The sequence below is a fragment of the Balaenoptera acutorostrata genome, chromosome 11, assembly GCF_949987535.1.
Source record: "Balaenoptera acutorostrata chromosome 11, mBalAcu1.1, whole genome shotgun sequence".
Classification (NCBI taxonomy): Eukaryota; Metazoa; Chordata; class Mammalia; order Artiodactyla; family Balaenopteridae; genus Balaenoptera; species Balaenoptera acutorostrata.
The window spans coordinates 20,993,906-21,103,956 of NC_080074.1; the positions used below are offsets into that span (position 1 = coordinate 20,993,906).

The window sequence follows — 110,051 nt, forward strand, 5'->3', positions numbered from 1 at the left end:
TTTGAATTCTTCAGTGATCTCTTGGTTATTTGGTAAAGTATTGTTTAGCCTCCATGTGTTTGTGTTTTTTAAATTTTTTTCCCTGTAATTGATTTCTAATCTCATAGCGTTGTGGTCAGAAAAAATGCTTGATATGACTTCAATTTTCTTAAATTTACTGAGGCTTGATGTGTGACCCAAGATGTGATCTATCCTGGAGAATGTTCCATGTGCACTTGAGAAGAAAGTGTAATCTGCTGTTTTTGGATGGAATGTCCTATAAATATCAATTAAATCTTTCTGGTCTATTGTGTCATTTAAAGCTTCTGTTTCCTTATTTATTTTCATTTTGGATGATCTGTCCATGGGTGTAAGTGAGGGGTTAAAGTCCCCTAATATTATTGTTACTGTCGATTTCCTCTTTTATAGCTGTTAGCAGTTGCCTTATGTATTGAGGTGCTCCTATGTTTGGTGAGTATATATTTATAATTGTTATATCTTCTTCTTGGATTGATCCCTTGATCATCATGTAGTGTCCTTCCTTGTCTCTTGTAACATTCTTTATTTTAAAGTCTATTTTATCTGATATGAGTTTTGCTACTCCAGCTTTCTTTTGATTTCCATTGCATGGAATATCTTTTTCCATCCCCTCACTTTCAGTCTGTATGTGTCCCTAGGTCTGAAGTGGGTCTCTTGTAGACAGCATATATATGGGTCTTGTTTTCGTATCCATTCAGCAAGCCTGTGTCTTTTGGTTGGAGCATTTAATCCATTGACGTTTAAGGTAATTATCGATATGTATGTTCCTATTACCATTTTCTTAATTGTTATGGGTTTGTTTTTGTAGGTCCTTTTCTTTTCTTGTGTTTCCCACGTAGAAAAGTTCCTTTAGCATTTGTTGTAGAGCTGATTTGGTGGTGCTAAATTCTCTTAGCTTTTGCTTGTCTGTAAAGCTTTTATTTCTCCGTCAAATCTGAACGAGATCCTTGCCGGGTAGAGTAATCTTGGTTGTAGGTTCTTCCCTTTCATCACTTTAAATATGTCATGCCACTCCCTTCTGGCTTGTAGAGTTTCTGCTGAGAAATCAGCTGTTTCATTTATGGGAGTTCCCTTGTGTGTTATTTGTCGTTTTTCCCTTGTTGCTTTCAATAATTTTTCTTTGTCTTTAATTTTTGTCAATTTGATTACTGTGTGTCTCGGCGTGTTTCTACTTGGATTTACCCTGCCTGGGACTCTCTGTGCTTCCTGGACTTTGTAGGCTATTTCCTTTCCCATGTTAGGGAAGTTTTTGACTATAATCTCTTCAAATATTTTCTCGGGTCCTTTCTCTCTCTCTTCTCCTGTGACCTCTAAAATGCGAATGTTGTTGTGTTTAATGTCGTCCCAGAGGTCTCTTAGGCTGTCTTCATTTCTTTTCATTCTTTTTTCTTTATTCTGTTCTGCAGCAGTGAATTCCACCATTCTGTCTTCCAGGTCACTTTTCTGTTCTTCTGCCTCAGTTATTCTGCTATTGATTCCTTCTAGTGTATTTTTCATTTCAGTTGTATTTCATTCAGTTGTATCTCTGTTTGTTTGTTCTTTGATTATTCTAGGTGTTTGTTCTTTAATTCTTCTAGGTCTTTGTTAAACATTTCTTGCATCTTCTCGATCTTTGCCTCCATTCTTTTTCCGAGGTCCTGGATTATCTTCACTATCATTATTCTGAATTCTTTTTCTGGAAGGTTGCCTATCTCCACTTCATTTAGTTATTTTTCTGGAGTTTTATCTTGTTCCTTCATCTGGTACATAGCCCTCTGCCTTTTCATCTTGTCTGTCTTTCTGTGAATGTGGTTTTTTTCCCAGAGGCTGCAGGATTGTAGTTCTTCTTGCTTCTTCTGTCTGCCCTCTCATCTTTAATTTCTTTTGTCAGTGTCTTATAGTTTTCTGCATACAGGTCTTATATCTCCTTAGGTAGGTTTATTCCTAGGTATTTTATTCTTTTTGTTGCAGTGGTAAATGGGAGTGTTTCCTTAATTTCTCTTTCAGATTTTTCATTATTAGTGTATAGAAATGCCAGAGATTTCTGTGCATTAATTTTGTATCCTGCTACTTAACCAAATTCATTGATTAGCTCTAGTAGTTTTCTGGTGGCATCTTCAGGATTCTCTATGTATAGTATCATGTCACCTGCAAACAGTGACAGTTTTACTTTTTTTCCGATTTGGATTCCTTTTATTTCTTTTTCTTCTCTGATTGCTGTGGCTACACCTTCCAAAACTATGTTGAATAATAGTGGTGAGAGTGGGCAACCTTGTCTTGTTCCTGATATTAGTAGAAATGGTTTCAGTTTTTCACCATTGAGAACGATGTTGGCTGTGGGTTTGTCATATATGGCCTTTATTTTATTGAGGTAAGTTCCTTCTGTGCCTACTTTCTGGAGGGATTTTGTCATAAATGAGTGTTGAATTTGGTCAAAGCTTTTTCTGCATCTATTGAGATGATCATATGGTTTTTCTCCTTCAATTTGTTAACATGGTGTATCACATTGATTAATTTGCGTATATTGAAGAATCTTTGCATTCCTGGGATAAACCCCACTTGATCACATTGTATGATCCTTTTAATGTGCTGTTGGATTCTGTTTGCTAGTATTTTATTGAGGATTTTTGCATCTATGTTCATCAGTGATATTGGCCTGTAGTTTTCTTTTTTTGTGACATCTTTGTCTGGTTTTGGTATCAGGGTGATGGTGGCCTTGTAGAATGAGTTTCGGAGTGTTCCTCCCTCTGCTATATTTTGGAAGAGTTTGAGAAGGATAGGTGTTAGCTCTTCTGTAAATTTTTGATAGAATTCGCTTGTGAAGCCATCTGGTCCTGGGCTTTTGTTTGTTGGAAGATTTTTAATCACAGTTTCAATTTCAGTGCTTGTGATTGGTCTGTTTATATTTTCTGTTTCTTCCTGGTTCAGTCTTGGAAGGTTGTGCTTTTCTAAGAATGTGTTCCTTTCTTTCAGGTAGTCCATTTTATTGACATATAATTGCTTGTAGTAATCTCTCATGATCCTTTGTATTTCTGCAGTGTCAGTTGTTACTTGTCCTTTTTCATTTCTAATTCTGTTGATTTGAGTCTTCTCCCTTTTTTTTCTTGATGAGTCTGGCTAATGGTTTACCAATTTTGTTTATCTTCTCAAGAACCAGCTTTTAGTTTTATTGATCTTTGCTGTTGTTTTCTTTGTTTCTATTTCATTTATTCCTGCTCTGATCTTTATGATTTCTTTCCCTCTGCTAACTTTGGGTTTTGTTTGTTCTTCTTTCTCTATTTCCTTTAGGTGTAAGGTTAGATTGTTCATTTGAGATTTTTCTTCTTTCTTGAGGTAGGCTTCAATAGCTATAAACTTCCCTCTTAGAAATGCATCCCATAGGTTTTGGATCATCGTGTTTTCATTGTAATTTGTCTCTAGGTATTTTTTGATTTCCTCTTTGATTTCTTCAGTGACCTCTTGGTTATTTAGTAACATATTGTTTAGCCTCCATGTGTTTGTATTTTTTATAGATTTTTTCCTGTAATTGATACCTAGTCTCATGGCATTGTTGTCGGAAAAGATACTTGATATGATTTCTTAAATTTACCAAGGCTTGATTTGTGACCCAAGATATGATCTATCCTGGAGAATGTTCCTTGAGCACTTGAGAAGAAAGTGTATTGTGTTGTTTTTGGATGGAATGTCCTATAAATATCAATTAAGTCCATCTTGTTTAATGTGTCATTTAAAGCCTGTGTTTCCTTATTTATTTTCACTTTGGATGATCTGTCCATTGGTGAAAGTGGGGGGTTACAGTCCCCTACTATGATTGTGTTACTGTCGATTTCTCCTTTTATGGCTGTTAGCATTTGCTTTATGTATTGATGTGCTTCTATGTTGGGTGCATAAATATTTACAAGTGTTAAATCTTCTTCTTGGATTGATCCCTTGATCATTATGTAGGGTCCTTCTTTGTCTCTTGTAATAGTCTTTATTTTAAAATCTATTTTGTCTGATATGAGAATTGCTACTCCAGCTTTCTTTTGATTTCCATTTGCATGTAATATGTTTTTCCATCCCCTCACTTTCAGTCTGTGTGTGTCCCTAGGTGTGAAGTGAGTCTCTTGTAGACAGCATATATATGGGTTTGTTTTTGTACCCGTTCAGCCAGTCTATGTGTTTTGGTTGGAGCATTTAATCCATTTACATTTAAAGTAATTATTGATATGAATGTTCCTATTACCATTTTCTTAATTGTTTTGGGTTTGTTTTTGTAGGTCCTTTTCTTCTCTTGTGTTTCCTGCCTAGAGAAGTTCCTTTAGCATTTGTTGTAAAGCTGGTTTGGTGGTGCTGAATTCTCATAGCTTTTGCTTGTCTGGAAAGGTTTTAATTTCTCCATCGAATCTGAATGAGACCCTTGCTGGGTAGAGTCATCTTGGTTGTAGGTTTTTCCTTTTCATCACTTTAAATATGTCCTGCACTCCCTTCTGGCTTGCAGAGTTTCTCCAGAAAGATCAGCTGTTAACCTTATGGGGATTCCCTTGTGTGTTATTTGTTGTTTCTCCCTTGCTGCTTTTAATATGTTTTCTTTATATTTAATTTTTGATAGTTTGATTAATATGTGTCTTGGCGTGTTTCTCCTTGGATTTATCCTGTATGGGACTCTCTGTGCTTCCAGGACTTGATTAACTATTTCCTTTCCCATATTAGGGAAGTTTTCAACTATAATCTCTTCAAATATTTTCTCAGTCCCTTTTTTTTCTCTTCTTCTTCTAGGACCCCTATAATTCAAATGTTGGTGCATTTAATGTTGTCTCAGGGGTCTCTGAGACTATCCTCAATTCTTTTCATTCTTTTTTCTTTACTCTGCTCTGCGGTAGTTATTTCCTGTATTTTATCTTCCTGGTCACTTATCCGTCTTCTGCCTCAGTTATTCTGCTATTGATTCCTTCTGGAGAAATTTAAATTTCATTTATTATGCTGTTCATCATTGTTTGTTTTCTCTTTAGTTAGTTCTAGGTCCTTGTTAAATGTTTCTTGTATTTTCTCCGTTCTATTTCCAAAAATTTGTGTCATCTTTACTATCATTACTCTGAATTCTTTTTCAGGTAGACTACCTATTTCCTCTTCATTTGTTTGGTCTGTTGGGTTTTTACTGTGCCCCTTCATCTACTGTGTATTTCTCTGTCTTCTCATTTTGCTTAACTTACTATATTTGGGGTCTCCTTTTTGCAGGCTGCAGGTTCATAGTTCCCATTGTTTTTGGTGTCTGCCCCCAGTGGGCAAGGTTGGTTCAGTGGGTTGTGTAGGCTTCCTGGTAGAGGGGACTGGTGCCTGTGTTTTGGTGGGTGAAGCTGGATCTTGTCTTTCTAGTGGCAGGACCACGTCTGGTGGTGTGTTTTGGGGTGTCTGTGACCTTATTATGATTTTAGGCAGCCTCTCTGCTAATGGATGGGGTTGTCTTCCTGTCTTGCTAGTTGTTTAGCATGGGGTGCCCAGCACTGGAGCTTCCTAGTCTTTGAGTGGAGCTGGGTCTTAGCATTGAGACAGAGATCTCTGGGAGAGCTCTGGCCGATTGATATTATGTGGGGCTGGGAAGACTCTGGTGGTTCAGTGTCCTGAACTCAGCTCTCCCACCTCAGAGGCTCAAACCTGACACCCCCCCGGAGTACCAAGACCCTGTCAACCACACGGTTTGATCAGTAATGATAGTCCTAGCCTCTTGATTACTTGTCTTGTTTTTCCAATTCTGGGCAGAAGTAATGAGTTCTTCCAACTGGAGGCGCCTCTGTTCTAAATCCTGCAGTGTTGCCTCTAAAATGAGAAGGTGATGTAGACGAGCTATTAGTCTTTCCTCAAAATCAACTCCATTAAGAATCACCTGATTCCTTTGCCTCACTTCAGAGTGAATGAATTAGATGGCTGGAGGAGGGCTGGAAATATGTCTGAAGGAAGGTTTTGGAGGTAACGCCCCAGCGTGTGTAGTGGATGATGGGCAAGGGCACTGTCAAGATGAATACTTGTAAATATGCTTCTTAGCTATTTGTATATCTCTTTTTTAGTAAGTCTTCTAGCCACTGTTCTATTAAGTGTCTTTTTCATATTGATTTGTAGAAGTTCTTTATATATTCTGGATCTGTTCATTTGTGCTGTATAATTATTGCAAATATCTTCTCCAACTTTATGGTTACTTTTTCATTCTTAATTATGTTTCTTGATGAACAAAGTTATCAGTTTTAATATAACCTAATTTATCATTTTTTAAACTTTTGAGCTTAGTGGTTTTAATATCCTATTTAAGAAACCTTTGCAAACTTAATTCAGTGATGTTTTATCATATCACAGTGCTATTTTAGGGGTCACAACTTCAGGTGCCTTATCAATAACAGGCATCAATTTGGGTTGATGTTTCGGTAACTTTGGAAAGATCCCTGAGTTTTTGTTTCTGTGTAGAGTCCAGTAGCCAACATATATGTCTTGGGATGTTACATTTCAGTAAAATATTGTTTTCATCTTACTTTTTTTTGGAGGGTTATTTTTTTAACTGTCAAACTGAGAAGAAAATTCAAAATGTTGTTTACTCGACTTTTTTTTTTTTCCAGAGACAGCTTGGCCTAAAGAAAAAAGCATCCATTTAATGCAATGGCCTTTTGTCTGATGCTTTTTAGTAGCAAATCATCCACTCTCTTTGAGCCACAGTACTCTCTTCTGCAAAAGCTGTGGAATAATTCCTGCCAAGTCAGGAGTAATTTCTACCATGTCATGGTCCTCCTATGAAAATAATAACAACAACAGTAACAATAAGATGCTACAGTACCTACAATGCACCAATACTTTGTGGAGTAGCTACCATACTTGGAGGACACACTGCCAAGAACTTGGCAAATAACAGTGAGTATGACATAGAATCTCAGGTTTACTGTCTACCAGGAGTGACAGAAAAGTATCACAAATGATTGAAATTTTTAATGGAGAAAGTTAATGCACCAGGGAGTAAACTCATTTGATTTTCTCTGGAGAAATGTTCTTTTTTTGTACAGCTCTTCCCAATAGCAAAAGACTTTATAGAGTTAAATGCAAATGATAAAACTAATACAGGACTTATAAAGCCAAATACATAAAATTTTCAATAGTTGAATGCAAATCTTTAATCTGACACTAACACTTGATACTATGTACATATCTGTGGCTCTGTTTTGTTAGTTCCTGCTCAGCTCTTTCTTTATTTTGGAAGGCAAAATACTCTTTCAAAGCCTGCCATTGATTAAAACCATTTTTGGGGACTTCCCTGGTGATCCAGTGGTTAAGGCTCTGTGCTTCCAATGCAGGGGGCACAGGTTTGATCCCTGGTCAGGGAACTAAGATCCCACATGCTGCGTGGCGCGGCCACAAAAAAAAAAACATTTTGGAAAACTCTAAGCACTTCCGTGAAAGCCAGTTTACAAGGCCTATCAGAAAACCTGTCTGTTTATTGACGTTATTTTAACTAAAAGTGGCATTACCCTTCTTGGCATCAGACTTCACTTTGAAAGACTTTAGACCGTGTCCAAAAATCACAACCACCTTCCACAGAAGACTGTCATCAACTAGTTGTTTTCATAGACATACCCAGGGTAGGGCTATCAGAGTTAGCAAATAAGAATACAGGATCCCCAGTTAAATTTGGATTTCAAATAAATAACGAACACTTTTTTAGTATAAGTATGTACCATGCTTATACTAAATTCAGATTTAACTGGGCACCTGTATTTTAGTTGGCATCCCTACCCAGATATTGAAGATGATTCTAGAAGAGGAGTTTCTGTAACTGCTTTGTGTAGTGGTGGCATTATGGGACTAAAATACAGTCTCTCAAGGCAACTACCTTAAAGCGGATAATCCTCATTTACACATCTAGATTATGAGATTTTTTTTAAGGTTCACCTTATTGTCAGATTTCATAGCATTATAGCCAAGAAAGCACACATTAGGAGGTAACAAGCTACAAAAAGCATGTGGATTTCATTAGTATACGTTGTTTATTACACCTTGACCAATTTCTTAAATTGTAAAACAAACTACTTCCTGGCAACCTCTCTAAAATCAACCTATGCTTATTTAATGAGTCAGATCAACTGTTTTTTTTTTTTTTAAGAAACCATTCTATTGAGGTAAGATTGGCATGTAAAAAGCTGTACATATTTAATGCATACAACTCAGTGAGTTTGGTCAAATCAACTAGTTTTATTCAAGTATCTTAGGGAACAATGAATAAAACAAACAGAAAAGTTGTACTACCATAACAACAAATGAAAAGGGGAATTCCGCATTAGAGATTGGCCTTAAGTTTGACCAGTTCCTGGTCTTAACTCTGTTTCCTCTAACTTCAGCGGTGAAGAAGCATGAGAATGTCTAAGGGAGCACCCCAGTGACTCGTACCTTTGTTTACCCATCATCTAGTGATGGCAACTTGTCATTACGAACCCAAGCAGTAAAACACCACCAGCTTATAGAAATGAGAGGTCTGAGGCTGTGAGGTATGAGGCATATGGCCAGGTGTTTTGTATACTTTCAAGTATTTTAATAAGGCTTATTAAAATATAGTCAGTGCTTCCAGACATAGTACGCCTTCTATACTCAACATGAATTTGCTTTGAATCATTTTCTTTGTGCTTCCAGTAGTTTCCAGTTTTGTTTTTAAAAGCAAAAAGTTACTTTTCTTTTTTTGAATATTTATTTGGTTGCCCTGGGTTTTAGTTGCAGAGGCTCCCTAGTTGTGGCTTGCCAGCTTCTTAGTTGAGGCACGTGGGCTCCTCAGTTGTGGCAGGCAGGCTCCTTAGTTGCAGCTCACAGGCTCCTTAGTTGTGACCTGCAAACTCTCAGTTGTGGCATGCATGTGGGATCCAGTTCTCTGACCAGGGATTGAACCCTGCATTGGGAGCACAGAGTCTTAACCACTGTGCTGCCAGGGAAGTCCCGAAAAGTTACTTTTCTATAGAAGGCAATCAGTAGAAGAATTTGGCCAGAAAGCAGGAAGGGCAATAAGGCATCTTTTCTCATTCTATCAAAAGGAAATGTCTTTTAAAAACTTAGACTTTCTTTTAGCCAATTATTGTTTTTCAACAATCGTATCTTACTAATTACAAAGTGAGATGCCTAAAGTTGGAAGAAAGTTGAGAATTGTTACTGCTTTGGCAAATCTGAGTCTTGGCCTAAGGGTAGAAAGTAACTGAGATGTTAAAGATGAAAGACTTGCTAAGAGGTTCAAAGAAAACAACCAAATGAAAAAGAAAAGAGAAGGAAACAATTACTAACTCTAAGAAAAGCAACAGGTTACATAAGAAAGTCAATTTCTTCTTAGTACACTATGTGCCTTGGCTGTGAATGATATTTATACAAAATACATGCTGAATTTTCTCTAACACAAATCATGATATAGTTCTACCAGGAAAATTGGGGACAAGATGTGTGTGTATATGTGTGTGAAGGTGGGGAAAGGAGGGACTTGATAAGGGTGCTAAGTCTTCAGTTTCCCTGGCAGGAAGGTAATAGAACATACTTAAACTATAAAACATCAGGAAATAGTTATAGTACATAGCTACTTAGAAATCTGGAGGTCAGTACCAGAAGAAACAGCTAAAAAAACATAAAGCGGTTTTTCTGGAGAGTGAGAATCAAGGGTGAGGACACTTGTGGGAGCGGGTATTGCTGGTTTGGTGATAAGCCTTGTGATACCATTTGACTTTTTTACCCATATACACATATTAGCTTAACAAAATTAAAACTTTCATAAAATCAAGGACCTCTCCTAAAACTAAACTAATATCAAAATTTTTAATAATAATAAAACAAAAGGAGGAGATGACTGTTTGGGGGCAGGATATGGAATATATTCTTAGTTTCAAATAAGTTCCACAAATAAATAAGACTTCAGGAACATAACCTGTTTATAAGGATGGGCCTTTCTACATTTCAAACCAACAATGGTATGAGATCTGCCTTGGGAGGTTCTAGATACAGCCTGGCTTCCCCCACCTTGTCCCCTTGTTCAGTTCTTTCCTGTTTCATGTTGGGAGTGAACTGCATTACCTCTTGGAGGATTGCAAATCACCAGCCTTAACAAAGCTAATGTTTCTAGGTCCATCAAACTCAGTTTTCCTAGAAGTGAACATGGGACTGAACTTATGAGGCCCAACGGCCCTTTTTGGATCTGAGAATGAGCTGGGAAACTCAAACCTCCTTCCTTTTTTTGCTCTTTTCAAAGAGGTAAAGGGACTTGTGATGACGCTTAAGGGGGAGGACTTTTTCCAGATTAAGCAAACGGGGTGCCGTGGAAAACAAAAAGTCAACAATACATTCAGCTTAGTGGGACTTTGCAAACTTCCAGAATTGTTCAATCAGACTTCAAATCTCTGGGGAAAAGAAAAAGTTCTTAGTCTACTAGGTTTATACTTGGGTTTAGATTAGGTTGCAGGTGCTTTCCACTTGGTTAGCAAAATCCCTCCAACTGCTAGAATTTGCAAAGCAGCCAGGGCTGAGCTGGGAGCATTTCTCATGTTTGTGCTGGGCCAGGCTTCCCCCAGGAGCCAGTCATCCTTTGGCATCAAACACCCATTGGTCAGAGAAAGTTCCAACATATCACCTGATCCAGGTGGCTGCCCTGAGGAGAAGAAAGGGGCAGAGGGGACACTCACAGAGCCAGTGAGCAGGGCTCTTGCAATGTAGGGGGACACTCCTTCCCTTCTACCTTTACAAGAAGGGAAATTCTGGTGTGCTTGTTCTCTGCTATGGGCCCTTCTCCTCATCTTAGAAGCTCTGGGCCCATTCACTGCAGTAGAAGGATCGTTCTCTGCTAGTTCCGTCACAGAGAGGACTGGACTGGGACCTTTGCCTGAATCTCCAGTGACAGCAGCCCATGCCACGTAGAGCTTGAGAGTCAAGGACACCTTTGTTTCTCTGGTGCCACATTCAAAAGACATTTCCCTTAGACATTTCCAGGTCTCAGGAACAGTAGAAGCACATCTTCACTTAAGCCTGAAATGCAAAAGTTGAATTACCTAGTAAATTAGAGAATGGGTATCTATTTTGAGATAGGTGTCTTTATAAAAAGCTTCACCATGGAACTTGGGCTATTAGACTGATTAAAATTCTACTTAAAATACATCTTTTTCAGACATGTATAGCACAGTAGTGCTAGGGCTGGGTATAAATGCTAAATTAAAAAATGCCCTCAACTATTTTTATGGATGATTTTCTGCTATTATAGAAATAATGCTGTGTTAACTTTCCTCATAAATCCTATCTCCACAACTAGAATAGAAGATCCTTGAAGTCAAGGACTATATGACACATTTCTTTTTATCTCAATTCCTGGCCTAGATCTTACACATACTAGATTCTCAATATATTCTGTGTGTTGATAATGACATTTACAAATACGTTCTTTTATTTATACAAAATATTGAGGAATAGCCATCAAAAAATATGATTTAGATTAAGAGTATATTAGGTCTTTTTTTTCTTTTGTGCATATTCTAATTTTTCTACAATGCCTGGGGGTGGGTGAGAATCTCTGCCCTCGACAACATTCTTTCCCCTAAGAGGGCAAATGGACCACAAATATATTTGAATGTAATAATAAAACATAAATAAAAATAATCAAAGCTAATTATTGAGCACTTACTATATGTCAGGAACTGCTTTAAGCTCTTTAAATGTGTTAGCTCATTTAACCCTAAAAATGATTCAGCTAATCACAGCCATCTCAACATCATCTTAAGAAACATCCTGTGCTCAAAAACTGGGTTATTTCCTGATTTTATGCAAGCAGAGTAACATACTTACTGTACAGTCCTATTCATCACCACATTATGTGTTATAAGTAGAGGTGCAAACAAACTAAGAAATTGTTGTGTTTTTTTTTTTTTGGTTATTTTTGGCTGTGTTGGGTCTTTGTTGCTGTGCGCGGGCTTTCTCTAGTTGTGGCGAGTGAGCGCTACTCTTTGTTGCCGTGCGCGGGCTTCTCATTGTGGTGTCTTCTCTCGCTGTGGAGTACAGGCTCTAGGTGCATGGGCTTCAGTAGTTGTGGTGCATGGGCTCAGTAGTTGTGACTCGTGGGCTCTAGAACGCAGGCTCAGTAGTTGTGGCGCACGGGCTTATTTGCTCTGTGGCATGTGGGATCTTCCCAGACCAGGGATCGAACCCATGTCCCCTGCATTGGCAGGCAGATTCTTAACCACTGCGCCACCTGGGAAGTCCTGAAATTGTTTTTTATGAGTAGAGATTTTGAAACTGAGAGTCTACTGGGTCTCACATCACTGCCTTGTGGCATAAAGAGGACTGGCTCACTGGATGAGAATTCTCTAAGTACCACCCTGACTAATTCATCTTATAAGGCATGGAGTGATCACACATGCATTTAAAATGATTCTACTTAAAGTAAAATACAGCCTGTAGTATACAGAGTTTTCGAGGTTGGTCTTCTAGCCCTGACAATTCCCCCATCAGATGGGCAGTGGAAGCTAGTTTACCCTACCCATGGTTCTCTAGTGTTTCCAGGGAAGCAAAAACCATGCATAATGAAAGCAAAGAGAAGTCCATGCAAATCCAGGGCCAACCCATCACCCCACCCAAACCAGAAAATCAGGAGCCTAATGCCATGGAATGTGCTGTGCTTCTCCCTCTCACCAGCCACCAGCTGGATGCAAGACTTCCTGATATGTTCCTGGAACTCAGGGAGGATGGAACTGGGAGAACAGGTCAGACCATCACTGCCATAAACTGGAGCAGTCACTGCAGTACAACAGAATTTATTATGTTAAAGAAAATAATGATGATAAAGAGCGCTAGTACTGAAAACCATTTCACTTATTTACTGTAGATCAGCCTCCTGACGTTCTAGGACATTTCTGCCATCAGGCCCAGGGTGAAGAACAGACACTAAAGAGGGAAGGAGTGGGAGTGACTAATGTTGACAGAAAGGAGAATCGGAATTTTGGAGCTGAGAAGTCCTAAGATCTTCCATTTCCCGAAGAGGAAACAGAGGCACAGAGAGACTCAGGGACTTACCTAAGATCACACAGCATAGTCAGTACTATTGGAATCTAGAAGTCCAAAGCACACTGGACTTCTAGTTCAGTGCGCTTTCACCAGGGATATTCCTTTTTTATTTATTTATTTTTCTTTTTTTAATAAAACAATGAAACATTTCAAAAAACTTGGAAATTTTAGCAACAACAAAAAAGTCATCCATAATCACAACTTTCCAATAACTATTATCATTTATGTATATTTTCTTCCCATATGTCTTTATTTTCATATGTTTAACATTACCATAATCATTAACCATACATATTTCCGTTTTTAAAAACAAAAGAAAAAACATTTTCTTACAATTTCAGTAATTTTTATGTTCATTCCTATTTCTTTATTGAATGTCTACATGCACCAGGTACTGTTCTAAATAAAACAATGTCCCTGTGCCACAGAACTAACATTTTAGTAGGGTGGACATAGAACATATAAACAAGTAATGTATGACATTCCCCAACCAATGATGATAATTTGTGCCTGAAAAAGGGTGAATTGCGGGGTGAATTCTCATAGACTGAAAATGTAATTAACATTAATTTCAACAAGAAAAACATTTTTTTCCTGAGCCTCCCTTTTATGTTACAAACAACACCAAACCCATCGAAATAGACACAAGGATCTCATAAATAAATAATTATCATAGGACTTATGTCTGTGTTCATAAAGCATCCATGTGACACCCAGAGTTTATGTAATTAGATGTTTAATGCAAAAAAACAAAAGATGAGTAATAAAGACTAAAAATATGGATGAAATGATGCACAAGATGAATACCTCCATGAGTCCTTTAAAAGGAGAAACTTATGGCACCCCTCATCATTTTCAAGACTGCAAGGATGATACATGGGTGCTTCTGCTAAATGTGCTCAGAAGCTTCCTAAACCCCAGAAATCCAAATCCATCCTCCTAAATGTGAAGAATGACTCATAAGCTAAAGTGGCAGTATTAAATAAAACTGATTAAGTGTCTCTACCTGTGACTGGCACGAGTGGCACCTCCAGTGGAATCCTATGGGACATAATTCATTTTCCATGTGGATAGGAATTATCAAAGCAAAAAATGCACTGGACAGAGTTATAGAGCCGTCCGTGTAGCTGATAGGGTCTTGGTGCTCCGGCCATGTGTCAGGCCTGAGAGCCTCTGAGCTGGGAAAGCCAAGTTCAGGACATTGGTCCACCAGAGACATCCCAGCCCCACTTAATAACAATCAGCGAGACCTCTCCCACAGATCTCCGTCTCAATGCTAAGACCCTTCTCCACTCAACGACCAGCAAGCTCCAGTGCTGGACACCCCATGCCAAACAACTAGCAAGACAGGAACACAACCCCACCCATTAGCAGAGAGGCTTCCTAAAATCATAATAAGTTCACAGACACCCCAAAACACACCACCAGACGTGGTCCTGCCCAGCAGAAAGACAAGAGCCAGCCTCATTCACCAGAACACAGGCACCAGTCCCCTCTACCAGGAAGCCTACACAACCCACTGACCCAACCTTATCCACTGGGGGCAGACACCAAAAACAATGGGAACTACGAACCTGCAGCCTGCGAAAAGGAGACCCCAAACACGGTAAGTTAAGCAAAACGGGAAGACACAGAAGTACACAGCATGTGAAGAAGCAAGGTAAAATCCCACCAGACCAAACAAATGAAGAGGAAATAGGTAGTCTACCTGAAAATGAATTCAGAGTAATGATAGTAAAGATGATCCAAAATCTTGGAAATAGAATGGGGAAAGTACAAGAAACATTTAACAAGGACCTAGAAGAACTAAAGAGCAAACAAACAATGATGAACAACACAATAAATGAAATAAAAAATTCTCTAGAAGGAATCAATAGCAGAATAACTGAGGCAGAAGAATGGATAGGTGACCAGGAAGATAAAATGGTGGAAATAACTACCGCAGAGCAGAATAAAGAAAAAGAATGAGAAGAATTGAGGACAGTCTCAGACCTCTGGGACAACATTAAATGCACCAACATTCAAATTATAGGGGTCCCATAAGAAGAAGAGAAAAAAAAAAGGGACTGAGAAAATATTTGAAGAGATTATAGTTGAAAACGTCCCTAATATGAGAAAGGAAATAGTCAATCAAGTCCAGGAAGCACAGAGAGTCCCATACAGGATAAATCCAAGGAGAAACACACAAGACACATATTAATCAAACTATAAAAAATTAAGTACAAAGAAAAAATATTAAAAGCAGCAAGGGAAAAGCAACAAATAACATACAAGAGAATCCCCATAAGGTTAGCAGCAGATCTTTCAGCAGAAACTCTGCAAGCCAGAAGGGAGTAGCAGGACATATTTAAAGTGATGAAAAGGAAAAACCTACAACCATGATTTCTCTACCCAGCAAGAATCTCATTCAGATTCGATGGAGAAATTAAAACCTTTCCAGACAAGCAAAAGCTATGAGAATTCAGCACCACCAAACCAGCTTTACAACAAATGCTAAAGGAACTTCTCTAGGCAGGAAACACAAGAGAAGGAAAAGACCTACCAAAACAAACCCATAACAATTAAGAAAATGGTAATAGAAACATACATATCGATAATTACCTTAAACATCAGTGGATTAAATGCTCCAACCAAAAGACACAGACTCGCTGAATGGATACAAAAATAAGACCCATATATATGCTGTCTACAAGAGACCCACTTCAGACCTAGGGACACATACAGACTGAAAGTGAGGGGATGGAAAAACATATTCCATGCAAATGGAAATCAAAAGAAAGCTGGAGTAGCAATTCTCATATCAGACAAAATAGACTTTAAAATAAAGACTATTACAAGAGACAAAGAAGGACCCTACATAATGATCAAGGGATCAATCTAAGAAGAAGATTTAACGGTTGTAAATATTTATGCACCCAACATAGGAGCACGTCAATACTTAAGGCAAATGCTAACAGCCATAAAAGGAGAAATCGACAGTAACACAATCATAGTAGGGGACTGTAACCCCCCACTTTCACCAATGGACAGATCATCCAAAATGAAAATAAATAAGGAAACACAAGCTTTAAATGATACATTAAACAAGATGGACTTAATTGATATTTATAGGACATTCCATCCAAAAACTACACTTTCTTCTCAAGTGCTCATGGAACATTCTCCAGGATAGATCATATCTTGGGTCACAAATCAAGCCTTGGTAAATTTAAGAAATTGTATCAAGTATCTTTTCTGACGACAATGCTATGAGACTAGATATCAATTACAGGAAAAAATCTGTAAAAAATACAAACACATGGAGGCTAAACAATACGTTACTAAATAACCAAGAGATCACTGAGGAAATAAAAAAATACCTAGAAACAAATGACAATGAAAACACGACGACCCAAAACCTGTGGGATGCACAGGGAAGAGGGAAGTTTATAGCAATACAATCCTACCTTAAGAAAGAAGAAACATCTCAAATAAGCAACCTAACCTTACACCTAAAGCAATTAAAGAAAGAAGAACAAAAAAACCCCAAAGTTAGAAGAAGGAAGGAAATCATAAAGATCAGATCAGAAATAAATGAAAAAGAGATGAAGGAAATGATAGCAAAGATCAGTAAAAGTAAAAGCTGGTTCTTTGAGAAGATAAACAAAATTGATAAACCATTAGCCAGACTCATCAAGAAAAAAAGGGAGAAGACTCAAATCAACAGAATTAGAAATGAAAAAGGGGAAGTAACAACTGACACTGCAGAAATACAAAGGATCATGAGAGATTACTACAAGCAACTATATGCCAATAAAATGGACAACGTGGAAGAAATGGACAAATTCTTAGAAAAGCACAACCTTCCAAGACTGAACCAGGAAGAAACAGAAAATATAAATAGACCAGTCACAAGCACTGAAATTGAAACTGTGATTAAAAATCTTCCAACAAACAAAAGCCCAGGACCAGATGGCTTCACAAGCGAATTCTATCAAAAATTTACAGAAGAGCTAACACCTATCCTTCTCAAACTCTTCCAACACATAGCAGAGGGAGGAACACTCCAAAACTCATTCTACGAGGTCACCATCACCCTGATACCAAAACCAGACAAAGATCACAAAAAAAAACTACAGGCCAATATCACTGATAACCATAGATGCAAAAATCCTCAGTAAAATACTAGCAAACAGAATCCAACAGCACATTAAAAGGATCATACACCATAATCAAGTAGGGTTTATCCCAGGAATGCAAAGATTCTTCAATATATGCAAATCAATCAATGTGATACACCATGTTAACAAATTGAAGAATAAAAAACATATGATCATCTCAATTGATGCAGATAAAGCTTTCGACAAAATTTAACACCCATTTATGATAAAAACCCTCCAGAAAGTAGGCATAGAGGGAACTTAACTCAACATAATAAAGGCCATATATGACAAACCCACAGCCAACATCATTCTCAATGGTGAAAAACTGAAACCATTTCCACTAAGATCAGGAACAAGACAAGGTTGCCCACTCTCACCACTATTATTCAACATACTTTTGGAATTTTTAGCCACAGCAATCAGAGAAGAAAAAGAAATAACAGGAATCCAAATCAGAAAAGAAGTAAAACTGTAACTGGGGCTTCCCTGGTGACGCAGTGGTTGAGAATCTGCCTGCCAATGCGGGGGACACGGGTTCGAGCCCTGGTCTGGGAAGATCCCACATGCCACAGAGCAACTGGGCCCGTGAGCCACAATTGCTGAGCCTGCGCATCTGGAGCCTGTGCTCCGCAACAAGAGAGGCCGCGATAGTGAGAGGCCCGCGCACCGCGATGAAGAGTGGCCCCCACTTGCCGCAACTAGAGAAAGCCCTCGCACAGAAACGAAGACCCAACACAACCAAAAAAATAAATGAATGAATAAATAAATAAATAATTAAAAACAAACAAACAAACAAACAAACAAAACTGTAACTGTTTGCAGATGACCTGACACTATACATAGAGAATGCTAAAGATGCTACCAGAAAACTACTAGAGCTAATCAATGAATTTGGTTAAGTAGCAGGATACAAAATTAATGCACAGAAATCTCTTGCATTCCTATACACTAATAATGAAAAATCTGAAAGAGAAATTAAGGAAACATTCCCATTTACCATTGCAACAAAAAGAATAAAATACCTAGGCATAAACCTACCTAAGGAGACAAAAGACCTGTATGCAGAAAACTATAAGACCCTGATGAAAGACATTAAAGATGATCCAAACAGAAGAAGAGATATCCCATGTTCTTGGATTGGAAGAATCAACATTGTGAAAATGACTTTACTACCCAAAGCAATGTACAGATTCAGTGAAATCCCTATCAAACTACCAATGGCATTTTTCACTGAACTAGAACAAAAAATCTCACAATTTGTATGGAAACACAAAAGACCCCAAATAGCCAAAGCAATCTTGAGAAAGAAAAATGGAGCTGCAGGAGTCAGGCTCCCTGACTTCAAACTATACTACAAAGCTACAGTAATCAAGACAGTATGGTACTGGCATAAAAACAGAAATATAGATCAATGGAACAGGATAGGAAGCCCAGAGATAAACCCATACACCTATGGTCACCTTATCCTTGATAAAGGAGGCAAGAATATACAATGGAGAAAAGACAGCCTCTCTTCAGTAAGTGGTGCTGGGAAAACTGGGCAGCTATATGTAAAAGAATGAAATTAGAACACTCCCTAACACCATACACAAAAATAAACTCAAAATGGATTAAAGACCTAAAGGTAAGGCCAGACACTATAAAACTCTTAGAGCAAAACATAGGCAGAACACTCTATGACATAAATCACAGCAAGATCCTTTTTGACCCACCTTCTAGAGAAATGGAAATAAAAAACAAAACTAAACAAATGGGACCTAATGAAACTTAAAATCTTTTGCATAGCAAGGGAAACCATAAAGAAGACAGAAAGACAACCCTCAGAATGGGAGAAAATATTTGCAAATGAAGCAACTGACAAAGGATTAATCTCCAAAAAGTACAAGAAGCTGATGCAGCTCAATATCAAAAACACAAACAACACAATCCAAAAATGGGCAGAAGTCCTAAATAGACATTTCTCCATAGAAGATATACAGGTTGCCAACAAACACATGAAAGAATGCTCAACATCACTAATCATTAGAGAAATGCAAATCAAAACTACAATGAAGTATCACCTCACACCAGTCAGAATGGCCATCATCAAAAAATCTAGAAACAATAAATGCTAGAGAGGGTGTGGAGAAAAGGGAACCCTCTTGCACTGTTGGTGGGAATGTAAATTGATACAGCCATTATGGAGAACAGTATGGAGGTTCCTTAAAAAACTAAAAATACAACTACCATTTGACCCAGCAATCCCACTACTGGGCATATACCCTGAGAAAACCATAATTCAAAAAGAGTCATGTACCACAATGTTCATTGCAGCTCTATTTACAATAGCCAGGAATGGAAGCAACCTAAGTGTCCATCGACGGATGAATGGATAAAGAAGATGTGGCACATACACACAATGGAATATTGGTCAGCCATAAAAAAAACGAAATTGAGTTATTTGTTATGAGGTGGATGGACCTAGAGTCTGTCATACAGAGTGAAGTAAGTCAGAAAGAGAAAAACGAATACTGTATGCTTGCACATAAATATGGAATCTAAGAAAAAAAATGGTCTGAAGACCCTAGGGGCAGGACAGGAATAAAGACGCAGACATAGAGAATGGACCTGAGGACACCAGGAGGGGGAAGGATAAGCTGGGACGAGGTGAGTGAGTGGCATGGACATATATACACTACCAAATGTAAAATAAATAGTAGGAAGCAGCTTCATAGCACAGGGAGATCAGCTCGGTGCATTGTGACCACCTAGAAGGGTGGGATAGGGAGGGTGGGAGGGAGACGCAAGAGGGAGGAGATCTGGGGATATATGTATATGTATAGCTGATTCACTTTGTTATACAGCAGAAAGTAACACAACATTGTAAAGCAATTATACTCCAATAAAGATGTTAAAAAAAACCCCAAACTGATTAAGTCTAGTTCTTGTAACACCACCTACCCCTACAACACAGTTCTCTCCAGGGACTAACCAGTATAATGGCAGGTAGTGATGTGATGGGGGAAAAGTGTACATACATATATATACATATCATCTCCAGATAAAAGAGGATAGGGGATGATGAGGAGTAGGGATGGGGTGAGGAGGGTCACATCTTATATAGAATAATCAGAGAAAGGAGGTCTGACTGGTCAGAGGTGACATTTCAGCACAGCTGTGAATGACATGAGAGAGTGAGCCATGGGACTATCTAGGAAAAGACCATGCTGGGAAGGAAAAAGTAAGTGCAAAGGCCATGTGGCAGAGCTTGCTGGATGTGCTCAAAGAATGGCAAGGAGGCTGGTGTGAGGGAGCCCAGTAAGGGAGGCAAGGTGGTAGGAGCTAATGGTGTCCAGGTGCTAGGTTAGGGAGGGCCTTGCTGGCTGTGCTCAAGACCTGAGTACTTTGGAAGTCAGTGGAAGATTTTGAGCAAGGAGTGACACAAACAGATTCATATGTGAAAAATAGACTATAGGTCAGAGAGATAAATTAGGAGAATATCGTGGGATTCAACTGAGAGAAGGAGGTAGGTTGGATCATGGTTACAGTGATTCAGACAGAGAGAAGTAGTTATATTGAATATTTTAGTTGTATTTTGAATATACAGCCAACAGGATTTGCTTTGAGTTGAATGTGACCTATCAGAGAAAAAGAGGAATCAGTACTATTAACAATAGCAACAGCTAACAGTTACCTAATGCATGCTCTGTGCCAGGCCTTGTTTCTATGCTTTACATATATTAATCACAACTGCAATAATACTTAATGTCTTTCTAGTGCCTTCTCTATGCCAGATTCTAAATGCTTTAACATACATCACTCACATCATCCTTACAACAGTCCCATAAGTAGGCGCTATTATTGTCTCCATTTTCAGATGAGAAAAATTGAGGCAGAGAGGGGTTCAGTGGTTTGTGTAAGAGTGACCCAGTAGGAAATGGTGGAGCTGAGCTTTGACCCCTGGCATTCTGGATTCAGGGTCAAGATTCCTAAATGCTGCACACAAGACCTCTTGTGACGACAAGGTTTTGACCTGAGCAACTGGGTAGGTGGTGTTGTGATCAACTGAGACAGGAATATCTGGGGCCTATTAAACCTCCAACTAGAGATGTTGTGTGGTCATTGGATGTAAAGAATCTGAAGTTCAGGGGAGAAGCCAGGGCTGAATGATCAGCATACATATGGCATTTAAGGCTAAGGGACCAGGTAGAGGAATAAAGTTCATTTGACTTCAATGTTAATTTGTTAATTTGAATTCAAATTAAATGTCTGTTGGGTATCAGGTATGGTACTAGGCACCAGACATACAGAGGTAAGTGAATCACAGAGTTCTTGCTCTTGAGAATGCATCAGGCAAGAAGGAGGAGAAAGAGGAGGAGGAAAGGGAGGAGGGGAAAAGGAGGAAGAGCAGGAAGGAGAAGGAGGAGCCATTAATGATACTGGTATGTGGGGTTTGCCTAATGAACCCAGCCGGAACACCCCATAAAAAAGCCGGATAATTGACAAGCCTCCGCCCAACGATTCATCAAGTATGAGGGGAGACTAAAGGGTTTTTCAGGCATGCTGGCTCTCAAAAGAATTACCCGCCGTGGACTCTTTCTCAGGAGGCTTCTGGGTAGTGTGCGCAACCCAGAAAAGGGAGTATACCAAAAAAGAAACCTGAGATTCAGGTAGTAAGAGACCAACAGGATAAAGACTGGGGAAGTCCCTGGAGTCTGATTAAACTGAGATTCCTGGGCAACAAGTGTGCAGCAGGTCTGGAGATCAGTAAGTCCACAGTGATTACACGATGTATTGAGACATATTGATGGAGATTTACACTCTTGGGGAAGAGTTTGGGAATGAGATGACTCGGGGAAGGAAGCAGGGGATCTCTTTTTGTGAGTATGTAGATACTCCCTCAATCTCCCAGTCTTCAGTATAGAAGCCCAGCCACAGTTGTCCCCAGTGACCTCTGTCCACAGTCTCTCTGGGTTAACCTCTTCTGCGAGTGAAACTTCAGTTTTCTGCTGGGGTGAGGAAGGGGCAGTTGCCCCCTGTGGGGGCGGGAGGGAAGGCAAGGAATTGGGATTAAAATTTCCTTATGTACACATTTCCACCAGTTGTTTTCAGACTCCTCCCCATCAACTTCTCCCTCTTTAAGAATTATTGTTACCTCCAAATCCTAATCCTTTGGTGGCCTCTGAGGCACAAATAAGCCTACTTCTGGGCCCTCTACACTGCTGGCTTGAATTTCAGCTTCCTCTGGTTTTTTAAGTAGGTTTCTAGTTATTCATCTGCTTTCCAGCTTCCAAAATTTTATCCTAGTTCTTTTGTCTTTCACTCTATCTTTTATGGTTTATGCTATTTTTATCCCACTACAGTCAATTTTAGTGAGGTTTGGGAGGAAACAAAAGATAAATATATGTGTTCAGTCTGCCATGCTGCTTAAAAAGTAGTTTTCTTTTAAATTGTAAAATATTTGCATAGAGCTTAATGAATAAAGTGAACAGTCATTAACCGATACCCAAGTCAAGAAATAAAGCCTTGCTAGCACCCTAAAAGCCCTCCAGGTGTCCCTTCCTGATGGCAACTAGCTACGTCTCCCCAGAGGTAACACTAGTCTGCCTCTGACTATTATAGCTTCCTTCTTTTTCTTTATGGTTTTACCACCCAAGTCTCCATTGTGAAACAACTCAGTTTAGTTTGATCTGTTTTGGAATTTTATATAAATGGAGTGAAAAGTGAATATTCTTTTGTGTTTGGCTTCTTTTACTCAACTCTGTAAAATTCACTCATGTCATTGTTCACATCCATTTTGATTGGATGAGTATGTCCCAGACTATTTATCCGTATTTCTGTGGCTGTGCTTTTGGGTTGTTTCCAGTTTCGAGTGCGTCTCATGGCTGTGGACATTCTTGTACATACTCAGTGCACATGTACACAAGTTTCATTTGGTACACAGCAGGGAGTGACCATTCTGGGTCACAGTACATGGATATCTTCATCTTTCTATCACCCATCATTTTCCAAAGTGCTTCTACCAACGTTATATGCAAGTTCCCAGTGCTTCACATTCTCGCCAACGCTTCATATCATTTGACTTTAGTTTTTGTCAGTGAGGTGGCTGTGCAAACCTAACATGTATAGTGGGAACTGTTTTGCTTTGTTTTCCATGTACTTGCCATCACTTTATCACCATGCTTTTTGAAAGGATTTCTGAAACTCTTCTCTCGTGAAGGCCAAATCTGTAGGCCAAATCTGTAAGGCAATCTGTTCGCTCCATTTTTATTTCTTGTAGTTGTTCCACGTGGAGCCTTCTGACCTGCTCCCATCGGGACTAGCTGCTTACTCATCCTCCAACTGCTGTTTCCTGTCATCCTTTCTGCATTTTCTCCCTCTTTTTGTGGAGCACATTCTCCAGAAGCTTCATGAGAAACGGTGTGTAGGGAATAACACTTTTGAGGCCTGGCCTATTTGAAAACATCTTTCTCCTCTCACTCTTGATTTGACAGTTTGATTTGCTCTAGAATTTTAGGTTGGAAATAGTTTTCCTAAAAGAACTGTGAGGGTATTATTTTATTGTCCTCTAGCTTTCAATGTTGCTGTTGAGAAACCTCATGCCATCCTGATATCTGATCTTTTTATGTGACTTTTTTTTCTCTCTGGAAGCATTTAGGATTGTCTCTCTATGTGGTTCTGGTGTTTCACAATGTTGGGTCTCAAAGTGGGTCTTTTTAAATTCACTGTCTACACACAGTGAGAACTTTCGACCTGAAGAATCACGTTCTTAAGATTTTTAGAAATTTTCTTGTATTTTCCTTTGAAAGTTTCATTCTCTCCATTCTCTCTCTAGAATTCCTATAATTGTGTTTTAGACTTCCAGGATTGAACAACATTTCTTTTCTTTTAGCTTCTTTTTTTCATCTCTCTGTATTTTTTGTTCTGCTTTATAAAAGGTTTTCTCAGCTTTACCTTTTAACTCTTCCACTAATTGTTCATTTCTGTTCCTTACTTTTTAATTTCCAGGAGCTCCTTCTTATTCCCTAAATGTGACATTTTAACAGCAAACTCTTTACATTTCATAAATATGGAATTTTCCTTGTTTTCTCAGGAAATGATAACTCTAGCTTTTTTTTTTTTTTTAAAGGTTTTTCTCTACTTTCTGCAGTGACACTGTTTTCTTAATGTTTCATTCCCAGTTTGTTTTGGTCTCTGTCTTTTACGTGAAAGATTTTCCCAAACGGATAGTGATCCCTGGCTGTTCATTCAATTAAGGAGAGAGGCACCACGAGCTAATCAGAAACTGTGTGGAGGCTGGGCTTGTGGATGAAAGGGTCTCACTTTAGGATTATCATGTGAGGGTCCTGTCTTTTTATAGAACCCCTAAATGCCAGTGTTCTCTTGAGCTGGTTGGTTTCTCCAGAAAGGAATCCTCTCCAGTCCTGCCTGAGAGAGCATAAAAATCCGGCAGTCAGCATGCTGGTATCCAAATAGTGGAAAGGATGGGGAGGGTGTCTCATCATTCTTTAGGCAAACATTCTCTAATCCCTGTTTTCTAGGAGAACACCTCACTCCAGGCCTTAGCTGTGACTGGTTCCTCAGCCAGAGGTTCTTTAGTTTAATCTTTCCAGGAAGGGTATTTTTAGTTTTCTGACAAGAAAACGGAGAGGGAGTTACCTGGCTGCCCAGAAAAGCCTTCTAGTTTTTCATTCTACCTCCCATCCTTACCTTTAAAGGTATACGGCACTTCTGTTTCTGACTCTTCCTGGGGGGTACTGTGCTACAATCTGTTTTGTTCTTGTTGGCCTCCTTCCCTTAAGGTATTTAATACCTTCTCACCTTCTCTTCATATCTTCTCACCTTCTCTTTGTTTTTTTTTTTAAATTCCTTTGATGCCATTTTAGTCATCTTAGTGCTGTTTCAGGAAGTAGTGGAGTATGTGCAATCAGCATATTTTATTAGACATTGTTCCTTCTTTGTGTTTAACTTTCTATATCCAAAAGAGGAGTTGAGATTGCTTGCAATAAAAGATACATAGGCAAAAAAGATTGAAATCTGGGGAAAACAACAGAAGTCAAGCAGCAAAAGAAGGGAAATATCTGTGCCAGACAACCAGGCTAAGGATGTGGGCTGTGATAGCACAAAAGTTGGCCTTACTGAGCCACCATAGCAGTTCTGCTAAAAACAGAAACATAAGGAGTTTCATAGCCCTCATTCCCTAACAGGAAGTACACTAGGGCATCAGATGAAGCTCCTCCTACTAAATTTATTGAGCTGGTTGATCCCATTACTTAATAAAGTACCTAATACTGCAACTCAGGATTGATTACACTGAGTTGGTTAGAGTGAGACTCAGATAAGAAACAAAATAAAAGAAGACCTTTGGGAGTAGTTCTGAGTCATTTACACCTTTCCCAACTCAAGCCCTGTGGTGACCCTGTGGATGATCAATGTCACCTGCCACATCAGTAAACAAAGGATGTTGTAAGTCATCTGTCACTGCAGCCACCCCCAACTGTGCACCCTGAGGGGATTCAGGATGGAGTAAAACACGATACTGGCCCTAGATAGTTAAGGTGCATACCAAAGGAGTGATTTCAGTAAGCCCAGACTCTTGCATCTTCCCATATATAGAAAAGCGCTAAGTGCATTAACTTGGGATGTCTGGTTTTCTTTAATTAACAGTAATCTTCTGATGTTCTGACTACTTGGTTTTTCTTGCAAAGACTCCTATATATCCTGGTTTCTCCCTTACCTCTTCAGAGCAGTTCCTCAGAGCTATCTGAGAGACTACCTCCCAGGCTTAAGTCCTCAGTGTGTCCGCTGAATAAAACATAATTCTCAACTTTCAGGTTGTGCATTTTTTTTCAGTCGGCAACACTGACTCTTGTACTGCTTTAAATTCCGAACTTTACTCAGTGTTCCTAGGTGGAAGTGTAACCGAGCAGGACACTGTGGGGCCTTCCCAGGACAGGCCTTTCCCCCATATCCTCTGCTTTAGCTCCTCTCCAAAGTACCTAGATAACAGTATTTGATGCACATTTCCTAAGTTGTTTTACAGATGTGAAACCCCCCTCACCAAAAGGAAGATGTTAACTACTTGATGACCGTAAGCACATAGGCCCAGGCCTCCTGGAGCCTAAGGACTGATAATGTGAACCCCTGTGATACCACCCTGCTCCCTCACCATCAGCTAATCAGAGAATTGTGCATGAGCTGATCACATACCCTGTGACGCCCCTCCCTCCCACCTGGCTTTTAAAAATGCTTTGCTGAAACCCTTCAGGGAGCTCGGGGCTTTTTAGGGCATGAGCTACCCGTCTCCTTGCTTGGCCCTGCAATAAACCTTTCTTTGCGCCAAATTCCAACATTTCGGTTTGTTTGACCTCACTGTGCGTCGGGCACATAAACTTGCGCTAACAATTTTGGCGAAGCCAGCCAAGGAGTCTGTGCCCGTGGCAGGTCGACCCCAGCAGGGGGCAGCCCCTTCCCTGAGCCTCCAGCAGCTGCCAGAACCCATTTCGCTCAGGAAATCTTGGAGGCACTGTCCCCAACAGGCGCCGGCCGCCCATGGCACGAGGCTGTTTGGAGCTGAGAAACGTCTGGAGCCGCGGTCCACATTCGGTGTCGTTGGGTGAGTCACTCCAGCTTGTGCAGGCTGGGAGTTCTCTCCACTGCATCTGGGCTGCTTCCCTTGCGGGAAGTGAGCCACTGGGTCCACTTTCTTTTGAGAGCCAGGGCCAATCTGTTTGGAGGCCTCCGTCTGGGAGTGGAAGCGGAATTTTAGACTATACCTCCTCAGATTTTCTGTCTTTGTGACCGTAGCTTAGTTGTTTTTGTTTTTGTGTGTATCATTTTGGAGTGAGCCACTCATGGTCCATTCTCTTTCAGGAGGCAGGCTGCTCTGGAGCCTCTGTCTGGGAATGGAAGTGTAATTTCTGGACCACGCCTCGTCTGATCCTTTGTTTGTGGGACCATATGTTTGTGTGTTAGTACTTGCATTGACCAGTTGAGACGTCTCTGGAGAATAATGGGGTTCGTGTGTGATGACACCAGGGTATCCTTTCCTGTTGCATTAGTTTCACCTGAGGCAGAGCCTTGGTTGGGATTTTCCCTTTTGAACTAGCCTTGGTCATTCATTCAGCTGCATCTCCAATGGGGCATTTGTTGGGGTTCTCCCCTTTTGGACTGATGGGGCATAGGTTGGGAATCTTCCTTTTGGGGCTAGGGAACTGTGACCCTGAGAGACCGATTTGAATTGCTGTTTGCTTGATATTTGATAACACCGGCCGTGAATAATTAAGTATGGATGATCAGAGCTCTGTTCCATCTTACAGCCCCCTGGGGTATATTTGCAAAACTAGGAGATCTTTAGCTATGCTCCCTAAATGAAAAAAAATGCCTCAATACTCTCTGAGATCTGGAGAGCAAAGGCCCCTAACGGCTCGGCTATTACATCAAAGTTGGTCTTTTGCAATTTCTTTTATCTTGGGAGGGTGTGTGTGTATGTGAATGAGTGTCTCGGTACCTGAGTTCAAATCCCTTTTTCTCTTCCTGGTTTTGCTGAAAGTGGGGCATGCGAATGTGAGCAGATGATATGTATTATTGTCTATTACTGTTATTTGTTTGTTTAAACTGAAGTGGATATTTGGGAACTGGAAAAAAAAAAGAAAGTTCCCTGAAAATAGCCCAAGATGGCTAGGTTTTGTATAAGTAGTTAAAGGAGGAATTTGCATTTCTCTTCCTGTGCCTTTGAGATGTAAATGATCTACCTGGGATCTCTGGAGCTTATCTAATCAAACTACATTGCTTGGAACTGAAGAAAAAAAGGGATGCAGGAATAACATTAAAAAAAAAAAAAACCCTCAAAACTGCTAGGAATGCTCCCTCAGCCAAACTTTAATTCATAAGCTTCATAAGGGATCATCAAGAACAAATGGTAAAGCCTTAGTCATCTGTGCAAGCAACTTTAATGTATTCCAACTGTTCTTTGTAAGCTAGTAAGTTTGTATTGTAATACCCCATTCATAACTGTTTTTTTAAGTGACGCTATGAGATCTCTAGTATTGTTTGTTTATATGTCTGTGTACACATTATACATATGAGATATCTCTGCCTTTGGAAAGTATTATCAAAATTGAATTTATAAAGGGCTCTATTTAATTGACTTTAAGTGCTTACAAAGTAAATATAAAAGAAGCTAGACAAAATGAGTTTCAAGTTCACATGAACAGGTAAATGCTCTATTAAGTTAATACCTGATATTAAGGTTAGTTTAAGTTTGTTGATCTAATTGATATAGATCTGTCTTTAGAGTCATCAACATTAAGTATAACACGTTTACTGCACCTAGGTTTAATAGAAGTTAAATGAAATCTTGTTATATCTGTTGCAAATCTGTCAGCAAGAAAAATAACTTGGTATGATGATTTCAAGATCCAATTAGATCACTCTCAGGTTTCCAAACTTCATTTTTAGAAATTCTTGGGAAATTCTTTTTTTTTTTTTTTTTTTTTGAGTGGCTTAAAAGAACAAACATTTATTATCTTACAGGTCTACAGGTCAGAAGTCTGACATGGGTCTTACTGGGTTAAAATCAGGGTATTGTTACAGCTGCTCCTCTTTATCCAGAGAACCTGTTTTCTTGCCCTTTCCAGCTCCTAGGGGCAGCCTGTGTTCCTTGGCTCGTGGCTTCTTCCTCCATCTTGAAAGCAGGCAAAAATCTTAATGCCGACAAGCACGGTAAAGTAGGGTCCGTACAACAGCATGTTTAGCATTTTTTAAGGCAACAAACAGTGCTGGGTTCTGGGGATTTATGACGATGAGCAAGCCCAGTCCCTTTTCCCAAGGAGCTCATTTTACTCTCACAGGAGATAACAAAATGGCATAGAGGTCTGATAGAGGAGGCACCGTTCAGAGCATCTCACCAGCTCAGCACCTCCCACATGGGAAACTAGTCCCCCTTCCCCCCTCTCAGGGTGAATCTGTGCAGCCACAATGGGAATTCTGGCCACTGCTGATGGGATTGGGGTCCAGAGACATGGGACCCAAGCTGCACCAATCAGATTTCCTCTCCAAGGGATTGAGAATTAAAATTCAAAGGTGCTAATCGACCTCTGTTGTTTACTGAATTAAGGGCATATAAGCACTGGCTTGGACATTTCTGGCCCTATAACTGTGGCAGTGCAGAGAAAACCCATCTGGAGAGAGAGGGGAAAATGAAGCAGGTATGTAGAGTGGCTTTCTAGTTCCTGCTTTTGGACTCATGGAATCTTTGAGATTATCCTGCTTTAACAGCCTTGATTAAAATGACTACAAGATCATACCAGTATGAAGGCCAAAAATGCAGTACAAACATGGTAAAAGCGCTCAAGGCAGGGAGAGAATACATCTGGTTGTGGGCTGGTAGGGTTAGGAATAGTGAAATATTTCATGAAGAATGTCGAAAATTGAGTCCACCTTTAATGATGGGTGAGACTCTATCACCCATCTCACCCAGGAGGAGGTGGGGGTGAGAGCATTTATACAGAACCATAGATGGGAGAGAAAACTAGGGGGGAGGCATGTGCCAAGATGAGTGGGGATGGTTGTCTTCTTGTGAAGGTTTGAGTTCCTCGCATGAGCTATGACCCATGTCAGCGCATTCTAGGTCCTTTTTCCACTTGAGCATAATTACCAGCAAGTGTCAATCTGTTCCCATTGACCTCCCTAGCTACTCTGCTTTAAAAAAAAAATTAAAGAGGCCATTCAGAAAAACTCCTATATTTCTACAGAAGACAAAAAGATGTGTGAAGCAACTAATAATGCAATGCTGTAATTTTCAATATAAATTTCTTATTTCCTTGTTTCAGGATAAATGGTAAATAAACATGTTCCCAGCAGTGTGAGGTGAGTAATAGGAATACCAAACATTATTTCACTCCAAGGAAACCTGTTTGGCTCTGTTGGCCATCTATATCTAGGGCCTTCAGATGTAACAGGCCACCAATTTTCAGGGCCACCGATTACTTTTCTGGGGAAAAAGTTTATTTTGCCAAATTTTAAAAACATACCATAAATGGGACTCGGAAAAAAGTGTAATATAAACCTATTGTGGTTTAAATTGCTATTTTTCACAAAATATTAAATGTGAATATACTTCTAAAACCTGAATGAACTGTGCAGTTAGAAGGCATTGTCTGAATAAGCTTATTATATATTTTTATATGTTTATAAGTACACTGATTGGTGAGAGGGATAAAAGTGAACTCAGTAGGAAAGTTCTGGAGAGAAACAAAAAAAGTGAGACCTTCTACCCTATAGCTAATATTATTTACCTTATTTAGGGAGGGATCTGGTTTATAAACTAAAGTAACTTTTAGGCAACAAGCCAATGATGTTTTAAACTTGAAGGCAACTCATGTAACTTTCTTAACTGCTGACTTGTTAATAATTTTAAATATTATTTGTTCCCAAACCAATCTTTTTTATTTTTTAATTAATTAATTTATTTTTTGGCTGCATTGGGTCTTTGTTGCTACGCACAGGCTTTCTCTAGTTGCAGCGAGCAGGGGCTACTCTTCGTTGCGGTGTATGGGCTTCTCATTGCAGTGGCTTCTCTTTGTTGTGGAGCCCGGGCTATAGGCATGCGGGCTTCAGCAGTTGCAGCACGCAGGCTCAGTAGTTGCGGCTCGTGGGCTCTAGAGCGCAGGCTCAATAGTTGTGGTGCATGGGCTTAGTTGCTCCGCGGCATGTGGGATCTTCCCGGACCAGGGCTCGAACACGTGTCCCCTGCATTGGCAGGCAGATTCTTAACCACTGTACCACCAGGGAAGTCCCCCAAACCAATCTTTATCATAGCCTTGTATTTAGAACTTCTGTGAGCTTGAAATCCTGTCCTTCCTTCACCAAGTGTCTGACACAAATATAATTCCATTACAACAGATGTCATCGCAACATTCTGTGTATCACGGGAAGTGTTTCCTACTGCAGCCATGACTCTTCCTTAAAAGAATGTAGTCTGTATAACAAGACAGTTGGGGATAGTGCCTGTACCTAATCTTAATGAGCTTTGACTTTACAACATCCTGTGTACTAAATGTGTTCCTAAAATCAATGCACATTGATTATAAAACCAGCAGATCACACGTCAAAATGCACTTGAGAAATGCTTTCTTCAAGGGCTGTGAGCAACTGAGTAAGGGGTAGCCTGCTGTGACTGGGCACCGCAGCGTCCCTCTGTGTCCCCCATTCTGAGTCAGCCACTTCACTCGCGCTCCTGTCTGCTTCTGTGTGGCCCTAGTGTTAGGGGTCTTCTGAGTGGTTTCTTGAGGAGAGAATAGCTGTTTGTGAAGAGGAAAAACCAGAGACTATCAACTTTAAGTAGAGAAGGGTAAGGTAGGAGCTAGTCATTGGCACAGTTGATTTGTGTTTTTAAACCTGAGGACTTCTAACTTTGTCAGCTAAGGATGACCCATGGGGAAATAGTAAAAATTCCTGGGAAACTCTGAGAAAGAAGTTTGTTTGGTGAAGGTTGTGGTTAAGTTAGATGTGGCAGAGACTGCTGGTCATCCCCCAGTGTCTATTCTCCTCTTCTTCTTTAGAAGTAGGGCCCCCAAATTTAGTTTGGCCCGTGGCCCCTTAGCACAAAGACTTCATTTCCCAGTCTCTCTGGCAACTAGATGTGACCATGTGACTAAGTTCTATTCAATGAGATGTAAGTGGAACTGTCACATAAAATTGATGGGAAATGTCCTTGAAGGATGTGGACATACCCTAAGCAGCCCTTTCCTTCCTCTTGCTGAGATGGAAATCAAATATGAGGATGGTAGAACTGTAAGAGAGGAGTTTGGATCCCAAATCATTTCATGTAGCCTCACCCCTCTCCCCACCTCAATCCTCAGCTACTTATCTTTGGACATCTTTAAGTGCGAAAGAGAAGTAAACATTTATCTTGCTTACACCATCGTTATTTTGGTTCCTGTCGTTCTCAGCCAAATGCAATATTAATTGATAAAATGGGTAAAGAACACATAACGATAAATTAAAGACAACTGCTGTAGGTCTAAATGTAGCTTTAAAATAAAAAGTAGTTCCTGATGTAGCTTCTCTTATTTTTCCTCCAAAATGTCTATGAAACACAGAAAAAAGATGAAATTTTCAACATTAAAAACCAAGACAGAGTCAATTTATTTGAGAGAATTTCCTAATAATCCCTTCCTTTGTCTATTCACATATTCAACAAATATTTTTTAAAATAACTACCATGTACCAGGTTTAGACCCAGGGAGTATAGTGATGAACAAAAGAGAGAGAAAGTCCCTGCCTTCATGGGGCTTCTATTCCAGTGGGAGAAGACAGACTACAAACAAGATAAACAAAGAACTATGTCAGATTGTATTTGTATATTAAAAAAAAAAAACAAAAAAAACAAAGTAAGGGAGTACAAAGCAATAGATGGAATGGGCAGGGAAAGTTTTTGGAGATGACATTTGACCTGAATGAAGTGAAGGTAGGAGTCATGGTGATATCCTGAAGAAGAGCATTCAAGGCAGAGGATGCAACACATGCAAAGGCCCTGAGACAGAAACAGGCTTGGCATGTTCCAGGAACAGTGAGAAGATAATGTGGCTGGAGTAGAGTAAATGGAGAAAAGAAGTGGTAGGAAAAGATGTCTGAGAGCTGGTCAAGGGCCAGAAAATGTAGGATGAATTGCTAGGAAGTCACCTTTAACTGGACTAAAAACAGGCATCGTGGTCCATTTTGAAAAGGAAATGTCTCCCTAAAAGTAGGTGGGAAGACCTCTTGTCCTCCCCACAACTACTACTACTATGCTGGGTTCAAAGTCATAACATCTCCCATTATCAGAGAATTGGACAGCCAACCCTCTGTTGTCTGGGTGTTTTCCACCAAAATGCCTCTCTCTCCATACAATCAGAGGCCATCATCTCCAGAGAACATATCATCTCACTTAATCCTCTGGCAGGACGCTAATGGGGGTAGAGTACACTGGCAGTGCACAGTGAATCTTGGGAGGGGTCGTAAAGTAAAGCACTATAGTTTGTGTGGAGATGGAAGAACCCCAGATGCAGTGGATGCTATAACTTTTATGGAGCTGTTTCATGGTGAGAGTTTGAGCTCCAGGCAGGGACAGTAGGAGAAAACACTGTCTCTGTCCAAGAGAGTCATAATAAGTGCAAACATAGTAAATTTCACACAGTTGGGACATAATTCCAAACCATGTAATTGTTTAAATAATTAAATTACTTGGATTTAGCTTATATTTCCTTCTTTATTTCCTTTCAAAAGTGTTATACACATAATGTCAGTTTACAAAAAAATAAAGTCTGATATAGCTTTCTTCACATACTAGGCTGGGCTAAATGCATTCTGTGGATTGTTTACCAAGGGTCAACTGGTAAATTATAAAGATGTATGAAGATGAACAAGGATGGCTTGAAATACACCTATGCCAGGGCATATTTGGCCAGAGGGCCTATTTTAGAAGAAAAACCTGAGAATCACATTGCTTTACAGGCAGGACTAGTGTTGTTAGTAATATTTCAAGGCAAGCCACTTAAAATACTGAGTGCTACTACTGGAAATGATCTTGTCTTCCATATGCTTTCAGGTATCTTCGTTTAGGTGTACATATTTGTGCCTACATTTAACATGTGTCTACATTTGTACTCTACAAAGGTATAGCATTGTGATTAAGAGAACAAATTCTGTAACAGACCTGGATTAAAAATCTTAATCTCTACCGTTTCCTTGGGAAAGTGTTTTGGCCAGCTTCCTTATTTGAAAAATGGAGATGATTTCTATATCAAGGGTAATAGTAAGTATTACACTAGTTAATGTACAAGGTGCCAAGCGTGTTATATGTCACATGGTAAGGCTCATTAAATAGTAGGTATTTCTGATATTATAGCAACTATCATTTGTAGGAGAGACTGTTAGGAATCAAAATTGTTTGTTGAATGAAAGCACAGGCAACCAGTAGCACAGACTTGTTCCTCTCCTTTATAACTGCTTAAGTGCCTAAGGACTGGGTCCTCAGCTCACTGAACACTGTCACCTGAATCGCCCATCAATTTATCACATAAGGCAATCGAAAAATTCCAGGTGTATCTTCCCGTAAGGATCCGGCCTGTTGAACTGGAAAGCTAAAAGTAAAGGCGTGTTGGCATACGGTATTTGTAGGGGTGGGATAGGGAGGATGGGAGGGAGATGCAAGAGGGAGGAGATATGGGGATATATATGTAAGTATAGCTGATTCACTTTGTTATAAAGCAGAAAGTAACACACCATTGTAAAGCAATTATACTCCAATAAAGATGTCAAAAAAAATAAAGGCGTGACAATTGCCCTTCGACCCACGTCTCCCATAGGTCGCCTGCTCCTTTAAATAGTGCGTTCCCTCGGGTGCCACTTGATAAAATTTTCTCTGAGCGCTCCTTGAGGATTCGCCAGAGGCGGCTGGAAGCTCCAAGTTCTCACCTGCCCAGGTGTCCGCGGCCCTCGGGGAGCCACCCTGGCCTGGCACCTAGGGGTGAGGTCCCCGAAGTCCCATTGCGGTGGGCGCAGAGGCTGCTGCCAGAGCGTACCCTCCTTTCCCTTTCGCGAGACGCTGGGTGCCGGCGGGGGCCGACACCTGCCAGACGCCTCTAATCCCCTAAGGGCGCCACGCCCGCCGCGCGCGGCTTGGGAATAAGTGAGCGCAGGGCGCGCAGGTGAAGCTCCGGCTCCGGCTGCGAGCCGCGGAGCCGCCAGTTTGCGCGCAGGGCCCCGGCGACCGCGCGGCCATGGCCTCAACGCGGGTCATCGGCACCTTCGTGGTGTGGGACTACGTAGTGTTCGCCGGGATGCTGCTCATCTCGGCCGTCATCGGCATCTACTACGCCTTCGCGGGGCGCGGCCAGAAGACCTCCAAGGACTTCTTGATGGGCGGCCGCAGGATGACCGCCGTGCCCGTGGCGATGTCCCTCACCGCCAGCTTCATGTCGGCTGTCACCGTCCTGGGCACCCCCTCCGAGGTCTACCGTTTTGGGGCCATATTCAGCATCTTTGCCATCACCTACTTCCTTGTGGTGGCCCTCAGCGCGGAGGTCTTCCTCCCGGTATTCTACAAACTGGAAATTACCAGCACCTACGAGGTACCGGGTGAGGGAGGGCCCGGGGAGAGGTGATGCGGTGAGGGGAGTACTTTTCAGGCTCCTGGAGGGATTTTCCTGGGGGCAGACTCACCACAACCTCCAAGTGTCTCCCCGTTCATATCCATCACCTCTTCTGCCCTCCCCTTTTGGGGAGAGGTGTCCTGTAAAGGCGAAAAAAAATCTTGGGACTTAACTTTCATGAGCTCAGGGGAAAAGAGAGGCTCCAGAGTAAACGGAGTTATTTGGACTATTGCTCTGTAAGGCCATTTCTGCTTTAACATCTTTGATTCCAAGTCACGGGGAAAGATTTTTCAACTTATTATCTTGGGGAAGGGTAAGTCTCAGCTCCTCCTCCTTGAAAGGAATCCCCTCATTCCGGGTCCTCGGTCCACTCACTTTTCCAGGAACTATGGGTACTCTCCACTCCTTCCGTCTCCACAAACATGCCTCCCACGGAGAGTCAGGCACCCACATGGTTAAGGTTCTGAATCTCGTGTTTGAGACCAGATTCTATGCTTACTAGCTGAGTAACCTTGGCTGACTTATTTAACCTTTTGTGCCTCTTTCTTAATCTCAAAATGGGAATAATTATACCACCTACCTCATCCGGTTGTTGGGGGGATTAAATGAGATGATGCAAGGGCAGCATTTAGAATAGTGTCTGGCACAGGGTAAGTGCTGAATAAATGTTGACCATACGTATGGGGCTGATGGTGGTAGAGGTTGTTCCCTTGGGATCACTAGGGAAATTTGGCTGCAGAGTTCTTAAGCATCTCTGCCTTCTCTCTCTGTGGAGAGATGATTAAGGGAAACCATCTTTCCAGTTGCACAGGTCCCCTGGTTATAAATTTTCTCGAATTGTCTGCCGGGAGGGGCTTTGCAAAGATAGTGTGAATGTTTGGCTGAGTTTAAAGAGCTGTTGAATGGGAGTGTCAGGGGAGGATAAAAGTTTAGGGGAGTGGTCGGGCCCAGTTCCATGAGCTCCGAGGACAAACCTGCAGAAGTGTTCTCTCTAATAGACCATTATCCAAGGACCCCGAGCCTCATTCTCAGCAGCCACCTTGTCCTTGAGTTCACGTAGTGTTTGCCCCAACCCAGAGCCACTGGTTGGTGGTTTCTTAGTGAGACTGGTTCAACTGGTGCTGGGGACGAGCCCCAATGGCACAACAAGTGTTGGTGACAAACTGCCTGGGCTCTAGTGATGTCATTGCAGGGTGAGGTGCCCTTGGTGCAGCATGGCCTTCTTTGCACTCTGGTCATTGTGTTTGAGAGCGTTTAGTCATCGCCCCAGAAGTGAGCAGGGTAGAGTTTCTTTGTTTTGCTCAAAAGTGACAAACTGATTAGCCCAGACAAACTCAGTCTTCGGTCTTTTCTGTTGTTGTTGACCCTTATAATGTTTTGAAAAAAATTTAATTTAGCATTTAATGATGATGAGAAGTCAAATAAAATTCCAGATTCTGACTTCTTTTGAAACTTAAAAGACTAGTGACACTGGGCTCACATTCCCTGTGGCAACAGGAACCCCAGTTTACAGCCGTTGCTCTCATTCCCTATTAATTTCTATATTGAGGTCTCTTCATTGTATCTGCATGGTTACTTTCTTATGGTAGAGAAATCTATCTACATTTAGGTCTTTATCAAAAATGCAAAAGGGAAAATGGAAAGGACTGAAGGGAGTTCTTGCTTTGAGGGAGATGTCAGAGGACATATTTCTTAATGGATATAAGAAATATCTCAACCTGGTAATATATGAATGCCTGGCTGATCCAGTTGGTGTATTTTACCTGATGAGATCTGTAGGCATTTTGAGTCCGTGAGCTCTGATCTGTAGTTAACCAACTCCAAAACCCAGAAGGGGTTTGAAGAACCTGGCAAGAGGACTTCAGTCCCCATAGGTGAATGCTCCTCTCATAATCACTGACCTGTGCCTCTTCGGGTCAGCAACATTAACTCAACCAGAAACAGATTTCCCACACGTTTGCAGGGGTGGAGGCTAAGTTAGCAGGGTTCCAGCTAAAAATGGCAAAAAGTGAACGTTTACTGAATGCTTAATACAGGCTGGGCGCTGGGTTGCCTGTTTGACGTACATTATCTGACTCAATACTCAAAATAATTCTTATACTGTGAGAGCCCCATTTTGCAGACAGAGATTCCGAGTAAGTTAAGCTACACAAGAGAGCCTGAAGCAAAATGGACACATGCCTAGAGGCTGTGTAGTGGTGCATACTGGCTGCTTCTGAAGGCTCCGGTGAGTGTTATAACCCTGAGCAGAGCTTAGAACGGTGCAGGCAAAAGGGACGTGGTGCAGGACTCAAGGGGTTGTGGACACACTGGCGGTGTCCACGCCTAGCGGATGCCAGGCCACTGGGGACAGGGAAGTTAGGTAACATGCTATGTCCCTGGCAGTTGGTCATGGAAAACACTTTCTTGTGGCATATTTTGTTTGTTTTATGCTGAGAGATGGAATCAACTATACAGAATAAGAAGTCCAGCATTGAGATACCCTGGCATTCTTGTGCAAGTATGAAATCTTTCCCTAGTTCCAGATTGTTAGCTACAATTGGCTGTGCAGAAGCATTTGTGATATCTATTTATCACTGCCTTCAAGGTGTAGTCCTGATAGGTGTATAGCAACTTCCAGATTCACAGAGAAGAAATATGCAGGAGCCCAACTGCATTCACCGTTTCTTCAGGATGTTTCTGGATTCAGCAAAATCAATGTGTTTGAACTACGTTGCCCAGACTCTCTCTCTCTCTTTTTAAAAAAAATTCAATAGAAATCTTAGTGTCGCTAAGTTATTCGAAGTACTGAGGACTATGAGAGATCTCAACTGACTATAGGTGTTACTGAACCAAACTTGGGTCCGCTCGTCCATGCGCAGTAAAGCCAATCTACTGACACCAGGTTGCGGTGGAGGAAAGTGCAGCTTTTATTATTAGTCTGGGGCAGCTAATGATAAAAAAAAATCCTGAACTCCCCAGTGGGTTTTAGGGAAGCATTTTTAAAGGCAAGGTGAGGGAGGGGAGTCGCAGAGTATGTGACCACCTTGTGCAAAATTCTCTGATAGATTGGTGGTGAGGTAATAGGGCAGTGTCACAGGGGTTAACATTATCAATCCTCAGGCTCCAGTAGGTCTGGGGCTACATGCTCATGGTCATCAAGTAATTAACTTCTTCCATTTGACGGAGGTTTTAGCATCTGTAAAACCACTCAGGAAATGTGCATCAGATACTGTTATCTTGGTACTTCGGGGAGGAACTAAAGATTCTGTGACTGCCATATTGCTGATTTACTGTTTGAATTGTTACTAGTTCTCCTGGCCCATCTGCTCCTTTGTCACTACATACTCACACCCTTTCAATCATTAATTCTTGAGCCAGGCTTTTGTGACTCAGGGGAGGCCTGGAAGACTACAGCTTTTCTATAAACAAGAGGCAGGCAGAGGACGTGGGGACAGGGGTCTGTCCCGGGAAGGTACCATAGGGTCCTGCTTGGTAACATAGACACCTACTGTTATTCTGTAGTTTTGTCTAGAAATCCTAGAGCTATTCTCTGAGCCTACTGATCAGTGACTTGATCTTTAGGTATTTCTTTAGCAGCCCAGTATCTGAGATGGACAAAGACTGCCCCTGCCATTCGGTAAACAAAGGATGTTGTGGCCACCAAGCCATCAGCCACTGCAGCTGCCCCCCATGGTGCACCCTGAGGGGAATCCAGGATGGAGAAAAATAGGATACTGGCCCTAGGTAGATAAGATGTATATGAAAGGAAGGATTTCAGTAAGCTCAGACTCTTGCATTTTCCCATACACAGAAAAGCACTAAAATCATTAACTTGAGATGTCAGTTCTTTGTGATTAGCAGTAATCTTTTGATGTTCAACTACATGTTCTGTTTTGTTTTGTTTCCCAGCAAATACTCCTATATATCCTGGCTCCTCCCTTACCTCTTTGGAACAGTCCCTCAGAGCTGTCTGAGAGGCTGCCTCCCTGGGCTATAGTCCTCAGTGAGGCCTCAGAATAGAACATAATTCTCAACTTTTAGGTTGTGCACTTTTTTCATTTGACACTGAGTTAGTGATAGAATTCTTGGTTCTGTCTTGAGTTAGTATTGTGAGAGGGGAAAATATATATGTATATATATACATATTTTGTTGTTGTTGTTGGTGTTGTTCAACTTGCTACATTCTTACCTCCATCACATTTTCCTCTTCAGTTTTCTTTAGTCTCCAGCAGTATGGATACACGTACCTAGAAAAGGCAAAGACTTCTCTGTCAATTCATGTACATTTATTTTTAATAGAGTTTTACTAAAACAACTCAGAAGAAATAACACAGCTCTGTTCCCATGCTTCAAGACACTTCTTGGGTTTTCTAAAAAGTCTTCCAAAATATACTTGGATGATTTCGACTCGTGTAATTCACTGAGATTCAAATTCTCAAGGCCTATGGATTTGGTTACCAGCTTCTTAACGTCTTAACTCTTAAGTGAACAGTTTACAACATTTGTCCATCCATTTACATCATTTGATAGTCTCCAAAATCCTGCAAAGTAAGTGGGGAAAGAATGATTACTATGATCCACATTTTCAAAAGGAGGAAATTGAGATTTAGAGTGTCCCAAACTCGTGGAGTCAAGAGTAAGGCTGGAACAAGGGCTGGAACTCTTGCCCCAGAGCACTCACTACACTGCATTGTATAGTCTTTACTCATCAGTTATTTTAGGAGGCCCTATTATGTGTCAGTGCCACTCACTCACTCTGGATGAATCTTAGACACGTGGGCAGTTTTCTTGTTATTTTGAATAACAGAGTGGTTAGGTGCACAGAGTTTGGCATCAAATGGTCCTAGATTTGCACTGTGTTTCCAACAATTATTAGGTTGCAGCCTTGGTATTCTCTCTGTGCCCCAGTGTTCTGGTTTCCAACATGCACTTATGCATAGTAACTGCCTCATGGAGTTGTTGGGAGGACAGGGCATGCAGCAAATACTCTATAAATGTTAGCTGTGATTATGAAGCAAAAATATCTGGTGTCTTTTCCTCTGATATTTACCTGATGTCAGTTTTTCCTTCCTCATTTTTTCTGCTATATGAAAAGACTACTGTCAGCCTTAGAATTCTCTCTATATGTAGTAATAATATTCAAGTTAAAGAATGTCTTGGACCCCAGCTTCCTTCCAGCTCTAAAATCCTAGGATTCTAACTCTGTAATACATTATGATATATAATATTGGAGATAAGCACACTACTGACATACCTCGGAGATATTACAGGTTCAGTTCCAGACCACCACAATAAAGTGAATATTGCAATAAAGCGAGTTGCATGAATTTTTTGCTTTCCCAGTGCATATAAAAGTTATGTTTACACTATGCTGTAGTCTATTAAGTGTACAATAGCTCTATGTTTAAAAAACAATGTACATACCATAATTTAAAAATACCTTATTGCTAAAAAATGCTAACCATCATCTGAGCCTTCAGCAAGTCGTAATCTTTTTGCAATAGTAACATCAAAAATCACTGATCAGAGATCACCATAACAAATATAACGATAATGAAAAGTTTGAAATATTGCAAGAATTACCAAAATGTGACACAGAAACATGAAGTGAGCAAATGCTGTTGGGAAAATGGAACCGATAGACTTGCTTCACGCAAGGTTGCCAGAAACCTTCAATTTGTAAAAAATGCAGTACCTGTGAAGAACAAAAAAGCAAAGTGTAATAAAATGAGGTACAAAAAAGCAAAGTGTAATAAAATGAGGTATGCTTGTATATTATAAGATATCGCAGATGTCACGCTTGGCTCTGAACAGAAACTTACTTAGGCTGATTTAAGTTAAAATTTTTTATTGTGAGGATATGGGAGTAGCTCATAGAATAGGGGGAAAAGCTGAGCAAACAGACTTTGAAAAGGACAGAAGCGAGGGCAGCCTCTTCAGGCCACCCTGTCAGGATCAGTCTGCTTCTGCTCCAGTCATTTTCTGTCTTTATATCTTGCCTCTAAGATTCAAATACCCATTGAGAAGAGAAGCTGATTGGCTGAACTTGGGTCATGTGACTATCTTTTGGCCGAGGCTGGGCACCTTGATTGACAATTCCACCACAGTTGCCTAAAGTGGGAAAGGGTTGATTCCCTAAGTGTATCAAAGGAAATGTATTGGGTAGATACCAAGAGAAAGGGGAGGACACACTTTGCTCATTCTAAAAATGCAGAATATAATTCCATTGGTATGACATTCGGCAAAAGGCAAAACTCATAGGGATGGAGAACAGGTCAGTGACTGCCAAGGTTTAGGGGTGAGAGGAGGGTTTGACTACAAAGGAGCAAGAAAGGAGAAACTTTTGACGGAGTTTCCTGTGGGTGTTGGAGCTGTTCTGTGTTGAAAGCCATTGAACAGTACTCTGAAACAAGGGTCAATTTTTCTCTATGTAATTTAAAATAACAGTGAAATAGGAATGCAGAATACGAATTAGTTATGAAGTTGCTTTAAATTTCTAACTCCTTTACTTCTTAAGCTGCTGGTTTTTAGAAATGTCCAGAAGTTTTACATATTAACCAGTTTTCCTTTTTTGGAAACAGTATTTAGGACTTCGATTTAACAAATATGTTCGTCTCTGTGGAACAATCCTCTTCATTGTTCAAACAGTAAGTAGCCCTTAGTTCATTTATTTTCTCTTTTTTTCATGTACAATGTTTTTAAACAAGGCATCTGCGTCAAGCTTATTCGGTAAATACATGAAAGATAAAAAAGAGATGTTGAAAATAGGAGGAAACAAAAAAGGAAAAACACTTGTCACTACATAGCATTAATCCTTAAGATCATTAAACAGCGTTTCAGCAAATGCATTACTTCCTGGGAAAACAGAATGATTTAAGTAAACATGGAATATTATATTGATCAAGCAACAGTTGTTACTTTAGGAAAGTATGCTTTTCCCTCTCACACCTCCCTCTGTCCCCACCAAAGTGACAGTAAGGGCATTACTGAGATGACAAAGATATTTGAAGGAACTGTAGTAGCTGATAGTAGGAATTGTAATAAAGGGAAAACAAGTTGTATGTTTCATAGTATTTTGCAACATGTTAAGCAATATATTTAATAGGAAAAATTAACTGACATAGGAAGACATTAGGAAATAATTTTCTTTGTTTGAAAGCATACTTTAAAAAATGAATCAGTGCTCTCTTTTAAAAATCGAACTGTAAAACCCAATTGATGTACTCACTGATATAAAACAACAAAATCATGTGCTCTGGAGGAGTTTTTAAAGCCAAGTACACAATCCAGTACTTCAAGGATACGCAAGTATAGATTTACTGCTTGACACAAATGGAAAGCAAAGATTTGCCAAGCAATCAGTGACAGAGAATGCTTCCCACCCTTCATCCAGGCTGCTGGAGGCTTATCACGATCATTGTCACGTCATTTAGACCTATCTTCCTCTTGGCAGCTAAGTGCTTTAAGAATGAGTTTGATAATGGAGGTCCAGGAAGGAGTTTTCATTCTCAGCAATTTTTATAGTTCCATTTCTCCATTCAAAAGCTACCCAGGCATTTGCTACAGCAGGACAGAGTGCCTTTGCAATTATTTAACTCGACTCCATTTTACATCTTTGTAAATTACATAACTTAAATTGTATCTGTCCTTAACACTTGCAGTATAAAAGGAAAGAGCCCTCTGGGGTCTGGTAGAGATTCTGACACAGAGCTGAGGCTGGTAGCTCGCATTCGACAGTGGAGTTCAGACACTCTTTGGATCATCGTTAGAAGTGCCAACAGAAATGAAAAAGTGGGGACAAATGTTAGGAAGGTGGCCTGTGGTCACATTTTCAAATCTTTAACTTGGACAAAATAATGACAGTGAAAAGCTAGTTCATTCTTGCAAAAAGAGGGGAGCTTTAGAATCTGCTATTTGAAAGACTTACTTCCATAGATCACTCATGCAATTTAATCATTCAACTACTATATAACATGTTTTTTTCATATGTTTTATACAGTAATCATAGAATTAGCTTCTATGTATTTGGAAGATCAAATGCAATGAAAATGGTATTCTGAGAAAAAAGAACATATTTATCTTACTATTGTACCGCAGATTAATAAATATTTGTTAAATGTATGAATGAAAAATAATAAATAATATTAAAAAGGTAGAATAGAATTTTTGTTGGCTTTCAGGAAATTTTAGGGCAAATTTACACTTTTGTTTAATTAGTGGTCATGCAAACTTTTACAAACAAGTTTCCACAATTTTCACTGTTTTCCCAATTAATTATGCAGTGATTAACAACAGCTTGAAAGCATATGAATGAGGAAGCATTCCCTTTTAAATTTGTATTCTTTCTCTCTTTCTAATCGTTCTAGATCTAGGAAAATTGATTTCAAACTTGACGTATCAGTGACTATCCGCACTAAGCACAACATGGAAAGTCTGTATTTTTACACAAAATTGGTCATAAAAGATTTTTGTGACCTATGACCACACCACAAATGGAAAAGGAGAGTCAACTTCACTTAAATAACATTTTTCAAGTTACAAGCAAATTTTATTAAGTATATTGAAACTGCAGTTTTAATTCATAATTAAATTTATAGAAAAATATCAATATTTCATTTTGTAATTCATACCATTTATTTGGTTTTCTTTTTTCCCCTAGATTTTGTATACTGGAATTGTTATTTATGCGCCTGCCCTGGCTTTGAATCAAGGTACGTTTTAGAGTTACCAATATGTCACTCACATTTGGGGGTTCACTTTTAACAGACCTTATTCTATCTTTGGGGAGATGGGGAGGTGGAGGAATGCTTCCAGTAACCTGCATCAGCTTGAGGCGGGCCAGGTGGGTTCAGTATCTACACTAGCAGCTTCTTTGGGTTCCTGGATCATAGCTTCAAAAGGTCTGTAGACTTCACTGGGCGGTTTTTCTCTGGAATGTGCCAACCAGCCACTCTCCATCCCTTCAGAATGAACGCCCCCTGTAGTCAAAATCATGAAAGACTGCACTTCCTCCCTTTGTGGCTATAACTTGGAGCCCATCTCCAAGAGGCTTCTGTGTTATTCAGCTCAGACTCGGTCCCATTGTAAAATCTGGCAGGGAGAGAAACTTTTCTTCTCCCCATTTCTAGTGTGGTCCAAAATACAAGAAAACGAGATCTGTGTGATTTGAAATATCAGATTGCTCCTAGTGACCGAAGGACAGGTGGCTATAGTATCCCTATAAACAAATGTGTGATGATTGTAGTGATCAACAAATTACTATATGCTCTAGATCTGGGCAGAAAATAGCTGTGAAACTGAGATTGTTTATTGTGGCAAATGTGTGTGTTAGTCATACCTTCAGAAGGCTTCAGGGGAACTCTACATTCTCTGAATTCTTATCAATCAGAAGTGAATTTATCTCTGAAACTTCCTTGTAAAATGGACAAGTGGACTCTGTGATGGGAAGAATGTGGTACAGTTCCTCAAGTTAATATAAAATGGACAGACAACCCCAAAGAAAACAAGAAAAAAAAAAAAAGAAAATGAAAAACCCCAGCTAACTCCCCATTCTAATTTCTTGATTTCATAATACATAGATAATAAAGTGCAACAGTATTGTTACAAAGAAGAACTCCACTATATAATGTGCTATTGAATTCTGAATGTCAGGCATGTTCCATGTCGATATTACCAACATCACGGTTGGATCACTTCATATGTAAAGAGCTGAACTATAAACTTCATAAGTTACCTATTGGCTTTAAGTGTAACTAAAGATGTTGGCTTTAGAGTTTTAAAGTGCAGTTCTGGGGATAAGAAAGCACTGCCTTCAATGCTTCAAGAACTCTGTTCTTATCAGTTTATTGAGCCACTCCTTAGGAGTAAATTAGGATCCAAGGACTGCATTTTGACCATTTGAGTATCAGTTGTGTATTGTACTGTACCAAGGGAGTAGACACAAGCGTAGACGGGGTACTTGGTGTGCAACAGATGCTCCATAGAAACTTGTTTAGCTGAACTGGAACTTAACATTCTCTAGATACAATTTTTTTTAACTTTTTTTTTTTTTGATTATGGAAAACTTCAAACATACACTAAAATAGAATAGTGTATTGAACCCTAATGGACCCTTAACTCTACACTAATAATTATCAACTCTTGGTTTAATTCACTTCCTATTTCCCTCACTAGATTATTTTGCTGTAAATCTGAGATATTTTATCATTTCATCTGAATTCCATATGTCTTTTACATACTTTTCTTTTCATTGAGGTATAATCAACATATAACATTATATTAGTTTCAGGTTTACCATAATGATTCAATATTTGTATATATTACAGTGATCACCACAGTAAGTCTAGTTAACATCCATCATCATACATAGTTACAAAATTCTTTTTCTTGTGATGAGAGCTTTTAAGATTTGTTCTCTTAACAACTTTTAATATGCGATACAGTATTATTAACCATGCTGTACATTACATTCCCATGACTTATGGATTCCATGACTGGACATTTGTACCAGGATGTGTGTTTTTTGTTTTTTTTTTAATAAATTTATTTATTTATTTTTGACTGCATTGGGTCTTTGTTCCTGCACGCGGGCTTTCTCTAGTTGTGTTGAGCGGGGGCTACTCTTCGTTGTGGTGCGCAGGCTTCTCATTGCGGTGGCTTCTCTTGTTGCGGAGCACGGGCTCTAGGCACGTGGGCTTCAGTAGTTGTGGCACGCGGGCTCAGTAGTTGTGGCTCGCAGGCTCTAGAGCGCAGGCTCAGTAGTTGTGGTGCATGGGCTTAGTTGCTCCGCATCATGTGGGATCTTCCCGGACCAGGGCTCGAACCCGTGTCCCCTGCATTGGCAGGCGGATTCTTAACCGCTGCGCCACCAGGGAAGTCCAGGATGTGTTTTTTAAACACAATTGTACCTTTATCATTTCTAAAACATTAACATTAATACCTTACTGTCATCAATATAAGGTCAGTGTTCAGATTTCCCTGATTTTTTTTTTCAGTGTTTGTTAGAATCAGGATCCAGATAATTTTATGTAATTGTAATTAGTTCATTTGTCTCTTACATTTCTTCCTTGCTTTTTAAAATCGAAAACCATATTTTATTGAGATATATTGTAGCTTATGTACATTAAAATGCCCAGAACCTAAGTGCACAGTTGGATGAGTTTTAACAGTTTTGTGTACTTGTGTGACAACAACCCAACTCAAGATATACAATATTTCTATCATCAAATCCCAGAAAAATTTTTTTGAGTCTTTCTAATGAATCCCCCCTTCCATTCCAAGCAGCCAGTTTTTATCACCATAAATTAGTTTTCCCTGTTCTTAGATTTTATATAGTGCCTTTTTGCATCTGGTTTCTTTTGCTCAACAAAATGTTTTTGTGGCATTCATTCATGTTGCTACATGTATCAGTAGTTCATTCCTTTTTATTGCTAGTATTTTATCATATACATCTACGAAAATCTGTTTATCCATTCTGTTGTTGATGGATGTTGGGTTGTTTCCAGTTTTAGGCTATTTTGAATTAAGACTGCTAAGTGCATTCTTGTACAGGTTTTGTTTTGTCTTGCTTTGCTTTTTGACACATGTTTTCATTTTTAGTGGATGAATACCTGGAAGCAATATACAGTTAAATACACACTATTCTGACCCAGCACAGGGTAGGTGCATGTAAAAAATTTAAGAGAAACTGCCAAATAGCTTTTCTAAGTGGTTATATCATTTTGCATGCCTGCCCCACAATGTGTGAGAGTTGCAGTTATTCTGTGTCCTTGCCAGATTTTGTATTTGTCTTTTCGATTGTAGCCATTCTAGTTGTATGATCTATTATCTTATTGTGGTTTTAATTTGTATTTTTCTGATGACTGTTGATGTTGAGTTTACTGGCTCATAGAATAATAAAATGAATACAAAACAGACAAATAACCTAGCAAAAAGTCGGCAAAAGACTTGACCCGTCACTTTACAAAAGAAAATATTCTTCCAGTCCATTACATAGCCTATTTATCCGTTTACCCAGGCGTTTTAAAATTTCTCTCAGTAATGTTTCTTAGTTTTTGATATTGAAGTCTTATACATATTTCTTAGATTTATTTCTAGATAATTGATGTTTTTATGCTATTGCAAATGGTATTGTTTTATAATATCATTTTCTAATTATTCATTTGCAAGTATGGAAAAATACAATTGCCTTCTATATGTTGATCTTCTATCCTGAGAGCTTGCTAAATATATTTATTAATTCAAGTAGGCTTTTGGCATATCCCTTATGATTTTCTTGTTGTTTATGAATAGAGACAGTTTTACTACTTCTTTTCCTGTCTGCATGCCTCTTATTTCTTTTCTTTGTCATAATGCACTGTTAATGTAGAAAATTATATTGATTTTCAAATGTTAAACCAATTTTCATCCTTGGGATAAATCTCACTTGGTCATAATGTATTAACCTTTTTACATATTGCTGGATTTGATTTGCCAATATTTTGTTAAGGATTTTTACAGGTTATGAGGAATACTGGCCTGAAATTTACTTTTCCTTTAATGTCTTTGTCAGGATTTTGGTATCAATTATACTGGCTTTATATGATTTGGGAAGTGTTCCCTCCTCTATTTACTGAAAGAGTTTGTATAAAACTGTGTATTTCTTTCTTAAATGCTTGAAAGAATTCACAGTGTGGGCATCTGGGCCTGATATTTGTTTGTTTTCGTAGAAAGGTTTTGGTATATGGATTCAGTTTCTTTAATAAATATAGAGTTATTCATATTTTCTTGTTCTTGTTGAGTCATTTTGGTGAACTGTATTTCTTGTGAACTAGATCTAGAAGCTTTCTCAGACTTCATTTCAACTTTTTGGAGAGACTATTCCATATGCAGTTTTCAACTCTTTCGAGTTAATACCAAAGAGCGCAACTGTGGGATTATATGATAAGAATATGTTTAGTTTTGTAAGAAACCACCAAACTATCTTCCAAAATGGCTGTTACCATTTTGCATTCTTTTTTTTTTTTAATTTTTATTTATTTATTTATTTTATTTATGGCTGTGTTGGGCCTTCGTTTCTGTGCGAGGGCTTTCTCTAGTTGCGGCAAGCGGGGGCCACTCTTCATCGCAGTGCGCGGGCCTCTCACTGTCGCCGCCTCTCTTGTCGCGGAGCACAGGCTCCAGATGCGCAGGCTCAGTAATTGCGGCTCACGGGCCCAGCTGCTCCGCGGCATGTGGGATCTTCCCAGACCAGGGCTCGAACCCGTTTCCCCTGCATTGGCAGGCAGATTCTCAACTGCTGTGCCACCAGGGAAACCCCCATTTTGCATTCTTATCAGCAATGTATGAAGGAGTTATGTTGCTCCACATCCTTGCCAGTATGTGATGTTGTCAGTGTTCCAGATTTTGGCCATTCTAATAAGTTTCTTGTTTTCATTTGCATTTCCCTGATGACATATGATGTAGAGCATCTTTTCATATGCTTATTTGCCATGTATATATCTTCTTCTGTGAGGTGTCTAGTAAGGTCTTTGGTACATTTTAAAATCAGGCTTTTTTTTTTACTGTTGAGTTTTAATATAATTTGGAGAACAGTCCTTTATCAGATGTGTCTTTTGCAAAATTTTCTTTCAGTCTGTGGCTTATCTTCTAATTCATCTGATATTATCTTTCACAGAGCATATGTTCTTTAATTTTAATGAAGTCCAGCTTATCAATTATTTCTTTCATAGATTGTGTCTTTGATGTTGTATCTAAAAAGGCAACATCATATATAGGTCTATGAGCCATCTTGATTTAATTTTGGTGAAGGGTGTAAGGTCTGTGTCTAGATCCATTTTTTTTGCATGTGGATGTCCTGTTGTTCCAGCACCATTTGTTGAAGAAACTATCTTTGCCCCATTGAATTGACTTTACTCTTTGGCCAAAGTTCAGTTGACTTTAATTATGGGGGTCTATTTCTGGGCTCTCTGTTCTTTTTCATTGATCTATTTGTCTATTCTTTCACCAATATCACACTCTCTTGATTATTCTAGTTTCGTATTAAGTCTTTTCTACTTTTCATTTTTATTTTTTTATTTTTGGCTGCATTGGGTCTTCGTTGCTGCGTGCAGGCTTTCTCTGGTTGCAGTGAGCACGGGCTTCTCATTGTGGTGGCTTCTCTTGTTGTGGAGCTTGGGCTCTAGGTGCATGGGCTTCAGTAGTTGTGGCTCGCAGGCTCTAGAACACAGGCTCAGTAGTTGTGGCACATGGGCTTCAGTAGTTGTGGCTCGCAGGCTCTAGAACACAGGCTCAGTAGTTGTGGCACATGGGCTTAGTTGCTCTGCAGCATGTGGGCTCTTCCCGGACCAGGGATTGAACCTGTGTCCCCTGCATTGGCAGGCGGATTCTTAACCACTACACCACCAGGGAAGTCCTCATATTAAGTCTTGAAGTCAGGTACAGTCAGTTCTCCAGCTTTGTTCTTCTCCTTCAATGTTGTGTTGGCGATTCAGAGTCTTTTGCCTCTCCATATAAACTTTAGAATCAGTTTTTCAGTTCTCCACAGTTTGTCATTATCCACAAAATAGCTTTCTGGGATTTCCATTGGGATTGCACTGAATCTGTAGATTAAATTGGGAAGAACTGACATCTTGACAGTATTGAGTTGTCCTATTCATAAGCATGGAATATCTCTCCACTTATTCAGTTCTTTCATTTCATTCATCAGAGTTTTGTAGTTTTCCTCATATACATCTTGTATATATTATATTTTGTTAGATTTATAGCTAAGTATTTCATTTTGGGGGGTACTAATGTAAATGGAAATGTGCTTTAAATTTCAAATTCCACCTGTTTTTTGTTGGTATATAGGACGGTGATTGACTTTTGTTTATTAACCTGTATCCTGCAAACTTACTATAACCATTTATTAGACCTGGGAGATTTTTTGCCAATTATTTCAGATTTTCTACAAAGATGATCATGTCATTTGTGAACAAAGAGAGTTTTATGTCTTCCTTCCTTCCTTTGTACCTGATCTTAGCGGGAAATCTTTGAGTGGCTCACCATTAAGTATAATGTCAGCTGTAAGTTTTTTGTAGATAATCTTTATCAGATTGAGAATGTTCCCCTCTATTTCTAGTTTATTGAGAGATTTTATCATGAATGTATGTTGGATTTTGTCAAATGCTTTTTCTGCATCTATGAATTTGATAATATGATTTTTCTTCTTTAGTCTGTTGATGTAGTGGATTCCATTAATTGATTTTCAAATGTTGAGGCAGCCTTGCATATGGTGTTTAATTCTTTTTATGCTCTTAAAATTTGATTTGCTAATATTTTGTTGAGGATTCTTGCATCTACATTCATGAGAGATATTGGTCTGTAGTTTTCTTTTCTTGTAATGTCTTTGTCTGGTTAGTATTAGGGTGTTGCTGGCCTCATAGAATGAGTTATAAAGTATTCCCTCTGCTTCTATCCTCTGAAAAAGATTGGTATGATTCCATCCTTAAATATTCAGTAGAATTCATCACCCTCTGGGCCTGGGGCTTTCTGTTTTGGAAGGTTATTAATTATTGATTCAATTTTTAAAGTAAATATAGGTCTATTCAGATCATCTCTTTTTTTCCTGTGTGAGTTTTGGCAAATTGTGTCTTTCAAGATATTGGGTCATTTCAGAGGCAGACAACAGAAGCAAGAAAAACTACAATCCTGCAGCCTGTGGACCAAAAACCACAGTTACAGAAAGACAGAGAAGATGAAAAGGCAGAGGGCTATGTACCAGATGAAGGAACAAGAAAAAACCCCAGAAAAACAACTAAATGAAGTGGAGATAGGCAACCTTCCAGAAAAAGAATTCAGAATAATGATAGTGAAGATGATCCAGGACCTCGGAATAAGAATGGAGGCAAAGATTGAGAAGATGCAAGAAATGATTAACAAAGACCTAGAAGAATTAAAGAACAAACAAACAGAGATGACCAATACAATAACTGAAATGAAAACTACACTAGAAGGAATCAATAGCAGAATAACTGAGGCAGAAGAACGGATAAGTGACCTGGAAGACAGAATGGTGGAATTCACTGCTGCGGAACAGACTAAAGAAAAAAGAATAAAAAGAAATGAAGACAGCCTAAGAGACCTCTGGGACAACATTAAACGCAACAACATTTGCATTATAGGGGTCCCAGAAGGAGAAGAGAGAGAGAAAGGACCAGAGAAAATATTTGAAGAGATTATAGTCGAAAACTTCCCTAACATGGGAAAGGAAATAGCCACCCAAGTCCAGGAAGCGCAGAGAGTCCCATACAGAATAAACCCAAGGAGAAACATGCTGAGACACATAGTAATCAAAGTGGCAAAAATTAAAGACAAAGAAAAATTACTGAAAGCAGCAAGGGAAAAACGACAAATAACATACAAGGGAACCCCCATAAGGTTAACAGCTGATTTCTCAGCAGAAACTCTGCAAGCCAGAAGGGAGTGGCATGATATACTTAAAGTGATGAAAGGGAAGAACCTACAACCAAGATTACTCTACCCAGCAAGGATCTCATTTAGATTTGATGGAGAAATCAAAAGCTTTACAGACAAGCAAAAGCTAAGAGAATTCAGCACCACCAAACCAGCTCTACAACAAATGCTAAAGGAACTTCTCTAAGTGGGAAACACAAGAGAAGAAAAGGACCTACAAAAACAAACCCAAAACAATTAAGAAAATGGTCATAGGAACATACATATCGATAATTACCTTAAACGTGAATGGATTAAATGCCCCAACCAAAAGACATAGACTGGTTGAATGGATACAAAAACAAGACCCATATATATGCTGTCTACAAGAGACCCACTTCAGACCTAGGGACACATACAGACTGAAAGTGAGGGGATGGAAAAAGATATTCCATGCAAATGGAAATCAAAAGAAAGCTGGAGTAGCTATACTCATATCAGATAAAATAGACTTTAAAATAAAGAATGTTACAAGAGACAAGGAAGGACACTACATAATGATCCAGGGATCAATCCAAGAAGAAGATATAACAATTATAAATATATATGCACCCAACATAGGAGCACCTCAATACATAAGGCAACTGCTAACAGCTATAAAAGAGGAAATCGACAGTAACACAATAATAGTGGGGGACTTTAACACCTCACTTACGCCAATGGACAGATCATCCAAAATGAAAATAAATAAGGAAACAGAAGCTTTAAATGACACAATAGACCAGATAGATTTAATTGATATATATAGGACATTCCATCCAAAAACGGCAGATTACACGTTCTTCTCAAGTGCACACGGAACATTCTCCAGGATAGATCACATCTTGGGTCACAAATCAAGCCTCAGTAAATTTAAGAAAATTGAAATCATATCAAGCATCTTTTCTGACCACAACGCTATGAGATTAGAAATGAATTACAGGGAAAAAAACGTAAAAAAGACAAACACATGGAGGCTAAACAATACGTTACTAAATAACCAAGAGATCACTGAAGAAATCAAACAGGAAATAAAAAAATACCTAGAGACAAATGACAATGAAAACACGACGACCCAAAACCTATGGGATGCAGCAAAAGCGGTTCTAAGAGGGAAGTTTATAGCTATACAAGCCTACCTAAAGAAACAAGAAAAATCTCAAGTAAACAATCTAACCTTACACCTAAAGAAACTAGAGAAAGAAGAACAAACAAAACCCAAAGTTAGCAGAAGGAAAGAAATCATAAAGATCAGAGCAGAAATAAATGAAATAGAAACAAAGAAAACAATAGCAAAGATCAATAAAACTAAAAGTTGGTTCTTTGAGAAGATAAACAAAATTGATAAGCCATTAGCCAGACTCATCAAGAAAAAGAGGGAGAGGACTCAAATCAATAAAATCAGAAATGAAAAAGGAGAAGTTACAACAGACACCGCAGAAATACAAAACATCCTAAGAGACTACTACAAGCAACTTTATGCCAATAAAATGGACAACCTGGAAGAAATGGACAAATTCTTAGAAAGGTATAACCTTCCAAGACTGAATCAGGAAGAAACAGAAAATATCAACAGACCAATCACAAGTAATGAAATTGAAACTGTGATTAAAAATCTTCCAACAAACAAAAGTCCAGGACCAGATGGCTTCACAGGTGAATTCTATCAAACATTTAGAGAAGAGCTAACACCCATCCTTCTCAAACTCTTCCAAAAAATTGCAGAGGAAGGAACTCTCCCAAACTCATTCTATGAGGCCACCATCACCCTGATACCAAAACCAGACAAAGACACTACAAAAAAAGAAAATTACAGACCAATATCACTGATGAATATAGATGCAAAAATCCTCAACAAAATACTAGCAAACAGAATCCAACAACACATTAAAAGGATCATACACCACGATCAAGTGGGATTTATCCCAGGGATGCAAGGATTCTTCAATATACGCAAATCAATCAATGTGATACACCATATTAACAAATTGAAGAAGAAAAACCATATGATCATCTCAATAGATGCAGAAAAAGCTTTTGACAAAATTCAACACCCATTTCTGATAAAAACTCTCCAGAAAGTGGGCATAGAGGGAACCTACCTCAACATAATAAAGGCCATATATGACAAACCCACAGCAAACATCATTCTCAATGGTGAAAAACTGAAAGCATTTCCTCTAAGATCAGGAACGAGACAAGGATGTCCACTCTCACCACTATTATTCAACATAGTTCTGGAAGTCCTAGCCACGGCAATCAGAGAAGAAAAAGAAATAAAAGGAATACAAATTGGAAAAGAAGAAGTAAAACTGTCACTGTTTGCGGATGACATGATACTATACATAGAGAATCCTAAAACTGCCACCAGAAAACTGCTAGAGCTAATTAATGAATATGGTAAAGTTGCAGGTTACAAAATTAATGCACAGAAATCTCTTGCATTCCTATACACTAATGATGAAAAATCTGAAAGAGAAATTATGGAAACACTCCCATTTACCATTGCAACAAAAAGAATAAAATATCTAGGAATAAACCTACCTAGGGAGACAAAAGACCTGTATGCAGAAAACTATAAGACACTGATGAAAGAAATTAAAGATGATACCAACAGATGGAGAGATATACCATGTTCTTGGATTGGAAGAATCAACATTGTGAAAATGAGTATACTACCCAAAGCAATCTACAGATTCAATGCAATCCCTATCAAATTACCAATGGCATTTTTTACGGAGCTAGAACAAATCATCTTAAAATTTGTATGGAGACACAAAAGACCCCGAATAGCCAAAGCAGTCTTGAGGCAAAAAAATGGAGCTGGAGGAATCAGACTCCCTGACTTCAGACTATACTACAAAGCTACAGTAATCAAGACAATATGGTACTGGCACAAAAACAGAAACATAGATCAATGGAACAAGATAGAAAGCCCAGAGATTAACCCACGCACCTATGGTCAACTAATCTATGACAAAGGAGGCAAAGATATACAATGGAGAAAAGACAGTCTCTTCAATAAGTGGTGCTGGGAAAACTGGACAGCTACATGTACAAGAATGAAATTAGAATACTCCCTAACACCATACACAAAAATAAACTCAAAATGGATTAGAGACCTAAATGTAAGACTGGACACTATAAAACTCTTAGAGGAAAACATAGGAAGAACACTCTTTGACATAAATCACAGCAAGATCTTTTTCGATCCACCTCCTAGAGTAATGGAAATAAAAACAGAAATAAACAAGTGGGACCTAATGAAACTTCAAAGCTTTTGCACAGCAAAGGAAACCATAAACAAGACGAAAAGACAACCCTCAGAATGGGAGAAAATATTTGCAAATGAATCAACGGACAAAGGATTAATCTCCAAAATATATAAAGAGCTCATTCAGCTCAATATCAAAGAAACAAACACCCCAATCCAAAAATGGGCAGAAGACCTAAATAGACATTTCTCCAAAGAAGACATTTCTCCAAAAAAAAAAAAAAAAAAAAAAAAAAAAAAAAAAAAAAAGATATTGGGTCATTTCATCTGGATTTTCAAATCTGTGGGCATAGAGTTGTTATCCTTTCATTAAAAAAATATAATATGCCCCTTTACTTCTTAAATAAATGGTAACAAATTATATAGACTTTTCTCTATCTTAGCCCCATTTTAACACGCACAACTTGCTTTTCATGGACTGGTAGAATAATGTGTTTATTTGAACCATGACAACAAGTATCCTATGACCCCAGTCAGTCTGGGTAACTACCTCCCAATATCAAGCGGTGTCTTAGCTTAATTACAATATAAATGCTTTTTCATGTATTTGATTTAGCCAATGTTGGATACTGTATGGTGCCTGAGGGTAGAAGCCAGGTCTATTTAACTCATCAAATAAAGTTTTAAACTCCATTTGTTTTGGTACATTTTTTGATATTTGGACCTAGTTTATGGCAAGTGGGTGTAGAGGTAGGTGCCCAATAAATGGTATAGCTTCCCCCTGATGATTTTTTGAGAAGTGCTTATATATGTTTCATAGTTACACGTGCATTTTCTTTTCTTCTACAGTCACAGGATTCGATCTTTGGGGTGCTGTAGTGGCTACTGGTGTGGTCTGCACATTCTACTGCACCATGGTATGTCAAGAACGTTATTTCTCCTTTCACTCTACACACTTGCTTTGCAAAATTGAAAATTTCAATCGTTGCATGCTGCCATCTGGGTTCTTCATACCTGCCTCCCACAGTATAACATTTTTTGTAAGGAATATTCAGTCCAGGGTAAAATTTGATCCTTTGTAGGACATTGATCATAACTGATATTTTTTTCTTTCATTTGAACCATGCCGTGGTCCCCAACCTTGTCTCCTAATTCACTCTCACTGTTGCTGTGTTACTATAGCTGTGCTCATAATATTCTTCAGCTTAGAAACCTGAGATAACTTCCCATTGCCTTTAGGCAGGAGCAACAGTCAAAATATGTAAGAACCAGTGTGGCATGGGCACTGATATTATCATGGATGCTGATCCTTAGCAGTGGTGCAAGTCTTATGCAACCCCTGATATTCTAGGTCTTAATCTTTTAGTTGCTCAGTGTTTTGGAAGACAAGATCCTCAAGGAGGGGCTGGTTCAGGGACTGGAGGGGGACACTTGGGAAGTTTGTGGCAGTGGCTAATACAAAACAATTTTAGTTTTTTCAGCAACTGGTATGTCCTTCTTTGTGCATACTGGTTGAATTTCAGCCCTACCTATAGGATAAAATCTATGATATTGCCATTTGCAATTTGACTCTGAATTTTTTTCGCAACGATATTCCCACACCACTCCACGGCACTCCATAGTATATATCTGGCTGCCCTCAACATGCCACATATTTTAACCTCTCTAAGCTTTTGCCCATGCTATTTTCTCTATTGGGAGGACCTTACATCTTGGACTCTGCTTATATTTGAAAGTTTGGTCTAAGCATTACCTTCCTGACTATCTCCCTTGGGTGCACTTCTTGGCCAAGATCCATGTCTTCGTTATCTTTGTCCAGCATGGTGTATAAGCATGTAGATGCTTAATAATATCTGGTAGAAGCATTAATCCTGATGTACTTTCCCCTCAAAGGGTGGTCTTAAAGCGGTTATCTGGACGGATGTTTTTCAAGTTGGGATCATGGTGGCTGGATTTGCATCTGTGATTATACAGGCTTCATTGACTCAAGGTGGAATCAACATTATTCTAAATGATGCCTATAATGGAGGAAGATTAAACTTCTGGAAGTAAGTTGCTATTTACTTCTTGGTTAATAGAACATTCCTTTGGTTTTTTTCTGTTAAAAAAATCTCTTGGCTGAAATAGTAAGTTTACATTAGAAAACAAACCAACCGTTAAGGGTGTGGTACAAAAATTTGAAGCTGGGAAGTTAATGCGTAAGGAGTTTCCACCAGGTCTTTAAGGGGTTAGTCAGTTGGTAGTTAGCTACATGGAGCTGAGGATGGTGCGTCCTCCTGAGAAGGGATTGATAGCAAAAGAGTATTTTCTTCCAGATATTAAAGTCTGGCATAGGTTGAAAGGTGTGGGTAGGGAAATAAGGGAAGATATACTAGAGAGAGAAGAAAAGGAAACCTCTTAAGAAAAAAACACTAAAAGACAGTGATTCCATTTTGACAGTTCTTTGTTTCAAGCAGCCTAGAGAATTTCTCTTTTAATATTACCCTGATAATGTATAGTATATTATTATTATGCTACATATATATGTGTGTATTATATGTGTATAAATGTTAAATAATGTACATTATGTAATATTAAATATTATTTCTTGAAAATTGACTAGAAAAGTTACAGCTGATGCCTCAAGTCTCAGTATAGCATAAGATATAACGTCTTCAACAACTATTTAGTTTTCTTAAAGAAGGCTAATGGAGAAAATAGATATTTCATCACAAATATATCACACAATTAAAAAAAATATTTTAAACACCTTCTCTTTGGGATCAATAGTGTCTTCCTTGTACATCACATTCAACGTGCAGGGGGGGGGGGTCATTTTGACATAGACCAACTTATTTTCTCTTTCAGCAGCCGTGTTCTGAGATAAGCAAGCAGAAATCATTGGCAAAAGGAAAGAAAATCATTTTGCACTTGGTGGCTCTCTTCCAGTTTTCTGAAAATAGGTGCTAATGTATGAGAAGAACATCAGAAATTGAACAGGGTCAATGTGTTAATTTGCAAGAATGAATTACAGTGAATCAACTTCAGCTGTTCTCAATAGTTTTTTTTTCTTTTACCACAAGATTCAGATTCCAAGGAAGAGAGCCCCCAGTTGGCCTAGCGTGGGCATGATTCCATCCTGTAGCTAGTGCAGAGCAGAACATTTTGATTGACCACCATTTAGACTATTTAATGGAGAAATGGTATAGTTTCCCCAAGGCAAACCTAGGTTGCTGTTACCAGAAGAAGGGGGAGTGGGTACCAAGAGGCAGAAACAACCAGTGGCCACTTGGGACACTTGGATTACTCCCAAATCTCTTCCTAGTCAGCTAGGTTGAGGGGAAGGGGTGTGGAGTCAATCATTTTTCTGTAAAATAACTGTCACTTTATACAAAGAGTACATACATTGCTGCATTGAAACGATAACTTATACATCAGTAAGAGATTCTAAAAAGTAAAAGATTAGACATTTTTATGACCGTTACAAGGTTGCCAACAATTAAGGAATAATGAAAAGCCTTATTGTATATCCCTTGTTTTTCAAATATGTTTTGAGAATATGGTGGGCAATAGATCTGCTCTTGTTGAGGTAAATGAAGGGAAGGATTTTGTGTTGGTATTTTCTGTATGGTCTATAGTTGACATGTATTCTGTATTGCCAAAACCACTGAATTGGATGTTTTAAATCTTGTCTTACTTCCTTCAAGTAACTCGCTGAACCCTTTGGTTCTTGACTGTTATTAGCTAGTATAGTAGCTGCTTTCTCCATGGGAGAAAGGGCCAACACCCTTAAAACTCAGACTTTGATATTAAGTGTTAGAGAATGGAATAGAGGCTCTTATCTTTCCATAAGAATGCTGGAAAATGCATAAAAATGTAGCACTTTACTCAGCTGATCTCAAATATAAGCTTTGAAGTGGAATTGCAGAATTTCATAATTTTCAGAAAGTTTCCATTGAAACTAATTCTGCAGAAAATTTTCAAGCTTACATTGTGTATGAGAGATGAACAGACTCATTCTTTCCAAGGTGATACGTTAAGAAGGGTTAAAAGATGTATCGAATGTGGAAGTTGAGCTTTCTTTGTAGCAATGTTTTGTAAATGTCATAATGACTTTGAACTATGAGTACTTAGTTTGTGCACGCAGCATTTTAAGAACAGATTATAATGAAATGAAAACCATTAAACTGCATTAATTGAATTCTTAAGCTTGAATATAAAGTAGAACTATGACTATACAAGTGCTAGGAGAGGAATTACACACACAAAATGTGTCAATATTGTGTTCATTTCAGTACTATTTCTATTGCTGCAGTGTACCTAGGAATCCCTCTCTCTCTTTTTTCAGCTTCGTGCTCCTCTCTGATTACAGCATGGCAGACTTGTTTAAATAATTTCCTATGGCCATGGGAGAACAATTTCTATAAATGCTCAGAATGATTGGAACATTCATTTTTTTCCTCCAGTCCCATCCAGAATTTCCAAATCTCTGAAAGTATCAATTTTTATTTCATTGAACTTAAGAATATTTCTACCTTTTATATTACTTAATCGGTACATATTTATGTATGTGTTTATATTTATAAATATTTATTTATATTTATGTAGGTATACATTGCTTGCTTCCAAAATTACTCTAGGAAGATTTCTGTAGTGTTTGGCTGAGACTTCAAATTTGTTTTCTGTTTGTTTTCATTTAGTTTTGATCCTAACCCTTTGCAAAGACACACATTCTGGACGATTGTTATAGGAGGGACCTTCACATGGACCAGCGTCTATGGAGTCAACCAGTCCCAAGTGCAGAGATATATTTCCTGTAAAAGCAGATTCCAGGCAAAAATGTAAGACAAACTACGGTACATGAATCATCAATAACCATCAGTTGTCTTTATGGAAACTCTTTCAAAAGTCAAGCTCTGCTCAAGTTTTAAGTCTTTTGTGTCATGAAATTCTAAGAGATAAATGATATACTACAAAAGGATCACATAGAACAAAGTGGCATTGTATGTTTTAAATCAGATATTTAAAAATATTTATATCAATTATTAAGTAAAACAAATCTTATCAAATAAATAGGCATTTATTGTGCATCTGTTTGTATGAGGAACTGTAGAGAATAAAAAATGATAAATATATGGCTCTTGTCATGAAGGAACTTAGCATCAAATTAGGAAAATATATACAAGTATGTGAAAAGTAAACTAACACTAGAGGTATAACAGTTCTGTGAAACAGTATAACAAATAGAGGAAATGTTCTAGAGCATTATATTGCCAGGTGTGCTGGTGCATTTTATTTTCAGACACAGTAGTGGGTTTATAACCTTGTTCTAATACTTGCTACTTGAGTGATTTGGCGTGAGTTACTTAGACTCTCCGAGCTTCAGTTTCTAAACTTGTAAAATGAGCATAAGATATCACACATCTCGTGGAGGTATTATAAAATACTGTGTTTGGCACGCATGTGGTAGGGATCCAGTAAATGTGAATTCCTTTTTCCACCTCAAATCATGGGATGTGAAGGCAGGGGATAAGTGAGAGATTCCTGTCAAGCAGGCAGGTCCTGAAGAATGACCATATGTGGGCAGGTGGAGAAGTATGGGAGAGCATTCTGAGTAGGCAGAGTGATTTGGGCAAAGCTCAGAGGTGGGAAGGACAGCATGGTCAGGGGACTTTCCAGCCCATCTTGGCTTCAGCGAAGAGTATGAACAGTGGCTGGTTCTTTGTCAGGAGGCCTCAGATAAGCTTGGTGACTAGTGCTCTTCATGCTGATAAATCAGGCTATGCATTTAGGTGCTATAAAACTCTAAGTAGATTGATTAAGAGTAACAAGGTGGTTGGAGTAGGAAGAGTGGCAGTTCTGTTGCTATTCAAAGGGGAATGTGAGAAATATATGAGGTCACATGTCAGTATATGAGAGTGAATTGGTTTAGACATTATCTGTCTTTGGTAAATTCCACAATGAAAAATCTGTATGAATATGAGTATAATAACTGGATATGGAATCCCCCAAAAGTGAGCTTAGGAGTTCTGCTACTTTAAGACACTTTAAAGGAATATAATTTATATATCCATTAATCCATCTACATTAGCAATGATGCCTCTCCCAAAGGAATTGTGCACATGCTGTTCTTTGGGAACACGTTTCTTTGAGAACATGGAACTGAAAAAGCCAATTTTATAACTGAAAGAACAGCATTAGAGCTTTCTTGGTAAGAAACAATTTCCTTCAGAATAGTCCAATGTGTCTCTTAAACAAGAGCTCAGGGGGACCATTTTCTCCCACTTTTTAACATTGGCTCCATGGGAAGAATGAGTCCCAGCCAAAAAAGTCAAGACCTACTGACATTGATTGACTGGGTACAATGTCAGATCTACATGAATGACATTAAAGTAAAATAAAACAATATAATAAAGTGTTAACTCATATATAAGTGAGGTGTGGTGACTGAGAGAGTGTCTGGGTATATTTTCTGATGATTTGGAGATGAGATATAGTTACAGTACTTTAAGACAATAACAAAACATGCGATGAATGTAGTCAGTCAAGGAAAAAGGCTAGCAATCTGTTGTGGGACCTGCTGCAAGGTAGCTTCTCCCGGAAGCAGACTGTGAGATGGAGGTTAGCATGCCAGAGTCTACTAGGGCATCACCACTGGAACAGAGAAGGAGGGGAAGGAAGAAGGGTTGGCCAGAGGGAGAAGTTGGACTGTAATGCAGTCTCAACAGAGGCCTCAAGGGGAGCCCTAGAGCTGGGATGACCCTTCAGACTGTCCCAAGTTGGCCTGAGGGGACTTAGCCTTTAAACCTCTGAATCCAGTTGTCATTTTATGCAGGCTTCTCTGGGGAAGGAGGTATGAGTTGGTGGGTGTGGGGGGACCTCTCTTCAGCCTAGGGCAGCTTATCAGTGTCCACTACAACACGCCTGGGGGGAAAATGTAACCACCTAGTGGGAGAAATATTTACTATCAACTGATTATTAAGACATAGCATTCAATGATATTAACACTAATAATATCAATAACTACCATTTAACAAGTGTTTATTACATACCATTGTACTATATGATATATACTATTTTATTTAGTTTCACATTATCACTCAGTGAGGTAGGCATTGTTATTTCTAGCTGTAAATGAAGAAACTGAGGATCAGAGAGGTTAGATTACTTGCCCAAGGTCACATATGGTAGGGAGAGCTAAGATTTATGCTCAGGACTGACTCCAGTGCTATTACGTAAACCTTTACACTCTACTGGAGCACACATCATTTATTAAAATGCTGAACATTGTTTTGGAAGATACCTGTCCAAGGAATACAGGTTTGCCTTTCCTATTTAATGGATGGCATTGCAAACCACATTTAAACAAGCTTGACGAGTTGCTATGTAAAGGCTAACAGTGTTTAGCAGTTTATAATTGCATCACTTTTAAAGGTAAAATGAGTAATAGTCACTGCCCTGTTGACTATTAAAATCTCTATTTCGTGACAAGACGTCCTGAAGGACTTAACTAGACACGATTGTAAAGCTAATAATGCCCATGGAACTCTGACCAGGAGGATACATTCATTCAATGGCAAAATCCCATCTATTCCAAGTATTTCCAAATACAGTGTTGATTGACATCATAAACAGAAGGTTAGGCCAGAATAAAACCCGTAGCATTTTCGAGAACCAAAAGAGAATGCACATCTATTGAATATAATCATGAAAGTCTCTTCTATTTATGTAACAATTTTCCTCATCTTTGAGATGGAAATTAAAATTGTCATTTGCTGGTTTGTTTTCACTTCTTCAGGTCTCTCTACATCAATCTTTTGGCACTCTGGTTGATCCTGGCCTGCACGGTGCTATGTGGGCTCAGCCTGTATTCCAGATACCATGACTGTGATCCTTGGACAGCCAAGAAAGTGTCTGCACCAGACCAGGTCCAGTACCATGTCTTTCTTACACATGCAAGAATGACATTCAGAAAGCTTATTAGCTGGGAGGAAAGAGTGTTCATGTTCTCGTAAAGTAAGAGCAAATAGGCACAATATAATCATCTTTAGTTTCTATAAAGCATTTGGAAAAAATTTATTTTAGCAGCTATAGCAAAAATGAAGAATGCTACATCCAATAAAAATATTGAAATACCTGGCAAAGTTTCAAGGTAGGTGTTAAATAGAAATAGCTCAAGGCTGGGAGTAGAAATATAAACACAGTTTAAAAAAAGCCCAAAACTATATACAAACTGTGGTACTGTAGAACATTTCGTGGGTGTTAGATTGTTCATTGATAAGCAGTTTACCTTCCAGTTGTTTTTTTTTTTTTAATTTATTTGGCTGCGCCAGGTTTTAGTTGGGGCACACGGGATCTTCGTTGCCGCGTGCAGGATCTTTTTTAGTTGCAGCATGCGGGATCCAGTTCCCTGATCAGGGATCAAACCAGGGCCCCCTGCATTTGGGACCGCGGAGTCTTAACCACTGGACCACCAGGAAAGTCCCACCTTCCAGTTTTTAAATGATAGGGAAGTGGATCTAAAAGTGAACATTTATTGAGCACCAGCTACGTGACGAGGTTGTGTGCCAAGAGCTTTGCACGCTTTATTTCTTTCAATTCTCACAACCCTATAATTCTAATTTTATAGACAAGGAAATGAATCTCAGAGAGGTTATATAATTTTCCCAAGGTCACATAGTTAATGAATAAGAATAGCTGCAAGCACTCATCAAATACCATGGGCCAGGCATGATTATAAATGCTTTATATAGATTTTAATTTTTAATCCTCACAGAAACAGTGCCGTGATGATCTCCCTTTCAAAAATAAGGAAACTGAGGCACAGAGAACTTAAATAACCAGCTTGTAAACCTGGAGCCAGGATTCAAACCCAGGCAGGCTACCACCAGTGTCCTAACTTTGAACCTCTATGCCATAGACCATCTTTCAGAAAGTGTAGCTAGAATCCAAACCCAGGACTGCCAGAGTCGATTGTAAATCAAGTGCCCAGGGGACTTATTAGAATGATGACAGGTTGAACTTTATGTTGGTGTAAATGCATAACATACTCCCAGAAAAATACAACTTTGTGGGGTTAGGAAATGAGAGCATCCTTGATCTGTGTATCTCAACCCTATCTTAATCTTTGCCCTCCTGTTGATAAACGGATCTTTCTATTTGTTCAGAGAATCCAAGAATCGTATTTACTCTGAAGATGGAGGCACTATTCCATTATATTTTCTCTAGTCAAGAATATTTTGTGATTTTTGTCAATCGTTATTGTCTGTGAAGACCATAGGGACTAAATTTTTTTTCTAATATACCTTCCCCTTACCCTGGGCCAAAACAATCCAAAAAACCCCAAAAAACAACAAAAAAATTTTTTTAAACCTACAACTTCCTAACCTTGAGACCACTTGTCATAGATTTTACACAGGGGGTATCTTGCATGCATGCATTTATCATTTAGAGAGCATGTGATAAATTTTTGAAAAAGAAAGAGATTTTCTCTGAATGATTCCACTAGTGTGTTGATTATTAACCACTAGTGTGTTGAGATTTTCTCTGAATGATTCCACTAGTGTGTTGACATGTGAAAATGTCAATTGACATTTTCCTGGGGTTACAATGGAAATAAGGCAGTCAGTAGAAAATCAGGTCAAAAGCTTAACCCAAGAGAGCAAAGGTATGTTTCTGCTACACTCTGCTGTAGCTCACCCTGAGGAAGCCAGATTAGTGCCTAGTTATAGTTTTACTATTTTTCTATCAATCTTACCTGGTGGATTCTACCTATACCTGAGGGATCATTCAGAATCTAAAATATAAGGCCGAAGATTTTTGAGAAAGTTGACGATAGGGTAGAGGATTTTAGATCTCGTTTTAATACTAACGATGGAAACAACTTTGGCTTATGTATAGAATACTTCTTGAAATTAAACTTGTAAGATGTCTTGGGAAAATGGGTGTTGAACTCACATAGAGAGAAGTGTTACTCTCTTTTTCTGAGAATAAAGAATTAATAAGCTTTAGTTGTTAAATGAGATCGAAGAGGCTGATGAGAATGGGCATAGCATCCACTGTGTACTATTGGGAGAAGGAATCAATGATGTTTCAATGAAATGAGAGGGCATTTTTCTAGAAAATTATCCTCTTAGGACTCTTTTGATTGAAAAACCAGTTTTGCCGAAAGACTGCCACGTAACACAATGCTGAAGGCATACACCTTCCCATCCTTATTTAATATTTATTTTTTAAAAGGTAACTTATCAAAAAGTAAGTATTAGGAGTTTTGTTTTTTTTTTAAAGAAGCAAGTTGAGGAATTTTGTGAGGTTACTCTCCACTCATCACTATGTCTCATACAACAGTTGACCCTTGAAAAACATGGGGGTTAGGGGTAGCGACCGTCTGCACAACAGAAACCTACGTATAATTTTTGACTCCCCTGAAACTTAACTACTAATAGCCTACTGTTGACCAGAAGCCTTACCGATAACAAAAACAGTTGATTAACATGTATTTTGTATGTTATAGGGATTATATACTGTATTCTTACAATAAAGTAAGCCAGAGAAAAGGAAGTGTTATTAAGAAAATTATGAAGACAAGAAGATACGTTTACAGTACTGTACTGATTGATACCATAAGTTTACCTTGTTTGTTTACAAGATGAATCATCTGTCAGTACCTACATCAATGTTGTCTTATGTGATACAAAACACTGCAGATGTTATACTTATTACTAACACAGGATGTCAAAAATGAAAGATAATGTGCAAAAGAAATTCATATTCATTTACAGGTATAACAAGTCATGCATTGATAAAGAAGCAGCAATATGATTGCTTTATTATAGCCTAGTGTGATCGATACGATTGCTTTGTGGTAGCCTCGCCTATATGGTAATAAATGAATCATTATAAAGTTTGGATGGCATACAGTATTACAGTCATATTGATAATACAGCATTGGAAAGATTGTTTTTTTTTAAAAAAAAATCACCCGTGATCATCAGTTGATGCACAGTTTCTCCAATTATGAGAGAGGCATACTGTGTAGTATAATATATTTATATAAATATAATTATATAAATATAATTCTTCGAAAGCAAAGTTATAAAACAGTAAAAAAAAAACCTAACACATTATTTTTATATTAACTGTCACTCACCTCATGCCTATGTAAGGGTAGGCTATCCTTGCATACATACTATGTAATACAAATCATGCATACGATGTTCTACACGTACATTTTTCTGTACTTATTGAAAAAAAATCAACATTTAAGTGGACCCACACAGTTCAAACTTGTTGTTCAAGGGTCAACTGTATATGCAACTAAAATTACATTTTTAATCCTGAACAGTGATTGAAGTTCACAAATATAATCTTGAGTCATCAAGTAAAGTTAAATTAAGTGAATTCTTCTTACTTAAGTGCAGAGGTATGTAAAATATTTTCTTTAAATTGATTTATTATTCCAAAGAATGAGAACAGCTACCTATTACTGAGCCTATTCTGTGTACTATACTAAGAACTTACACAGATTATCTAATTTAACTTTTATAGCAACTCTATGAGGTTAGGATTATTATTCCTATTTTACAGATGGGGAAACTGAGGCTCAGAGAGATTAAATAACAAAAGCCACATCTGTCTGAAGCCAGAGCCTGTACCCTTAACTACTGTGCTATTCTTTTCTTTAAGTGTTAGCAGGTAAAGAGTTTAATTTTATATATTTGGACATTTCAGTTATGTAGAATAGCTTCCTTCAGTTCTTGAAGAACACAAGATAAATGAGGTGTTAATTAATTTCATTTCATAGCAAAGAGTACTCGAGAGTAAATTTTGGTATTTTTCAGCTCATGCCTTATTTGGTACTGGACATTCTGCAAGATTATCCGGGACTTCCTGGACTTTTCGTGGCCTGTGCTTACAGTGGAACATTAAGGTATGAATTATGACTCTAATAATATAAGATTTCCCTTTTGGGATCTTTCTTTTGTTATTGGATATTTGGGGGAGATAAAGCTGAATTCTGGACATGAGCACAAATGGCCCCCATATAGGTAATGTACTCCATGTCTTCTCTCTGTTGGTCCAACTCTTCTCTCTAGGGGCTGGATATTGTCATCAGTCTCTTTTGTTTTTTTAATTAATTAATTAATTTTTGGCTGTGTTAGGTCTTCGTTGCGGTGTGCGGGCTTCTCATTGTGGTGGCTTCTCCCGTTGCGGAGCACGGGCTCTAGGCACTCGGGCCTAAATCAACTATACTTCAATAAAAAAAATTTTTTTTAAATAATGTAGTAGAAATCTGGTTATATTTCAGAAGTGACAGTATGTTTTCCCTTTTCTTTTACCTTGTTAAAGTATTATTAAAGTTTAAACATTATTAATCAAAATTGTGATTTTCCCTTACAGCACAGTGTCCTCCAGTATTAATGCCTTAGCAGCAGTAACTGTGGAAGACCTAGTCAAACCTCTCTTCCCATCTCTCTCAGAAAGGTCTCTCTTTTGGATTTCCCAAGGAATGAGTAAGTTTTTGTTTCACAATTCCATTTTAGCTCTGGGAGATGATTTTTAGAAATACCAGAAATTCTTTTCCATGGAAAATATGGAGTAAGTGAGTGTGAGTGTATATACACTCACATGCATGTGACTTAATGCAGTCATGGCCATATTTGCAATCAAGATTTGAGACATACTTCAAACAATTGTCAGGCCACCACAAAAAACAATTGCCAGGGGTGCTATTTGGCTAGCCTTCTTTCCTGCCTTCTTCCTATCCCAAATCCATGTTAAAATTCTTAGCCATAGTTAAAAATTTAACCCTTTACCATCTAAAACTTAGACCACAGTTTTAAGAAATTTAGTTTGGAACCAAGAGCCATGCTTTTTCTGTATTACCTAAGAGGGCACTGCCAGTTTAAGATATAGTCTGTGTGTATGGATTGAAGATAAAGGAACAGAGCATTATGATTTTTTACCGGTCTTGATTGTCTGTTCTCTCTGCACATGTAGACTGTCCAGAAGATAATCAATAAAATTGTCCAAGGTATGCTCAACTCCTTCATTCAATATGAATGCTTAAATTTATAGATTATAGGACCTTATTAGGGGTTAAATATCATATTGAATGGAAAGGGCTTTAACCTCAGTTCCCAGATGTCCCAACTGTAATAGCTGACTCAAAAAAATCTGGCTAGTGTACTTCCTTCTTCATTTTCAAATCTTGAGTATACATGTTTTGGGATGAATGACTAACAAACTTATTTTTTTTAAAAAGAATCTTTAACCTCAATAGCACTAATAGACTGTCAGAGACATAGTAAATAATATTCTGTTTTAAACCATAGTTCTATATATAATTCCCATGACTGTAGCCTGGAATAAGTACTTAATTTATATTCTTCAGTGTCCCCTAAATTTAACTAACATTGCATCATTTTATTATGTACCTGATTTTAATCCTGCAGCATAATTTCAGGATGATACAATGTTTCCTAAAGGGTATTTAGATGGGTTCATTATGGGACTGTTGAAATTGTGTGGTTTAGTAGAACAAATAGAAGCTTTTGAAGCTAGACAGACTCAGTCTTGTTTCACCAGTTAACTAGCTGTTAGCCTTGAGCAAACCCATCTGAGCCTCTGTTTCTTTATATGGAAAATGAGAACAAAAAATATTCACTTTGCAGGTACTATGAGGTTTAGAGATAATCCATGTAAAACAAGAGCCACTAACTGGTACTCAGGAATGATGTTGATGATGATTAATAACAAATCAACTCCGCTAGTGTAGATGAGGCTTTCATTCATTTTGAAAGGTTGTATATAGTCATTATCTTGAGGTATATACAGTAAGGACATCATAGAGAAGAACACTGCAAATGACTTGAATGTTTCCGATAACTCTGAGTACAAAAAACCACAATGGTGACCATTCATGAGCTGCCAAATAGAGAAGAATTTAGCTAAATATGTTGGAAATACTGTTTATAATAGAGTTTGGAGGCATGAAAAATCATTGCGACAAAAGCACTTTGAAAAAATTAATGTAAGTTTTTCCATTCTGGTGCAATAAGATTATTTACTTACTACGCTTAACAAAGGTGTGAGTGCTTGTGTTAAGTAAGATTGAAATAACATAAGGAATGCACTAATTTTTTGATAAACACATTTCTCATTCATTTTATTTTTTGTATTTTGAAGTTTATATGTGGGAAATTATATTAACGGATTTCAGGTGATTTTTGCTGAATGGAAGTCTTTAAAAATAAGAATAGGGGGTGGGTTTAATAAAAAAAAAACATTTTCCTATAGTAATTTTAAAAGCAAAATGTATACTTGGAGAAAATCTGGAAAATACTGAAAGCCAAAAGAGAAAAAAAATCCTGTAAGCTGACCACTGATGGTGGCTTGAGAATTTGTATAAAGTTTCAGGAAAATAGTTTGGTAGAAGGGGGAATATAATACTTGTCTTGAAACTGCCTTTCTTTGCTAGTTTAACAGGAAAGGTTTGTGGATGTTGATGGAGATTATGAGAAGGCTAAAGGTCCTAAAACACTCTTTGGTGTGGATTGCCACTTCCCAGGAGAAATTCAGAAGACTTTCTGAAGTTTATTACTCCCTTCCCCCAACATGTTATACAGAGCAGAGCTGAATTGTGTCCTGTTTCTGGCAAACTGAAAACAGACACCTGAGCCTTCCTTTTTTTTTTTTTTTTAACATCTTTATTGGAGTATAATTGCTTTACAATGGTGTATTAGTTTCTGTTTTATAACAAAGTGAATCAGCTATGCATATACATATATCCCCATATCCCCTCCCACTTGTCTCCCTCCCACCCTCCCTATCCCACCCCTCTAGGTGGTCACAAAGCACCGAGCTGATCTCCCTGTGCTGTGCGGCTGCTTCCCACTAGCTATCTATTTTACATGTGGTAGTGTATATATGTCCAAGCCACTCTCTCACTTCGTCCCAGCTAACCCTTTCCCATCCCCGCGTCCTCAAGTCCATTCTCTACATCTGCGTCTTTATTCCTATCCTGCCCCTAGGTTCTTCAGAACCATTTTTTTTTTTTTTTTTAGATTCCATATATATGTGTTAGCTGGGTAATATATATGGTATTTGTTTTTCTCTTTCTGACTTACTTCACTCTGTATGACAGTCTCTAGGTCCATCCACCTCACTACAAATAACTCAATTTTGTTTCTTTTTATGGCTGAGTAATATTCCATTGTATATATGTGCCACGTCTTCTTTATCCATTCATCTGTCGATGGACACTTAGGTTGCTTCCATGTCCTGGCTATTGTAAATAGAGCTGCAGTGAACATTATGGTACATGAATCTTTTTGAGTTATGGTTTTCTCAGGATATATGCCCAGTAGGGAGATTGCTGGGTCATAAGGTAGTTCTATTTTTAGCTTTTTAAGGAACCTCCATACTGTTCTCCATAATGGCTGTATCAATGTACATTCCCACCAACAGTGCAAGAGGGTTCCCTTTTCTCCACACCCTCTCCAGCATGTATTGTTTGTAGATTTTTTGATGATGGCCCTTCTGACTGGTGTGAGGTAATACCTCATTGTAGTTTTGATTTGCATTTCTCTAGTGATTAATGATGTTGAGCATCCTTTCATGTGTTTGTTGGCAATCTGTATATCTTCTTTGGAGAAATGTCTATTTAGGTCTTTGGTCCATTTTTGGATTGGGTTGTTTGTTTTTTTGATATTGAGCTGCATGGGCTGCTTGTAAATTTTGGAGATTAATCCTTTGTCAGTTGCTTTGTTTGCAAATATTTTCTCCCATTCTGAGGGTTGTCTTTTTGTCTTGTTTATGGTTTCCTTTGCTATGCAAAAGATTTTAAGTTTCATTAGGTCCCATTTGTTTATTTTTGTTTTTCTTTCCATTTCTCTAGGAGGTGGGTCAAAAAGGATCTTGCTGTGATTTATGTCATAGAGTGTTCTGCCTATGTTTTGCTCTAAGAGTTTTATAGTGTCTGGCCTTACATTTAGGTCTTTAATCCATTTTGAGTTTATTTTTGTGTATGGTGTTAGGAAGTGTTCTAATTTCACTCTTTTACATGTTGCTGTCCAGTTTTCCCAGCACCACTTATTGAAGAGAGGCTGTCTTTTCTCCATTGTATATTCTTGCCTCCTTTATCAAGGATAAGGTGACCATACGTGTGTGGGTTTATCTCTGGGCTTTCTATCCTGTTCCATTGATCTGTATTTCTGTTTTTGTTCCAGTACCATACTGTCTTGATTACTGTAGCTTTGTAGTATAGTCTGAAGTCAGGGAGCCTGATTCCTCCAGCTCCGTTTTTCTTTCTCAAGATTGTTTTGCCTATTTGGGGTCCTTTGTATTTCCATTCAAATTGTGAAATTTTTTGTTCTAGTTCTGTGAAAAATGCCAGTGGTAGTTTGATAGGGATTGCATTGAATCTGTAGATTGCTTTGGGTAGTATAGTCATTTTCACAATGTTGATTCTTCCAAACCAAGAACATGGTATATCTCTCCATCTGTTTGTATCATTTTTAATTTCTTTCATCAATGTCTTATAGTTTTCTGCATATAGGTCTTTTATCTCCTTAGGTAGGTTTATTCCTAGATATTTTATTCTTTTTGTTGCGCTGGTAATTGGGAGTGTTTTCTTAATTTCTCTTTCAGATTTTTCATCATTAGTGTATAGGAATGCAAGAGAATTCTGTGCATTAATTTTGTATCCTGCTACTTTACCAAATTCATTGATTAGCTCTAGGAGTTTTCTGGTAGCATCTTTAGGATTCTCTATGTATGGTATCATGTCATCTGCAAACAGTGACAGTTTTACTTCTTCTTTTCCGATTTGGATTCCTTTTATTTCTTTTTCTTCTATGATTGCTGTGGCTAAAACTTCCAAAACTATGTTGAATAATAGGGGTGAGACTGGGCAACCTTGTTTTGTTCCTGATCTTAGTGGAAATAGTTTCAGTTTTTCACCATTGAGGACAATGTTGGCTGTGGGTTTGTCATATATGGCCTTTATTATGTTGAGGAAAGTTCCCTCTATGCCTACTTCCTGGAGGGTTTTTATCATAAATGGGTGTTGAATTTGGTCGAAAACTTTTTCTGTATCTATTGAGATGATCATATGGTTTTTATCCTTCACTTTGTTAGTATGGTGTATCAGATTGATTGATTTGTGTATATTGAAGAATCCTGGCATTCCTAGGATAAACCCCACTTGATCATGATGTGTGATCCTTTAAATGTGCTGTTGGATTCCGTTTCCTAGTATTTTGTTGAGGATTTTTGCATCTATGTTCATCAGTGATATTGGCCTGTAGTTTTCTTTCTTTGTGACATCTTTGTCTGGTTTTGGTATCAGGGTGATGGTGGCCTCGTAGAATGAGTTTGGGAGTGTTCCTCCCTCTGCTATATTTTGGAAGAGTTTGAGAAGGATAGGTGTTAGCTCTTCTGTAAATTTTTGATAGAATTCACCTATGAAGCCATTTGGTCCTGGGCTTTTGTTTGTTGAAAGATTTTTCATCACAGTTTCAATTTCAGTGCTTGTGATTGGTCTGTTTATATTTTCTATTTCTTCCTGGTTCAGTCTCGGAAGGTTGTGCTTTTCTAGGAATTTGTCCCTTTCTTCCAGGTAGTCCATTTTATTGGCATATAGTTGCTTGTAGTAATCTCTCATGATCCTTTGTATTTATGCAGTGTTAGTTGTTACTTCCCCTTTTTCATTTCTAATTCTGTTGATTTGAGTCTTCTCCGTTTTTTTCTTGATGAGTCTGGCTAATGGTTTATCAATTTTGTTTATCTTCTCAAAGAGCCAGCTTTTAGTATTATTGATCTTTGCTATTGTTTTCTTTGTTTCTGGATCATTTATTTCTGCTCTGATCTTTATGATTTCTTTTCTTCTACTAACTTTGGGTTTTGTTTGTTCTTCTTTCTCTAGTTCCTTTAGATGTAAGGTTAGATTGTTTATTTGAAATTTTTCTTGTTTCTTGAGGTAGGATTGTATTGCTGTGAACTTCCCTCTTAAAACTGCTTTTGCTGCATCCCATAGGTTTTGGGTCATCGTGTTTTCATTGTCATTTGTTTCTAGGTATTTTTTGATTTCCTCTTTGATTTCTTCAGTGATTTCTTGGTTATTGAGTAGTGTATTGTTTAGCCTCCATGTGTTTGTATTTTTTACAGATTTTTTCTTGTAATTGACATCTAATCTCATAGCGTTGTGGTCAGAAAAAATACTTGATATGATTTCAATTTTCTTAAATTTACCAAGGCTTGATTTGTGACCCAAGATATGATCCATCCTGGAGAATGTTCCACGAGCACTTGAGAAGAAAGTGTCTTCTGTTGTTTTTGGATGGAATGTCCTATAAATATCAATTAAGACCATCTTGTTTAATGTATCATTTAAAGCTTGTGTTTCCTTATTTATTTTCATTTTGGATGATCTGTCCATTGGTGAAAGTGTGGTGTTAAAGTCCCCTACTATTATTGTGTTACTGTCGATTTCCCCTTTTATGGCTGTTAGCATTCGCCTTATGTATTGAGGTGCTCCTGTGTTTGGTGCATAAATATTTATAATTGTTATATCTTCTTCTTGGATTGATCCCTTGATCATTATGTAGTGTCCTTCTTTGTCTCTTGAAATAGTCTTTACTTTAAAGTCTATTTTGTCTGATATGGGAATTGCTACTCCAGCTTTCTTTTGATTTCCATTTGCATGGAATATCTTTTTCCATCCCCTCACTTTCAGTGTGTATGTGTCCCTAGGTCTGAAGTGGGTCTCTTGTAGACAGCATATATACAGGTCTTGTTTTTGTATCAATTCAGCCAGTCTATGTCTTTTGGCTGGAGCATTTAATCCACTAACATTTAAGGTAATTATCGATATGTATGTTCCTATTACCATTTTCTTAATTGTTTTGGGTTTGTTATTGTAGGTCTTTTCCTTCTCTTGTGTTTCCTGCCTAGAGAAGTTCCTTTAGCATTTGTTGTAAAGTTGGTTTGGTGGTGCTGAGTTCTCGTAGCTTTTGCTTGGCTATAAAGGTTTTAATTTCTCCATCAAATCTGAATGAGATCCTTGCTGTGTAGGGTAATCTTGGTTGTAGGTTTTTCCTTTCATCACTTTAAATATGTCCTGCCACTCCCTTCTGGTTTGCAGAGTTTCTGCTGAAAGATCAGCTGTTAACCTTATGGGGATTCCCTTTTATGTTATTTGTTGCTTTTCCCTTGCTGCTTTTAATATTTTTTCTTTGTATTTAATTTTTGATAGTTTGATTAATGAGTCTTGGCATGTTTCTCCTTGGATTTATCCTATATGGGATTCTCTGCGCTTCCTGGGCTTGATTGACTATTTCCTTTCCCATATTAGGGAAGTTTTCAACTATAATCTCTTCAAATATTTTCTCAGTCCCTTTTTTTTTCTCTTCTTCTTCTGGGACCCCTGTAATTCGAATGTTGGTGTGTTTAATGTTGTCCCAGAGGTCTCTCAGATTGTCCTCAATTCTTTTCATTCTTTTTTCTTTATTCTGCTCTGTGGTAGTTATTTCTACTATTTTATCTTCTAGGTCACTTTTCCATTCTTCTGCCTCAGTTATTCTGCTATTGATTCCTTCTAGAGAATTTTTAATTTCATTTTTTGTGTTGTTCATCTTTGTTTGCTCTTTAGTTCTCCTAGGTCCTTGTTAAACGTTCCTTGTATTTTCTTCATTCTATTTCCAAGATTTTGGACCGTCTTTACTATCACTACTCTGAATTCTTTTTCAGGTACACTGCCTATTTCCTGTTCATTTGTTTGACTGGTGGGTTTTTACCTTGCTTCTTTATCTGCTGCGTATTTCTCTGTCTCCTCATTTTGCTTAACTTACTGTGTTTGGGGTCTCCTTTTTGCAGGCTGCAGGTTTTTAGTTCCTGTTTTTTTTGGTGTCTGCCCCCAGTGGGTAAGGTTGATTCAGTGGGTTGTGTAGGTTTCCTGGTGGAGGGAACTGGTGCCTGTGTTCTGGTGGATGAGTCTGCATCTTGTCTTTCTGGTGGGCAGGACCACATCCGGTGGTGTGTTTTGGTGTGTCTGTGAACTTATTATGATTTTAGGCAGCCTCTCTGCTAATGGGTGGGGTTGTGTTCCTTTCTTGCTAGTTGTTTGGCATGGGTTGTCCAGCAGTGGAGCTTGCTGGTCGTTGAGTGGTGCTGGATCTTAGCATTGAGCCGGATATCTCTGGGAGAGCTCCAGCCGATTGATATTAAGTGGGGCCAGGAGGTGTCTGGTGGACCAATGTCCTGAACTCAGCCCTCCCACCTCAGAGGCTCAGGCCTGACAGCTGGCCAGAGCACCAAAACCCTGTCAGACACACGTCTCTGAGAAACAGTGGCAGGCTGGCATGTGATTGGGGAAGGATGTAGGGCATCAGCAGAACCAGTGATGTTCTAAGCCAGGCCAGAGGTTGGAAGACTTTTTTAGATTGCTGGTTTGTTGTAAAAGGATATAACTCAAAAACAGCCAGATGGAATAGATGAATATGGCAAGATATGGAAAAGAGCATGGAGCATCCATGCCCTCTCTGAGCATACCATGTGTTCGCCAACCCAGAAGCTCCCTGAGCCTTCCTTTACCAACAAATGTTTATGGAGGATTATATTAATAACACAATAGTTATTAGGTTTTAAATCCCTGTAGTTAATTTTAGGGACTCTTTACCTATATAACCTAATGTAATTAATCCTGGGACACAGTATCAGTATTTTCTTTCCTCTTTGCACACTGCTGATCCTGTAGAACAACAACCCTTTCCTTTTTTAGCTGGCTCTGAGGTAGGTGGCCATTCTTTGTAATAGTCATATTATGTACTTTGAATCAAGGTGTGGTAGCTTAATCTATTGAGAATTCTAATCCTCTGAGTCTGGATTTTACAATGGCTTTTACATCATCCATCTAGGTGTGCTGTTTGGAGCTTTGTGTATTGGAATGGCTGCACTGGCATCACTAATGGGAGCTTTGTTGCAGGTAAGAGCTAATCCTGGAAGGTTTGAGTCATAATCACTAAATTCTTCTCTTTTCCGCTTTTTTTTTTTTTTTTTTAGTGTTGATGTGACCATCCTAACAGACTTTTCTCTCTATATGTCTACAAATAGACATACCAAGGAACATAGATGACTAAATTCTTAAAAAAATTTTTTTTAAATTAATCTTTCCATTTTGAGATCATTATAGATATACATGCAATACTAAGAAATAATACAGAGAGACCCCATATACCCTTTACCCAGTTCCCTCAATGGTATGAGACCTAGGTTGATGTTCTTTTATTCCCTTTTCCCCTTGGATGTCCTGTTGCTCTAACACCACGTGTTGTGAAAGCTATCTTTCTTCCATTGAATTGCCTTTGCACCTATGTGAAAAATCAGGGGGGCATATTTGTGTGGGTCTATTTGTGGTTTCTTTGTTCTATTCCATTGATCTATGTGTCTATCCATCTGCCAAGATCATACAGTCTTGATTACTATAACTTTGTAATAAGTCTTGAATTCAGAAGTACTGATTCCTCCCACTTTATTCTTATTTTTCAAAATTGTTTTAACTGTTCTAGTTCCTTTGCCTTCCCATATAAAGTTTAGAATAATCTTCTCTATATCTAAAAAAAAAATCTTGCTTAGTTTTTGATAGGATTGCCTTAAACCTGTAAAACAATTTGGGAAGAACTGACATTTTTACTGTGTCGAATCTTTTAATCCATGAACATAGTGTATCTCTTCATTTATTTAGATTTTCTCTGATTTTTTTTTCCACCACTACTGTGTAATTTTCATATACAAATCATGTTTATATTTAGTTAGATTTACACCTACGTATTTCATTTTTTTTGAGTGATTGTACATGGTATTGTATTCTTAATGTTGGTGTCCATGTGTTTGTTAATATATAAAGATACAATTGATTTTTGTATATTTGTTTGTATCCTGTGACCTTGCTGAACTTATTAGTTCCTGGGATTTTCTACACGTAAAATTATGTCATCTTCAAATTGGGATAGTTTTATATCTTCTTTTCCAATCTGTATATGTACCTTTAATTTCCTTATTGCCCTGGCTTCAACTTCCACATCATGTTGAATAAGAGTGGTGAAAGGGGACATCATTGCCTTGTTCTCCAATCTGAATGAGAAAAGCATTCACTGGTTCATTCTTGAGTACATTAGCTGTAGGATTTTTGTACGTGCCCTTTACCAAATTAAGGAAATCCCCCTCTATTCCTATTTTTCTGAGAGTTTTTATCATGGATGAGTGTTGAATTTTGTCAAATGGTTTTTCTGAAGCATTCGATACGACAATATGATTTTCTTCTTTAGCCCTTTAACATGGTGTATTATGCTGATTGATTTTCAAATTTTAAGCTAGCCTTGCATTCCTGGAATAATCTTCTCTTGGTTATGGTGTATAGTTACTTTTATATATTGCTGAACTCTATTTGCTGATATTGTGCTAAGAATTTTTGCATCTATATTCATGAGAGATGCTGATCTGTTGTAATATTTTTTTGTAATGCCTTTGTTTGGTTTTGGTGTTAGGGTCATACCAGCTTCATAAAATAAATTAGGAAGAATTCTCTCCTATTTTCTGGAAGAGATTGTGTAAAATTGGTGTTAATTCTTCTTTAAGTGTTTGGTAGAATACTCTAGTGAAACCGTCTGGGCTTGGGGATTTCTTTTTTGGGAGTTTAAAAATTATGAATTCAATTTCCTTAATAGTTATAGCTGTTCAAATTATCTGCTTCATAGTGGATGAATTATGGTAGTTTGTGTTTTCGAGGAATTGCTCCATTTCATCTAAGTTGTCAAATTTAGGTGTGTGGAATTATTCATAGTATCCCCTTATACTTTTGATGTCTGCAGGGTTTTTAGTGATATCTCCTGTTTTATTCATAATATTGGTAATTTTATCTTTTATCTCTTTTTTTAGTCTTGCTAGAGGTTTGTCAATTTTTATTGATATTTTGAAAGAACTAACTTCTTGTTTCATTGATTTTCTATATCGTTTTTCTGTTTTAAATCATTGCTTTTTTTTATTATCTTCATTATTTTCTTCCTTCTGCTTGCTTTGGGTTTATTTTGCTCTTCTTGAGGTGTGACACTGGATTATTGATTTGAGACTTTTTTGTAATGTGTGCACTAATTGCTAAAAATCTCCCTCTCCGCACTTTTAGCTATGTCCCATAACTTTTCATATTTTGTATTGGAGTTTTAAAATTTCCTTTGATATGTCCTTTTGACCCGTGGATTATTTAAAAGTATGTTACTTAGTTTCCAATTGTTTGGCGATTTTCCTGTTATCTTTCTGCTATTGATTTCTAATTTCATTCCAGTGTGGTCAGAGAACACATTCTGTATGATTTTAATTCTTTTAAATTTGTTGAGGTCTGTTTTATGGCCCAGGATATAGTATTTTGGTATCTGTTACATGGGCACCTGAAAAGAATGTGTACTCTGCTGTTGTTAAGCATAGTGTTCTAGAGATATCAATTAGATCCTGCTCATTGATGGTGCTGAGTTCTTCTGTATCCTTCTGATTTTACGCTTATTTGTTTTTATCAATTGTTGACAGAAGTGGTGAATTCTTAACCTATAGTGTGTAGTTGTCTCTTTTCCTTTTAGTTCTATTAGTTTTTGCTTGTATTTTGCAGTTCTCTTGTTTGGTGCATATACATTTAGGATTTCTATGGCTTCTTGGTGAATTAGTCCTCTTATCATTATATAATGTTCCTCTCTGATAATTTTCTTTGTCTGAAGACTACTTTATCTGATATTAAATAGTTACTCCTGCTTTCCTTTGATTATGTTTGCATGATAACCTTTTAATTGAACTTGCCTATATCATATCTTAAGTGAGTTTTTTGTAGACAGCATATAGTTGGGTTATGTTTTTAAATTCATCCTGCCAATCTCTGTCTTTTTATTGGGGTATTTAGACTTTTAAAATTTAGTATAATTATTGGAATATTAGGGCTTAAGTCTGCTGTTTTTTGTTATGTTTGTTCTTTCTGTTTTCTTTATTAATTTATTTTTGGCTGTGTTGGGTCCTCGTTTCTGTGCGAGGGCTTTCTCCAGTTGCGGCAAGCGGGGGCCACTCTTCATCGCGGTGCGCAGGCCTCTCACTATTGTGGCCTCTCTTGTTGCAGAGCACAGGCTCCAGATGCACAGGCTCAGTAGTTGTGGCTCACGGGCCCAGCCACTCTGTGGCATGTGGGATCTTCCCAGACCAGGGCTCGAACCCGTGTCCCCTGCATTGGCAGGCAGATTCTCAACCACTGCGCCACCAGGGAAGCCCTGTTTTCAATTTTTTAAGTGGGATACTTAAACATTTTTTAGAATCCCATTTTGATTTATCTATATTGTTTTGAGTTTGTCTCTTAGTTTAGCATTTTCATTTGTTGCTTTATGTGTATATACATAACTTATCACAGTCTACTTGTGTTGTCCTTTTACCAATCCGAGTAAAGTATAGAAATCTTACCCCATTTCTGTCTCTTTACCCAGTTTATAACACAATTGTCTTAAATATTTACTCTGCATACATTTTGAATTACATTAGACAGTGTTATAATTTTTGCTTCAACAATCAAACATGATTTATAAAACTCAAGAGGAGGAGGAAGGCCTATTATATTTATTTTTGCTTATTGTGTTCTTTCTTTCTTCCTGATTTGTCAAGGTTCCTTCTTTTACCATTTCCTTTCTATTTAGAGAACTTCCTTTAGCCATTCCTTTAAGGATAAGTCTGCTGGCAACAAATTTTCTTAGTTTCCCTTCATCTGAGAATGTGTTGACTTCCCCTTTATTCCCAAGTGATATTTTTGCCAGGTATAGGATTCTGAGTTGACAGTTCTCTTTTTCCAACACTTGAAAAATATTGTGCTACTTTCTTCTGGCTTCCATTATTTTTGAGGAGAAATCTGCTGCCATTCTAATTGTTTTCCCCTATAGGTAAGGTGTCATTTTTTTTCCTCTGGCTGCTTTCAGAAATTTTTCTTTGAAGTTAGTTTTCAGAAGTTTAATTACGACGTGTCTTGGCACGTTTTTCTTTGGGTTTATTCTGTTTGTAGTTTGCTTAGCTTTTGAATCTGTAAGTTTATGTTTCTTGCCAAATTTGGGAAGTTCAAACATTATTTCTTTGAGTAATTTTCAGCTCCACTCTCTTTCTTTTCTCACCTAAGACTCGGGTGACATGAATGTTAGATTTTTTGTTATATTCACACAGGTCCTGGTGACTAATTTTTAAGCCTATTTTCTCTCTGTTATTTTCAGATTGGGCGGTTTTTATTGGTCTGTCTTCCAGTTCACTGATTCTTTTCTCTGTCCCCCCAATTCTGATATTGAACCTATCCACTGAGATTTTTATTTAAGTTATTATATTTTCAGTTCTAAAATTTACATTTTGTTCTTCTTTATATCATCTATGTTTTTGCTGATACTTTCTTTTTTATTTTATTTTTCTAAGGCCTTCTACTTTTTCATTTGTTTCAAGCATGTTCTAATTGCTGAAGCAGTTTTATCATGGCTGCTTTAAAATTTGTGAAATAATTCTAATATATCTGTCACTTCTCTATCAGCATTTATTGATTGTCTTTTTTCATTCATTTTGAGTTCTTCCTAATTCCTGCTCTGAAAAGTGAACTTCAGTTGAAACCTGGACATTTTTATATTATGTGATGAGACTCTAGATCTTATATGCACCTTCTGTTTTGGTTTTCTTTCTCTGATACCACTTCAGCAGTGTAAGGAAGGGAGCTGTCTCATTATTGCCAGGTGTATGTAGAAGTCCAGGTTCCCAACTTGGCCTCTGTTGACACCCAAGGGAGGAGTTTCTTATTTTGCTGGGTGGGAACAGTCTCCACTGACATCATGGTGAAGGTGGTCTTGTTCCTGCTGGGCAATGGTGAAAGTCCTGATTCTCCATTAGGTCTCCTATGACTGCCCGAGCAGGGAGGGAATGGGGTGCCTTGTAATAGGCTGGTGGGGGATGGAATCTAGGCTCCCTACTTGGCCTTTTCTGGCATGTGTATGTGGGGGAACAGTTTATTCTGGCTGGAATTGAGCAGTTATTATCTAAAAGTTTTCTTTCTTGCTAAGTTGCTCCTTTTCTGGTCTTTGCTGGATTTTTTTGGCCTGCACATGTTGTCATTTCTGGATTGCCAGATTCTTCAGCTCTAAGACTGGGATATGTGGGCCAAAAAGAAAACTCAGAGACCTCACCATTGTATTGTTCTTCAAGTCCTGAAGTTCTAGCTAGTCTGCCTTCTTCTCTCGACCTTTTAGATTCTTCTTATGTTTGTTTTATATGTAATGTCCAGGAGTCTTAGTTTTATTAGCAGGAGGAATAGGGAAAAGTACACCTACTCCATATTCCTATGAGTGGAAATACATTTTTTATTGCCTAAAGTGTCCTTCATGTCTTGTGGCATTTGCTAAATTTTTATTAGAGAGCATTTTTGTGTTGGAAAGCTGTCTTGCTTCTTTGGAGGTGTTGGAATGGAGAGGACAGACTAATCTTTGGAATAGCCTCTTTTTTAAAAAAATATTTATTTATTTATTTACTTACTTACTTGGTTGTGCTGGGTCTTAGTTGAGGCAGGTGGGCTCCTTCGTTGTGTCAGGTGGGCTCCTTAGTTGCGACGTGCGGGCTCCTTAATTGTGGCATGCGAACTCTTAGTTGTGGCATGCATGTGGGATCTAGTTCCCTGACCAGGGATCAAACCTGGGCCCCCTGCATTGGGAGCATGGAGTCTTATCCACTGCGTCACCAGGGAAGTCCCCTAGTCTCTTCTTTCTGAACCTTGAGTGGACTTCACTGTTTTTAGCATCCAAGCCTCAGCATGGACTCTTCCCCCTGTATGGAGTACCCTTCAACTGTCTAAGTCTTATTTGTTCTTCAAGTTTCAACTTAAACATTATTTTTCAAAAAGGCCCTTTCTGTTCCCTGGATAGGTTTGAGTTCCCCTCTACCAAATGTTCCCAGAGCACCTTGTATTTCTCGTATCATCCCCATTACAATACTTTATTGTAGTTATTTATTTAATGTCTGTTTTACTAAATAGTTTATAACTCCATGAAGGTGAGGATTATGACATTGTTCTTTGATACTGTATCAAATACCTGGTGCCTACTGCAGTGTCCAGGACAAAGCAGACATTCTACAAATTCAGGTTGAATGTACCTATTTATGTATTGGTTCATAAATATCCACTTATCTGATCACACCTAAGTGGTCCATGAAACTTCCATGGCCACCTGGGCTCCAACTCTGGGACCAGGACCCAGAAACTTGAAGGTTAATGCTGGGCACAGCAAGTCCTCCAGGCTCTTGCTTCAGACCCAACTTGGGTCCTTCCTGGTTGGTGGTTGCTTAGGGCATACCAGTTGTTAAAATAGTGTGATCTCATTCTGATTATATGAATTAGTGAATGAATGAATTAGGTCCAGAAGCTCTAAGCTTACCTGGTACAACTAAGCCATAACCAACAAAACTCCTCTTTGTGTGCTTTCCTCCATAGTCTGCATTATTACTTATAGTTCTTATTGTGGTTGATTTCTCCTTTTTCATATACCGGCTCTGGCCTGAGTATAGATAATAAGATATTCTAGGAGAGTCATCATAGCTCCAAGGCAATTCTTCCTTGCTTTATCTCTAGCCAAGGTCTTATTTCCTGAGATGGGTATTTTGGGGGGTATATTCCTTGTATCTCCAAAACTGGCTCTAGGTCACACTGTCGCAGTGACCACTACATGGGCCAAGTGACTTCTTTCGCATTTTGCATAAAGTCTACCTTCCTTCCTACTGGACTCTGGTTCAAGAGAAACTGTGAAATGACTCCTTAGGATCATATCCTGAGTCCATATCCTCCTCAAACACTAGTTCTCCTCTATCATCATATCATCACTCCTTTCCCTAGTCCACGAGGTAAGCCTCCTTTCTTTTTTTTTTAACCCAGGACTGCAGTCTATATGCTCTAAAATTTTTCTTGACCTGATATATATATATTTTTTATTTATTCATTCTGTTCTATCTGTCACTTTTACTCTGTGGACAAACTGGTGTGTCCCTGATTCTTCTTTTATGGTTCTGTCCACTTTCAAAAATTAGCCCTTTGAATATTGGGAACACACATCTCTTGAAAGTTTCAGCTATTTGCATTTCTCTATTCTTCATACTGTACATTTTTTTTCACTATCATGATTTTGGCATCTCTACATCAAAGCAAAGGTTGCAATTAACCAGTTAGGTTTAAATCTTTCTACATGATTTGATCAATCTTTTTTTTTAACCATACTTCTCATTCTAGTTCTATCCTTAGGAAATCAAGGATAGCATTGGGTTTCATTGCCATCTCTGGTCTCTTAGCAGTACTTACCACAATCTTCTTTTGCAGGGGATTTTGAGACTACCAAAGCACAAAGGAGTGATGTGGTTGATTATTAATATCTACAAGAACAATACCAGGAGAAGGAGTGTCCCTCTTGTTTCATGGTTCTCTAACCTCTTTACATTTTGCTTTTTTTATTGAGGGTACTTGAATGAACTGATGGAACTTGTGACAGAGAAGCAGAAGCTTCCAAGTTCTGATTATCTCCTTGTCAATGGCAAGGCTGCCATGATTGTCAGGAGGAGGCTGAATACTTTAAATCCTCATCCTGATGAAATTACTTTAAAGCATTTTAACTTTGGATTTGAAATTGCTAATTGATGACTTTTTATTATTTTTGTAGGCAGCACTCAGCATATTTGGCATGGTTGGGGGACCACTTCTGGGCGTATTTGCTTTGGGAATTTTGGTTTCCTTTGCCAACTCAATAGTAAGTATTAAAAATGAATATGTGTAAAGCCTACTTTTCCAACTGCAGTAGCGTCTCTATAATTTTTTTCTCAATTGTAAAGATATGGTTCCTTTGCTATTTGTCATTAGTGACCTGTCTTGATGACTTAAATTACTCATATTGACTTTGCTGGGATACACAATGAACATACTATGCATTGGGACCCTGCATGTGTGAAACTAAATGGAAACTACCAGAATAATATATATTATGAATATCATATAATTAAATTATATAATAACATAATGATATTTATAACTAAAATATAATATTATAGAGTATTATATAACATAACTAAAGGATATATATTATGAAACAATATACAATATGATATGTAATATATATTACAATATATTATGAATATTATATAACTAAAGGAACAACATTTTGTACGCGTCTACTTTTTTGCCCTTCTTGAAAATTAATCGCTAGGAGTTAAAGGAGATCGACAGGCTCAGATATGCAAGATTTCAGGGCAGTAGAGCTGAGGATACCTGTGACTAGCTGGAGTACAGTAAAGAGAAGAAATAGGATAAGATCTTCACCACTTTGGTCAGAAAATTTATACTCCTGATATTTAAAGATGTAGCTCCAGCAACATGGTTTTAGACCCAAAGGGGTGATTATAACTGGGAATTGTATTCAGAAAGAGGTAATAGCTCATTTCTTCTACGTAGACATATCTGTGCTTTGAGGCCAAGTTTTGTTTAGAATAAGTGAAATTGAAATTACTTCTCTGAAATCCAGGAGGAACTCCACTAGTTCAGTCCTGCTGTAAGCTGAAGTTCAGGAAAAGCTGGTAATGTATGTGTGGTTGTTTCAGACAGATGGAGAATAACTGCAGAACTATGACTTTACATTTAGAATTCCATTTTCCTCATGAGGCATTAGGAATTGGTAAGGCAGATACTAATAAGGGCTATTATCATTGTTATTATTGTTAACAGTAATTCTCAACGAAGTGTCATATGAAAAGCTAGTTTGGCAGAAATTAATCAAAATGAAAGAGAGCAGTTTGCGTCCACCTCAGAATGTTGAAGCTTTGATGAGATTCTTTGCATTATGAAATGCATAGTGGTTTGTTGAGTGCCTGAAATATTAAAAGAAGACTGACTTTTGATTTTTGACATTTATTTCCACCATGAGTTGCCTCCAGAAATGCTATAGCTGACTAGGTCCAACACGCCCTTAGCAGGGGAAGTAAGAACTATTATTCCTGTCGTAATATCTGATCATTATTCTTAAAGAAAGGGGAGAAATTTCACCACAGAGGAAGGGGCTTCCCAGCTCAAGATTTGCTTTCATCTCCATCATTTGGAACTAAGGCTTAAATCATTCAATGACTGACTGACTGATCAAAAATACTTGGATTACTGGTGAAAAGCAGGCAGGGGAGCTCACGTCTTCCAAAGACTGGGAAACCAAATGTCTTCAGAGAGGAAATCTCCACTTATCTCTAGAGATGGTTTGGTTGTATGTACCATTGCAGTCATTTGTGAAAACAGCTTGCTATTTTCCCCTAATTTTCTTGCAGTACAATTACAGTCATGCATGTTGCTATGTATAGGAATAAATTCTGTGGATGTTTTCTTCTTCATATCTGTTGCTGCTCAGATGGCATGCCATTTTTTCACAGATTAAATAAAAATAGAGGGAAAAATTGGCCTGAAGTCAGCTGCATGACTGTTGTAGTTATTGGGTGTAAAGAGACAAGGAGGCCAAAACAGAGTGCTGGCCATGGAAACAGAGTGGAAGGAATGGAATTATGAGACAAAGGAAAAGAAAAATGAGCAGGAATTGGTGATTGGCGAGATAGAGATATGAATTACAGAGGTGGGGTTCCAGAGACCCCAGGGCTTTGGGCTGAGGGACCAGGGACCCATGCTGCTCTTGGCAAGAGGCAAGGAGCTTACAGGGGAAAAGAGTTTTAGGAGGGGACTGGTAAATTTGGCTTGGACCATGTTGAGCTTAAGCTCCTAGTGTTAATTTCCATTTCAAAGCAAACTGTATTATTTTTTAAAGAAGCACTCCTGTTTTGCAGGGAGCACTTGTGGGTCTGCTGGCTGGATTTGCCATTTCTTTGTGGGTTGGAATTGGAGCTCAACTTTATCCTCCACTTCCTGAGAGAACTATGCCATTAAGCCTTGAAACCTACGGCTGTAACAGCACATACAATGGGACAGATTGGATGACAACCACAGAAATGCCATCTTCTACCAGTGCTTTTCAAGTATACAACATTGAAAGGTATTGAATTGAGCTTTATAATGTTGTATTTTTTAAAATGTGTGTGACAGGTAGAGAACCCCAGTTGCTTTTCTTGCCTTCAGTGCTGTGATTTTGCCTAATTCTGAAATGGGGAAAGCCCATGTGGCTTTCTGGCTATTATATTTTGTTCAGAAATAGCAAAAAATGCCATATTTTCTTAGTTTCAATAGAAACGTCTACCTCACCTACAGATGCAGAGAAGACTTGAATAGTAACAAAAAAAATTCTTTTATGGGTAAATGCTGATAAATACTGGCTCCAGTTGAATGAAAAATTGCTTCTGTCCACTGAAAAACCTTTAAAATGAAAAGTAAAATGATAAAAGACACATTGCATATATAGTTTTTGAAGTATAGCCTTTACCAACTAAAAACTACAGTTTATCTAAATATGTTGGATAATTGCTATTTGTTCAGTTTTAAAGATTCCAAATCTTTAGAGCATTGGCAATAAGTCACAGTGGTGATCTTCCTGCTAGAGTTTTCAGTTATGCAGTACATTTTTGAGCTTCTGGATATTGATATTGTCTGATTTAATGAAATGATGTAGACTTTTTTTTAATATCACTATTTCGCTGCACAGTGGATGTGAGGGCAAGACTACCCTTAGTGGATATATATCAATACATCTCCAGCCTTAAAGCACAAAACCCATGGATACATTCAAGGAATAAGAAGATGAGGCCACTTCCCCTAAAGTATTGCCCCAGTTCCAGCTTGCCTAGAATGAAACCATTGGAGAATCATTCCAGTTGAGACAAGACATGGCATCTCCGTCTTAAAATGGACACACTCCTGGGAGAAAGAATGTGGCCATACATATAAACATCATTGGTGATTTATGTCCCAGAGGGATTTCAGCAGTGAGAACACTTATCAGTGGGAGTTCAAGGCTGGTAAATTCTGCATGGGTAGAGAGAAAAGATAGTTCCAGAGCCTGAGGCATATATGGGGGAAGGTTTGACTAGGTGGGATGCTGTGGTGAGAGGGGTGCACAGAAATACAGTGAGAAGTCCGGATAAGCATGAATGCACTAATGTGGGGGGGGGTAGTCAGGAAGTCATTAGAGAGTGAAAAAGGGAGCAATTATTATTAATTAATTAAGTGTAAGTAGGAGGACGTTGAAGTTGTGCTTTTTGTTTTACAATTTTGCTTAGCATTTGTCCTGATTATGTAAATGTCTCTTAATTTAAAAGAGTAAGGCAAATTGGTTATTCGGATTTCTGAAACAAATAAATTAGCTGAGGTTTACTATGTGCCTGGTACCATAACAATCACTTTTATATGTTAGCTTATTTATAAAATAACTCAGCTAATAAACAAGATTTTTGAGCATGAACTATGCACCCGGCACTGGGCTGACCATTTATGTAATATCCATAGACAGTCTTCCCCTCCCATCCACCGTGGTTCCTGCCTTCCAGGCAATTATAATCTAGCTGGAGAGAACATGCTACTATGCACAAAACAAGGAACTCAGTACGCATGATAAGTATAATAACTAGCTAATAAATAGTTGAAAGTCTTTGTTAAAGAATGATTATAAACAAAGTTGGAGTGTAGATTAGCACAGACTTCAGGATCTACTAATACTTGAAGAATGCAGAAGTTGGCTAGAGGAGAAGGTCTGGAAAGTTATTCTTGTCACAGAAAACGACCAAAAGGGAAGTTGAACAAGAGAATAAACAATTAAACAATGTTGTGAACAGTAGTATTCATAGGCTCTCATGGGATCCAGGAGGAGGAAGAGCCTAACTCTTCCTGGGTGGAAGATGCTTCTTAGAGAAGTATTCCATGAACTGGAGTTAATCAGGTGAACAGGACTGGGCAGAGGGGACAAAAGGAAGATGGAGCATATGTTGCAGAATGAAGGCAACATATGCAGAGGCATGAAGGCCTGAAGCCACATGGCATCTTAGGAAATCGTGCATAGTTCAGTATGGCTAGAGTCCAAGGGGAATGAACGCACAGCTAAAGGCAAAGTAAGATACTTTTTGGTTGCGTAGGTATTGGGTTTCAATTACCCAGATTCAGTTTTTATTTAAGTTTCTAGTACTTGATGGGTACATATTGGTAGCTTGTTGTGCTTTTAACTTGCATTTCCCTTATGATTAATGAAGTTCAATACCTTTTTACATGTTTATTGGCCATTCGTATAACTACTTTTGTGACTTGTCTGTTGAAATCTTTGGTCCATTTTTAAGTGGGTTCTCTGTCCTTTTCTTATTTATTTAGGATTTCTTGATATATTCTAGATACAAGATAAGTTTTGAAAATATTTTTCTCCCATTCTGTGGCTTGCCTTTTTACTCTTTTAATGATGCTTTTTAGTGGTCAGAATTTCTTAATTTTACTTGAGTTCAACTTATCAGTCTTTTCCTATATGGGTAGTCCTTCGTGAATTCCGTTTAAGAAATCTTTGCCTACCCTAAGGTCATATAGCTATTCCTCTATTTTTTTATTTAAAAGCTTTCTTGTTCACCATTTCCATTTGGGAAATGTAATCCACTTTGGAATTGATTTCAAGTGATCAAGATTCATTTTTTCCCATATGGATATTCTTTTTTTTTGGACTAGAAGAAACATTTTATTTTTATTTTTTTCTCACAACTCACACACAAACACTGTATTTTATTTTTACAAGAGATAAATCACCTGACACCAGGCATTGTACATGGATGACCACAACAAAAGCAACAATGATTGCAACTACCAAACACGAAACACACTCATACTATGTCATAATATTGACATTCAGTCCAGTAATCCTCCACTGTAACAGCTCCTTTACTTTGCAGTGAAAATTGATTTGTATATTTTTTGCCTCTGAGTCCTTGTGGGATTTTTTTTTTTTATTCAAACAGAAAGTCACAAAAATTATACTCATCCTCATCAGTTCACTCAGTCCCATGTAATTAATTTTTGTTTTCATCTTGATCTTTTGTTAGCACTTTTATGAATTCATCACTTTTCCATTAGAGTTCTGAAAATGCTTATTCATTCAGGTCAGCAGTATAGTCAGTTACCAGAAACCTGTACTTGTCAGAGTCTTTTCCATGAATTCCTTGAAGATGAAACCCTTTTATAGGAACATTTTTGCGAAAGCATCAGAGTACACCCAGAACTGTCTGTAAATGACAGACGACTTAAAAATGACCCATATGGATATTCTATTAACCAAGCACCCTTTATTTTTTTTTTTTATTTTTTTATTTTTTAAGGATTTTCTTATTTATTTATTTATTTATTTATTTTTGGCTGTGTTGGGTCTTCGGTTCGTGCGAGGGCTTTCTCCAGTTGCGGCAAGCGGGGGCCACTCTTCATCGCGGTGCGGGGACCGCTCTTCATCGCGGTGCGCGGGCCTTTCTCTATCGCGGCCCCTCCCGTCGCGGGGCACAGGCTCCAGACGCGCAGGCTCAGCAATTGTGGCTCACGGGCCCAGCTGCTCCGCGGCATGTGGGATCTTCCCAGACCAGGGCTCGAACCCGTGTCCCCTGCATTAGCAGGCAGACTCTCAACCACTGCGCCACCAGGGAAGCCCCAAGTACCCTTTATTGAACGGAGCCTCCTTTTGTCCCACGTTGCAATGCAGTGGCAACTTTGACTTAAACAAATGTCTGTTTTTCTGTGGGTCTGTTTTTCAATTTTCTATTCGGTTCTATTTTGTCTGTCTTTGGCCCAATATATCACATTATCTTAATTTAACTAGCTCACCTCTATTTTTCCCTTCTTTCTGGGATGTTGGCTCCTCAAGTTCTAACTGCCATGATCTCTCTGAAGTCTTCAAAAACCTGCCTCCTCCCATTTCCCAGTTTTTATATTTTGTTCTTGGCAGGATGGTGGGTCTACTCTATCAAAGCTGAAAGTGGGATCCTAGAGCAATTGTTTTAGAAGCAGATCAGATCATGTCACTCCTCCACCTAAAATACTGCAATGTGCCCTCCAAGTTCATCCATGTTGCTGCAAATGGAAGTGAAATAAGTCAGACAAAGACAGATACTGTATGATATCACTTATATGTGGGATCTAAAAAATATAACATACTAGTGACTATAACAAAAAAGAAGCAGACTCACAGATATAGAGAACATACTGGTGGTTGCCAGTGGGGAGAGGGAAGGGGCAGAGGGGCAATATAGGGGTAGGGGATTAAGAGGTACAAACTATTAGGTATAAAATAAGCTACAAGGATATATTGTACAACACGGGGAGTATAGCCAATATTTTATAATGAATATAAATGGAGTATAATCTTGAAAACTTATGAATCACTATATTGTACACCTGTAACATATAATATTACACATCAACTCTAATAAAATGTAAATTTAAAAAATAAAAATAAAATAAAATAATAAAAATACTGCAACGTGTGCCGCTATCCAGAGAGTAAGATCCAAACTCATCCAAGTCCTACAAAAAGACCTCTATCTCATCTTGTACCATTCTGTATCTTGTTTGTTATGCTACCGTCTGCTGGTGTTTACCTCTCTCTGGAATGCTTTCTCAAGAACTTTTGTTATTCAGATCTCAGTTCAAATGTCTCTTCTTCACAAAGACTTTCCCTGACCACTCCTTGTAGTGTAGTTCCTTTTTTCTACCCTGTTAGCGTCACATTACCTTGTTTCATTTTCCTTATATACTTTCCACCAGTGGGAATTATTATGTTTATTAATTTGTTTACTTGTTCATTACATTTCTCTATTAGAATGTAAACTTTCTGAGGGCAGGAACAACCTTATCCAGCTTTTTTATGGCAGACTTTCCAATAACAAGAACAGTACCTGGGACACAAAGCAGAGTTGAATGAATAAACATGGACATTTAGTATTCTAGTATGTGGTTAAGATTAAGTCATACTTTTCATTCCTGATCCAATAAGATAAAATTGGGACAGCAGATGTGGACGTTAAAAACATGATTAAATATTATATTTTGACTTTGCCATGAGGTTTATTGACACATACTGTTAGCTGCTAGTAGCATGCATGAAATCTTACCGTTATGCTTTTGCTCTCTCTTAGGACTCCACTGATGGATAACTGGTATTCTTTATCATATCTATACTTCAGTACTGTTGGAACCTTGGTAACGTTATTTGTGGGAATGCTTATCAGTTTACCAACAGGTAACTAAATATTAGTATTGCTGTATTACCGCTACATTAGTTTTTACTATATCTGTTTTATAGGTATTTATGTTATTTTACTATAGTTCTAACAACTAGTTTAATTATTTGCTCCATTTTACTCATGGGAAATTTTACGGCCTGGTCTTGAAAACAGAAGACCCACCTCAATTTGAATCTTTGTTATGCCATTTATTAGCTGAAAGAACTTATAGCTATAAGTCTATATAGCTACTACATAGCTACTCTGAGCCTTAGCTATCCTATGTATAAAATGAGGATAATAATTGACCTGCCTATCTCACAGGTCTCTGTAAGATAAAAATAAAATGCTTGAAGAAATTGTGTATCGCTACTACAATGCTAAGGATTTTACACATACCATTACAATAGCTCTGTGCCATGATCTTCTCATTGTCCTGCACTGACTCTTTGTAAAGAGGTATACACATGTAAGGAATAATAATTATGATCTTTATATCTAAACATAGTGTGAAGACTTTTCTCAGATGTTCGTAAACTTTAAAAAAATAATTTTTAAAGGAAATCAAACCAATACTACACATAGCATACACAGCTCTGTGGGATTGCTATAGAACTGTTACCCTGGGACTTCATTTTGTCCTCGTTCTGTGAATTCTCTTGGTCTCCCTCCAGTGTTGGATTCCCTGCTGCCTGTATCCCATTACTCCTAATTCTTGTTTACACCCTTAACTGAATGGGGCACATCCTATAGCACATTCTTGAGAAAGGGTGGACAAGAGATCTTGGAAACATTGCATAGCGGAAAAAAAAAGTCTTTAATTCCTCCTTATACTTGATAATTGCTGATAATTTGAATAGAGAATCCTAGGTTGAGAGTAACTTTCTTGTTCCTGGAGGCTGTGTTACTTCTCTTCTACTTGCCTTGTTGGCTGTTGAGAATACCAGTGCCCTGCTGCCTGCTGGCCGTTCACATGTGACCCATTTCACAATGACTGCCTTGCCCTAGCCCCTCAGGAGGGTTTCAATCTGACGACCCATGTCCTGCAGTTCTAGGGCACTTTCCTATATTATTTCTTTTGTAATTTCCTGCCATTTTCTGTTTTCTCTTTCTGGAAACTCCTGTTAGTCAAATGTTTTAAACTTGGGCATTCCTTCTGATTTTCTTATCTTTTCTCTCCTATTTTCCATCTCTTGTGTCTCTTAGGTTTACTACATGGGTTATTTTTAAAATGACTTTTCCAGTAATTTTCAAAAGAGTGCTCTGATTCAGTTTTGAAGTGCTCTGATTCAGTTTTCAGTTTGTGTCTCTCCAGCACCTGGTAGAGTCTCTAGAACATGGTAAGCACTCAACAATATTGAATGAATTAATTTAAGGTTGAACCCATCTCCTGAACAACAGAGGTTCCCTTAATTAAAAATCTAGTATTTATACTAAAATGGTGTTTCTCAAACTTTAGAGGGCAGAAAATCACCTTGGAAATTTGGTAAAAATTTTTTGGTAAAAATCAGGACTCAGTGGCTCCACCCACAGAGGTTCTAATTGGGTCAGTCCAGGTTGGAATCCAGGAATGTGCATGTTCAGTACACCTCCTAGGTGATTTGGATAGAGGTAGTTGGAGAACAACTCTTTGAGATACACAGTTTTAAAAGCCTCCTCTCTGATTCACAAATAAAATACCAAGCCAAAGAATAATTTTTGTAGAGCAAAACTTTAGGGAAGAGAATTTGGATCAAGCACCTATCATCATACTGGTTTTCATTTAAATAATTTATCCAACAATTCATAATTTCCTGCATTTCTTCACACATTCATAGCCACTAAACTGGGGAAGGGCAACTCCATCAAGCAGAGGTTTGATATTTTATTGGTAGATCATGAAGGATGCATTTAAACCAGTTTTCCTACCAGTATTGGGCCAGATGACTCTTCCCTAGTTGATACCAGATGAGACAGTTGGCTTGCATTTAAGAACCACCTTATTTATCTTTAAACACTAGACTCATATGTATCCCAGTGAGAGGCTTGCAGAATCTGAGACTGACTGAGGGAAGAGAAATGGCAGGCTAAGTCTCCAGCACTATTTAAAAGACTCTTTCTCTTTGTGTTTTATAAGTGCATAGAAGTAAATGTGCCCAAGTTAAATGTGTGTATGATGGTCCATCACTGGGTAGTTACAGATATCTTTTTAACAATGTAAATAATGTATGTTTTTCAGGAGGAAGAAAACAAAACATAGACCGCAGATTCCTACTAACCAAAGAGGACTTTTTATCCAATTTTGACATTTTTAAGAAAGTGAGTTGGCTTTCTTTTTCCTTAACTTAGTAAGATTGTGCTTTTATCACCAGGACAGAATACTAGTTAGTCCTCAGACTTTCTTTTGGACAAGGAAGGTATTTGCCTTCCTTTTTTAAATGATTTATTTCTGTTGTTTATCTCTGCCTCAATAGACTACAAAGCTGATTTAGAGAAACAAAAGTAGTAGTAACTATTATTTAGAGTTGAACAAACAGTTTCTTTTTTCTAATCACCATGTTAACATTTTCTTTTAGAAGAAGCAAGTGTTAGACTATAAACCTCATCCAACAGAAGATGGTGGAACTGATAACCCTGGCTTCAACCATGTTGAATTGAACTCCACAGATCAAAGTGGCAAGACCAATGGGACTCGTTTGTGAAGTAGCTGTGATGCTAAATTATCTTAAACAGTGTCCCAGTTTTATATGTTTTTAAAGATAATTGGATCAGGTTTAGATTTTTTTTTTGTCCTATCATGAGTGTTTTGGGGGAACTTTGGGGGGATACATTTTTGTTAAAGCAAAATTTGACTTTTACTTTCTATACTCATTAATTGATGCTACTCTGCAGGTAAGAGTTTCAGCATCAGTATTTTCCTCTATCTCTCTACTATTATTTCAGTGAAGCTGTAGTTGTGAAAGTTGTGAAAGTTTTGAAAGTTGTGACTACATATGTGCTGAAAAGCTAATACACACATACTCGATGGTCAAAAGCATATTCTTAAATTAGGGCATCATTAAAAATATTTCCTTGCATTTGGTGCTAGCATATATTTTGGGGTTTGCTGAAATCATAATTAATATTGAAAAGGACCTCTCTCCCTCCTACCACATACTCTATTCTTAGGGAGCAATGAAGTGACAGGTCTGTGCTGTCTCGATCTTTGCTTCTCATCAACCCCTATCAGCCCAGGGCACGTTTATTCTTGGAATTGATTCTGGCTCGGGAGGGTGTTAATCAAGAAGCATCCTGTTTGGGACAGAACATGGGCCCAATGGTCAAGGTCTTTTTGGTGCTATGCATCTCTTCTTGTGCCTTTTTGCTTGTTAACTAGAGTTCCTGGCCATTGGCTGCTTATATTGCCTTTCTTAGACTCTGGTTCTTATCTGGATTCCTGGTTTCTCACCCACTAACTTTGGTTTTGTTGCACATTTTACCTTTGCTCGCCTGCCTAATTTCCTGTTCACTCTATTGCCTTGGGCTTGTATATGTCTTGAGACACCCAATGTGAATCATGCTACCCCAGATCCTGGTTCACTGCGTCCCGGCCTATAAATATAAACTCCCATGAGCCTTATACTGACCAAAGTACTTTCAACTAGGTACTTACAGATTTGGTGATCCAAGAACATTTACACAATTAAAAATGGGTAAGCTCTGTGGAATTAGGTGATTCCATTGAATGCTATGAAGCTGAATATCAACTAATTTGCAATGATTTAAATTTAAAGGTACATATGCTTAGACATATTGAATTCCAATATATCCACCTGGTTGATGAGCTAAATTACATAGGCAAATACTACTATTTTTGTTTAGTGTTCCGGAATTACTGAATATATGCTATGTTCCATGCTTTAAAATTTCAAGTAGCAATCTCAAAGTTTATTTTGTTTATTTTCCTGCATTTCTAGCTAAGACTTTGGTTACAGGCTTTCATCAATAACTTATTTTTTTTCTACAGTTCACACATTAGATACTGTTTAGAAGGGTTTTTTTTTTTAGCATTACACTGTTTTAAAATAATAATGTGTGAAATATTTAGGTACATTAAAATATTTTATGATTAAGTAATTTTTGCTTATTGTCTGATATTTAGGTGAGCATGCTGTATGCTTGGCAATTAAAAACATTAAGAAATGTTTTTAATGTTAATGTTAATGTTTTTAATGTTTTATTCATGTTATTAAGAAACATTAATAAGAAATAAGAAATAGCATTAATCTAAAGCAAAGAGAATTATACATTTAAATTAATGACATATTCACATATTTTCTATGTGTATAGTTATTTTTTAATCAACATATTTGTAAGCATACATCAAACTTTGTAACTCTATGATTTTTTAGTGAGTAGGAAGATATAATCTTGTTTTATGTGAGTGTGATTTGAACTATTGTTATTTATTTAGTAATTCTAAACGCACATGTGTGTACTTTCCTTCAATTTTGGAAATCAAAATCAGGTTATTTAAATAATTTTTTCTCTTTTCTGACTGCCAAGGAGTTATGGAATATATTCTTAATGAGAGATATAATACTTCCATTCTTGTCCACTTTCTTTTAGGAAAATATGTCTTTGTGACATTAGGAATTGTCAATATTTTACTTTTATAAACACATGAGAGTACCGGATTTCTATCTTAAGAAATCAAAGTAATGTTACTATTAATTATTAAAAATTATTTATCTTATCTAAATCTTTGGGTTAAACCAAATAAAGGTAAAATGTTAATATAATGTAAATATTAAAATCTAATGTTCTTAATTATTTTGAATCACAACAATGCTAATGGGAGGGAAAAGCCACATAAGTTACCTATTTCTTTTCACTAATAAGTTGTATGACCTTGAATTTATCCTTAATCTCCTCTAATGATGGAACTTAACACTAAACATGTACCTACCTCACAAAAATAATGTGACCATCAAAGATCAGATAGCGCTTTATTAATTCAAATAGTGTTACTTAAAATTTCAACTGAAATTGATTGGAAGTCAAAATTTGAGACAAAGTTTATTTGCTAGTTTTGAAAAAAGATAATCCGTTAATAATTTGCAGTGTAATGATATGGAAATAGTTCCTTACTCTAAAAAAATATATGCCATAGAAATACTAAAATATAGTTAGGAATCAGCAGGATTATTCTAACAGAGAGAATGTAAACTCTAAAGAAAGCTACAGACCAATCATACTCACTCCATAGAGAAAAGAAAATTTTATATCTAGGATATAAAACAGTATACATGTATATTCATCTATTTAGTTGCTTATGCAATCATTTTCTCTCTAGACCAGTGGTTCTCAATGGGGCAGTTTTGCATCTCAGGGGACATGTAGAAATATCTGGATACATTTATGGTTGTTACATCTGGTGAGGAGGTGCTCCTGGCATCTAGTGGATAGAATTCAGAGGTGCTGCTAAATGTCTTATGGTGCACAGGGCAGCCCTTCTCCACAACGACAACAAAAAATGATCCTGCCTCAGCTATCAATAGTGTGGAGTTCAAGAAATCGTGCCCTAGAGGCCAAGGTTGAAATCTTGATTTTCCTGAAGTCACACACCTTGGTTGTGTTCTTTTAGGGAAATTGCCTTGACTCATCTACAGGTGAGGATTAAAATATTGCTAGCATATGGAATGTTACGATGCAGAATAATGACCATATATTTTCACAGCATTTTGAAAATATTAAGGACTATAGAATTGTGAATAACTATGAAAACAACTCTTAAGAGAGTTTCATTTCTTGGGCTTCCCTGGTGGCACAGTGTTTAAGAATCTGCCAGCCAATGCAGGGGACACGGGTTTGAGCCCTGGTCCTGGAAGATCCCACATGCCGTGGAGCAGCTAAGCCAGTGCGCCACAACTACTGAGCCTGTGCTCTAGAGCCCGCAAACCACAACTACTGAGCCCGCGTGCCACAACTACTGAAGCCCACGTGCCTAGAGCCTGTGTTCCGCAACAAGAGAAGCCACCGCAATGAGAAGCCCGCGCGCCACAATGAAGAGTAGCCCCCGCTCGCGGCAACTAGAGAAAGACTGCACACAGCAACGAAGACCCAATGCACCTAAAAACAAACAAACAGATAAATAAATAAATACATTTATTTTAAAAAAAAGAGTTTCATTTCTTAACATGATTTCCAACATTAACACACATTAAGATGAAGGAAGTATTAAATATGTGAGTATGAAGGTTTCATAATTTTATTTATGATAACTCCAGAAAATATAGTTTATTGTTAACAACTGAGTGTCTGTCCATGATGTAGATACATGGGACAGGGATGGAGCTGAGATGGGGGAGGTAACTCTCTGTGTTGATTCTTATAGGAAATTCTGAGTTTTATCCAATAACGATTGTTGATATGGAGTCAACTAAGTGCATGACCCTTTAGTTACTGAAATTCACTGTATATTTTAATCACTGTAAAATTCACTTTTACATTTAAGTCGTATGCCCATTGTTTGTGAAAAAAGTTGAGGAGATTGAACATTATAATGTAAAACATGGTTGCATTTCTGACTTTTCAATTTGAACATTATAATGTAAAGCATGGTTGCATTTCTGACTTTTCAACTTGCTGATTAAACTCTACAAGTGTCTTTGCAGCTGTCTATTCTTGGGGGATAAGTATCAAATTGAATATAATTAACTTTATCAGCTTTTACAGAAAGTTATTTCCACTCTATTTACCACACAAAGGACTCTTCCTATGTACTATGTATGGATTATAAAAGTGTAAGCAAATAAACATGTAGAACATATCACTGAAGGATATTTTATATTTTAAGCAATTAAGACTGTATCTGAAAATACAATAGAGAGTAACATTTAATACTGGAAATTTCTTAGCCATTATCTCTTTGAATATTCCCCCCCTCTCCCATTTTCACTATTCTGTATCTCCTTACCTCCTATTAGATGAATGTTGTAACTTTTTATCTCATCTCCCATGTCTCCTGATCTGGTTCATAATTGTTATATTTTTATATTCATCACAATGTTAGAACATTTTCATCACCCCCAAAGAAACCCCATATCCATTAGCAGTCAGTTGCCATTTCACCCAACCCCATTAGCCCTAAGTGACCACTAATCTCCTTTTTATCTCCACGGATTTTTCTATTCTGGAAATTTCATATAAATGAAATCACATGAAAATCAAAAGACCCCAGTATGTCTTTTGTGACCACAGCGGTCTTTTGTGACTGGCTTCTTTCACATAACATAATGTTTTCAAGGTTAATTCATGTAGCATACATCAGTACTTCATTCATTTTGATGGCCTAATATTCCATTGTATGGCTATACCACATTTTATTTATCCATTCATCAGTTGATGGACATTTGTGTTGTTTCCACTTTTAGGCTATTACGAATAATGCTGATCTGAACACTGTGTACAAGTTTTTGTGTGGATGTGTGTTTTCGTTTTTCTTGAGTATATACGAGCAGTAGAATTGCTGGGTCATGTGGTAACTCCATCCTTAACCATTTGAGGAACTACTAGACTGTTTCCAAAGTGGTTGCACCATTTTACGTTTCTATCAGTAGTGTATGAGTGTTCCAATTTCTCCACATCCTGACCAACACTTGTTGTTAAATGTATTTTTTATTATAGCCATTCTAGTGGGTGTGAAGTGGTATCTTACTGTGGTTTTGATTTGCAGTTTCCTGATAGCTAATGATGTTGAGAATCTTTTTATGCTTATCGGCCATTTGTACATCATCTTTGGAGACATGTCTGTTGAGATCCTTTGCCCATTTTCAGTGGCTTATTTGTCTTTTTATTATTGAATTGTAAGAGTTATTTGTATATTCAAGATACAAGTTTCTTATCAGATATATAATTTACAAACGTTTTCTTCCACTCCATGGGTTGGAGAGTTTTCTAAGTCTCTGAGTTATAAAGTGACGAGATCTAAACAGATCTCAAGTTTCAAAGTAGAGAACATAAAGCCTCCTATTCACACACTTAAGATAGAGTAGGAAGCATGATGTTTCAGTAAATAAGACAAAGTACAGTGTAATTTAAAATAGGGCTAGTTGTGGCAGTAGATGGAGAAACAAAAGGAGACAGGTGAAGCAGGTGGAGAGATTAGAGATAGGAGAAAGATAAATACATAGACTTATTTCTCTGCTGAGGCCATGCATGGGTGGAAGCCAGGATACCCAGGCAAAGGCAAGACTGCAAAAAATGATAGGAGAGTCAAGGTATACCTTGGTTTACACGCTGTTGGAGATGTAAGAGGCTGGCTCAAGGAGGCCATCTACAGGGGAAGTGATCAAGCAGAGAAAAACATATTCAGAAAATTTAACCAATGATCTTAGCCATGCCCTGGAGCATTTGATTGCCTCCTTGGCTCTTCTTCACATTCAAATAATCAGGTGTTTGATGTTTATAGCTCAGAAAAGGGATGCTTCCACAAATACCAGAGAAAAAAAGAGATTTCTTCTTGGCTTTTGTGTGTCAAAAGTCTAGCCTCTTAGGTTGACAAGGATAAAATATCTTGGGAGGTAAGAGCTAAATTCTCAAATGCCTGGAGTAGAAATGGATTTCTGATGCTAGGAGGGTTTAGAGGAAGCCAGGAGTGTTAATATATTAATGAGTCTCTGAGGAAGGGTCTGTGTCCCACTTTATGTGGTGAGCCTTGGGATGCCGGCAGCAAACTACCATAGGTTTGTGGGATTTGAGAGAAACGGCAAAACCTGTGCCCCGTCTCCTGCTTAGAGCTGAGAGCCACAAGACCCCAGTAAATACACAGCTGAATGGTGTATCTGGGCAGGCATATGACCTTGGGGTGTTAGACTTTACCATGGTTTATAAGCACAGAACAGAAATTACTGCATGAAATGTCTAGGTGACTAGGATTTTAGCCTCACAATTTCGTACAACCTAGTGTAGTGTAAGAGCAGTATGGAGGTGAAGAAAGAAACCAATAGGGGAATTAGGCTCAAACAGGCTGAGACCGGCTGAGATTGACAACTATTTTATGGTTTCCGAACAGAAGATGAATATTAAAAGCTTAGACAATTACAAAAAAAAAAACCTAGGCAGATGGGGGAGTGAGGATGGGAAGAAGTATTATTCCCTTTTATAGCAAGTAGTCAATACTGTAGCTAAAAATTGATTTCTATCTCTTAATGCTTTTCACGATCTCGCTTCTTAAACTTAGTCATCTTCGTTTACTGCTGTATTCTTAGCATCTAGAACAGAGCCTGGCCCAATAAATACTGTCGAATGAACGAATCTATAAAATTACTGCCTCTAAGAGTTTTCATCCACTTGTTTGTTTGTTTTTAAATGAGAGTCACAGGCTTGATTCCCTGAGAAGCAGAGTCTGACACGGAGTTTGGTATGCTTAATGTTTATTAAGGGGCGCCTTTAGGATCCACACCTGTGGAAGAAAGGCGAGAGACCTGTGGAAGGAAGACGAGAGACGCAGGTTTGGGCAGAGGTGGAAGTTGAGCTGTAGTGCCAATCCAAGGACGGTCTCCCCACAGAGACTCTGAAGTGCGGGGAGTTAACTTCAGAGTTAACCCCATTGGGCCAAGGTAGTCAGGCTTTCATATCCCGGCGTCAACCAGTCGTTGATGTGGGTAGGCACAGGAAGGGGCGTGGTCTTGGACCACGTGATCCTCTGCAATAAGGCCTTCCCGGAGAGCTGAGAGGTGAAAGCTGTCTGCCGTAGCCCTCCCAGCGGCAGGGGCTAGCAGTCCTTCACTGAAGGGGGATCTCGGCAGTGTACTACGGTGTCCACTTCACAAGGTAACTGCATTTTAGAGACGTTCAATCATTTGTCCAAGGTCAGACACCTTGGATCTGAAGTTAGTTTTGTCTGACGCCAAAGCCCATGACCTTGATATTTTGCTCTATTGAACGTGTTGATGTAAGCTCACTCCTAAACTGGTGAGGGTGGGGCTTGGAGTTACGAGGGCTTATTCTCAGGCTTCTGAGATACAAAGTGCAAGTCAAAGTGGCAGACCTCTGTGTGGCCCTGACCCACTCCTTTAAGCAACGCCCAGAGCTCTGCTCAGCAAGGAAACTGCAGTGACAGTACTTTGTATTAAATGATATGATTAACTGATAACTGATAACTATTACAGTTTGAAATTGCTACCCACCGACCTTTCCACCAGGGTAATAGTCTTTAAAATATTATACAGTCAGATAAAACTGAACAATTCAGCTTGCATTGTAGAGTGTATTCAAATTATGGCAAAATATTGAGTAGATCGGTGGTTTTCAATGTGTGGGTCCCAGCCAACAGTATCAACACCACCTGGGTACTTGTAGCAATTGAAATTCTTGGGCCTACCTCCTTAGAACTCCTGAATCAGAAACGGTAGTGGTCGGGTTCAGGTGATTCTAATACAAGCTAGAGTTTAGTTTGAGAAATACTGGAGTAGATAGTGATACTTAGTAGGAAAAAGAAACTGGATTTGCAATTAGCAAATAAACTGTATATAAGTATTTCCTTTAAAAATGGTTTGAATATTTCCTCTATTTGTTCACTGGATTTGCTTTGCATATTGGACCCCAGCCCTTCTAAATGATCACAAATTCCTAATTAGTGAGGTCTGAATTAATGAAAGTTAAAGATTACTTCCTTGAGGGCTAAGGTCTAGGCAAACTGAGTGCAGCTGTGCATAGCGTCCCACTGATAACACCTTTAGTCTTTATTTACCCCTCCCTACCAGGATATTAATGGGCTCCAAATTGAATACTTCAAGTATTTAAAACCACTCATGCCACAGAAACATTATTCAGCAAGCTTCCTTAATTTTTTTGTTGAAAATATTATAAAGTTGGTGTCTAAAACCAGATAGTCAATGGACGATCTGGGGAAATTTCTCAGTATCCCTGTTGGGAAAACAATAGCTAGACTTAAGTGGGTTTTAACTTCTTCACTAAGATAGAGGATTGTATGAACTGAGGTTTTACACTTGGCTCTTTCATGTTGAAATTTATTTACAGGAAAATGAGTTAACACTGATTGCATCCTATAAGCACTAAATACTTGACGCCCTGTTAGGCACCGGGGAAAGTGAAGGTGGGGTTCTTGATTTCTATCACTTACAAGCTCTCTGGGGATATAGACAGATATGCATGCACCAGTGGAGGAATAACACACGGGGAAAGAGTCTGAGTGAGTGGGGCAGGTTGTGTGATAGGAGACTTCTGGGGAGAGGGGAGCCCAGTGGACAGGACTAGCTGGGAGACACACTTGCTGAAAAATCTGAGCTAGACCTTAAAACTAGAGATGATCTGACTAGGCAAAGAAGAGAGGAAAAATGTTTTGTTTGTTTGTTTTCAATTTATTTATTTATTTATTTATTTTTGGCCGTGTTGGGTCTTCGTTTCTGTGCGAGGGCTTTCTCTAGTTGCGGCAAGCGGGGGCCACTCTTCATCGCGGTGCGCGGGCCTCTCACTATCGCGGCCTCTCTTTGCGGAGCACAGGCTCCAGACGCGCAGGCTCAGTAGTTGTGGCTCACAGGCCTCGTTGCTCCGCGGCATGTGGGATCTTCCCAGACCAGGGCTCGAACCTGTGTCCCCTGCATTGGCAGGCAGACTCTCAACCACTGCGCCACCAGCGAAGCCCAGGAAAAATGTTTTTCCAGGAAGTGTGGTGCATGGAGGGAGGTATAAGTAAAGCTTGGGAAGGAGTGAAGGAACCTGCTCTTCTGGGGGATGTGAGGAGATCCTGGCTAGCATGGAGGTTGGTACTGAGGTGAAGAAACATTATGTAAGTAGAGTGGCCGATTTGAAGGACTAGGATGCAGAGTCAGGACTTTTACCAGAACTTCCCTTTGAATCCAGGAGGGTCTGCTGCCTGCCAGGGGCATTTGCTGTATTCTTAATCTGCCTCTAGTGTACATTAGACTATACTTACAGTAATGCAATGAATCATCAAAGGAAGGATAAATGGGTTGCAATTTCCTCTATTTAAGACCCCCTGGAAAGCATATTTATAGAAAATTTACATAGAAAGTTATTTCTAGAGAGATTTCCGTTTTAAAAAATCAGCTAAAATAAAATTTTGCCAGTTCCACGATTATCCCCCCTGCCAGCTATTTGGATAATTTTATATCCACACAGGTGAGGTTTTAATGAAGATTATAGTGTTGAAGTAGGATATTTCTAATATTTTAGTCTTATGAAGACTCATAAGATTAGGTATATTAAAAAATCCTCAAATGACGGCCTACTCGTTACACCTGATAATTAACTTATTCACCATCAACACTGGGAAACAGAGTTCATCAGAAACATATGCTAATTTTTTGCTGGCTATGTTGTTTGTTTTTGCATGCATTCGTTCAATAAACACTTGATTTCTTTCGTTTTATTTTCCCAGTTTCACTGAGATATAATTGACATACTGTGCTGTATAAGTTTTAAGATGTACAGCATAATGATTTGACTCACATAAATTGTGAAATGATTACCATAAGTTTAGTTAACATCCATCATCTCATATAAATACAAAAAAGAAAAAGAAAAACAAGAGTTTTTTCCTTGTGAGAACTCTTAGGATCTTAATACTTTCAAATATACCATGCAGCAGTGTTAGCTATAGTCATCATGTTGTGCATTATATCCCTATACTTATTTATCTTTTCTTGAGATATAATTGACATATAATATTATATTGGTTTCAGGCATACCACATAATAATTTGATATTTCTATATAGTATGTGTATGTTACTAAGTGATAACCACAATATGTCTCGTTAAGATCCAATATCACAAATAGTTATAAAATTTTTTTTGTGTGATGAGAATTTTTAAGATCTATTCTCTTAGCAAATATACAATAAAGTATTACTAAGTGTAATCACCATGCTGTACATCATATGCCCATGACTTATTTATCTTATAACTGGAAGTTTGTAACTTTTGACTACCTTCTCCCATATCACCCATTCCCTGACCCTGCCTCTAGCTACCACCAATTTGTTTTCTGTATATGTATCCTGAGCACCTCACAATTGGCTGCCTCTGTGTTAGTCCCTGGGATGAGTGAGTCTGAGCATGTGAGCCTCCTAAGAGCCATTTATCAGTTTGCTCTGCTCTCAGGGATGTGAGTCCTATTGGTTTTCACAGCTAGCTATTTTGGGGGCTCATCTCTCAGGTGTAGGTCTTAAAAGTTGTGGTGCCTGATGTGGGATTCAAACCCTTTCCTCCTCAGGGAGAAGGTCCAGGTTTTGAATTCTGATTGTAGATTGTCACACTGGGGGTGGGGTTTAGGGTGAGTTTGTGTCTCAGCCTCTTCTACCCACTTTGTGGTTTTTTTTATCTTTTTCCCAATGTGTTGCTCACCTAGTTTAAGGGTTTTTCTGTGTTTTTTTTTTTCCAGAGGAAATTGGTCCATATTTAGCTGTAGACTCAGTGTGTCTGTGGGAAGAGGTGAGCTCAGGATCTTCCTACCTTGCCATCTTGAACCGGCCATATTTTTTTTTTTGATTACTATAACTTTATAATATAGCTTGAAATCAGGAAATGTGTTGCCCCCTCTTTGTTCTTTTTTTCTCAGGATTTCTTTGGCTATTCAGGGTCTTTTGTGGTTCCATATAAATGTTAAGATAGTTTTCTCTACTTCTGTAAAAAAAAAGAAATGCCATTGAAATCTTAACAGGGATTGCATTAAATCTATAAATGGCTTAGGTAGTATGGACATTTTAACAATATTAAATTTTCCAATCCATGAACAAGGGATATTTCTCCATTTATTTGTGTCTTCTTTGATTTCTTTCATCAATGTCTTGTAGTTTTCAGGGTAGAGATTTTTCACCTCCTCAGTTAAATTTATTTTTAAGTATCTTATTTTTGTTGCCTCTGTGAGATTGTTTTCTTTTCTTTTTTTTTTTTTTTAATATGGTTCCGGCTGATTATATAAATTTATTTATTTATTTATTTATTTTTGGCTGTGTTGGGTCTTCGTTTCTGTGCGAGGGCTTTCTCTAGTTGCGGCAAGCGGGGGCCACTCTTCATTGCGGTGCGCGGGCCTCTCACTATCGCGGCCTCTCTTGTTGCGGAGCACAGGCTCCAGACGCGCAGGCTCAGTAGTTGTGGCTCACGGGCCCAGTTGCTCCGCGGCATGTGGGATCTTCTCAGACCAGGGCTCGAACCCATGTCCCCTGCATTGGCAGGCGGATTCTCAACCACTGCGCCACCAGGGAAGCCCGAGATTGTTTTCTTTATTTCTTTTTCAGATAATTTGTGTTAGTGTATAGAAAAGCTTCTGATTTTATATGTTAATTTTGTGTCCTGAAACTTTACTGAATTAATTGATTAGATATAACAGTTTTTTTTGTGGAATCTTCAGGATTTTCTATATATAAAATCATGTCATCTGTAAATAGAGACCATTTTACTTCTTCCTTTCCAATTCTTATGGCTTTTATTTATTTATTTATTTTCTTGCCTAATTGCTCTGGCTAGGGCTTCCAGTACTATGTTGAATAGGAGTGGTGATAGTGGGCACTCATGTCTTTTCCTGATCCTAGAGGAAAAGCTTTTAACCTTTCATCATTAAGTATGTTGTTAACTGTGTCTTTGTCATATATGGCCTTTACTATGTTGAGGAACATTCCTTCTCTACCTAATTTGTTAAGAATTTTTATTATGAATGGAGGCCATCTGGTCCTGGAGTTTTTGTCATCAGGAGATTTTTGATTACTGATTCAATGTCTTTACTAGTAATTGGTCTGTTCAGATTTGCTGTTTCTTCCTGATTCAGTCTTGGTAGGTTGTATGTTTCTAGGAATTTTTCCATTTTTTCTCGGTTGTCTAATTTGGTGTATAATTTGTCTAATTTGTTCATAGTAGTCTCTTATGATCCTTTGTATTTCTGTAGTATCAGTTGTAATGTGTCCTTTTTCATTTATAATTTTGTTGATTTGTTTCCTATTTTTTCTTTGGTTAGTCTAGTTAAAGTTTTCTCAATTTTGTTTACCTTTTCAAAGAACCAACTCTTAATTCATCACTCTTTTCTATTGTTTTCCTGTTCTATATATTTTTTTTAAACATCTTTATTGAAGTATAATTGCTTTACAGTGGTGTGTTAGTTTCTGCTTTATAACAAAGTGAATCAGTTATACATATACATATGTTCCCATATCTCTTCCCTCTGGTATCTCCCTCCCTCCCACCCTCCCTATCCCACCCCTCTAGGTGGTCACAAAGCACCGAGCTGATCTCCCTGTGCTATGCGGCTGCTTCCCACTAGCTATCTATTTTACATTTGGTAGTGTATATATGTCCATGACACTCTCTCACCCTGTCACATCTCACCCCACCCCCTCCCCATATCCTCAAGTCCATTCTCTAGTAGGTCTGTGTCTTTATTCCCATCTCGCCACTAGGTTCTTCATGACCTTTTTTTCCCCCCTTAGATTCCATATATATGTGTTAGCATACTGTATTTGTTTTTCTCTTTCTGACTTACTTCACTCTGTATGACAGACTCTAACTCCATCCACCTCATTACAAATACCTCCATTTCATTTCTTTTTATGGCTGAGTAATATTCCATTGTATATATGTGCCACATCTTCTTTATCCATTCATCCGATGATGGACACTTAGGTTGCTTCCATGTCCTGGCTATTGTAAATAGAGCTGCAATGAACATTTTGGTACATGACTCCTTTTGAATTATGGTTTTCTCAGGGTATATGCCCAGTAGTGGGATTGCTGGGTCGTATGGTAGTTCTATTTGTAGTTTTTTAAGGAACCTCCATACTGTTCTCCATAGTGGCTGTATCAATTTACATTCCCACCAACAGTGCAAGAGTGTTCCCTTTCCTCCACACCCTCTCCAGCATTTATTGTTTCTAGATTTTTTGACGATGGCCATTCTGACCGGTGTGAGATGGTACCTCACTGTAGTTTTGATTTGCATTTCTCTAATGATTAATGATGTTGAGCATTCTTTCATGTGTTTGTTGGCAATCTGTATATCTTCTTTGGAGAAATGTCTGTTTAGGTCTTCTGCCCATTTTTGGATTGGGTTGTTTGTTTTTTTTGTAATTGAGCTGCATGAGCTGCTTGAAAATCTTGGAGATTAATCCTTTGTCAGTTGCTTCATTTGCAAATATTTTCTCCCATTCTGAGGGTTGTCTTTTGGTCTTGTTTATGGTTTCCTTTGCTGTGCAAAAGCTTTGAAGTTTCATTAGGTCCCATTTGTTTATTTGTGTTTTTATTTCCATTTCTCTAGGAGAGGGGTCAAAAAGGATCTTGCTGTGATTTATGTCATAGAGTGTTCTGCCTATGTTTTCCTCTAAGAGTTTGATAGTGTCTGGCCTTACACTTAGGTCTTTAATCCATTTTGAGTTTATTTTTGTGTATGGTGTCAGGGAGTGTTCTAATTTCATACTTTTACATGTACCTGTCCAATTTTCCCAGCACCACTTATTTTTTTTTTTTTTTTTTTTTTTAGTCTTTTCCATGAATTTCTTGAAGATGAAACTCTTTTATAGGAACATATTTGCAAAATCATCAGAGTACACCCAGAACTGTCTGTAAATGACAAAAGACTTAAAAATGACCATGGTTAAGGATTTGATGAAAGTTCATAATAATGCAGTTGACAAGAAAATTAGTTATTTCTGAGATATACATTTTAAAGTAATAACTAGGATTATTACTTATAACATTATACCAGAACATATAAGATTTTTAGACGTTTCCTGTAATGTCTGAAACATTTATATTAACATATTTCCATACATATTTCCATACAAATACAAATATAAGATTTTTAGAAATTTCATGTAATGTCTGAAACATTTATATTAACATATTTCCATACATATTTCCATACAAATACAAATATAAGATTTTTAGAAATTTCATGTAATGTCTGAAACATTTATATTAACATATTTCCATACATATTTCCATACAAATACAAATATAAGATTTTTAGAAATTTCATGTAATGTCTGAAACATTTATATTAACATATTTCCATACATATTTCCATACAAATACAAATATAAGATTTTTAGAAATTTCATGTACTGTCTGAAACATTTATATTAACATATTTCCATACATATTTCCATACAAATACAAATATAAGATTTTTAGAAATTTCATGTAATGTCTGAAACATTTATATTAACATATTTCCATACAAATAACCCAATGAAAGTTTAGTATTAGTTGTTTTGTTTGTTTTTTTATACTGCAGGTTCTTATTAGGCATCAGTTTTATACACATCAGTGTATACATGTCAATCCCAATCGCCCAATTCAGCACATCACCATCCCCACCTCATCGCAGTTTTCCCCCCTTGGTGTCCATATGTCCATTCTCTACATCTGTGTCTCAACTTCTGCCCTGCAAACTGGCTCATCTGTACCATTTTTCTACGTTCCACATACATGCATTAACATACGATATTTGTTTTTCTCTTTCTGACTTACTTCACTCTGTATGACAGTCTCTAGATCCATCCACTTCTCAACAAATGACTCAATTTCGTTCCTTTTTATGGCTGAATAATATTCCATCGTATATATGTACCACAACTTCTTTATCCATTCGTCTGTTGATGGGCATTTAGGTTGCTTCCATGACCTGGCTATTGTAAATAGTGCTGCAATGAACATTCGGGTGCACGTGTCTTTTTGAATTACGGTTTTCTCTGGGTATATGCCCAGTAGTGGGATTGCTGGGTCATATGGTAATTCTATTTTTAGTTTTTTAAGGAACCTCCATATTGTTCTCCATAGTGGCTGTATCAATTTACATTCCCACCAACAGTGCAAGAGGGTTCCCTTTTCTCCACACCCTCTCCAGCATTTGTTGTTTGTAGATTTTCTGATGATGCCCATTCTAACAGGAGTGAGGTGATACCTCATTGTAGTTTTGATTTGCATTTCTCTAATAATTAGTGATGTTGAGCATCTTTTCATGTGCTTCGTGGCCGTCTGTATGTCTTCTTTGGAGAAATGTCTATTTAGGTCTTCTGCCCATTTTTGGATTGGGGTGTTTGTTTCTTTGATATTGAGCTGAATGAGCTGTTTATATATTTTGGAGATTAATCCTTTGTCCGTTGATTCATTTGCAAATATTTTCTCCCATTCTGAGGGTTGTCTTTTCATCTTGTTTATGGTTTCCTTTGCTGTGCAAAAGCTTTGAAGTTTCATTAGGTCCCACTTGTTTATTTTTGTTTTTATTTCCATTACTCTAGGAGGTGGATCGAAAAAGATCTTGCTGTGATTTATGTCAAAGAGTGTTCTTCCTATGTTTTCCTCTAAGAGTTTTATAGTGTCCAGTCTTATATTTAGGTCTCTAATCCATTTTGAGTTTATTTTTGTGTATGGTGTTAGGGAGTATTCTAATTTCATTCTTTTACATGTGGCTGTCCAGTTTTCCCAGCACCACTTATTGAAGAGACTGTCTTTTCTCCATTGTATATCTTTGCCTCCTTTGTCATAGATTAGTTGACCATAGGTGCGTGGGTTAATCTCTGGGCTTTCTATCTTGTTCCATTGATCTATGTTTCTGTTTTTGTGCCAGTACCATATTGTCTTGATTACTGTAGCTTTGTAGTATAGTCTGAAGTCAGGGAGTCTGATTCCTCCAGCTCCATTTTTTTGCCTCAAGACTGCTTTGGCTATTCGGGGTCTTTTGTGTCTCCATACAAATTTTAAGATGATTTGTTCTAGCTCCGTAAAAAATGCCATTGGTAATTTGATAGGGATTGCATTGAATCTGTAGATTGCTTTGGGTAGTATACTCATTTTCACAATGTTGATTCTTCCAATCCAAGAACATGGTATATCTCTCCATCTGTTGGTATCATCTTTAATTTCTTTCATCAGTGTCTTATAGTTTTCTGCATACAGGTCTTTTGTCTCCCTAGGTAGGTTTATTCCTAGGT

The 110,051-nt window shown here is 38.1% G+C and overlaps 1 protein-coding gene across 1 annotated transcript; it reads left to right on the forward strand.

The window, feature by feature from the left end:
• The first annotated feature begins 34,563 nt into the window (after positions 1–34,563).
• SLC5A8 (solute carrier family 5 member 8) lies at positions 34,564–95,253 on the forward strand. Its single transcript, XM_007165816.3, has 15 exons — positions 34,564–35,254; positions 41,839–41,904; positions 43,917–43,968; positions 55,773–55,840; positions 56,817–56,971; positions 59,603–59,743; positions 62,701–62,830; positions 66,743–66,831; positions 67,302–67,414; positions 75,818–75,885; positions 83,639–83,725; positions 85,788–85,993; positions 91,038–91,141; positions 93,343–93,422; positions 93,680–95,253. Exons 1-15 carry the CDS (start codon positions 34,904–34,906, stop codon positions 93,803–93,805), a joined length of 1,836 nt encoding a protein of 611 aa, XP_007165878.1. The 5' UTR covers positions 34,564–34,903; the 3' UTR covers positions 93,806–95,253.
• The last annotated feature ends 14,798 nt before the right edge of the window (positions 95,254–110,051 follow it).

Bases quoted from the DNA above. Each gene is read 5' to 3' on its own strand.
- SLC5A8 (XM_007165816.3), top strand. From the start codon at position 34,904: ATGGCCTCAACGCGGGTCATCGGCACCTTCGTGGTGTGGGACTACGTA. The intron at 56,972-59,602 runs GTAAGTTGCTAT...GTTTTCATTTAG, and splicing joins GGAAGATTAAACTTCTGGAA to TTTTGATCCTAACCCTTTGC. The intron at 59,744-62,700 runs GTAAGACAAACT...TCACTTCTTCAG, and splicing joins AGCAGATTCCAGGCAAAAAT to GTCTCTCTACATCAATCTTT.